The sequence below is a fragment of the Balearica regulorum genome, chromosome Z, assembly GCF_011004875.1.
Source record: "Balearica regulorum gibbericeps isolate bBalReg1 chromosome Z, bBalReg1.pri, whole genome shotgun sequence".
NCBI classification, from domain to species: Eukaryota; Metazoa; Chordata; class Aves; order Gruiformes; family Gruidae; genus Balearica; species Balearica regulorum.
In genome coordinates this window covers 73,359,868-73,468,657 of record NC_046220.1, presented here as the reverse complement: position 1 = coordinate 73,468,657, position 108,790 = coordinate 73,359,868, and the positions used below count along the sequence as shown (strand labels likewise).

The 108,790-nt window shown below is 37.9% G+C and overlaps 1 protein-coding gene across 1 annotated transcript; it reads left to right on the top strand.

Annotated features, from left to right (window-relative positions):
• The first annotated feature begins 26,921 nt into the window (after positions 1–26,921).
• SLC1A3 (solute carrier family 1 member 3) lies at positions 26,922–90,227 on the top strand. The gene is made up of 10 exons (XM_075740481.1): positions 26,922–27,119; positions 28,742–29,016; positions 47,244–47,381; positions 70,782–70,986; positions 72,396–72,438; positions 79,852–80,147; positions 81,791–82,024; positions 84,585–84,779; positions 86,226–86,360; positions 87,644–90,227. The coding sequence occupies exons 2-10, from the start codon at positions 28,836–28,838 to the stop codon at positions 87,846–87,848; spliced, it is 1,632 nt and encodes a 543-aa protein (XP_075596596.1). The 5' UTR covers positions 26,922–27,119; positions 28,742–28,835; the 3' UTR covers positions 87,849–90,227.
• The last annotated feature ends 18,563 nt before the right edge of the window (positions 90,228–108,790 follow it).

Genomic DNA, 108,790 nt, shown 5'->3' with positions numbered 1-108,790 from the left:
GCAACGTTTTAAGTCCCTGAATATAGATTGTCATTACACTTGAACCATGGAAGTAAAAACTTACGTGAACATGGAACAATTTTACTGTCACTAATACCTACTCAACACTCAAAAGCTAGTGGAATCTAGTTAGACAAGACCAACAGAAGAATAAAGATGTTCATGTGAGAGCTGGGATGAAATCTACAGCCTAGTGTATGATGGATAAGTAACTGCTGGATAGTGATATAGGAAACATTTAAGGCACAGAATTATGGAGAGCAACATTATTTTTATGGTCACAAAAAAGCTTCACAAAAATAACTTTGCTATGGCCATGGCCTCTTGCAGAAAACATCTGAAACTAGCTGAAACAAAATACTAAGTAATGCACTGTAGGAGACTGACCTAGAACCTTCCCTTGAGAAAGCAGTAAAAGGGCAAAATAAAGAGCGAGCAATACATGAAATCCACATCATCTCTCTCCATCTTGCAGAGAATTTCTAAAGCTGTAAAAGTGAGGTTCCTTTGTGGAGCAGACCTGTTAGCTAGAATGACTCCTGTACCTGTTGTGCTCCTTGAAACTCAATGGGAGGTGTGGGGGGCACAGAGTCCTGCAATCTCCGTTGAGTCTTCCATCTGTCCTTTGATACCTGCCATGTTTGGGGAATAGGCACCAGACTCAATTTTTTTCTACTAGGGAGCATCCCTCCCCTACAGTCCCATAAGCAGGATGGTTCACCTCAGACTCTCCTATTCTGCCATCTTCTTTTGTAAGGGGATCATTTAGGCAAAAAGTTTCTCTTCTGCATCTCATCTTTAGAGTTAGTTCTAGCTGTTCTCCCTAGCTTGCACATTATAACTCATTCATAGCTGGCTCCTGTCAAATTCTTTAAATGCTTTATGTTCATCAGTTTCTTAAACAAAAACCTACTATTTGCATATATCCTAGCTGTATTACTAGGATAACCACGACCACTAAACACAAACACTCCAACATTCTTGAGGGAAAGCATGTGCCTTTCCAGCATAATGCCAGGTATCTTCCACTTTTCAGAAGCTCTCATAAAATAAAAGGACATGTTGTTAGGTAATATTTGACATTGACCCCAGGAAGACAACACATCAGTGGGCAAAACAATAACTGAAATTGGGAAAGTATCTGTGGCAGAATTGATTCCAAGACAATGTAAGAGGCAGACAGAGAATACAGTTGTTATTCTGCACCTTCTGCCTCTGAACAGCTGTTATGCCTATATAATTTCATATCAATAACTATCAGTGGTAAATACAGTAGCAAATCTTTCACCTTCACATCAAAAAGAGATCTTTCCAAGGGGTACTGTTATGAGAGAGAAAATCCAGCTCTTCATACCCAGGTTTTCAGAATGCTTAATTTACATACAATGCAGGTGCAAGTTAATTAATTACATAAAATTTTTTTCAAAGCATCATGACCAAGAAGGTAATTTTTATATTAGTATCTTTGCAAACAGGAGTCTAAACTCAGGATTTATATATAAGACTCAGGGAAGCCATTTAGTCCACATACATTTATAATCTGTTAGCAAACAAACAACCCAAAACCTAGTTGATAAAGTAATATATTCAGTAAGGAAAATCAGATGATGTTATAGTTTTAATATAATTATTGTATCAGATGATGCCATATACTGGTATCAGCATTGTTCCAAACCATAAGCTTATTTCAAGAAGTGTTCTCTGAAAAACATCTTTAAGTGATGCCAGGTCTGAGCCAGCATGATACAAATTACCTGAACTTCTTTACAGACAAAAGTAATAACAGAGAAATATTCCATTCCTTGTTGCCACACTTCCCCTTCCTCTGCCAATAAAATGAGTCACTAAAGCTTTGGAATACTTTTTAAAATCTTTCCTGACCTGTCCTCTAATCTCATTCATTGTGTGAGATCCAAAAAATTAGTTTGGTATTGAGATGCTTAATGCTTCAGTGCCTAAAAGTTAAAATCCAAGGTGCTGATAAATTCCCTATATAGTGACTGGGTGGGACTCACACATCTAGACACCAGCCAGTGCAAGGAGCAGGCAATACCTAATCCAGGTAGCAGGAAATGCTGAGGAAAAAAAGTGGTCTGGAATGCTGTCCCTTGCCTGTCTGAAGCTGCAGTTGGGATCACAGCTCAATTCAGAGCTCAGAGCACTTGGACACGTTAGTGCTGGCACTTTATGCGTTTGCCTGGGGAGCCACTTCCAAATCAAGGAGGTGATTGTGCTGAAAACTTGTGATTTTGCTACTGATTCCACAATGTTAATTCTCAGCCAGATCAGTCCCCAAAACTGGCCAACTGTTTAGCTTGGCTAGAATTCATTCTGGCAAATAAGACTTTGGGCAGCAACTTGAGCAAAGGCTTAAAGAAATCAAGAAACTGCAGCTTAAGGATATGGTATAATGGTACAGCTAAGTACATCTAACAGCTGAACACTGCTAATGAGGAGAACAGCTCTCCCCTGTGTCCCCGTTGGTACGTTTCTGCTCTTTCCCTTGCACTTCACTGATCTGAGTCAGGAAGCTAAACTGATTTAAACTAATGCTGTGGAAGGAAAAATGTTTCATTCCCATCACAGCTCACCACTGCCCCAGTATCCACTTAGATACTGTGCAAAACACTGAGGAGTGAGGTGGGGATCAGAAAGGTGAAATGAGGGCGGGACACAGGGAACAAAGTGGAGGCAGGCTGGACTAACTGCTAGAGTAGTCACAACTGTTCAATGTAGATGTTAGATCACTTCAGCTGTTGGCAGCAAAAATTGCTTTTTTCCCTTGCATTTGAGAACTGGCACACAGGTCATTGTTTTCTGCTAACAATGTAAAGGAATGTAAGTAGAGACTGGTAGTTTTACCTTTAACATGGCAGATTTGAGCGTTTTCCTTGTCATTAGAAAATGTTGGTTGTGTTCAATCTCCCCCTGTGGTTTTTGAGGTTTTGGGTTTGTTTTTTGGTTTTGTTTTGTTTTTGAGTGATTGCAGGATTTCTAACTTTCGTCTTACGTAACGCACGAAAGATAAATGTGAAACGAGCACATCAAATGTTTACTTTGGAGTATTTTGGTCTTCGAAGAGTCAAGAGTAAAGATAACTGAGTAAGGCATCAGAAGGTAAATAAGGTAACTACAAAATCATGTGGGAACCAGAAATGAGATTTTTTAAACATATATGCAGTTAATTCTGTAAAGATCAAAGCTCCCTCTCTAGAATGAATTCACTTTGCATTGTGCTTTCTATAATGTTTCTTCTGTCTAGAAGTAGTGTGTCCCAATGCAAGAACAGATATATTTAAACAGATTTTTTTGGATTCTGACCACTCCATGCAGTACAGCTATGACCTTGTCTTCCTGTTCTTTAGGCTCTTGCTTTAGTTGGGATACACAAATCCCGGAATAGTGAGTACAAAATAGCGTCTCTTTTTTCACTTTCCCTCAGTTTTGCAACTTATTCAGCCCATTGCCTCCTTATTGTTAGGAGTCTTTATAGACATCCAAGTGCTAACAAATGCAAAATAAAAGAACCTGTTTTTCATGTTGCCAGAGGAAAGCTTCAGACCAAAGGTAAAGTGGGAAAAGAAATATTCGTTCAAGATTCTCTAAACTTCATTGAGAACATGAGTTCCAGTAATTGAGTTCTAGTAATGGCATTTCCTGCATTTTCACACACATCCCTCAACTGAAACTATTTATGTGTAAGCAAAATTATAGTGTGTAGTAATTGCTAATTCTTTAATCATGTTATGCAGATACCAAAGTCACAGCTTCTATGATTTCTTATTTTAGCATTTCAGCAGAGTAGGAATATATCTCAAACATTATAAATATGCCCAGTTTTCTTTTTTGCCTCTCTCATGACTCTGAGTGGTCACAGGAAAATAATTGTAGCCTTAACAATGTTGGGGAGGGCTAGTAAAATACATCTAAACCTCTTCCCTTCTTAGTCCCCATCTTTGGCAAAATCAAAAGCAGAATATAGGCTCTCAAAGTGTAACTAACTCATGCAGAATTTAAAAGCTTGTGTTTGTGACAAGCAAGTATCAAATGTTTTAAGCCAAAACTTTTTACCTGTCTAAACTTGACATACTCTGCATTCCAGATGCACTGTCAGCTATCCAGGTCTCACCTGAGGCCACCTCGAACCCCCAAGCAAGACATCTCTGTGTTCATGTCCTCAGAAAGAAGGGAAGGGAAGGGAAGGGAAGGGAAGGGAAGGGAAGGGAAGGGAAGGGAAGGGAAGGGAAGGGAAGGGAAGGGAAGGGAAGGGAAGGGAAGGGAAGGGAAGGGAAGGGAAGGGAAGGGAAGGGAAGGGAAGGGAAGGGAAGGGAAGGGAAGGGAAGGGAAGGGAAGGGGAAGGGGAAGGGGAAGGAGAAGGGGATAAGGGAAAGGAAAAAGGAAAAGGGAAAAGGGAAAAGGGAAAAGGAAAAGGAAAAGGAAAAGGAAAAGGAAAAGGAAAGGGAAAGAAGGGAAGGGGAGGGGAGGGAAAGGCAAGGAAGGGGATGGCAGGGCAGGGAAGGAAAAGGAAAAGAAAAGGAAAAGAAAGGAAAGGAAAAAAAGAAAAGAAAAAAGAAAAAGAAAAAAAAAAAGAGAAAGGAGAGGAAGAGAAGGGAAGGGGAAAGGGAAGGAAAAACGTGCTCTGTAGTAGAGAGAATGAAGCTAATATTTGCCCTGAGATGGAAATTCTGAGTGAAGGGAAGAATTTGTCCTGAGGGTTTATGCAGCACTAGAGGTCGGTGTAAATTATCTCATTCTTACCTTCTTCAGATTTGCCCCAGTAATTTGAATTCTTTCTAGACCACTGAATTAGGATATCTTAGCACTAAGTTATTCTGGTAGCTGGCATGACTAGTTTCCTAGCCTTTTTCATTCACAAGATCAGACTTTTTCTAAGTTGTTCCATGATAAAATAGAAGTTTACAAAAATACAAAGAACACAACACTCTAATTCAGTCTGCTAAAGACTAATATTGTCCATGAACCTTAAAAGAAATACAGTGGCAAAAGTTTTCTAATTGAATCCTGTTGAAACTTGACTTGTTCAGATCATCAATTTTGTATATATTTAGATCTGCGTATGTACAGATTTTTAGAATTTATTTCTATAAATTATGCAAGCCCAATTCTGATGTTATGAATTACATGTACTACTCCAAACCTTCATGCACAAATGGCTGAAAAGGACCCAACCACCTAGCATGCTGAAAGAAGCTACCAACGAGCCAAATAAGTTATTATCATTTAATAATTACAATATGGCAGATGTGTATAACATCGAAGAACAGAACAAAGAACCAAGATGTTCACAGTAGTTTTAAAAACTGAGATCTAAGAGTTTGAGAACAAAAGGGACATGCCACCTGCAAAAACCATTTAGACTTCCTCACCAGTTGACAGTGAGAGGAAATACGCACAAAGAAAACACTATAAGGAAGAAGCCTGAAGCAAATGGTGGAGTCTTTGTGAATATTAAACACCAAATGGACATTTTCCCAAATCCCAAAAGTTGTAAGGAAACAGAGACACAAAACTGTATATAGGTATTTCATATATGAAATATATATATATGTGTGTGTGTCATATATTATATGTTCCAACTTGCGTCCATTGCCCTCTTGTCCTTTCACTGTGCACCTCTGAGAAGAGTCTGCATCCACCTTTTCTACACCCTCCCATATTTGAAATATTTGAAGACAGCAGTAAGATCTGCCCCCTTTTGTCTTCCCTTTTAAAGGCAGAACAATCCCAGTTCTCATATGTCATATGTTCCAACCCCGTGACCACCTACATAGCTCTCTGCTAGACTCTCTCCAGCATGTCAGTGTCTTTTTTGTACTGGGGAGCCAGTATATCTTGTACTAATGCAGTAGTCTGACTGAGGTATCACTAGTGCCAAGTAGAGGGGAGAAACAAGTTCCCGTGACCTACAGGCTACACTCTAGAAGTTGTCTTGTTAACATGGTTGGGCCTTCTGTAATGGCACAGTAATGTATCTGTGAAAATACATTACTCCTAACAGAGGTGAAGATACATATGCACTTACACTGAGTTACAAGGCCATTAAAAACAACGGTTCTTTTTGATTGTACGCTTAAATGTATCATCAGGCCTTTCTTATTCAAATTTCAAACAAAACAACTATGTCTCTCTTATACTTTACTGTCCAGCTTAGGATACATTTTTGCCACTCTTCATTCAAGATGGCAACTTACTCCTTAGGCCCTAAGGGAAAAATAATTGTGGTGGGTTGACCCTGGCTGGGGGCCAGGTGCCCACCAGAGCCGCTCTATCACTCCCCTCATTCACTAGATGGGAGAAAAACTATAACGAAAGGCTTGTGGATCGAGACAAGGACAGGGAGAGATCACTCATTAATTGTCATCACGAGCAAAACAGACCGAACTTAGAAAATTCATCTAATTTATTACTAGGCAAAACAGAGTAGAGGAATGAGAAATAAAATCAAATCTTAAAACACCTCCCCCCCACCCCTCCCATCTTCCCGGGCTCAACTTCACTCCCGGCTTCAACCTTGTCCCCCCACAGCGGCACAGGGGGACGGGGAGTGGGGGTTACGGTCAGTTCATCACACAGTGTTTCTGCTGCTTCTTCATCCTCAGGGGGAGGACTCCTCACACTCTGCCCCTGCTCCAGCATGGAGTCCATCTCATGGGAGACAGTCCTTCATGAACTTCTCCAGCGTGGGTCTCCCCGGGGTGCAGACCTTCAGGAGCAAACTGCTCCAGCGTGGGTCCCCCATGGGGTCACAAGTCCTGCCAGCAAACCTGCTCCAGTGCGAGTTCCTCTCTGCACAGGTCCACAGGTCCTGCCAGGAGCCTGCTGCAGCATGGGCTTCCCATGGGGTCACAGCCTCCTTCAGGTGTCTCCACCTGCTCCGGCGTGGGATCCTCCACGGGCTGCGGGTGGAATCTCTACACCCCCTCATCCTTCCTCCATGGGCTGCAGGGGGACAGCCTGCCTCACCATGGTCTTCACCACGGGCTGCAGGGGGATCTCTGCTCTGGTGCCTGGTGCACCTCCTGCCCCTCCTTCTGCACTGACCTTGGTGTCTGCAGAGTTTCTTACATCTTCTCACTCCTCTCTTCAACAGCAAAAGCTCTGTTTTTTTTCCTTCTTAAATATGTTCTCACAGAGGCGCTGATTGGCTTGGCCTTGGCCAGCGGCGGGTCCGTCTTGGAGCCATCTGGCCTCTTGCAGAAGCCACCCCTGTAGACCCCTCCCCCCGCTACCAAAACCTTGCCATGCAAACCCAACACAATAATACAAATGGTATTTGATCCCAATGACTAAAGAGTGCAATAGGAAGAAATGGTTCAGGGGAGAGATGTAATGAGCAGCAGCAAGGAGGAGTAATGGCATGGGAAGAACGGAAGAGGGACTAATGAAAGGGCAAAATGGGAAAAGGTAGGGGAAAGGGCAAGAGAATTATTGTAGAGGTGAAAGGTAGGAAAGAAATAGTCTTTAGTCTTTATAAGCACCTTGAAAGTCTGGCAACTCTAGCAAAGGCCTCTTCGCAAGCTCTAGAGTCTACTGCAAAAATAGAACCTGCTGACTTCCTCTTTCAAACCGTTTTAAAGTTCTAACCACTATAAAATCTATCCTAGTGTTTCAAATAAACTCAGTAACTGCTTGCAGTGCGTGAATCCTTGATCAGTCTTTTGGCTCTGCATAATCAACTTTCTGCAGTACACTGAGACTCTGGCATTGCTCCTCAGCAGCCAGTGCCAGCACCAACCTGAGTTTCAACCATTTTAAATTTGGAAGGATTAAGAATTTAAATCCAAATCCAGTGAATTGTTTGGCATGAAGGGACATTCTATGGTTCAATTTTATTTTTTTACAAAACCACTCAAGTCTAGCAGTTGTCCCTACACCAGCTGATTTTCTGTTAATTTCACTTTTCAGCTTTCAAACTTTGTGTTCAAACTACCCCTCCTATTTTTTTAGCCATTTGCCCCAACAGGATCAAACAGGGCATTTTTGTGTAATGAACTCCTTTCTCCATGACCACAGCTTTCACTGTGGACAGCAAGAACGTTGCAAATAGGGCTTTATTTATTTATTGTATTTGTTATATAACACCCATCCCCATGTATCTGGCTGCCCTACAAAAGTTAAAGACAAGAATAAATAAAATAAGGCTATACCCAGTGGCCAGAGAGAAGCAGCTGTTCTGCCAAGACAAGAGCCAAGAAAAAACAACTCAGAGAAAAAGAGCTGTTGAGAAAATCAAGATAAAATGATCAAAGATGCACTGTCCAGAAAGATCAGCAGAGTTTATTATTGAGGCTTTTGCATGCCTTATCTGCTTGATTGCCACATACAAGCATTTTACAGTCAGCCCTGGAGGCTAACGCAGGTGGAGATGCTGTGCAAACCTATCAGTGGAACCAAAAAACACTCTTCAGCTGTCCAAAAGTCACAACGGTGTGAAAAAAGAAAGAATTGTGACACTCAACTGTAACTGCTTAACAAAGTTGAGAATGGTTTACATTCATTTGTCACTGCCATAAATAGTCATGTAAAAGTTACTGTGATTGCATAGCAGAAAACAAGCAAAAGGAAATTAAATTACCTTTACTACTAAAAATAAAAGTCAAAATCAAAAGTACTGTAGAAAACTAAGTTTTCCATAGCACAAAAAAGACATCTTAATTCCAGAGAATTGAAAAAAAATTACTAGCATCCATTTCTCTCCAACTCTGTTGAGTCTCTTTCACAGCCATTCATAAACTGTATCTGAAATACATCACTCCACAGAACAGTTGGGGAGGTGTTCATTATTCTACTTGTTTAACACAGCAGAATGCAGAAAATGGATTAATTTTGAACCCCAGCAGTACAGCCACATGATCTTCAATTCTCAGACAGTACAAATGCCAGCCAGATCCTCCCAGATTTTTAGTCAGTATGACTATATGAAGATGTTGAATGCTGCCTGGAAGACGTACAGACAGGATCAGTTTACAGCTGAGCTGAATTATGTCATTCATACTATTGAGCAAGTGATAAGACTGTTCTGCTCTTTTGCTGTTGCTTTTTCCTCACATTCCCTGCTTACCTGGCATGTTCCGCTGGAGATACCTACTCGTACAGCAGCAGAATATGAGTATTTTAGGGCACACATAGGGTATGCGTCCTTTCTGGCTGTGGCTGTGCCAGCTCAAACAGCTACAACTCCTATTCATCCCTGGCTACTCACTGGTACGCCCACGGATTCACAGATTGGTAGGGGTTGGAAGGGACCTCTGGAGATCATCTAGTCCAACCCCCTGCTAGAGCAGGATCACCTAGAGCAGGTTGCACAGGATCACATCCAGGCAGGTTTTGAATATCTCCAGAGAAGGAGACTCCACAGCCTCTCTGGGGCGGCCTGTTCCGGTGCTCGATACATTCCAGTTCTCTCACATAAAGAGCAACTCCACCACCTCACCTTGCTGGCCCCTTTTTCTTTCCTAAAAGGTACAGAGCCATCCGTGACAGCAGTCCAGTCATGCGAGCTGTCCCACCATGTCTCTGTAACTGCAAAGAGATCATGGCCCTGTGACCACACACAGATCTCTACTTCTTCCTGTTTATTCCCCATGCTGTGTGCTTTGTTGTACAGGCATTTCAGAGAGGTAATCAACCATGGAGATTTCCCTGGAGGGGTGCAAGAGGGTCCATCATAGCTACACACAGCCTTGAGGTGGTTGGTCTTCTGGTTCTCGTCTTGGGAGGCAGCTAAGGAACATTTGTTGCCGCTCTGGTTGGCCTGGCTTATTCCCCAGTTTAATGTGATGGCATGAGCATTGCCACTTTGGACCCCACCCCCTGAGTCCTTCAGTTTGAAGCCTGCCTCACCAAGCTGGCAGCCTGCTGCTGAAGATTCCCTTGCCTCTTCTAGACAGGCAGCTACCATCCACCCCTAGCAGGCTATAGTCATCAAAGAATGTCCCATTGTCGTAAAAACCAAAACCCTCATGATGGCACCAGCCACAAAGCCCGAAGTTGATTTGCATTATACATCTATTTCTGTCTGTTCCCTTTCCTCTAACTGGTAAAATGGAAGAAAAGATAACTTGGGCACCCATACTTTTCACTTGCACCCGCTGGGCTTTGTAGTCTTCCTAGATTCTGTCCAAGTTCTGGCTTGTAGTGTCATTCGTGCCCACATGAAAGAGTAGTGGATAGTAGTGTGTGCTCTTGACGAGTCGTAGCACCCTCTTGGCAATGTCTCTGCACTGCAAAACCCCTGTGGTGTTTACCACACTTTCTGTCCAGCAGAGCTTCTCTGCAAGCACCTCCTAAAACAGTTCAGCAAAGTGAGTCAAATCCACAGGATTCAGTGGGAATCTTACCTTTATGTCTAGTTTCTAAATAAACCCTAACAGTTCAAAGCAGTATGGATCCAGGCTAATTTATAGCAAATAAAATACACAAAGTCATGACACCATAAATATTACCTGTTGTAATAAAAACCTTGCACTCTCTTCTTTTTCCCTTTCATCATCAAAATCCTAAGTGCAATTAAAATTCCTTCTGTGATGATATCATGCTTTGGAAAACCTTCCTCTTAAAAATCCATTAAGTAATTGGAAGTTACTTTATTTTCACCAAATCCCTCCGTGAGGCCTCAAACTCCTGGCAAATTTCCAGCTATAAAGATTTTGTGGCTGTTTCACATCCCCATATTCCTTTTAATGCTCCTTCCTTCCCAATCTCCAGTCTCAGAAGAAAAACAAAAGAAACAGAATGCATTCCATACAACTCTGACAGCAGGGCCAATTCTCCAACAACCTGGTTTGTTTGGTACAACCTACCTTTATTCTGTGTCTTCCAACAGAAAGCCCTTCGGGGCACAGTCTCTTTCCTGTGCTTAAAGGACACCAAAGGCCCAACCCTCGCTGGGAACATGGACGCTCTCTGGAGTCTAACAGATGCTTTGATCTCCCTCCATTCTCAGGCCATCCCTACAAGACATGGGTTCAGACTGCTGAGGCTCTTCTGCTTTTGTCATCAGATATTAAATCCATATAGAAATGAACATACATTTCTCCTTCTTTCAGAAAGGTTCCTTGTCCTTATTCTCCCTGTATGTCAGCCTAAGCACAATGAACCCACCCCTTAAAGCCTCTGAAGCTGCACTCACAATTTACCACACACAGGACCCTGTACTTGCATGCAGCTTGATATGAGCTGGCCCGATAGACAGAAACCAAACCTCCCAATACACACATTCAAATATGGATTTTTGATCATGCAAAAAATTGCAGATACAATAGTCATAGTGGTATGTGGAACACAAATCCCTGTGAGCGTTTTGACTTTGCTGTCCGTATGGAGTTATGAAATCACCATACACATACAAAAGGTGTTTTCTAAACTGCTAATCACGCTAGGCCCAAACCGAACTGAATTACCTCTTGTCCGTGAAGAAAATATTACTTTTGATTGCAGGGTTGAGGTTTTTGGCAGGGTACCAGGGATCTCCCAGTGTGGCTGCCTGTATCACACAGAACTGTATATGGCTAGAGGGCAAACATAAGATTCCCACTATGCCAATGTATCAACCTTTGTAAACACAAATATGAAATGAAAAATAAGCAGCAAGACTATATCATGCCAGCAGTGCATGCCACATTTATTATTCTAGTGCATCTGCTCTGAATAAAAATCTTTGCAGGGGTTCCACTGCCATTCTCCTTCAAAATTAAGCATTGCACAACAGCTGATGAGAATACTTTTCAAGTTAAAAAGGATCATACGCAGAGAAATGTAGTTTAAGAATGTCTATATTTTTCTTATAGCCTTTTCAGTTTTTATTTACTTACTACGGTGTATCTCAAATCATTGTCAGCCAATGAACTGCACCCAAAGGGGACCCTTGCAATGCAGTGTTTAAGGGCAACAGCTCTCCCAGCCTCTTCAGTCACTTCCTGCCGTTGAACGGGTTACAGAGAAGGTGCGCTGTAGGAATAGAATTTCACATAAACCATCTGTGACAAAAGAAATTTTACTGATTTTGTCTCTTGTCACAGTTATAACTTAATTAGAACCTTAATTTGAAACAGACCTGAGGAAAAGAAATAGTTTTCTAAAGTTGTTTTGATTGTTCCATTTTTTAATTTTAATAGAAAATATGATAATGATGGGAAATAATAGGATAACTGTATCAATCCACTTTCACTCTTTCACTTAACTTAGATGTACGTTCTATATGAAATTTCTTCATGGTAGCCCTGGGAAGGAATTCATAGCTCTTACTGTAAGTTATGTGAAACGTCTTTTTTTTTCTCTGAGTTTGCCGAGAGACTGCACGTTTTTCTGAAAACAAAACAGCAAATTTCTATACTTCATCTGAATCACAACTCTCACATTCTCATGTACTTGGAGACTCTACTTTTTACTCTTCATTCACAAAGAATCCACAGGCACCACCGGAACAAGAGCTGTGCCAGGGGTAAGGCAGCTTCAAGATCAAAGTGCAGATTTATCAAGAAAACAATGAAGAATAGGAAAACAAAACCACTTTAACTATACAAAGTCATTGTACATTCATACCATGAAGATTTCACTCATTACCACATTACTGAACAAAAGGGAAAGGCAGGCATAAAGAGGAAAGACAGAATGACGTTAATGAGGTTGCAAAAATGTAGCTGAGAGATTTGTCCCTCAAGTTTCATATGTGTGTAATATAATCAGTGGAGGATTAACATGCTGGAAGTGAGAGGTTTGGAAGCTTTTCTGAACCCGGAAGAATGCCTGGTTAAAAAGTGGTGCTGTAGCTATTTGGAACAGTCTTCCCCCAAAATTTTCTGAGAGTACCTATAGCAAAAATTTTGCAATATTAAAATTTTCTAATAACATTCTTTTTTTAATCTTGGTAGAATGTACAATGAGAAAATGCAGGAGTACCTACAGGGAGAAGGAAGTTAATGTTTTCCTGTCTGCAAGACTCTTGTTTAAATATCCTACATTATGCTATACTGATGGCCCCAAAATACTGTAAAAAACATTTTCCAAATGACATGATCAAGTCAGTTTAACAGAATAAGCTACAGTGGCAGTAAAACTAGAGAAATAGTATTTAAAGGTGGTCCTAATGCATTGATTCTTTGAGGATCCCTTTTAAGACTTTTCTGTCCCAAATCCATCAGTCCAAAACTTTTCTATTTGCATATTTGCTGATCAGTGGTGCTGTTTGCACAGAACTCCTGTGATTCAAAAGTCAGTGCATGTACTGACTTTCACATCTACAGGTACAGCAAAAAGCCAGGGAAATATCTTACATATGTTGTTGAAAACAAGAAAGCATTATTGGTAAAGGTGAGGATCTTTTTTCTTGTTTGTTTTAGGAAAAGGCCAGGCTGTTTGTGATCAAATAGACAAAGAGAAGGGTATTATTAAGATAGCAAGCCTCACAGGGTGTAAACTACTCAGGTCTGGCTGCTCTCAGTAATTCCTAGTAAAACTCTGTCTACTTTCTCTGCGCTGTGGTAGAACTAATATTCCAGTCCAGAGAGTGAAAGAGTTCAAAGATCTTAGCATGAGAAGAATAATTTTTAGACTAACACATACAGCTTATTTAAATATTCAAGCCTAGGTTTAGAATCACAGCGTTTGTACTCACTCTATGGCAGCATCCAGATTTCACTGAGTATTTCTCTCACTCAAGAGCTATTTGATCTGTTGACAATGGTAAAGAGAGGCAAGTGAAGATGTAAAGCCCTCAGCATTTAGTCAGTTCCAGGAGCAGATGCAAATTGTTGACTAGAAAGATGATAGCCAGGTATCTCTTTATTTTCAGAAATGTGCACAAGATCCTGTTTCACTTAGTATTAAGCATATGAGCTAATAGGTCATTTCCAAGTTCAGAAAAGCACACATTTCCAAAGCTCTGACTCTCAGCTGCCTAATAGGATTGTGCTCACCACTGCTGTTTGTTTTTTCTCTTGTTCTCTGCTTCTGGCAAGCACACACATCAACAACTACAGCCTGTCAATCCTGCAGCCTCATGCTTGTAATGTGCCCGCTCGTTTGATGTAGGTTCTCATTGGCTCTTCCACTTCAGCCATCGCTTTGTGCTGCAGTTCCTGTTGGTTCACAAAGGAGAATCTCACTATTCCTTCATTTACCATCTTTTTTAAAACCAAAATCTATGACATTAAAATTTTCTGTTGTTATCACAGCAAGCACAGGCGTTATCTTGTCTATTACAAAAAAACCCCAAACAAACAAACAAAAAAACCCCCACAAAACAAAACAAAAAAAATCAGCATTTGGCATTTGCCAAATTGTAGTTTCAGCCCATATGATAAAAATCTTTACTAGCTAAGGATATTAAATAATGAATGGACATACAGATAATCAATTGTTTACAGCTTTCTGAAAGATACATTGAATTTGCATTATGCATGACACCAAAGCAGTTTTTGAAATGAAGTTCATCCAAAAGGCATTTCAAAAATTACACTAATGACATTTGAGAACTGTTAAAACTAATTCTTTGACATGAAAGTAGTTAGTATTGCAGTCAAGGAGACTGATACACAAATAATCAATGAATAAACAATGGAAAAACGGTGTTGTGAGTTTCCATAAACACAACATATACTTAAATATGCCCCTTTGCTTCCCTGGAAATATTCACATATCCTATGCCAGTTAATTTCATAAGGTTGTCGAGACCATCAAAGACCACAGCTCTTCAGAAGGATTCTCTTCCCTCAACTCTGCCCACCTTTCTACTCCCAGCAGCACTCTCCTGTCCTTTATTCTTACCTGCTCTGATTCTTGTTGGATCCTTTTGTGCGTAGGTCCAAGTTACAAAACAACAAGGACTTTTGAAATAGGCAAGTTCCTAAACAATTTTAGATGACTCTGTAACCCAGGTTATATTCCAGTAATCTCACTTGTTGGTCAAGGATTCATTCAAATGCCATATATAGCTCTTAATACAAAATTGCAAATTTTTCAGGCTCATAAAAGGCAAATACAGACATCAGAAAAGTCTTCTTTTCTGTGGACTGTTCCTAACAAGTAATGTGATCAAATGGCCACCTACAGAATATTCATGAGGGTAATGGTCTTTTTAAAGATCTTTTCTTAAGAAAAATCCAAAGCAGTTGGTGGATAACTTAGCACGTTATCTCAGATTGAGGAATATCTTCTGAACAAGATAAAAATCAGCTACTAAACAAAAGTTTCACAGGATCCTCCACAGTGACACCTTTTCAAAACATCTAGGTTTCAGCACAGTCCAAGATACTGACTTATACTAATGCCAACTAAAATCATAAGCTTGTATCTATAAGGGATCTTAACATTACAGTGTAGGAAGATGTTGATTCATCTATACTAGGAAGAATGGACAGTTTCTGCTATTTTTTATGATGCTTTAAAAATAACCTAAAAAACTTTTAACACCGACAGTTAATTTAGCATCTGGTGGAAGTCACTAGAATGATTATCTCATTTTACATTTAAAAAGGAAAAGTTCATACTGTGTAAGTGTTGACTAATATACATTCAAACAGTTTAAATAGTTTCAATAGTTAGCCCCTGGTTGAATATATCTTGTGTCTTCTTGTTCAGAAATTTGTCAAAATAGTGGCATATAAGGATAACTTTGAATTTTCAGACTGGGCATGATTATTCAGACAGAATTACACCTATGTAGTTGGTTCATACATTTTCCATGTATAGAAAAAAGTTGCATCATATATATAATATCATGGCCAATATTCCACAGTAAGTTGAGATTTTGTCTTACTATTTGATTTTAATCATCTTATGCAGAATTTTTATACTGGTTTTCTTTTTTAGTAGTTACTCTAAAGTCATTATTTCATTAAACTGAAACTGCTGTAACCTGCTGCAGGTCTTAAGAATCAAATCTGAAAATAGAAAACATCAAGAAACACACAGTTCACTATGTTTTTAATAGCACTTTCACAGTTCTATTTCACAAAACATCCACCAAAACAGAACTCATTTTCCTATGTTGGTCTCCTTTTGTGGCAATAATATTTACTTACATATGAGACCTAAAACCTACTGAATGTTACTCTGTCTTCAAGAACAATCTACTGTGTCAAAATGTTTTATAGATGGCTTTACTATGGATGGCTGTGAAAGGTATATGATGTTTTGCTAAGAGTGAAAGATTCCAAAGTGCCATAAATGGCAATTTCATTTTTTAAAATTTAAAAATAACTTAGCAAAATATTATTACTATTGCTTTTAATGTCTGTAGTAAATAAAAATAACAAATCATGACAAAATAACTGGAAAATTATGCTAATTTTGCTATACTCTGATGAACCATAGTATACAATAGCATTCTTTATAGAGCTGTTCTGCTGAATCAGAAACAAAGTGTGCAATTTAAAAAAAATTTTTAAAAAAAGAGACAGATTGTAGTAGAAATTATCTTGCTGCTGAAGATTGCTATGCATTCTGGGTGTTGAGACCTCAGCTGGAAGTTATGTATGAGGACACTTAAAATCCTGTTATATTGTACTGTGTTAAAAGTACCAGAATGAAGAGAATAGTTCTGAGATCTTGGGAGAGGCTATTATCTTGTTCTGGTGCCCTACTGCGGGAACTGAATATGTCCCTTCTCCAGGGCTCTTAACTGAAGCACTCAGAAAGTGAATAGAACTGCAAATTGTTCTAACAGTGCTTAGAAGTCTCTGTGCTCTGGAAAGCAGTTTAGTAATAATTTTTTAGAAAACTAAAAGGATCTCTTGTATGCCTCTTCAAAGAGCTTTCTCATTGTAATCTACATAATCAAAATGACAAAAGAAAATAATTTAAAGATTAGAACATACTGATAACTTATGAAAAGAGGTGTGATGGGTCTTTTTACATTTACCAATGTGATTTCAGTTCAGGAAACAACCTGAAGAAAAAAAAATAATTGAGTTTATATTTACCTTTCAAGATTGTGTGGAAATTTGGGCTTTTATGGAGGTTAGTTTGTGATATTTACTGGAAGAAACTTGAGGGAACTGGTATTTGGGATGGGGAGAACGCCTGTGTTTTCCCTGTATCAACCACAATAGCCAACATTATAGTCTGATAGGAAAAGGTTACCTCTGTAGGAAAAAAAACCAAAGAAACAAAAACCCAACAACAACAACCAAACAAACCCCAAACCCCACCCACCCACCTCAATAAGCCATTAAAAGTAAGGAAAAACCTTACAAGGAAAAGAACCATCAGCAGAGAGCTTTCCATTGGAGAATAAAAACTGTTGGAATATATTCTATATGAATGCTATGTCTAAAAAATGATCTTATACAAGAGGATGATAGGATACCTAATGGGGAAAAGGAAAGAAGCAGAATCCAAATGAAAGCAAAATCCTGATTGATTACTGGTGATGAAAATCTGATAGCTAGCTGATCTTCATCCCAGAATACTGAGCAAAATGCCTTTCCAGGATTATCTAAAGTTTCCTATTTAACACTAATGCATTCATCTGATATACAAACAATGTTCTTCATGACTTCTACACTGCATTGTCATTTTTGAGGCTTTGAGGGGCTTGTACTAAAGATCTACATTTTTAATGTAATCCAGGGAAAGTTCTGTGGTAGGCAGGGAGCTGCACTTTCTGGATCACTGCTCCCACATCTTCCAGAGCAGTGAGTTATCTGTGGAATATGGGACTCATTGTTACAGATGATTCCTGGAGTTTCTGGTAATGCAAATGAAATATATTAAGGGTTAGGCTTCATATCTATTTAAAGCATAATTTTGTAGTACATTGTGATGTGTAAGAAACAGCCTCTATTCAAAATGTTTACAGAGTAAGTATTAAATACACAAAATCTACACAAGCATTCACAACAGTGGAATTAGTGGTAAATGAAATTAGTAACATTTTACACTTCTTTTGCACTACATTTAGGGAATGTATAGGTATTATAGGGAAAAAAAAGAATGAAGCTGTACACACATCACTAATAAAATGGGGGAAATACAAAATAAAAAAATTTAATCTGAGGCAAAACATACTTGATTTTCATGGTATTCACATAGGTGCATCAAAGTAAAATATTATTCCTACAGTTCAAACAAGATTTCAACTGTTCTATCTATGCTTTGTGTGCAAACAGGAATTCTGAGTTTCATTTGTTACTGAACCACTGTAGACTTTAATAGCTTGTGATTACACTAAGTTCACATAACTTGTTTTAAGCTGTTTGAATACAGCATGACAAAAGCAGCTGAATGTGATCATCTCTTTTCATTCATCTCTCATATTATTTTCCTATTTTGAGTCACTGAATCACTGGAATTCTCTAATAATTTATCAGGAACCTGATCAAAGAATTAAGTGCTTTCATATTCTTGGGCTTAGAGGAAGTCAAAAATAGCAAATACATTTCAATTAATATTCAGATCTCAGAGAAAATACTGGTTTAGGGATACTTTTCCCAAGGTGACACATTCACATAGGTGATGTGTTTTTAATGTTTAGGCTAAACCAAAATTCCTGACTAATTCTACAAAGAATTTGATAGTGATTTTACAGAATTAATGAATCATCAGGAAATTAATATCAAAGCACAGCTGACTGGGTTCCTATTCAGCACTTCTGAATCACTGCTCATTGAGCAAAGCAATCACTGGACAATGGGTGTTTTGCCTGAGCAAAATGTGAGTCAGGAGACCTGGACTCCCATTGTCCTCACTGGGAGTTTTGCCTGCATATGGAGTGAGCTGGGACTTGTGGTGAATGGGAGCCATTCACAGAGTAGCTAAGTAAAGCACCCAATACATCACCATTTTGAAGTTAACACTAGGTGGTAGACATAACTGGAAGAAATACAGACATTTTTGGAGCTATGTGAAAGACTTGTATAAAGCAGCACGTCAAACATATTGTCTCTTATTTCCCCCTATTTTGGTCTAAACATTTTTGTTTTGAAAGATGTCTGGCTGTTCGCTCCCACATGCCCTTTGGTTTAACAAATTAATTAAAATAATTTCCTTTTTGCAAGCAGTCGTTAAGGAGGAAGAGACATCCCTGTTTGGAGGGGAAGAGGTGATATCCTTGCAGCTGAAAACGGAAATCTGTTCCACTGTCCATACCCTCTATCATTGTTTAGTTGGAGGAGGGAGAGATTACTAACAGTTACGTAAGTGCATATCCACTGATCTGTAGAGACACTCCCAGCTATACATTCGTGATACAAACTCCTCCGTGAACACATCAGTATAAATGAGACCTTCAATCCCATTTCCCAACCCAACTGAGAGTTGGTATAAGCAGAACACAAGGAAAAGCTAAACGTGAAAAAGGACGTAGAGTGAAATAAAGAAACAGAACAAAATAGCAGGACAAGAAAGCCTACAGGGAAAAGAGAACGTGAGAGAACAAAGAGCAAAGGAGTATTACAGCCTGCACACAGAAGGAGCATAAAATTAGGCATGGTTTGGAATAGGTGTCTAAGAACCAAATAGAGCCAAGATCTAAACTTCCCTCAAGACTTGGATTCACTGATTCAGATGAAAACAAAACCTGCCCTTAATAATTTTTCTCTGACTCAAAGAACAGTGGTGGTGAGCTAAGGAGTAAAAAGGGAGATGTACTTACTGGAAGTAAAGGGAGAAGGAGAGCAATGAACCTGCAAAAACTTGAGGAGTAGTTGCCCTACCAAGGAAAAGAGGACAAGGGGAAGGTAGCGCTCTCCTGGGGTACAAGTTCAGAAGGGAGCAGAAGGGATGGAGTAAGTGACTGCATGAAAAAGCAAACCTGATATGTATTATACAGTGAATCTGTAAATGAAGGATAGCATACTACACTATAGCTGCAATATTTGATTTTTTATCTTTCTCTTAACAATTTTTGGTCTGAACCAAACAAATGAACGTCCTATTGTTCATATTCTTTCAACAGATGCATTTATAATGTATGTTAAAAGAGATTTCATTGTATAACAAATATATCTAAATAAAACCAATATACAGTATGCCAATCCTTTGTGGTGTTATAGAAATGACAGTTTTAAAATGTGGACTCAACACATTCTTGTTTCTTGATTTTTCTTAATTTTTAATTACAAATTTCTGAATTTCTTTTGTATAACAGTAATAGTCATATCCTCTCAGACACTGAGTGGAGAACCTAGTCCTTCTGAACAGAACAAATTGAGCTAATATATCACACCAGTGATGTGTAATCTTTCCTTTGAAACATACTTGTTCACCCTGCTATCTAACACTTAATTTTTCTATTGATCTGATGACAGGCATTTGATTACATTTCAAGAAGAACAATGAGTAATAAATATTAAAGGACTGTTCCTGTTTTCTTTTAGGTAAATCACAGGGTACCAATGAGTTCAGTGGGCCCTGGATCCCAACAGAGAATGGAATTTCAGAATGAAAAACACAGCAAGAAAATAAATGCTGACCACCACACAGCCTGAGTGTCTGGATGCCAGGGATACTATGAAACAGAAATATTTTGAGATCTTCCATGGTATGTTAAACAGAGATCATCCAGAAGAACGTAATGACTTTAAATCATCTCTGCCTATGTGAACTAAAAAGATAGAAGCAAAGAAGACTTTCTGCCATTCTGTTTTCCAAACCTGATGCTGCTTTTTCCCTTGCTGAAAATTTGCATGTTTTCTCAGAGCCTGTTTCTTTCTCACAATAAACAATGCAAAGTGCTTCTGCCAAAAAAATGTCCAAATGCTAAACAGTTGCTGTTATAGTCATTACTATAACACAACTTTGAGCTGTGTGCTTTTAAGTTATAATTATTTTACAAAAGATTTTTATGTGTCTTGATTACAGTAATTATGATTCCATAGTAGTAAATGTGTATTTAAAAAGTCACCTTAGCTTACTGCTCCAAATGAATGAATTTCCTTAAATGAACTTCATATAAATGAGTGGCTTTCTTTGTATTTATCTTACTTGCTATGCTAACAACACACTAGGATGTATTAACCAGCTGATAACCCATTGTTTCATTATAAAAGTAACTATAGACAAAGCCTTCAAATGAACAGCAATGTTTTATAAGAAATGTGTTTCATGCCGCTAATACCTCATTCTAAATCAGAAATGCACATTTCTCTTTCATCTTGTTTCTCATCCATCTGCCCTTGCTTTGATTAAAGAGATCATATCAAGAAAAGAAAGTGATGAAAAAGGAAAAAGGAATCTGAGACCATGTCCGTTGTACAGGCTAACATATGTACTAGTGATAAGCCCATACCCTGCATAAAGAACATCCAGTACAAAGAGCATCACAAGATCCAAGAAATGGACTTCTTCAACCGGTCTGGCAGGGAACAAAGACAGAAAACAGTTCAGTCAGTGGGACGCCCACCAACAGTGCAGTTATCCCAAAAGAGGACCTGTGTGGGATCATCACTCTGTTCCTTGCCACCATGACCAACAGGGATTGGTGGTCATGATTTAGAGTACCTGTGACAGTGTGCGCTTCTAGCCGGAGCTTCCACAGGGGACTCTCAGTAGCTCAGTCGATTTCAAAAGCTACTGAAGTTTACAGCTGATCAGATTTAAAAAAAAAAAAAATCTAAAAAGATTTTAAAAAAAAGAAATCAGGAAGAGGAAAGAGAGAGGCACCTGAGACAAAGGGTGTAGCAAGTTCCTGGCTCCAATGCCACATTCCTTTGTAACTAGCCACAATGCTGTATTGACTTTTCAAATGAACCTTCTGTCCCTTGGCACCCATTTAAGTGGTTGCCACTAGCTGTGGGAAAACCAGTGAAGCCATACTATACAGCAGTTTGGATCTGAAACGCAATCAGCTGTCGATGTGATCCCATTAGATTTCTTACAATGGCACAATCCCATCCTATCTCCCATCCTTCCTAGAAAACCTTGCCTATTCTTTGGTGAGAATTGCTCCATTGTACGTACACACATTCACATTCTCAATAAGGCAGTCAAGAAGAAAGTTCATGAGCCACATCCCCTGCTGGTATAACTTCATTTACCTCCCCCCTTCTCCCAAGAGTGTGTGGGTGATCTGACTCCCTGTGTTGAAAGGAAACAAGGTTGTCTATTCAGCTGCAGTCAGACATACAGTATGTGTTGAGGCCCAGACAGCCCATAATGTTGAATGGAGATAGTAGAGGTTCATGTTTCTCCACTGGGAATTTTCACAGAGCAGAAAAGGAGTGCCGCATTTTTCTTGTACAACTTCTGAGTGACAACTGACAAAGCTCTAAAGCATAAATTCACAATTATTCTCATGGCACAAGACTTCAAAATGTAGGGAAAAAAATGACCAGGAGGATTTGTTGGCTGGTTTGAGTGAGCAATGTTAAGACTGTCATGGGACACTAAATAGAAATGTAGAAACAGATCACTGAAAATCTGAGTCCTGCTGATTAGATTGGCCATTACTACTAATCATTCTGTCTAATATCAGGCAAAACACTTTCCTTTTGAAATGTTCTTTTGACGGAATAATAGCATTTTATAATAATAATTTAATCTTTACCATCAACAGAACATTTTACAACATAACTTTTATTGACAACAGACCATTTGACCAATGACTTGCAATGTATCAAAGATAGACTCAAGTTCAGCATAACCAGTGCAGGGAGGTTCCTACTAAAAGTGACAAACAGCAACACGCTTTGATTCATATCATGGAGTGGTCTTAGAAAGTGTGAACTGGATTCCTTTAGGAGAAACAAAACCAGATCATACGGTCCAAGCATTAATGGGTGTTTGGGCCACAAAACAAGTTAAAGCTGATCCGAAGTAACACTCCGGCAATGTGTACACAGCAAATGTTACATCCTCAATACCAATTACAGAGCTACAGATCTTTTCCTGAAGCTTTCGTAATTGCTAACAGAACATACACTATGTTTTTTTGACATGTGTAGAGCACACGCGAGTATATAAATTACAGCACACTATCTCTTCCCACTGTCTTCAATAAAGCAACGTGTTAACTTTCATTGCATCAGATCTTAATAAAAAATAAAGTATATTTTTCACATTTGGCTGGCCAAAACTGAGGTATTTGTCAAATCCCACGCTGATAAACAGTTTTGAAGAGAAACAAACACCAAATCTCAGTTTCTCATACTCATTTTATCATGCTCAAAAAAGCAAGAGACAAGTATATCTCAGGGGAAAAAACCATACCATGATCCTGTGGAAATATTCAGGAGCCTAAGGATGTCTCTTACCTCTGCCAACTATTTGCTAACTTGTATGGATTAAATTTGACATTTTAGAGACTGTTTCTTCTTTGGTACAACAGGGTATAATGGTAATTAACAGTTCTAAGCTGGATTGGAGCTTGCAAGGGATTCATCTATATCCTTACTTTGTCCAACTTAATTGAAGACTGGGAACATACTGATGTATTCATTCACAAGAATTTTATTCCAGTTTTGCTGTTGTGGTTTCGACAAAACTTTATTGAGCTTCTAAAACTCTAAAACTTCAAAGTTTTAGCAAGTATTAATTTATAGTGCTGATTTATTAATGTGAAGACTGGGTTACTTTGAATGTTAAAAAGCTTATTTCAGCTGTGATCCATGCACTCTTGTACTAGATTTATTACTATCTGGGAAATGAAAGGGTTGTTCAATTTGTTGCTTCATTTCCACTTCTTGCGTTTGCTACAACTGACTTTCCTGCGTTTTTGTTTGGTAGCTCAGGTCAGCTGAAAATAACAATACTTTATGTTTGAACAGCAGCTTCCACTCTAATACCTTTACTTACTTTACAAAGGCACTCAGATACTTTGCCGACATGCAAAGCACATTTACTGACTGATTTTGTTAGCCACAACCAAAGAGGGCTTGAGTTTACCATGACACATGGTTTCAGCGGGCTGAATCCACACCGCCTGTGAGGATGAGGTTCAGTTAAAGGCAGTCCTTACCCTGTGCTTGCATTTACCTGCTTTGCAAGACACCTGGTGCATTGTCAAAGAAGGGCTGAAACTGAAACTCAAAGCACAAATTAGATTGCTGAGATAATGTGTGTGCTGGGTTTGGCTGGGATGGAGTTAATTTTCTTCACGGTAGCTGGTATGGGGCTGTGCTTTGGATTTGTGCTGAAAACAGTGTTGATAACACAGGGATGTTTTTGTCACTGCTGAGCAGTGCTTACACAGAGCCAAGGCCTTTTCTGCTCCTCACACCACCCCACCAGCGAGTGGGCTGGGGGTGCACAGGGAGTTGGAGGGGACACAGCTGGGACAGCTGACCCCAGCTGACCAAAGGGATATCCCATACCATATGGCGTCATGCTCGGTGTATAATGCTGGGGGAAGAAGAACGAAGCAGGGGGACATTCAGAGTGATGGTGTTTGTCTTCCCAAGTCACCGTTAGGCATGATGGAGCCCTGCTTTCCTGGAGATGGCTGAACACCTGCCTGCCCATGGGAAATGGGGAATGAATTCCTTGTCTTGCTTTGCTTGTGTGTGCGGCTTTTGCTTTACCTGTTAAACTGTCTTTATCTCAACCCACGAGTTAGTTTTCTCACTTTTACTCTGCTGATTCTCTCCCCCATCCCACTGGGGCAGTCAGCAAGCAGCTGCATGGGGCTGAGCTGCTAGCTGGGGTTAAACCACAACAGACAGGATCACCAAGGCCTTAGGTCATTCCTTGTTGATTTTTTATTTAAAAAATGTAGAATTGGTGGTAACATCAATGAGGGCTGCTCTGTGTTACTCTATGAAGCATACCAATGCTTTTGTATATTCTTAGTGTTGGGTGATCCAATCTAAAGTCTAAAATGTTTCTAATAACTTCTGTGTTTTAAATTGCTCTTCCTAGAAACTAATAATATGATTGAAAATCACAGACAGAAGCACTTAGCCAATAACATTGTAAATTTGTCCTAGCCCTAGTATTAAATACTGTGTACTAAATCTGTTACATCTATTCTATATGTAAGAGGAAATTTCAGTGCATTGTAATTTCAGGTATTGCAGGGTCACACTGCACTATGAACTGTGACTCATTTATTGCTATCCAGGGATATCTAAAATACATGTTTATTGTAATATAAAGGATAATACTCTTTATATATTATAGTTTCCTTATTTCACCATCAAAGTTAAAATCAATAAAAGAAATGGATGTCAGGAAAGGAAGGAAAGAGGAAAGAAAGAAAAATTTGAACAAGGACATGTTGCCAAAAAGCTAATATTATTTTTTTCTAAGCACTGTGTAATAATGTCTGTTGCTCACTGAGCGCTAATAAAAGTATCACTGCTAAAGTTAAGCTAAGGTTATTGTCTATCTTAATTTTGTCTCACTGAATAGCTAATTCTCTCACAGGATTATCGTCATTTCTCATAGACTCCATTATTAATGAAAGCATTAAATGAGGACATGCTTTTGGATCATCTCATTTGGGGCCTGACCCCTGTCCCATTAAGGCAACTGGAACATTACTACTCATACAAACAGAGGGCCAAATGAAGTCCTTATCTGGGTGGTTTTACAGCAAGCATGCCATACTCCAAAAAGAAAGATCAAACAAGCAGATTACTAAAGCCCAAAGGTCAGTTAAGAGGTCAGTTCCCATCTCAAGGCAAAATGGTGAAAGCATTTAAAAACTGCACCACAAAAAATAAGAATGAGATAGATATTTAAGCTGCCAGGTATAAGAAAACACAACATGTGTTTCTGTCTTTGCAACACAAGCTGTCAACATTTTTTCTTGCTTTTTTAAAGTCAATTAATAAGTTAATTTAGATGCTTTCTTTCTTGTTAGATACCTATGACCAAGATTCTGCAGTACACAGTTCAATCTCCAACCTACATTAATCATGAGCAAGTATGCATTATAGTGTAAGATTATTTTTCTCTACATTATACATCATTATTTGAAGCACATTTGAAGCAAAACCATTACTGTGACTCTGTGGAAGTAACGCTGCTCTTATTTTGTACCTAACTATTTTTTGTGTGTCTAGTACATAAAATTATTTCTGTACACTTAAAATAACTTTCCAGGAAAAAAACATTGAAAGCCACATCATCTATAAACAAACTTTTTTAAATTATATGTTTAGCATGAATTTCCATTTACAGTATTTTTTCATCTTAGAAAAAAATACACTTAAAAATCTCATGAAAGATGCACTGAAATATAATCACTGAATATTTTAAACTGACTTTACCAACATTTAAAATGAAAGCGTTCCTTTAAAAAGTGAAAGAAGGTCTTTAGGAATTCCCCTGACTCTCTGCAAATATCTATTCAACAGTGCAAATGTCTGAATGCTAAAAAAACCTGAAGGCCACTTATTTCTCAGAAGTGGATGTTTTATGCTTTTCCCTTCATCACTCATTCCATGCTATTGAAACAGGCTGAATGGGGCTTAGTACCAGCGAGTTTAAATTGCTAAACAAGAAGCAAGTCTCATCATGTGTTTTGAATATCTACAAGAAACATACAAAGAATTATAGCTGATTATGTTTTTCTCTACTCTTGATAATGCTCCAGTTGCTTCTGAAAGATATGTGTTTCCCACCCCAGGAAAAGTAGATCATAAATAACTGTCTTTAAGAATTAGAAAATAGGTGATAGCTTCACACCATGTCTCTTTTTAGAACAAACTAACATGCTCACATATTTTACCATTTATTTAAAAAAGCACAGGAATAGCAATACGTAGTTATGTTTAGGCTTTTCAGATTTCCAGTCTGGAATATCTAATGAAGAAGCGCGCCAGCCTCCCCTGCTCTGTGTGTGTGCGTGTGCGATCCTTCGATTCTTCCTGGGTTCTGATTTTGCATTTCTAACGAAGCTGAACTGACAAAGCGTGAAAGTGGTCTAAAAGGAAAAACAAAGAAACTGACCCTGCTTTCACTGTGCCAGGACTAATCAATATTCCAGAAGCTCAGCTTTCCCCTCTCTTCTGATGTGTTTTTATTTTTTTCAGAGTTGGGCTAACAGTCTCCTCCCCTTTCCTTAAGTTACAGTGATAGTAAGTTGCTGTATTCCAGAGCACATGCAGATTGTCAGTTTTCTCTCTCTCCCGCTCGCTCAACTCTGCTGTATTTGCTGGGAAACCTCTACCTCCTCTGCCACCAACGTGTTCTTAGAGTACTGAAGATCTGAAAAGGTGAGCCGGTTGTTTCATTTGGTGGGGTTTCGAGTACGAAGTCCTAATTTTTCACTCTGCCTTTTATGTTACTTAATGTACGTTAACGATCCGTTTGGATGTATCCATGTTCTTTCTTGGTCTTAACAGATAGATTCTGGTTCTAACAGATAGATTAGCTGCATTAATCATCTTGAAAGGAAAAGGCACTGTGAATTTATCTTTTATCTTTTTTTAATTTTATTTTTTAAGTGAAATACTAAAATTAATTGTTCTCAAAAAAAATCCATCATGTCCAAGCTAGAATACTTACTAATTTAAATATCTGGCTCAGTCTCAGAATGTTTCCACTCTCTGAAGAAGCAAAGCATATAGCATTCTCTTTAAATTCAGTGAGGATATTGCACTAAAGTGCCAATCTTGAAACATATGGTAGAAGCAGTAATCAAATCTCATCAAAATAAATTTGTTACAACATGGTATTTCCTCTAAAACATGCTGTTTGGAAACTCTGTATATTTATATTCTGAGTGCTTTAAAAAAAAAAAAAAAAAAAGGATTTGGTATTTAGGCGCTAGATTTATTAAAAATAAGATGTTAGAGTTGGACTGTGTATAAATGGAGAGAGATTTCAATGGAAGCGACTAAATCTATCCAGTCAGTAATTTCTAATTCCTTCATAAAAACACACCAGTGTCTTAACTAAGACTTCAGAAAATAGGATTCTCGGTCTGGAAAACACTTTTGTGCAGGCTCCATTATTAAATAAATTCATACCAAGCCGCCACAAAAAATTCATTTTAAAATGAAAAATAATGTCCTAATGATGGAATTTTAATATTAAAACATTTTAAGGTTGATTCAGTGTGTGATTTCTTAAAATCAGATTATATCCTCATAATTGCTATCAGGCTAAGCAAAGCATTACTTTGCAATGTGAATTTGTACTCTAGTCTGAAGCAACAAGCTAAGTGGGATATAACTTCTGATATTTTACAGATGTGCTCTGAATAGTTTATACACTTCAAAGATGAATGTTATCAACATAAAACTGTCAAAGGCATATCTTCTAAATAGAGGTTGAGGGACAAACAAACCATTCCTGCTGCATTTTGCCATGTGAAAAGGAGGAATTCAGTCAATACATTCAATCATTTAAAAACATCTGAAATGCGGAACACTTTAAACATTCCAGTTCAAGCAAAATATTTCTGTAATGGTTAATGTGAAGGTGAGCTAGATTTTTTTTCAGATAATATGGGCCTGCAAAACAGATGGAAAGCAAGGCTGGCAGTTTTAAACATGACAGCACCTCACACTTCTACAAATTGTACTAATTTGGCATTAGTGTCTCTCTAGCAACTGCAAAAAAAAAAAAAAGTTACTCACAGGTTTTACAGCATGACAGCAATTCAGATTAATTTCTGAAGACACAGGACACATATCTGATCCGTCCATATAATCCTTCTTTCAAAGAGTTCTTTAGCAGTCATTGAGGCTATTTATCAAAAACTGCAATCAACAACTTAGTACAAATAATACACATTTTACTGAAACATGAAGAATATTTGCTTCCATGTAATCATATGGCTAATCATTCTACTAAAATCATATTGCAATATTTTATATTTCTTGTCTTGCAGGTTTCCCCAGTACTTCCCACGGAAAAGAGTCTTCCACTCTTCTGAAGGGATATTTACAGAAGTTAATTGTAAAAGAAAACTTTCTGCAAGTCAAATGACTAAAGGTAACGGAGAAGACCCAAAAACTGGAAGTAGGATGGAACGCATTCAACAAGGAGTCCGGAAACGTACACTTCTAGCAAAAAAGAAAGTGCAGAGCATAACAAAGGATGATGTTAAAAGTTATTTATTGAGGAATGCCTTTGTGCTCTTCACCGTTGTTGCTGTGATTCTTGGTGAGTAATTTGTTCAACGGGAATATTCTGTCCTCCAATGCATTTGACAATGACGATTTGCTGGGGCCGTTTGCATTACAAATGAAATCCCAAATTCTTCTGCACTGGTAAGAGTGTTCTGGTTTGGAGAGATTTGGCTTTGACATCTGCATGTTGACGTTTAGGGAACAGCCATTTTAATTATTCTAGTATTCCTAAGGAGAATTTTGGTGACAAAAAATCCAAACCAGCTGTTTTATGGATTCTTCTCTTAACAAATCAGATACAGTAACTGACTTGAATGTTTTCAATGAAATCTTTTTCTACCAAAGCCAGCTGCAGCAAAATGCTCAGGATGTAACTTTTATTTACCTAATCTATCAAAAAATAACACCTTGCAATGACAAACAGAAGTCATCAATGAATGAAATGAAGTGACATTTCTAAGCAAAGGTAGATATTAGAGCCTCAATCTTTTCAGTTTTCCCTTGACAGATAGAAAAACAATCAAACCTAAGTACAAGCTTATGCTCTCTCAGTCACAATCTTACACATGCATCTTTCAGATGCAATTGGGGCAACAATGGCAATGCTTCTTATTCAAAGCACTGCAAGATAGCACCTGATTAAATGCCTTTTTTTAGAGTATATGGTGAGGAATCCAGAACATCAAACAGCATTTAGATTTGGAATGCACCAAAATGTAAATTTAAAATATTGCTACAGATTTTAAATTTACATTTGAAAGAGAATCTTCTGAGAAAAACATAAATTTTTTAAACAATTTTTCCTTCATATAATTACATGACCAGTTGCAGTAATTTTCTGTTAACTACAGATTTTCTAAATGACACCATATGCTTCATGAAATACCATTCTTCATAGTGTGAGCAAGAACATTATGGCTTTACTCTACTACTTTCATTTTTATTTTCTAATTAGTTTAAAATATGAAACTGAATCTGCTCATGAAAACTCAAATGTTAGCACTTTAAAATAAGGGTATATATCCTACCTATGTAGATCCTAATGTCCTTGATAATGCTGTTCGGTATAAATCTGCATGCTATTTTTCTACAACTTTTTTAGGAATTAAATATTTAGGGCTTTACCATCATTGTTGCTTGATACTACATCTGCAGAGTTATTTTAAATTAATTTCAGGCTTGATTGTCTTTTTCTGGGAAACAATTATATTAATTTGCATATTGGTAAAATAAAGTACTTTGTTGCTATAACAGAAATGTCTCTCATAATTGTCAACAGTATTTGATCACAAGTGCTTTTAATTCCTAAATAAGAATTTGTTCAATGCAAAACTCTCGTAATATCAGAGGTAAAAAATTTAGCCATTTTATCTAAAAAGGTCAGGAAAGGCGGAACAAATTAAGCAGGTTTTGAAACACTGTCCAACCTCAAAAGAATGCAATTCTTAGATTATCACCTGCTGTACTGCACAAGACCAATGTGCTCTTGCAATTTTTTTCATTGTCATCTAGTTCCAGTGCGACTCCCATAAATTTGGCAATGTGGGAACAGAAATGCAGGCTGGACAAGAGTTTTTTGCTGTTATTGCATGTTCCAGTTAGCTTTAGATGACTAGTGACAAATGTCGGCCCACAGCTCCACTACCACCTACAGCAATGGCAGAGTGCCAGCAAGGCTGGAACACAAGTCGGAGAACTAATGAAAATGTGCAGCCTAGGATGAGCCAGCTGCTCCAATCCTGCTCATGAACCTATAGACATATCTGGTACAAGATATGGAAAATGTCTTCTCAATACTATGACTGAATATTCAGATATGTTCTCACATTTGTTATTTGTGGTGTAATTTTACAGTGTATATATATGATTAGAACAATAAGTTCACACTTGATACCTCATAGAAAGTTAAGTTGAGAGGTTTTTGCTGTTGTGGAAATATTCAGAAGTAAGGAACAGTTGGCTAAAGAGTTTGGTATACAATCAGTGGTTGAACTCCATCTGTCAAGTTTGGCAAGAACTAAGTTGTTATCATCTCTCTGTTGTTTGGTGATCTGTGGAAAATCAGTGGGGGCTTGTTCCCTTTCCTAGCAGACAGTAATCAACATTGTGAAATTAACCCACCAATTAGCACCACTGGCTGTCTCATCAGAGATGCTTGGATATGCGTGTAGGTGGAAACCAAACTATACTCAGGCCGAGGTTGAATCATTTACAGGAAAAGATGCTTAATGCTCTCTGTAATCTAAACAGACAAATGACATCGGTTTTTAGGGCTGTCAGTCCAGCAATTTTTATGAAGACTAAACTCAGGAAAAGAAAAATTTCAAAGAAAGGAACATTTCTTCAGAAACACTTTTTTAGGCCTCTTTTGTCAAGGGACTGACATGAAAAAGCTTATTTAATAGAGCATTTCCAATTTCTTTGCTGAGCAGGATTGATACTGGTAGAGGTTAAGTGGATAGGATCACATGTCTTAGCCTGGCATTTGAGTTTGTGTCTGGAAACATGCACTTTATTATGAAATAGGTAGCTGCAACATGCATTTGTTTGTGTTGCATACTGATATTTTGCAGGGTAGAGATTTTCTGACATTCACATAAGGAGAAATACAGCCGTTTACCCTAACTTCTGGTGTTACTCTGATTCCAAACTGAATTCTAAACTGAATTCACTAGCTGCTACAATACAAACCCAATTAATCTTTAAAAACCTAATGCTGAAGATATGAGAAGTTATCATTCAGGTTGAGAATTACTTAGCACTACTCTCCATTTCCCAAAAACCTTTCTGCATAGGTAGGGTCTGTATAGCACATCGTCATTGTCATTGTTGTTGCTGGTTTTAGTGAAATTTAAACTGCTTCCAAGTCCTTTGAGAAACTTTGAGAAAAGTATGGCCAGTAAGCGAGTTATGATGCAGTTTTTCAGATTCTTCTGGTACACCTAGAAATATTATATTAGTTTTCTGCAGTGGATCTTGGCAAGAGCCAATAGATGAGAACAATTATGTGAAGCTCATTTGGGAAGCTGACCACTGGTAAATTCAGAGTGTCACAATGACCAGGAGCAATTTAAGGTAGGCTAGGGGTCATGGTGGCTCATGGAAACTCTGCAGGAAGTCTTAAAAACTTTGAAGTGGTAGCCAAATTACTGGCAAAATCTCAGGCAGTGCCCTCTCTCCCACGCTACTTAGCTCCATCATCCTGTCCCCAAAATGCCTTCCTTTCAGATACCCTTCCTTCAGCAGACTGTCTTGCTTCTCTGCTACTTACCTCCCATTTTCCAAAAATGCAACAGGAGTCCAGACTTTACTCTGGCAGGACTCCTACATGCCAAAGAATCTCCTGTGGATTCTCAACTTTTACTGAAGGAAAGATCCAGACACAGAGAGCTGCTGAGCAGAGATCCTGAGAAGCTGTTCACAGAGAAATACTGTTTTAATTGAGGGGCTCAGTGAAGTAGAGGGAGGTTGTGGAGCAAGCACTATAAAAAGCAGTTTCTACATAGTCATGAAGCCATTATAGCTCCAAATAATTACCTAAAATTCTCTTTACTCTGCTGATGTTATATGCTGCAGTTGTCCACCAGGACATTCAAGGGGGACAGAGACGGATCCAGTTCTGTTTTCTGGCTACCTGTCCACCGAAAGGAGCACAGGACTGGCTGCATCACTGAACCCAGTCTTCTGTAATTGCAGGCAGAATTCACAATTAGATGTGAAATGTAGATAGGCCCATACAACATCTGTTCTACAACACCATACACCATATATAAGATCCCAAAGCTTTCCAACATCCTTATTAAAAAACGTAGTTAAAAGGACAGGAAGAAGACAGGAGAGATGAAGGCATCGCCAATGTCCCTGAAAAAAGCAAGGAGTTAAATAAAGCCTGCAGAAAATCCTCCATAATACAGAAGGCAAAACCCTCATAAAACCCCCTAAAATGTCTGGACAGTGAAAAGCTGTGCAGAGTAGCAGATTGTCCTGTCTCAACACACTCCTGGTCTGAACTCTGGTTTAACATGAGTCCTACGAGCAGAAGTCTGTAATTCACAGGTAGACAGAATCCTGTATAACACCCACAAAAAAGACAGTGTCTTGTGTGTTGAAGTGATGTCTTTTCTGCTACTGGCAGATCCTCTGTATCCACTGAAGGCTGGGGGTGACATACCCAGAGAAGGGTATTTGACCCCATTACACACTGAGAATGAACACGATGACGGTGCCTAAGGCAGCCTTGGTAAAATTTGCATGAGAATAAAGCAAAGATCCATCAATACAGGAGAAACAGCTGTGGGAGGGAGTCCTAGGTGAGAGAACATGTTAAAACACAAAGAGAGAAATGTGATACCAGAAAAAAGATTAAGATATATACAAGAAAATCAAGACAGTTTGGGGACAGCTAAGGAGGAATTAATTCTATTTATGCTGAACTCAGAGACTGCCTCTATCCCAATGCTCTCCTAAAAACCTGCCCAGCACAATTGCTTTCTCACTGAGTGACAAAACCTTCCTAAGTACTATTCTGAAAAAAATTGCTAAACAAAATCTTAATTCATTTTGAAGTTAAGCAATAGTTATAATTTTGGGCAAAAAAAACCCCATAACAGACACTGTAAGATCCAGAGTAACACTTAAAAATTCAAAGCAGATGATCCTTTTCAAAAAGGAAAAAAAGTATAGAAATAAAATTTATTCTGCTATTAAGTAGCCAGTAATAAAATTCAGACTGCAAAGTATGCTAGTTTAGCAGTTGCTTGCAAAATAAAATCATGTTAACTTATTATCACAATCTTAATTTCTTGTCATACACTCTGGTGCTACTGAAATGAAACAGCAGTGATTGTTGGACTGCCATACATGGCATGCAGCAACAACAATAAACTTGGCTACTTTGTGAATCACAGTTGTGCATTCTGGAGGCACCAGCTGTGCATATATGCACAGTAAAGATACACAATGTCAAATCAGTGGACTTGCAAAGTGGTGCTCAAAAGTAGTATGTCTGAATGGTCATAAAACGATGCAGAGAAACATACATTCACTGCACTCTGCATACAGCTTGTGAAAAGGAATGTGAGATTCTCAAAACTCTATCTAGAAATTAAATTTAAATTTATTTATGTAATACCACATCTTACAAAGCAGATTTCAAGGCTATATCCTGGGTGGAATGCAGGACATTAACCACATGACACATTTAGGATGTTTATGTGGTTTCTCAGAGATTTTACAAGAAAATTCCCTGAATGCCAGCAGAACATGGCAATTGTGCTATCAAAAGATATGTTACAACAAAAACAGTGGTCATCCCACAGATTGTAAAAACAAAAATCTGTGTTGAGCATCAAAGGGGACTAAAAAGACATTTCAAATGAACTAGTATCAGGGCTGGCCACTCCTTTCCACTTTTCAGCAGCCATGTGCTGTCATCACTATGGTGACTGCAAAGCAGTACAAGATCATAAGCAAGGTGCCAATGAGTTGTATGCTGAGTAAATGTTTAATGTTAGATCCTTACTAGCACCCTAGCTATTGTAGAACTAGAATGCTTTTGAGTTGGTCACAATGGAGGTGTAGCTGAAGATGGGATGTTCAGTTCTTTATGAATTCCTGAAACTTTCATTCATGTGGCTTAAATTTCTCACATAATTTCTCAAAATGGCCAGGCATCTAAAAGTTTCCAGGGATTTTATGATACCAAAGAAAAAATATTTTTATAAAATACTTATCTTTTTAGGTGAATCAGGATAAGTGCATTTGAAAAACTATACAAAGAAATATTAAAGAGAGGTAAATAAAGAAATTAGATCTTCTGGATGTTAACAAGGCTGCTAGAAAAGTTAGATATAAACACAGACACTATGATAATTTGTACTGTAGCATTGACTTCCAGATCAGCAGCTGAGAGATACTGACTTTTTTTTTCCCACACCTTGTTAAAAAAATCAGATGTTCTGGAACCACCAACTGCATGAAATAATATATGCAGTCATGTTAGTTGTGTATATTCTCTGTCCATCCTCCCAATTCCTTTCATTTACTGTGCGTTCCCTTCAGATTTTGTATGTCATTCGGCTTCAAATTACAACTTGGCTTCTTTGGGATTTAGCATATTTTGTCATATATTTGTTTCTCAGCATATTGCAGCTCAGTTCAATTGGGAGCTTTGGAGCAATAAGGTAATGAAAGTGATGAATAAAAAACCCAGTAAGGAGCTAAGAGATTTCTTCTTCCCATACTAATTCCTCCAACCGTGCTGTTCGTAGAATATGCTATGGTGTCTACAACATATATTAGAAAACAACTAGGCTCCTGACCAAGGGATTTTAAATTAGTCATTGATACAACAAAAAATAGATGGTATGGAATAGGGAAGAAACTATGGAAAAGAGGGAAAGAACAAATGGAAAGTATTCTAGAGAAATTTTACTAAGAGCTGGATTATTATCTTTATTATGTCAACGCACCAGACTTGAAGTTGTACTGACACCACTTACACTTCTAATCAACAGGATGACACCATGGGGTGTGCAACTTTTAAAAATCCATACAAAATAAATTTATTTTAATGATAGATTTTATAAGGCATTTTTTAACTAAAGAGGAAACAATAGGTCTGGCAAACTGTAAAACAGTGAAAAGGAAAAGAGATAAACGCAGGAAAAGAGGCAAAGAAAACCAGAAGGATAACAGGAGAATCAGGAGAACAAAGTGTGTTACTCACATTTTGTAGTTGTTCTGCCATGTCCTATCTCTTAGCAGCAGTTATATTCACCTTTTCAATTCTTGTTCAATTCTTTACATTGAAGAAATGTATTTTCTTGCTGAAATTTGACATGTCTATGTATTTCTGTTGGCATGGATTGAAGATCATAAATGGAAATCAGCTTGACAGTTACAAAGTGTGTGCTTGCTTTTCACCATTTACTGTAATTTGGCATAACTGAAAATTAGTTTATTCAAAGAAAGTCTATAAAAGATGGGGCTTAAGAGTTAAGCATTGTTTACACTGAAACATAAGCTGGTCCCTCAAACTGGCTCTAGTAAATGCTCTGGTTTTACTATTCATAAGGACTAAATTTAAAAAAAAAATAAGAGTGAAATTGCCTTTGTATGACTATAGCAGGACGATTAATTAGGGAATTCCTAGCAGTACTAACCAAAGGCAGTTGATAAATAAGACTACTGCATATATTTTGATGTCTTTAAATTTTGACTTGGGAATACACACATTAAACAAACAGGGATGTACAATCTAGTCCTTCAAATCCTGAAATGTAAGCAAAGGAAGCTGCATGTGGAATCTAAGTCTCAGAGCTGGGTGTCTTTTTTTAGTGCGTGGGTGAGAGCTAGAAGAATCAAAAGGGTAACCCCGCAATTCCACAAGCTAAACATATAACTGCCTAAAACTTGCCAGGAGAAAAAAAATCCCAACAGACTAACAGGTTTGCATTCCTACTCCCACTCCTTTCTGAGTCAGGACCATGCCAGACATTTTCACCCAGTCGAGATCCAGGAGCACAAGAGCCCTCACCTTGGCAATGGTGTCAGTAGCGCTTCAGGAATTAGCTTAATCTTTTCCTTTCAAAAGGCAAGTTACAGGAGGATGCAATTCCACCATTCCTTTCAAAGTTGTGTTATCAGGCAGAAGGAAATGCAAGACTTCTAAAGGCAAATACATATGCCAAGAAAGCAAAAGGCAGCATGATGTTTTAACCCAATGGCTAAAACACTCATCTATAGCAGAGAGCCCCAGGTTGTGAAGTAATCCTTTGAGCATGAACAGGAACACAGGGCATCCCAAATCCAGGTGATTCTCTGCATGTGTCAGTCATGTTCGGTTTCTACATCCCCAGAACGTAGCCTGGAATTAGGCAAATAGATGTTTAGGCCATGGCGATTCTGAGAAAAACACAAGCAGAACAGTGAGATGTGAGGGGTCTTCCAAAACAAAGAGAGAAGTGCCCATTAACTTTATAGATTTCCAGAACTAAGCTTTTTTTATCTGGAGGGACTTCGAAGGTCACAATTTGGACTCAGGTACTTAATATGTAATTAAGTATTGTTCCAGGTGCCAGTTTCCCTTTGCCATTTTTGTGACATTTAAGATAGGGAAATTCTGCCATTCTGAATAACACCTAGCAGTGAGAAGAGAGGTATCATAACCTATATGGAGGCTACATCTAAATTAATTCTCTATGCTACAACACATCCTTCAGGTGAGTTAACTCACAAGAAGTTAGGCATGAGACCTCTTTTTAATGAACTGAAATAGAACACTTTTGGAAATTCATGTATTGAAAGAGGCTGTTGACCAGTAAACTAAATAGGTGGGAGGTTCTAGATATGAATAGTTTCATACTCATATTGAGGTTTTTCCAGGATGAAGTGGCTCAACTAACAAAATCAAACAGCTAGAAAGCATCCTAGCTATCTTTTGAAAAAGATGGTAACATGAGTCCATGAATTTCAGTCGTGAACCTGATTTCCTTTGTCAAAAGAATTCACTGAATGATAAATCAAACATAAATAAAAGATTCCAGTAATGCTTACACCTGATATGGCAAAAGTCTTGTATTCTACAAAAGGAAATGCTTCCTCTCAGTCTGCCCAGGTTGTTTGCATGTGTCAGCAAAATACTGGATAAAAAAAGATTCTTTAAAATATTTTAACAAAGTGTGCCATGTGAGCTATGGTCCATGACCCAAATAATCCTGGCATAGGCATATCTTGATTCAACAAAATACTTAATCCTCAGTGGTAAACATCTCAGTTACAGATTTAGCACTAAGCTAAATTAACAGGTGGTTTTGTTGGAATGAAAAGTTGGGCTAGGTCCATAGACATAGGAATGCATAATTTGATGTCCCACAAATGATGGTGTAAAACTGCATATCCAGGAAGCCAAGCCTACAATGAACTGGTTTTGTAGTGTATGTCTGAAGTGGAATTAAAAAAAAAACCAAAAAAACCCAACCAAAACCAAATAAAGGCAATTATCAAGGTCTAACTTCAGGCTCGCTGTTGAACTACACTAGAGGTTCTTCAGGGTAGCTTTCTGTTTTCTGAGCATGTTTGCACAAATTCTTGGCACTGTGGGATTTCAGTCTCATTGACTGCAATTCCTCAGTGTTACTATACTGTCAAAAAGACAAAATAATACAGACAGGTAGCTGAACCGGTAGTAGAGAAAAACAGAATTTGGTGCTGTTAAGGACTACATCAGCTTCCAGTTGAGGAAAAACAAGAAAGAAAGAAATATAAAGGTAAGAAAGGAACTATGTAAACTTGAAGCGAGCAGCTTTATTATCTGTAGGGAACTATTTTTCATGTGAATAAAAACATTTATATTAGTCAAGAAGGTGAAGCAGCGAAGTAAACCCAGGCATGAAAAAACCCAGGTATTACAGTAACTTTGTAAAGCACCGAGTACCACCATAATTCTAAATAATACTTCACAAAATATAATCTGGCATATATTGTGAATGCCTGATCTTTTTTATGTGCAGAGTAACAGAGAATTCCTGCATTTTGATTGAATTATTTGGGGGTTTTTGCATCAAAAGTATTTTTTCTACAGCTCAGAGACTAATTGTACGTAAACTAGGAGTAGTTTGTCTTTCAATGAAGTCTTTTGTCTGAGGATGAAATCAGGAATAATGTCCCTACTCCATAAAGAACAGTGCTTTACTGCCAGCAGTAAAAATTTTTCTTCGTTCTAAATCCTCTACACATGCCTTGCAATTGCTTGTCTTATAAATAACAACAAAAGAGAAATCAAAGATGATAAATAAATACAGAAACACTTCAAAGAAAGCAAGGAAAAAATTAAAAAAAAAAATTGAAGGCAGAGAAACAGAAGTTGGATAAAAAAAATAATCTTCTGGACATGTTCTTAAAGGAAGGAAATTACCTCCTAGTTGGTGAAGAAGGGCGAATGAACCAAATAACTAGAGAGAAGGGTGAAAATGTATGTCTAACACTGGAGCCAACAAGTAGCAAAGGACAGATTTCAGTGATTTTTTTAAAAAATGTTTTAACAGCACTCAGATGCTGTTATATCCTGAGATCTGGTATAAGAAGTGTCCTGGTTTAGGCAGTTTAGGTTCATTACAGCTTTACCCCATCCCGCGTGTATGCCTTCTGTCCACAAAATCCAAGGATGGGCTGCTGTGTCTGCAAGTAAAGACAATGTGCAAGTGCCCAGCCATAGCTATAAAGGTGTTTCAGGAGTTCAGGCACCTCCAGAGTTAGGCAATGGAATGCAGAGGTTTTGAGTGTCTTAATTTTCAGCTGCAAATTAAATGCCTATGTATCTATGTTAATCTATCTCTAACGCCCATAAAAATACATCAATATTGTAAAATGCCTCTGGATGTCTGCAAATTGTAACTGAATACTGGTGTTAGAAGTCTGGTGTGATTTTTTGAGCAGGTAATAGCTCTCACTGGATAAAGCAAATGTTCAGGGTCAGGTTCAGGAGGCCAGTTGCTGACACATAGTGACTGCAGCACTGTGGCTCTGTCTCTCCTTGTTATAGCTGAGAGCACCATGGCACTCTCATAACCCATGACCAAAGGTAACACACTGACTTCTCTTTTGATGGAGGGAACAATTCTTTGACATCAATGTAACTCAAACTTCACTATACATTTGTTTTTCTCTGGACATCTCTCTTTATACAGCCTTAGAATTCTGTCCAGGTGGAATTGGAAGATTTGTGCCTGTTGTTTTCTGATCTTTCACAGCTTAACTGAGGCAGGAGTTTCAGCTAAATTGCTTGATGTCTGGAAGTCTTGAAGAGTGCAGTGTGCATGCACAGTAGACTCTGTAGCATGTGCACAATGACTTTAGCACTCCCAGAAAGAGTCAGACCTGCCACAAATCAGTTTGTTCCATCCAGAACTACCACAGGTAGTCCATTTGTGCACAATATGTATAGTGCATCCTGACTAAAGCAGGTATGTTTTTTACAAACAGATAAACCAGATAGTTCATTCTTCCCAGCAGAATTAAGTCAACAAATTTTAAGTATCACTTTGCAGCTAGAAGCGTCCCATACTACAATATATCATAACGTTGGGATCTTCTGGAATCGAATCATGTCTGGAATCCAATCTATCTCTTCTATGGTACTTCTCCCATGACTCCACTCATGATATCTCTCAAGCAAAGGGGACATAGCTATTTGTGTCCAAATTAACCCATATTCCATTTCAATATAGCCACCTATAAGAGCTATTTGGAGCACAGGTCCTTAAGCTCTCTACTGCACTGGCATCATCCAGTTAAAAGAGAAGGAACGTATGTACACCTATACATGTGAGATTCTCTGCTGGGTCTCTGTCAGGCGAGAGCCGTAGAGGAATAACAGCAGGTTTATTAAGCCAATTGATACTTTATGTTCTTCAGGTCTGAAACAGAGAAGCAAGTTAAAATGGAATACATTTGCTCTAAATTCGGTCTCAGAAGAAGGGAATTCAAGGACTTTTAAGCTACCTTTTAGCTCAGATTCTGGATTGCCATAGGAAGAGTATCTGGTTGCTTATGGTTATGTTTCTGTGATTGATTAAGCCAGTCCTACCTCTGTCCCTGGCTGCGTATTTCCACCCTCAAATGTTTGCTTTCCTCCCTTGCCATTGCACCAGCACCACCATCATCTCGCACAGCCATAAACCTGTCCAGGGAACTAAACCAGCAGAAAACTAACTCAGTAAAAAGTAGTTCCTCCCTGGTTTAGCCCACAAATGAGCTCATCTCAGTATCTGACAAGTTCAAGTGCATTGAAGTAAGGACTTTGGGTTTGCCTGATTTGGAGAAAAGGAGGCTGAGGGGCGACCTCATGGCTCTCTGCAGCTTCCTGTAGAAGTGGAGAGGGAGGTGCTGGGCTCTTCTCCTTGGTACCCAGTGACAGGACGTGTGGGAATGGCTCAAAGCTGCACCAGAGGAAGTTCAGACTGGATATCAGGCAGCATTTCTTTCCCAAGAGGGGGTCCCACACCGGAACACACTCCCTAGAGAGGTGGTCTGTGCCCCAAGCCTGTCTGTGTTTCAGAGGCATTTGGACAACACCCGTAACACCATGCTTTAACTTCTGGTCAGCCCTGAAGTGGTCAGGCAGTTGGATTAGGTGAGCGTTGTAGGTCCCTTCCAATGGAAATTATTCCATTCTCCCTACCCTACCCTATAAAAAAAGATCAGCTTAAATTGTAGTCTCTTCCTGACTGTAGCAATTTGATGCTCTCCACAGCATTATTCCCCTCAGTTTGACGCCATACACACCCTTCCTTGCCTTAGCTATTTGCCTACCACAGGACTTGGACAAAAGAGCCTGTAACTGACTCTCCTGAATGAAGAGCATTTCTCCTTTTTTGGAGTGAATACTCATAAAGTGCTTTTTAGGTTATCCCATCAAATATAGTTTGTGTGAAGGACCTTTAAAGAGCGTCAATCTTATACCTTTAGGATAAAAAAGGTCAAAGCAAGAGATGTAATAAGGCAACACTGATGACTGTATAATACAAGTAGTTCTCCAATGCTTAAAGGCAGTAACCGCTGCTTCTAAATTAAATGAATTAAGTAAAAAAGTAACTAGTTAGCTACTAAACAATAATTAGCATAAGAGTTAATCTTTAAGACAAAATTAGTAAAAGTTATGAAACAATCACCAAAAAAAAGTCTGCTGCATTATTTATGTACTGAATATTTTGGTTAGGTACCTAGTATTTAGGTTCAAAAAAATGGTTTCAAAGTGAACATACCTCCCTATCTACATAAGGAAAACCAGAAAGTAAGAAAGGAGCAGGTGATATGCAAGGGCAGTGGGAGTGGGCAGAAGGTTCAGTATAAAATTATGGGGGGAAAAAAAAAAAGATGAAAATCAAAAGCATGCAAGTGAATTGGTGAGTCTGTTCTTGTGACAAGCAAAGAAATAGATTAAGAACAATTGTGATTTTGTCGGCAACTTGAAGTATTTCTCTATCACTAGAGAAGTTATTTACCTGTTTGTCTCAAGTAAATACAGTTATGGCCTTATCTGAAACTGGTTGTTAGAAGAAAAGGTGTCAGAACAAAATGGTAAATTAAGCAGAAACAAATGACCCAAAGAACAAAAGCATTCATTCCAGAGCGTTGCAGGAACATAAGAATGAAATGGCTGTGCAGAGAACAAAAATATACAATGTCCCATTAAACTGGTAGAAGCCTGATTCTCTTACTGGCTCTAGCCCAATTTCTGTTATAGAACAAAATGTTTATTTGCTTGCTGGTTACAAGGTTTTCTGGAAGAGCACTATTAACAGCTGTTACTTGAGCGCACCATTCTACCTAGTTTAATGTATTCTTTTCCAGTTATTATGAAGTTTTCTATTTCCTGCTGGAAAAGAAAAAGTAAGTCTGTACCTCATCTGTTAAAGAAAAGGATATTGAAATGGGCCTCATTTAACAGTGTTTTGAGTTTTACTGTTAAAAAGCAGAAGTGTATGTAACTAATTGGTATGTTCTGTTTGAACTGGCAAGCACTAATAGGGAAAAGGTAGCTCTTGCACTGTCATGGGTATACCACCTACTGATTTCCTCTTGAAATATGCTTGAGATATTTTTGATTAATTAAGAAGTAAAACTGCTAGATTTTCTACTTTTTGCATGAAAATACAGAAGAGAGCATGGATGTATGGGCCTAACTCCTGTTTGTTTCCGAAATAAGAGATCGGAAGTTCATAAGGATTAATTTTAAAAATTGAGACTTCACTTATTTAACAAAACTGCTGTTATTCTTCAATTAAAAACATCATGCCAGTTAGGAGCTTCCTTATTGTCTTAAAATTATGAATTATTTGAAGTAGTGAAAAAAAACAATCCTCTTTTTTATTATTATTTAATTCTTCTAAGTAGGCCAAGGAGGAGGATAGAGCTAAGCTTCCTTCCCTATAGTTCTTTGAATGAGCATTTAGATCTGAGTACAACCCCATCTCTTGTCTTCTAAGAGTTACGGTTCTTTTGTTTTTAACTGATGTGGTGTTTTAAACTCATGTGTAGGTGTGCAACCTATTTCATCTATGCAACACAAAGAATCATGTGAAACAGCTCTTTATCATTGTGAGACCAAGGCATTTTGTAATACAATTAAGAACTTCGGTTTCTCCATGGAGGATTTTAAAGTTCATTTTCAAAATTCAATTTAGGAAATGATATATAAGTTGATGATACCCTGGTAGAGCACTACAACAAACAAAAAAGAAGAACCGTCTCCATAACAAATCTATTCCTAAGAAACTAAGTATTAAAAAAAGTATTAATTTTTGTCTTGCTGCTTCAGACCTTGATTTTAATGCTCATCACAATTTGAAGTTAATCCATTTAAGAAATTTTATATAGAAGGTTGTATGTTTCTTAGCAATTGCAGGTATACCCACAGTTTTTAAAGCCTGACATGGAGACTTTATTGTTTCCTTTCTGGTACTGCAGTCCAGAAGTGAAAACTGCAGGCCATTCATCAACGTCTTCCTATTTTAGCAATAAGTAATCCCAAATCATATCTGCCATTTTTGCCATTTCCATCCCATTCCCATCACTGTCAGAATTATTTTCACCTTCTGCTCCTTTCAAGTTTTAAATCCTCTCTTCACTGTATTCATACAGATTGAAATTTTTTTAACATCTACATTGGTATAAAAATGCGATAAAATGGTTTAGTTCAAGGCTTGTTCTGATTGTCATCAGGATTACCTGCAAAACAAGTTTTCCATAATTTTTACTATATCACTGACAAGAACACCTCAGAAATCTTTTTATAACTCTAATCTGATTTGCTTCTTCATTATGAACTGTATAAATCGTTCAGCAATATGGTTGTTACGCAATTATAAGCATGTATAGAATCGAGCCCCTTCACTTAAACAAGCACTACTGATTTTTTGTCCAGAAAAAGCCTAACAAATTCTGTTGAGAAATCTACTCTTCCTTGCAGTGCAGAAATGTCACACCATTTACTGTTTGAGAAGTCAGGCTCTGATAGCGTTGATTAGATGCTCTTTTCTGTTACAAAGGGTAGACAGAAACCTGCACAACAGGTTGTGGGACCTTGTTTCACACAAGGCTTTGTTTCATTATAATTTTCAGAATTAATCAGAAACTTGAAACTTTTACTGAGAAAGGCCAGCTCCAGTATTTAATCTTCTCAGTCTTGACTGTGGAAGGTAGTAAGCACTACAACTCTTACCAGACACACAGACGTGGATGGTTGTTAAAATACAGCACACTTTCCAAACGTTTAGTACCTCCTACCAGGTCTTACTTCCCAATTTTATTTTGATACTTTGTCATTGTGTCTATCTTTAAATCATCATTGTATGCTGTTATCTGACTATTTAAAAACCTGTGAATGTTGGTTCTGAGAAGTGAATTCAAAGAAGTCAAAGCTACCTTGCCAAGTTTGACTCTTCTGTTTCAAGTTCATAATTTTTGTTAATACAACTTTGTTGGACAGGATATAATACCCAGTATCTAGGTATTTAAACTCAGAACAGAAAATCAAGTTTCATCTCCATACATTCTAAAATCAAGAGAGGCTGGTAAAACCATGATGTTCTGCTTTCATTATCACACACTACATTGAGGAAATCATTTGCTTCAATTCCTTCTTGTGCTGCTGAGATCACTATGTCAACACAATTAATTTTCAGAAACATCTGTGAAGCAACTGCTACTATACCTATTATACAAGTAGGGAAACTGAGTCAGAGAAAGGTTCGTATGGCTTAGGCATGACTGCATATAAACTAATAGCAGGGCTAAGATTAAGGCTGAAGAATAACTGTCAGGTGTTGACCCAATTCACCAGAATACATTACCAGGGCATATTTTTTCCACATTGCAGAAATTTTTTGTAAATTGCAGTGCTGGGCAACCCTGTAATTATGTACAGAGCACTTTAGGACAAAAAAAAAAAGCGCAGTAATTTCTGGATCAACAGGTTTACATGGAGCTTCAGAAACTTACTACCAATAACATTCATTCAAACAGCCATCTACTTGGGCCTTGATTTTCTCTTAGGCCGCTTTGTACTGCTTGGACAGTAGTGGACCAGATAATCAAGCCCTTACAGTACAGCATAAGGACTAGTTCTTATAGCAGCCTCAGAAACCCTTACTAACTTCAGTGAGGCTTTGTACTAGTGCAGAGATTAATTCATGTGGAACTAATTGCAGGACTGGGGCCTAAGTAAGAAACTGGTCTAGCTCTATTTGCTTGTTATCCAGTTGTCAAAATGTAGTGCTCATTAAGTGCAGGAACAAAGGGTCCAGATGGATTCTTTATATCTGAGAAATGTGTTTCCCATATAAAAAGAAAATACTGAGTAACCCTGCAGTGGAATTTAAAATCTTATTGAAAAGAAAGGAAACTCTGAAGCAAGTCTTTTAATCAAGAATAATTCAGAGGCCCTTTCTCTATGCAGTTTATGATCTACTTTTACCTAAAAAAAAAATCACTTATGCAAAATGCTTTTTGACTACCTGAGTCTATAGAACTCAAATGAGACTAAAACAAATGCCTTCTAGTCCTACCACTCTCTCCCTTAGTGTGAACTCCATGCTTGGCTCCAATTGTGCTCTAATCACTTTTCTCCCATCCTGTGACACTGCGATTTTCTGTCCTACACAAGACATTTCTGGACTCCTCTAACTTAACCAACTTGCTGAAGTCCCTAAAAGCATGATCAGACAGACAGGGGTCACTAACATGAGAGTTATAGCTGTTTGCTTACATCACCAGATGGCAATAAGCTAGTGTAGGAGGCATAACAGCATATTTTAGCTAGTAAAATTTGGCATGATTATCTGGTGTATGGATGTACCAATCGAAAATCTGATTTTTAAAAAAGCCAAACCCATAAAGTGATTAAGAATTGGAACTAGCAGTTTCCAGAAGTGTTCAATGTTACAGCTTTCTCAGGACATACCCAAGTTCTAACACAATCAAAGTGAGTTTGAATGCTCTGCTGCCTAACATCAGTGAGGATGCAGTTTCATGAAAAGTTTTAGGAAACCTGAGTCTGCCTATCTGCCAAAAAGGGCAGTCCCACTCTTCTCCAAAGCACATTTCTAACTATTCCCTTGTGAAAGTACCAACACTTGTGCAGCCATGCAAACAAATTACCTCAGGGAGTTCACCAGGCTGAAAATTAACCCAGTAAAATAAAACCTTTTTGCAGCAGGATCAATTTTATGATCCAGGTTCCTATACAGCCACAATTAGCACAAACACCAGTACTAGACAGTGGGGAAGAACATGGAGTCAGGAATGGGAAGGAGAAATATTTGAGTTTTACCATCTGTATGGTTAAGGAGTGTTCCAGATCCTGGCTGGATATAGAAAAACCTACATCAGATAGGCACTAAACCATTTAACATTCAGTAAATTGTAACTAGTTGTGTCAACTAACCAAATAATTAACCAAATAAGCAAACAAAGCAGTTGGTGCCAAGTACAGGACAAAATCTGCGAAGTTCTATCTGAGAAGTTTAGGTTGCCACACATCAGCCCATCTATGGCTACCATTTGTAAATATATCTCAAGCACCATTTATCTCTTCCCAACAAGATAAATGTATCTGGCACTCCCTTACCCCACTCCTTCAGGCATTGAAACCCACCACTGAATCATCCAGTAAGACCTTCCAATCCCAATTAGCTGCTGCTTTGCAAGTGGCTGTGTTTCAGAAGATAGGCATGTATAAAGCTACTTAGGTCCTGATGCAGTTTTGCTGTGTAAAGACCTAACCACGAAGGGATTCTCAAATACGTCTGTCCTGGTTATGTCATCCAATCTGAAGCACATCTACAGGATCAGGCCCCACAGAGTAAAGAGGCATGGACAAGACTTCCAAAGGTTGGTAGCTATTATATATATGCATTGCATATATGATTACACTAAAAATCCCAGAAGTCAAAGCACTTGTCTGCAATAGCAGGGACTGTTTCCTTTTCATTAATGCTGAAGATGTACCTTGTTACATTAATCCAGATGAAAAAAAATCAGCACGAAAAACCTTCTCAATCTGTTACAGTGAAAAATAATTCAGTAGGACTACTCATAATAGTAGTTGATATTTGAGAGAGCAAATCAGGCATGCAATCTGGGGTATAACAAAACCTGCATGTTACAACCGGATATGTCGAGTAAGTACTATGCAGATATTCATGTTCAGATGTTACTATTACTTTAGAAGAGTAACTCATATCTTTTCCCTCTCTTCAGGTGTAATCCTTGGATTTTCTCTCCGATCATATAAGATGAGCTATCGGGAAATCAAGTACTTTTCATTTCCAGGAGAACTACTCATGAGAATGCTGCAAATGCTGGTCCTGCCACTAATTGTATCCAGTTTAGTCACAGGTAAAAAACCCAACAGTTTTCTTGTTCTTTTAAATAATTTGATAAAGTTGCACACACCAAATCATACAAAATGAACATTCCATGTCCGAGAAGTCATAACCTGCAGAAAGTGATACCTTTGCTATTGCTGTTTTAGAGAGGTAACAAAAAGTTTGAATCAATATACAAAGAAACTAAAAGATACTTTTCCCAATTCCAGTATAATCTAACTGTACAAGTTACTATATGTAGCTGCTATGAAGCTGACTCTGTACTTCACTTTCTTCTCTTAAGTTCTGAAGAGATACTTCCTCCACAGTGTCCTACTTTTATCAAAGATAAGGTATCTCAGAAAAATAGAGAAAGTTTAAACTATTGATCGTGGGCAATAACCTATGCCTGTAAACCCAGATCTGTAAAACATCTGTCTACCTCCTAATCTTTTAACAACAGATTAGAAAAAAATAGGTGATATATGGGAGAGATTGGATACTTTGGAAGAAACTTCATTCCCTCAGTTGTGGTTTCCTGCCAGAGTAGTCAGCAACTCTTCAAGTCCTCTTTATCAAATTGTTCCTTGAGCCAGAGATAGAATAATTAATTTCTTATGATGATGTATGCATTATGATTCCACCTAAGTTTCATGGAAGAGCTCTCAGATTTTTTATGAATGTTGAGTATGTACCTGTGATGTATTTATTCTGTTAATTATCTGAAGAAAAGAAAGCATGGACTTTGGTCTATCAGCAAATCAATGGTATAGCTTAGAGAACTTAATCAAAACCTCCCACTGTGCAGTCATAAGATCTAAACACCTAATGCACTACCTTAATTGTTGGAGGATCCAGGGACTATAAGCTGTTCTCTATTTCATTGGTTTTCAAATATTTTAATATTAAGATCTCCTCTTACAAATGCAAATGAGCATAGACCCCCATCTTCACAGATACCAAAGATAGTATGCATGTATATAAGCTGTTAATACCACAGCAGACAACTAGGGTATTCACAGTTACAAAATCATTCCCCTTCATGTATTTCAAGGAGAAAGTAAAGCTTATTTCTATACACACATATTATATGGATACTGAAATCTTTATGCACACTGAAACTACAGAGAAATTTATCAATCTTGTATGGGAAACAATGACAGGTTTTATTCCCAACCAGTGTATAATTCTGTTATCTGTCATATCTCCTTGCTGTCTTCTTGTCCCTTTCACCTGCACAACTCCCCAGGTTGGCTGGACACTGATGGAAGAACCATTAAAAGTAGAAAAGGAGAGAGATTTGCCCTTCTTCAGTGTCAGCTGAGGCTGGCACTGCTGCTCCATTTTGTAGGATGAGTTACTACACTGCTAAATTCCTCTGCATCCATAAGGATTTGAATTCACTTTCAAAATTCTAAGTCAAAACACTTTTCTCAGGTAAAGATCAGCAAACCCACCTCATAAAGTAACAACTGCCACAAGGAGCTGGCCTTGTGATAAAACAAGCTCATTTGCTGTATCACCAGGTCTCAGTAAAAATTTTGTGAAACACCAGAGCAATGAGTTTCTAACTAATTCTATTCTGAAAAGAATCTGCCACCTCTGGATTCAAACAATGCCATTCTTTTTGATTTTTTTTCCCTTTTAAATTCTTTGGACCCCTTTATCATTTTCTATGCCCTTTTTTCATGACAATAATTTCCTTTATTATATAAAGGCTTTTGGCATAGAGAAATCTTGTAGATAGATAAGGTAGCTATAGATAGGTAAGATTTCTCTCTGCTGTAAGCCTTTATATACTCTTATCTATCTATAAGATTTCACTTATTATCATACAAGTGCTGTGCAATATTAAGTGGATTATTCCTAGAGTTTCCCTTTGAAGTAGAGATAGTAATTTTCAGAGAAAACTCAATGCAATTCACAAATTACATATTTCATTCTTTTAAAAAACAAATTGTTAAATAGAACAGGACTATGTCTTTTCATGGGATTAGAAGACATTTCCCAGTTTATTGCTAAAAACTGTGGAAAAAATGTTTTCTGCAATTAAAAATACCTCATTTTGCTTACAAATCGGGTTTTTTTGAAAAAGATGCTCTTACATATTTGCTGCAGAACTCATACTCCAGTAAATATATGGGTGTTATTGAATATCTAAATAATGATGAACTATAACTTTACAGGTGTACTACTGTGCAATTTTATAGATGCTCTTGGTTTCTTTTTTTTCAGACATTATAGGGTAATTCATTGCATAAAAGTCTTATGCTTCTCAAGTCAGTCTTAAGACCATCCATGAGCCAAATCCTTATTTTCTGTATTTTGTTTGGCAAAACAAAGTGGATGCCTCTTAACTAACCTCAGAAAGATTCCTCCTGGGTCTTGCATGCAGATAATATAATTGCTTCTTCCTATTGTAAATGATTTGAATAAATATTTTTGCTGTTTGCGTGACAGTGTCTCCCAGATATGATGTTCTGAGTTTCCATTTATATTTATGTAAGTGTGCTCAATATAACAGATTATGACAATATCAGAACATACAGTGTCTGATGTATTAGAAATGGGCTAGGAATGATTACGTTCCTTTGCAAATTTTGTGAATGTCAAAGAAATTAGAACAATAAAAACAAAGTAAGAATTATAGAAGCTATGGGCTGTTACATAAGTGAAAGATAAATTGAGAAACTGGAGAGTTCTGCTATACAGGTATTTCAGGTAATCTGATGGTTATTCACAGAGTCTTGGGAAAATAAACTGTAAAAGGTGAAGTCAACCCAGTCACATTTCTCTATAGCCTGTTTTCGTATTTTCATGAAAGAAACAATGTAGAATCAAATTCAGAGGTTTTTATTCACATTTGCCTTATGACTTACCATTATTGCACATGGCTCCAGCAGGTATGCAGTTTTCTCCATGAGATTCTATCTTCTAATGTGTATGTTACCAGGCATGTACTAACATCGGCTTGTGGGCAAATGGAAGTTATTTGCATGCCTTTCACCATCTTTTACTGTTTATAGGAAAATATGATGATACAAGTATTTGTATTCATCTTTTGTGGTTTAGACACAAATCCAACTGCATACTCTATGCTGGTCTTTATTCTCTACAGTCTTTCAAATGGGACAACTCCTAGTCAGCATTCCCAATTGTATCTCTTACAATGTCAAAGGCAAAATTAAAGTACAGTATATGGGAAGCAGCATAAACACCCAAAGAAATAGATGAAATTCCCATTTGCATTATTTCATGGCCAAATCTGGTCTGAATTCTTATACAAAGACAAGGTTGACAATTTTGCTCCATTTCTGTTTTCAATTTGCTGCAGTTATAGGAGTTAAAAATATTTTATACCTTTTTATTCTATTATAACTTGAAGTATTTGACATAAATTGTTTGACATTATTATTTTAAAAGATGCATTGTCCCTAAAAGGTTTATAAAATAAAAATACATGCATATGATAATTCAACGCATCATGAAATAGGCAAAGACTGCAAGATTTGCACCAGCATTAAGAGCACTATGCATTAACATTTTTTGAGATGTTACAGCAAGATCATAATGAAATTGAAATTCCAGCCCTTAAAACTGGCCCACAAGTTTTATCTGCATGTTTCAGTTATTCATTGAATATAAGGGCATCAGAGCAAGGTACCTTTACTTAATCAAACCATATATTTGCTGAAATCACATTCACAAAAATGATTCATGACCAGTCTTTACAAAAAGCTTAGTTGGAACATAACATTTGTGACACATAATAAAGCTAAAGAGATTTTATAGGGATTATTTGCAAATATATTGCACAACTCTGGTTATAGCTCTGTTTAATAGACAGGCTGCTTCTCCTTCCCTGAAATTTTGGAAGCTTGGAATTTAGTTGTACAGGGACCACTTCTTTTAAATGCAAGTGAACTGGGATTAAATTCTGTGCATTTCTTTCAAATATTTTTGTTGGGTAAAGTGTAGGAAAGCATAAAAAGCTCAGTCAAGGTCTGAGACTAATTTTTGCTGCACATTTCAGAAACAGTAAGAAAAGTGTTTGTTTACTAACGTAAATCAAGCTGGGGAAAGAGAAAGGGAAAGTAGAAACAGTGAAACAGCGAGGTCCACTGGCTTGCCAAAGATTATACAGCAGGTCAGCAATCACAGAATCAGGTGAAGATCCCAGTAATGAGCACCACTACAACACACTGTGCATTAGATGATAACGCTTGTCCAAACTGTTAATGGGAGTAACACTAATATGGTACAAATGAATCTTAATCATACAGTAGGATTCTGAGTGCAAGATTCTGTACAAACAGAAGATTCTGTGAATCTTCCTACACAAAAGAAGGCTGTATAGTAAAACAGTTTAGAAGACTGAGCATGGAAGGTTTACCTCAAGAAAACAACTTAGTATGCATTTTTTAATATGTCTTTGTTTATATTCACTCCTCTTTCTAATTTGAATAATGCCATGAGTGTCTTTCATGGATTTTGGAAGATACAGAAACTTCCCTGCCTCTGATGCAGGAAACCGACTACAACACTGACAACTGCAGAAAACACAAGTGACTTTCCTGTGGGCACACTCAGACACACAAGGTTTTGTCCCCAGACTTTTTCAACATGTTCATAGTATTTGCCACTACAAAAAAATATATAAAGTGTTGACAAAGTGCAGAAATCTGAAATTTCCATGTGTGGATGCCTCTTAACTAACCTCGGATGTACATATGATGCTTTTGATTTCACCTATCAAAGGAGTGCTAAAAATGTGGGCATACAAGTTAGTAAGTTTGTAAAGACCCAGTCATCTTGTAAATGGGATTTCTTGTAGGGATAACGAAACAATTGAAGAAATATCCACGTTCTGTAACAATTTCATTTCAAGCTAGCATCTTTATGGTAGATTCAGGCCAACAGCAGCTAAAAATATACAAACATGAAACATTATACACATAATTACTTTAAAGACCTGCTTTTCAGAACTTCTGTTACTGTATAAAACAAATGTCTTCAAGTCTGGCATATAGCCTCTAATAATTATTATTTAGACAGGCACTCTAAGATGAAAAAGTTGGAACTTACACTGTTCTCCTCCACAGTCTTTAAGGGAATGTGGGCAGGATAGGTTTAATAATTATGTAATGTAATTTTAAAGTATTTTGGATAAAAGCTTTTAAAAGTTAAAAAAATGAGTTTAAGTAGCAAGCAGCTACATTTTAAAAGGTCAGTGAGAAAAAAAGGTAGGTTGGAAACTATTCAGCACCTAGAAACATCAATGTTCAAGCTGAACACAAAAAGAACTATGTTCAGATTCAGTGTATATTGGCAATCAGTTTGACTGTGATTTCCTGCATATGTTTCCTGAACAAGTTTTTACACAGAAAGTGCTCCAGGAGGAAACAAACCATACCCAGTTGGAAGTCAGAAAGCATTGTACAAGGCATGGATGTTAGAAAATCATAATGAAATGTCATACGTATTCGTACAATAAATACAGCTTTGGGTCGAACCTCTTACTCAGAAAGTGCTATATATCTTAATCTATGCAAATACTAAAACCAAGGAGCTACAGAAAGGATCATAACATGCAAATATAACTCACTTCTGAACCATTTCTAAAACAATTTAGCAATAGGAAATACACAGCAATCAATCTTCACAAAAGCCTGAGAGAACAATTCTAAGTGAACCCAGATTCCATTAAAAATGAAAATGCAGTAGGAACAGAGATTAAATTCCTGCATATAAAACTCTTTATAAAACAAAATTTGATTATACCTTAAAAAAGAACACCTAAGCATGCTGTAGAGCATTCAAAAGCAGCAAGTAAATAGCAGTGTGGGTTTTGATGTCTTAGTCTCTGCAAGCACTAATGCACAAACAGCAAGGGTGTTCAAGAACAAAGTCTGCAATAATTAAAGATAGCAAAACTAAAAAACCCATCTAAAATTATTCAAGTTTACTAGAAGTCCTCAATTAAAGGCTGATTTAAATTTCATTGGAAAATATAGCTTTTCTTAGTGGATCACTACTTTTAGTTGTTTCACAACATATTATTGAATAACAGCTTTTTCCACACTTGATCCAGTTTGCATTCTGCATGGGATTCCAACTGAGTTGATAATAGGTAACGACCTCCCATCTACAAAGACTTAGTTTTGATTTTTTATCTTATTTTAAATGTATAACATCAAGACTTTGCTTGCTGACAGGCAAGTCACTGGTAAAACAAAAAGCAAAAACTATTTGGAAGAATAATGGAACATGTAAGAGTTAAAGCATCTTGCCTAAGCACCGATGGACCATTGTAAATCGACACTCTATTAACATTTCTATTTCAATCAAAGACAGAAGGACTAAAAATACCTTAGGGACAACTCATAACAATTTTTTTTTACTTTAATATAAATAAATATGAATTGGTTACAGGAAAACAGCACACATGAAAATTAAAAAACTCAAAAATATTACAAATTGTAAAATAAGCTACATTAGATTGTAAATGCAAAAGACTTTGGTTTGTATTTTGTACAGCAACATGTCCAAAATGCAAACCCAAGTCTCTTCAGCATTTGGGGAATTATGACACTGAGAGCAAGCATTTTATTCAGGAAATTGAAGTCTGAAACTGTAAAGAATGATGTTTTCAATAATGAATATTTCTGTGATAATGTGACAGATGAACTAGAATGCTGCCAGTACAAAGTAATACACCTGGGAAAGAGGAACATGCTGCACCTATACTGCACCTAATCACAAGCTCTCAGCTGGCCATTAAGACACAGGCAAGAGTTCTCAGACTCACTGGGAACCATCCAGAGGAAGTGACAGGACTTATTGGTGGAATGGAGTTCTAGTGACAGGCAAGGGGGGACTTTTTGGTTTGAAAAAGAAACAACCGTGGAAGATCGCCCTAAAAGTCCACAGGAATCATGACTAATTTGTAGAGGCTTAGATGGAGTAATGGTTTATTATTATATCTCATAATTATTTTTCATAATAAAGGAAATACGGGGTGTCCAAAGAAATAGAGAATGCATTTATAGTAAAGGAAGTACTTTCTAATACAGCACACAATTAAATTGAGTTGTACAGTGCCATGAATTACAAGTTAACAGTTTCAAAAGGAAACTAGAGAGTTCACAGATGCAGCCATCACTGACTTAAATTTGGGGAACTAGTAATTTTGGAAGACCGAAGTCCCCATGGTGGCTAGATACAGAACTCGGTTGGACGATCATCAGACTAACTAATTTACCATAGGTTTATGTTATTGTTGCACTCCATAGAATTTCATATCAGATTGAAGGGGTTTTCACCTGTTAAGATCTCACCTGTTTTCACTTGTTAAGATTTCACCTGCCAAGTGCTCTAAGGCAATGACAACTGTCAATGGTTTCAGCTTTCTCACAGGCATAGCTCTTCTGAGAGCCAGCTCAAAACCAAGGAAAAACTCTTACAGGATATGAGAATCATCTCACCTTTAACAAATGCAAATTAGCTCCATTGACATGAAATTAGACTTAAAAATAAAAGAGATAAGGCAAACCATATGTCAAGAAAGAAGGAAAGAACGATGCATGACAATATCAGCAGCTCTTAATTATGCCACTCTTGGAAGGTTGAAAAATAACAACAGTGCAAGAGCTACATGAAAATATGACAAAGAAACAGCCTGAAAACTTGTCAAGAGATGAGTTACACCCAGAGTCATTTAGGTACACAGAGGCTTCATTTAGGCTTAACAACTCTCACTTTCCTACTTCTTTCACCTCTTTACCTCTAGCCTGAACACTGTGATCTGCATTCCCATTTCCTACATGTGAATGTAGCACAACTCCATCATATTTGCTCCTTGTCAGTTTATCTTTGCTACAACTGCTCATGAAGACCAGAAGAATCTAGTCAAGAAAGTTCCTGAGGCTGCATTTTGAAGACACAAGAAACGTTGTTGGGAGTACTTGCACACCAGTAGAAGTAACACATATCATCCTTTCATCAATGCTGTAAAATCTGACAGACACAAAGTACTTCTGAATCACTGCATCAGCTACACAGATCATTGCAGAAGGACCAACTGCAGATCAAACCATTTGCAGAAGGTTGTCATCTTTCAGAAACAAGAGACTGTAATGTTATCATTAGGTCCTCTATCCTTGTTTTCACCCCTGATTTTTTTCAATGTTTTGATAATGGGCAGTTGTTGACCTATAATATATTATTTCCATTTAATTCTCAAAATTAGTTGCTGGATCTGCTACATGCTGTCCTTCAGGCATGCATTTGGATTATAAACTTCTATAAGGCAGATCCATCATTATTATCATTACTGGAGGCAGAGATACTGAATGCTTGTCTCTTGTTAGCACTGCTGGATGCCCACCTGAGTTCTGAGCAACAGAGAACAAGGAAAGTCACTGTGCACCACAAGAGCTACGGGACTCAAGCCTTGGGTCTGGGTTACAGTAAGATATTGGATTGTCTGGAAGAGGGGAAAGGCTGCCTAGCTAATTATTCAACAGGGTATTCAGCTGCATGACACAGCTCTCACTGGTGATGGAGGGTAAGAGGGAGAAAACAGACACTCAGGACAGAAATCTCTAATGATTTCTTGAGACTACAAATATAACTAAGGATCAGTAAGGATCATCTGGGATTTGAGCTGCATATTACAGAGTCACAAAGCAGATCCTGCATCAGCCACAATTCCTTTCATCCAGACACCCTGTTAGTGCATATTTTTTCCTTACTTTCTCTTCCAGGCTGTTTCTGAATATATTCTATATCCTCCAGTTCAGACCTTGAGAAATTAATGGAAAAAAATGTAAACAATGCTGTTGTATATCGTATGAAGAGTGCCTCCAGTAATACCACTGCAAATATTTAAGAACTTGCCTGGTTGCTAGAAATTGCTTTCCAGTTATGTCATAGTTTTTTTTTTCATAGTTGGTAGCTTTTGCAGAGATTTGGCTGGCACAGGGTAAAATACCTTTTCCTTATTTACTTGTTGCAGTATTGTCTCCAGATGAGTGCCTGAGGCAGCCATGAACACAGCAAAATGTTTGCTGAAACCTAGAATCTCCTTACAGAATTGCCAACTTTTTTTAATTGGGTGGAAAGTCTCTCAGTGTGAACTTTTCCAGGCTCACACAGTTTTATCTGTTTTTCTTCACAGAAGTGAGGCCAGGGGCTGTTATACGGCTAAAATTTAATGCAAAACTCTTGTAACATACCTGCAGTCCCAGAAATGACCATTTTTTGTGGTGATGGCTTATTCTAGAAAGCATCAGTTTTGGCTAGGTCTGGGTATACTCTGCCACTTCTATGCACTGCCTCAGATATTTTGCTTGAGCCCCCCCCGATGACATGTTACCACATTTACACAAAGCCCTTTTCCTTTGATTCTCACTATGATTTGATCTTTCCAGGTTCAACTGAGTGATGCCACTGATACAAACAACAGTAAAGTTAATTCATTTTACAGAAAATCCCGACCTTGTGTCTCTGGAAGGTAGCAAGCGCCATGTGAATTTCAGAAAGGGGGGGAAAGAAATTCCTACAGGCCCCTACTTGTTCTCAAGGCTGGCCTTTCTTGAGTCACCTGTCTCAATTTTTCTCAGGTCAACAAAGTTTCTATATTTAGCATTTCCGATCTTGGCCAAGAGTTCACCATTGTAAAGCATGGCATTTCCATCTGAAATGATGCACACGTGCAATCAGTACAAACACAGATTCCTCAGAGGTTTGCACATGTAGCAAAACAGGGCAGTTTAGTACACCTCAAACTTTCAGTTCCTGCTATTGTGAAAACAGTTATATCTAGCAAAATAGCAAAAAAAGCACTAGGGACGGCAAGCTCTTAAATTTTGGTTTCTCCGCTCACCAGATACAAAAGTTCCATGTATTCCTTCTATTGATAGTATCTTGAAAGGACTTTTGCTCTGCAAGGGTCTATCAAAACTGGATATACCAATGTTAATCTACAAAAAGTAGTAAAAGCTAGGATACAGCAAGACTTGTGCGAAAAAAAGTCTCATTATTTATGGGGCTATATCATGTGGGAAGTGAAAAGACAAAATTCTTTACAGTTTCACACAACTGAATAGCAATTTAGTTCTAATACTAAGAAACATGCAAATAAAGGACACAGTTGAGTGCTCAACTGTCATGCCAACAGAAGCTTTCCGATCTTAATGTTATTCTTAACTGCCTCTGGAAGACAAGTATCCAAGTAAATCAAATTCCTGTCCCCCTGGCTGTGAAGAAAAGCTCTACAATAGATCTTGGCTATATTCTGAAAACTCAAGAGTCATACAACAAAAAGCACTTATTCGGAAAAATGTTGGGGTTTAGGGTATTCCAGTATGTGGAAAGCATGACCTGTAATTCCTGAATAGTTAAAGTTATCAAATCTGGTATTAATCTTTAATCAATATTCATCTTCTCTACTTCACTGAAGAGTTTGAAGGTCTTCAAGCGTAACACAATTTGTGAAGATTTTTTTGGACTAAGTATGTTATCACAAACATTTATTTAGATGCCTCAGTCAAGCGTGTTTTCAGGATCAAGTTTGAGCTTGCAATAATTATATATTTAAACAGAACTAACTTTTTTTTTTCAGATAATTACACCTTTTCATCTTCAGACAACTATACCGCCAGCTTCTTACAGGTGGTGGATAAGAAAAAGAAAAATACAGCATAGTACTGGAAGTACACTATTTGCACTATAATTAACATACTGATGCTGATTCTTTCCTCTATAAACAGCTCCCTTATTTCCTCTCTACTCATATGCAAAGCTAAATACTTACTTTATTCTGGCATTTTACCACCCACTTCTAACTTAGATCTGAATACTTAGATAACATCAGAGATTGTCCAGTGAATATAGTTTCTTTTCAGAGCCAGAGAAAAAGTAGGTTTTGGTCAAGAGTTCACCTAATGAATGACTATTTATTTCATCAATGAATTAATTCTTGCACTAAAAATCAGCTTTGTTCAATATTTCCAATTGCAGTATATCTTAACTCCCCAAACCCTGAAAACAAAGTTAGAGAACATTAACTTAGTAAGCCTGGCTAATATCTGTCTCAAGGCTAATGAAGTTGTACAAAGGGCCCGCATCCACACAGAAAATAAAGCTTTCAAACCCAAGATAGGATGTTTAATAGTTCCTTAAAAAGTAAATAGGCTTCTTTTCTGTTCTGCAGAACATCACAGTCCAATAACAATAGTGATCTAAAAAAACTTCTTCTCTTTCATCTGTTTAGTTTAAAATCAGCTGATATTTGCTTTGGTACCTCAGACCTCTCATAGAAATTCATATCCTCAATCCTGTCTGCAAACAGATGATGCCCAGATGGCAACTGTATGACATTCGAATTGTGGAAGCTAAAACCTATTTTTCAGCCATAATTAACACTGTAAGATCCTGGAAAAGAGCTGAATAATATTTTTTAAAAGGCACTGTTTGCTACTGTCAGGCATTCCAGAGGAAGTCTGAACTTCTTTCCATTGCCTCCTACAAGTCTGTAAGGTGGAGAAAGACAAAGCAAAAAATGTACAGCTTTGATGTTGCAATGCTGTAACTGAATCAGTGACCCAAAGTTCAAGAGGTCATTGAAACAAAGGAGAGAAAAGAAGGAAAACAAAAGCCTGTTCACATGAAACTCCAATTCCACACTTTCATAATGAGTTCTCAGAACAGCCTTAACATCATTACTGAATTGTGAAAAAAAACCCCCACAAGATTATAACAACAATTTAAAATGTAATAAACTAATTGCAGCTGAAGTAATGACTCCTTAGTATTCATATGGCATATTACCAGGGGACCTTAAATTCACAAATAGGAAATATTTTTTTCCTAAAGTTGATTTGATTGTTACCCATTAAATTCGGGGGGGGGGGGGATTTAGAGTGTAATTAAATTACAAATTACTCCTATGGTCCATGAAAAAAATGGAAAAATGTTTATGATGTTATGCATTAGAATGTTCTAATTTATTATTAAGATATTAACTTACTGACTCTAAGTGGTGCTTTAAAAGGCTGCTAGTTCATAAATTTAAAAATATCTGTACAAATTTTTAAAAATTATGTCTGCATCAGATCCCATATGCTTCAAATAGACTTTGCCATACTTGATAAAGGAAGTCTCATATTGTTTCTAGATTCCTTATTAATACAAGATTCATTTTTGATGCCATATTTAACTTTATATGCAGAATTTTTCTTACCAAATCCAAGTTAATGTGCTTCTTTGAAAAATGAGAATCTAAAAGTACTCTATATTGTTAAATTAATTACTGTTCTGCAATTTCTGATGCAAATAATGACTTAGAGACATGAAATAGTTCCATGCATTTCCTCTTGACACGGATAGATAATACTATGTAGTGGTGCATCTTATTTGTACCTGAAATATTAGAGAGGCTGAGGCCCCACTACACACAGTCCTGCACCAAAGTATTGGGGGTAATGTCTTTCAGGACAAACTTCCCTAGACTGAGAAGAAGTTACGTCAACATTGCTGACTTCACTGTTGTAGATAGATAACTGAGCTAATTTTATATCGATATGGGGAGCAGGATAGCTACAGCAGCATGGAGCTCCATTCTATGGAGCATCCAGTGATTTATGTTGCTTCATGTGAATGGAGATAGCACTACAGTTTGGCAGAAATTAAAATTATCTTTGAGGTGTAAGAGGAGAAAAGTCAGCAAACAAATTGTGAATCCATCAAGAACAGCCCATGGAAGCATATATAGTGTTGCAAAATAGTACAAACTAAAAAAAAAAAATGCCTGGCACATGGAGAGGAATGTAATAAACTAAAAGGATTGCAAGAACATGTAAACACATGCAGGGTGTGTGTAACATAGACAAAATGAAAGCGACAGCTCCATGCGCAGCTCAGATAAATTGTCTGGAAGATCAGTGGAAAAAACAGCAGCAGGTGAATGAACCGCTAGCTTGAAAGTAAAATGAAATTTATTAATTTTAAGTTTGGTTAAGTTAAGATTGGTTTTAAGTAACTAATCAGTGTTGTGCACTGAGAAGATCTCTTAAAAAAAAAGACAGAACAAAGCTGGTATGAGGATAGATAGCAGCTACTGCAAAACAAAAAATATGCAGGATTCTTTAGTGAGTGGGCACTTACTAGAGTAACTTCAGATTACTCAAAATAGTCAAGGCTTGTTGAACATATCTAAAGGCAATGTCACTATTCTATTCCAAATTACCTTAATATTGCTGAATTAGCAAAGAAAGATGATCTTAGGTGTTTAAGAATTGTGCTAAAACTAAAATTCCAAGCAGAAATCCAAAGGCCAGGTTGTTACCAGATGTGTTAGTAACACACGACCATTAGTTCAAATCTTTATTGAGTCACATCCAACTGGGCAAAGCTTCTTTTGAAACGATGGCTGCTGCATGAACTCTATAAAATGAACTTAACTAGTGTCAGATCCTACTGGACAATCAAACCAAATAAAAAACCACTATCGCTGCAATAGACTCTATTATTGGAAGTTTTAGTGAAGAAGCCAAGCACTGGCTGGCTAACAATACTGGATCGCATTTTGAATGAAAAGGTGATGCCTCCAGCATAGAGCTGTGACAAGTTACAGATCAGTACAATCCCATACCCCAAATCCCATGTCAATTTGCGCACACAGAGATATGTCTCTATCTCTTTTTTTTAGACAGGAAACCTTAATTTTTCATTCTTTACATCTTGCACCTGTCTGACTAGAATTATATTCACTTCATTTTTCAACAGAAGTGTGTCTTAAGACATCTGTTACATACTGAAGATGTAAAAGCAAATATGTTTTTTACATTAGACTGCATTACTAGCTACTGCTACGGATACCTCGAATATCACATCTGTATTCTCAACTGTGTCATATTACTTTTTCAGTAGCAGCTAAAGTAGATCAGGAGTGATTTAGCATAGTAAATAGTTTACAGCTTCATCACATGGTATACAGACAGTCAAATAACAGAAGCACTGTACATTTGTGAGATGTTTAATAACTGCTACACATACAAAAACATGTCTTTGAAGGACTCCAGGCACAGTCTGCCAAAACTCAGACTAGTGTTTTAGCAGATTAGAAGCTTCCACATGTATTTTAAGAACTTGCATTATGGATTTTTATGGAGCACTAAGTAATTTGCTTAATGCCATCCAGAAGGCAAAGGTATCTTTATCAGTGGTATCTTGCCAGGATGCGGTGTGTTTCATGTCTAAAGTAGATATTTTTGGCAATATGTTCAGAATAAGTGAAAATTAATATTTTAATCCTTGGAGAATTGATGTTTCAGAATTTTTACAACTACTAGCATATTTATTTCAGTCTTGTAACAACACGTCCTGTAGGATTCAAGCTAACTTAATGTGCTTTGGCTTATCAGCTACCACAATGAACTTTTTTCCTAATTAAACTGAAATAACTTACCATGATACATCATGCTTTTTCATAAGCAAATGTGCTCATTTTTTCACTCCTGATACAGAAAACAAGCAGCTTTATGCCCAACAGAAGAATCCCATTTCCAGGAAAGCTTAGTCCAAATGTCAGGACATAAAAGGATGTCTTTTTAGAATTGCACTGCGCAGGTAGCAAAAGTGTTTTGTTACCAAAAAAATGGTGAGCTGCTATTTTCTGTGTTCCTGGGTCTCTGATTCTTGGCTTGAAGACAGTCAGTCCTTTGTACTCTGTTATTACAATGAGGTAACCAAAGAAAGAGAGTCTTGGTTTGAGACTGTCAGCTGTTACTAATCACTGCTCCATGGCTTGCTGTGAATCCCTGCTTGCCTCTCCCTCCTGCTCTGCTTAGCACACATAAAGAAGATAAATTACTCCCTAGTTTCCCTTCAAAAAGCATATTGTTTGGCACATTCCAATACTGTGAGCAAGAGATGGAATAATGTGAAGAGTTAAATGGGTATCTAAACAGCCCCACAGCAGGGTCCTTCTCAAGCAGATGTGAGTTTCAGGAAACGTACTTTCCTACTGGTTCTCCAAATGTATTCTGTTACCCAAAAAGTAAATTAACTATATTTTTCAGAACATTAAAGAACATTCCTGCAAGAGGGTTCCCATAGTAATGCCAATATCACTGACAATAAATGCAGCATCTAAGTGTACCGTATTTACATATTTCTTTTTACTAGGAAGTGTAATATTTTGGTGTCTATAAATTATTTAGCAACAACAAGCACAGACTGGGCATGTTTATGGAATTCTTCCCTGCCCTCACTTACTGACACTGTCCTGATACACAGAAGAATTTTAAAGGAAGAAAAATCTAGTTATTTGTGCTTGGAAACAAGCAAAGTAAGAAGTGAACAAGGCTGTGGAACACTCTACCATGAACATAGTTAGGGTAAAAGTAACAACTGATTTGAACCCCAAGCTCAATAATTTATAAACAAGACTATGTAATATATTTGCCTGTTGTATCAAAATGCTATACTTGATGGCCCAGGAATTACTTCCAGCATAGATTACTGTCATATTTTTTGTGAGATAACAACTAATCTTGTATTACTGAAACCAAACAGAGTTTCATAAAGTTATTCCACTGAAAGAGGAGTATCAGTAATTGATAACAACAAATGTTTTCATTATTCATGGTTAACTGAAAGGTAAAAATCACTGTAAAGACACTAGAGATTATTTGAGCCTTTACCATTTATATCAGTCAGTGATGGTCTGACATTATCTTATCATGGTTTCACAAACCTTTTCCTTCTAATGACTAAACTGTGGCTAGAAGAGCATGTGTTTGCAGCCAAGAGGATGAAGGATTAAAAAGTCTTGGTCAGTTATGAAATATTTTCACTTTACAAGAGTTAGAAAGGAATGGAGGAAATACATTTGAAGCTAGCACACGTTACACCTATTTACTAGCATATTTTTGCACTGTTTCCATCAAGAAATCTGGAACCAACAGAAAGAGTACAGTTTGCATCACTTTCGTACATGCAAAAGTTTTCAGAATCACTGAGTAATCCATCATCCACATTCAGGTGTATTTCAAAACAAGCACTCTATGAATAACAGAAATAAGTATGTATGGCAGGGTTAGGTTAGCATCCTAAGGTCTTTTTTCATCATGTACAACCTTTCTACTCACTGTAGCAGTGGAGAATCCACCAAGAAAGGTACATCACTTTATTTAAGTACTTATGTAGACTCTTCTACATGTTGTTAAGTCCTACTTTTCTGTTAAAGTCTGTGATTTCTCTGATTCACTCATGCAATGAGATTTTTTTCTTACATATAACAGGAACATGTGTGTGTCTTCATAAGGGTATATTTTTAAGCTGATATTTTGAGGGCAGTGCAAGTGTGAGTAGCTGTGGCCCTCCAGATCTCTCCTGAGCCCAGGTGCTCTTTCACACACCCTTGTTCTCTCCTTGTCATCAAATGGCGGACGGTGTTTGCTCAGCTACCTGGTGAGAACAGAGACAGCTTAAAAATACACAGGAGGAAGTAAGGAATGTTTAACTTGCTTTAGCACCACTGCCACCAAAAAGCAAAGGATGCAGTTTAACAATACAGACAACTTGAAGTAATGGCAAACTGCTGCCAAAATGCTAGTTTTCTGCCCCCAGACACGCTCTCCTTCTGCTTACCATGTATAAGCTCTGGTGTTCACATGACACGATTCTAAGATGATTCAGAATGACAAACTGATGGAAAAACTAACCCTACAAACCCCAAATTTAATAGTTTTCTGTTGGCAAGGGATGGGACAAGACTGCAATGCTGTGAGGCAGGTCTAGTCCATTAGGAACCACTCTTAGCCATTTAATTGGCTCATTGAATTGCACTACTATATCCCAGCCATGAGTTTCATTAGTCAGCTTGGCTTAATCATGGTCACATAATTTTGGATCAAATACAATTACTAATTTTCCCAGTGTTCTTAATGGACCTGGAAAAATTATTAAAACATCTAATTTCATTATTTAAATTTTCATAGTCAAATAAGGATAAGTTAAACTGAGATTTGGGGGCAGCTTCTCCCACCAGTTTATGCAAAAAGACATATTTCAGACATGTATTTTGTATGGCTTCAGGAAGTCACTGGTTGTGCTGATTTAATATTAATTAACTTTACCAATGCATATAGTTCTTTGAAAATGTTATTTAGCTTTTTTCCTTGCAATTTTATTCTTTTACTGCTACTGCTATTAAAAGTATTAATGTTGAGTTTGGACCTGATTTTGTGAAGGGCTCAGTTGTCAAAGCTTTAAACATTATTTAATTTTTGTTTTCTGGGAATGCTCAGCACCACTCAGGACATGCTCAGCAGCTATCAAAATAAAGCTCTAGAGCTTAATCATGTTAATTAAAATCAGGCAATACTTCCACTGTCTTTACCTAACTATTATGTTTCCTTAGAATTTTCCTGTCAGCATATTTTACTGTGACCTTGCACAGTGTTATTCATTTCCACAAATCCTCATCAACATACACAAAAGGGATTGTTCTCATGATCTCACACTGAGAGTTTACTCATCACACAGTGCTTAGTGGATGTAGGGGGTCGGGAGTAGCCCATTTAAGAATGCTTCATTAGGAGAATGGGAGACAACCTTAAAGAAACAAAGTTAGGGCAACACTCCTGAGTCAACAGTTGCCATTATTGCTGTTCCACCGTAGGAGTCCTTAACAAGCAACTGCAATTTCCTAATGAAGAGACTGTAAAAAATAAACAGGGAAATAATTAGCAATAAAAATATGCTCTGCTCATAATGGTTTGCTTTTAAAGACTGAGTCCAAAACATCTAAAGAAAATAATATAATAATATATAAAAATCTACATTAGCAAGGAAATACCATCAATTCATTCCTAATATGTTGTATAAGGAAAGAACTCATAGTCATCATAGAAATCCTCTCTTTTTTATTTCCAGTAGTCAATATGTATGAGGACCAGAATGCACAGTTTGTTCTACACACTCATTTAGAACTTGTTAATCATTTTATATATTTGCAACAACATATCGCTATGTCTCAGTGGGATTCTTTCTTAAAGGCATTCAGTCACCTTCCCACGGATGGTTGTAGGTCCCTTCCAACTGAATTAATCTATTCTATATCTAAAATTTTCACCGTTATGCGTCAAAAGTAATTTTAAAGAGGCCAAAAGTTAAAAATATTGTGGGCAAAATGTTAGATTCTCATTCCAAACACATGAGTTTTAGTGTAGGAAAGCAAACACATGCACTTATTATTTTTCCCAAAATTTCAGAAATGGGGACTTTCAACATGACAAACAGTAGTGGAGTGTTTTAATTGTTTTCAAACTGAAATTATACACATGCATATATGCAGACACTCACATGCACACCCTCTCCCCCCCCCCCGTGACAGTGTCTTGCTTGCTCTGACAAATGATAAAATCACTGAAGATACTAGGACCAGTCCTAAGTAGTGACTGTTTTTTGTGGGGTTTTTTTAAAGAAAATGCCAAAAAAAAATGAATCTTGCTACTTGCCCAGTTTTTCAGTGGCATACTACTTACTGTTGAGTGTAAAGAAAAAGACCCCATTTAAAAACTGTTAGTTATGGGCTCTGATTCAGCAAATGATGTTAGTGATTAACTTCAAGGACAAATATAAGCCCAAAAGTGCTTTACTGACTAGGGGTTTACACACAGAAATAGGGCCTCAGTCATACCAACTGCCAACCAATTATAATTGTGGTAAATATGCATAGTCCATCTACTTAAGCTGAAGTAGGGTCGATTTAGATTAGATGTTAGAAAGAAATTCTTTACTGTGAGGGTGGTGAGGTACTGCAACAGGTTGCCCAGAGAGGTTGTGGATGCCCCATCCCTGGAAGTGTTCAAGGCCAGGTTGGATGGGGCTTTGGGCAACATGGTCTAGTGGAGGGTGTCCCTGTCCATGGCAGGGAGGTGGAATGAGATGATCTTTGAGGTCCCTTCCAACCCAAACCATTCTGTGATTCTATGATTAATTGTGTAAATATATATATTCCTTCTTTCTAAAAATACCCACAAAACCTGCCACTGGCAAAACTCTTAAGTACTGTAACAGGAAAATTACATATGTGCTTAAACTCAAACCTCAGACTGAAATAGCTCATAACTTATGACTTGAGGGCATCGGACTGTTCTGCAAGAAATCGGTTGATGCAGTTGCACTAATAAAGGGAGAAAGTGTTCTGAAGTTGTAGGACTTTTTAGCATAGGCTCTGCTTTTTGGCTTTTAAAACAATTCCTTAGAATTTAGTTTTGAACAAGCAGATCCAAAGCTATTATTGGCTTAAGTGTTATCTAACAAGAATGTGCTCAGTGTATTTTAACTTCCATCTTACTGAGGAGTATAGTACCATTCCTAGCACCGGTGCCCTAGTATAATACAAGGTTACATACAGATTATGCACAACATGCTTTCAATGTCAAGAAAATTAAAAACAATAAAAACAATTCTGGATTCATAAATCCTAGAATTCTGTATAATCTAGGATCATAAGTACAATACAAAAAAAAATTAATTGACACAAAACCAGTCATAGCATAGTAGCTATTCAGGAAAGCTGCTGCATGGTTAGTCCATACTAATTTGCAGAACCATGATCAAGTCAGGTGAACAATCAGAACTATCAGATTAACAATTCAGTATTTTTAACAAGTTTTCCTAACTAGATTTTTTTCTCTTTTCTTGCATCTTTTCTCTCTCTTTCTCCTTTTTTTTTTGCAATTACCTTACTTGCTTGCTTGCTGCCTTTCCTACATCCTAAAATACTTTCATTTCTTCTCTAACACCTTTGTTAAAGAACAATGTAGTGTTTTGCTTTTTGCCCTGACACTCTGGAGAACTCCTTGTCATGTCTTTATTTATTTCACCCACAGTGTGATGGATTCCTCACTTACTTCTCAAGAGAGGGAAAGCGTAGGTGAAGGGAGACAACAGGGCTAAGGGCTTAGGTTTGTTTGCAGTTTTACAGACTTACGCCTGCCTCCTTCTTTCTTGCCTTCCCTTCCTCTCTGCCTTCCTCCCTCCCTCCCCATCAATACTTAAAAAATCATTCCCATTCATGTTGTGTGCGCGCACACGCTGGGAGAAATTATAGGCACTCTGCTCCAGGTTGCCTTGACAACTTCAAGGCATCCCTGTGAGTGAGGACCGGTGGCACAGCAAAGTTTCCCAGGCCCCCTGGGGAAGGGGAGGGAAGAGGAAGAGAGGAGGCAGAGGTGCTGGAGCCAGCAGCCGTGTGGAGGAGAGAGCAGTGAGCAGGATGAAAGGGGCACATACATCTCCTGTGGGACAATGGGAGTTTTGCTGGCTGGCTGTGAAAGGACACACTGAGGATACAATGGTCTGTGACACATGAAAGCTTTGGAGTGAACTTTATTGCTTCTCCATTAAGAACCCTTCCAGAATCCCATTGGCTCTAAGAAACCTTGTCAACATCTTAAAATGTAAAGAAAACAAACTCCTTAATTTTTTCGTCTTTCAAAAACAGACTTTAAATATTTTTTTAGATAATTCTCGTTGTTGGTATGCTGGAAGCTTTAGCAGTTTCAGCCCTAGATGGTACCAAGTGTCCCTCTTGTGAGTTCCCTGAGTTCCCATTAACTTCAGTGGGAGGGAAGGCTGCCCAGCAGCTCCCCAGAATGGGCTCTTCGAGGTGAGAACTTGTTTCCTCCTCATATTGCTTTTGTTCATACTTGGGCCTGTCATCCTTCTGCTTTGAATGCTTGCTGCTATACACGCCATGAGCAGTTAGAGCTCAAGAAGAGAGGAATTACTGTACCCTACTTTCAAGCTGAGAAGTCATTTATATGATTAGCAAGAGCAGAAATGAGACTGAGCAACCTAAAATAAGGGGCCATGTAGTCACAGCCAGACTGCATAATAGCAAACCAAGCTGGAAAGCAACTTACAAAGAGAAGAGCATGACTCTTGCTCCCTGACATATCACTTGCACATGGTTCACCACTCAATCCCAAAATCAGTCCAAGAAAGAATAGGATCACAAGCTCTAATCATTCAACACAGCAATCTTTAGTGTAAAATATGGCCTACACTGACTCTAGTGATTTATGGACTGTTAGAAACTCAATCTTGTATCAAGTGTGGAGCACAAAGAAAGGATCAGGTTTGGTTAAAGCAGTAAGCACATATGCCTGGGAACCCTCTAGAGTGACAGTGCTCAGCATCTGGTCCTGAATCTATTACCTGGCAAAGGCAGGATACTGGGAAGTGACTGATTTTACATCTGTGCATTTCCAAACTTTCCTACCAAACTATATAGGTTAACCTTTTCATGCTCAGGCTGTAAACCAAGTTTAAAGCTGATCTTAGCTAAAATGAAAAAATACATAGCCCATTGCCACTACTTTAGAAATAGCAAGTAAGAACATAAAACAGCAATTAAAATATATAAAGTTGACTGGATTAGTATGCATGCATTAATTTTTCACTTTTAAAATTACACTTCATTTTAAGTTACATACTGATACTTTAAAAATAGTATTTGTAACAAATACTGTCTGATATAAACATTGTGCAACTCAGTAGCAGATCTGAAATTCTCTAAAAATTATTAACTCTATTTTTATGCATTGTTTAATTATATTTGCATTATTTTTCATTTGATTATTTTGAGGAGTCTAAAAAAATAATCAATCCTCCATCCACTGACAAGAGGGCTATAGGCCTTATTTCCTTACAGAATTTCAAAACATAAATCACATCATCCAGTTTTACAGATGGAAAAGCTAAGCAGACTAATGAAGGATCAAGTGCTTCAAATGTTGGATTTCCAGTTTCAGTTTCTTACTGTGCCAGTAACACTTTGTTCTTCCACTGCAATGGCACGTGCAAATCAAACAATTCAGGGTGTGAATCTAGTGATGTCCCTTTGCAATTCACTGTGTGGGTACAAATCTTACTGGCTCTAATGGCTTCTGCTGAAAGGACAAGCAAACAGTAGCTGAAATTAAAGGGTAAGTATGAAGCATGTGATTGGTTTTATACTTTGAAGATTTGATCAGAGCCTGCAACACAGCCTTGATCTCAGTTACATCATTGACTAGAGTACTTTCACTGTAACTCCAGTAACACATATTTCTTCCTTTAGAAGATAGACAGGAATACAATATATCTACAATGATTTGAGAAAACATTTAGTTTTGCCAGGTCATGATTCTAGTTTTATGTTTCTGTATTATTTATATTCATGCAATCCTGTTGCCTTATTTTAAATGCTTTCTCCTCTTAGATAGGTACCCAGAGCAGAAGGTGGTCAACTTTCATTATGTTTTATATGTTCAAAGATGGCATCTAGATTTGTGTGGGCAGTCCACAGAAGTCTGGAGTAGACAGTGCGTATAGGCATCCATAGGAGGAGATAATAAAGCAAAGAGATCCTTTCCTGACCACTTTCTTCATTCCACACTTTGAAAGCTTGATTACAACAAGAAGCATCAACACTGTTTTGAGACAGATGTTGTAGCCCTCCAGATGAAATATGGGGAAGTTACTGACTACTTGAAATTTTAAGAAGAAGGAGCAAAGGAGCATTTTAAGGAGAAGAACACTAACTGCACTGCTTGGAAAGAGAAAGAGCATTTCCATTTCTGACCATCCTCATGAGACACTGCTCCCCAGAGATTCAGAGCTCTTCCTCTGGCAGAACTGCACCTTCATTTAAAAAACACAGTGCAGCTCTGCTGGTGCAATCTGATGAACAAACACTTTAGGAGACGCCTTGGGGAGCACCCTAGTATTCAAATTAGATCAGATGCATTAAAACGAGCCAAGGATTAGGATTAATGTTGCAAGTTTTGCAAATCTTATAAAAGATTCTAAATGCTTATTCATACAATAGTAAGGATTTTCTGAAACAAGCTAACAGTTTTTAATCTGTTTTAAACTCCCATGGCTTGCGACAGAGGTAAACTCTGGTTGTTCCATTAGGGATTGAAGAAAACTCTTCATATACATTAATCGTAGCAAACATTATCAATATTACTTGAGAGTATTCTGTTTTCTTTCTTACTACTACAAATTTGGTGCAGCACATTTTTCAGACTATAGTAACTACGCTAATCAAAAATGATGAATTGGCCTACTGGAATACAGGGAGTGCCACACTGCATCAGACCAATAGTCTTTGCTTTTAACAAAGTGTTAACAAAGCACAGAAAGCTGTAACTCTTGCAATAACAAATTATTTAATAACAAGCATTAGGGGTGGGATGGGAAGACAGGGGTAGTACAAGCTGCAAAAGATGGCCAACTTACCTTGGGTAGCTTTAAATGTACAGGTCATCAAAACTCTTCCCACGAAACCATTTTCATCATGCTGAGTTTATACTGTTTACTCACAACTGTATGAGGTGAATGTCCTTGTGCTTAAATTTACTAGGAATTGCTGCCCTGGATAGTAAAGCATCAGGGAAGATGGGAGTCCGAGCAGTAGTCTACTACATGAGTACTACGATCATTGCTGTACTGATTGGTATAATCATTGTGGTCATCATCCACCCTGGGAAAGGTACTAAAGAAAACATGCACAGAGAAGGCAAAATTGTGCAAGTGACAGCAGCAGATGCCTTTCTTGATTTAATCAGGTATGGCTATGATATCGCACATTTTCTGTACCAACAGCAACAACAGTAATATTTAGATTCACACGAGAACAAAAGTAGAGAATTTTAGACAGTGACTGCATAAACTAGCCCAATTTCTTTCATCTATGTGATACCATTATCCTTAACCCCTACAATGCTATGAAAGAATACAGGGATTTATTTTCAAATCAAGCTGTTGCAAGGGAAGAAACTGCTTTTAATATTCCAAGAAAAATTCTTTCTTTCGTGCACAAAAGAAAGACTTCTATTCTGCTGTCTGCATGGGTCTTTTCCCCTCCTTCCATAGTACAAGCCTTATTACCAAATTCCTCTGCTTTCCTTTACTTCCAACTTTTGACAGTTTTCTCACTTCACTTGAATCCCTGATTTAGCTGTTGATCTTAATTTTGAATTGTAGCCAGCAATCTGGCTGCATCTACTCAACTTGTTAAATTCTATGGAACGGGAAGTAAATTCCAGGAACAGGCAAGTAAAATGCTTGAAATAGAGGGGCACAGATATAAAATCTTGTTTTCTCCTTGCTCAGAGACTCTGCAATGCCTCCTTTATAGAGCTAATATGTCACAGATGTATTCCAGGGAGTAGGGAAGCTGAGGTTTTGAACTCGGGAGCTTTTCCACAGGTAAAGCCACCAAAATTTTGTGTTCCACTAACCCATTTGGAGAAGCCAGAGACATGGAGAAAGGCCTCCAAGAGTCATGCTGCCAGGAAGGGGGACTTCAGAAAGACCCATGAAGAGGTTTGCACTCAGATTCCTCAAGATCTATTCAGTTAGGCTGCTTCTAATTCCCTCAGAAATGTCACCATTCTGGAAAGCCAACAAACAAACCCCCCGTATGTAACAAGTATACACACACATATATATATATGATTATATGTGTATGTGTTATTATTAAAGAATACTCAAACTTCATTAGTATTTATTTCTTAATCATGACAAGACTCTAAATTAAGTGATAAATGTCATGATGTACTAGGCTACATGACTGCAAAAATTGTCTGACAAGTAGAAATGCATTAAATATTTATAACTTACTTATTAATCTGGATTCAGAAAGCATTAATAAATACAAAATTAAAAGTCAGTACTGCCCCACAGAGCTTTGTTCATTTGGTAATTTAGCTAATATTCTGCTCCATAACCAGACCTGCTATACAATATTGGATACAGAGATTGCCAGGATCTATCCTACCCTACTACATTTCATCCTGATAAAGCTAACCAGGCCAATCCTATATGCAAAGCTCTACTCACGTATACATAATTACATATTTGTCTTAGGATTCCTTTGAAAATTAGGTCATCAATTCTTTTATTAGCTGTGCCACTACTTAAGATATTACTAGAGTCTTATTACTTCTCATGTTATTTTCTTTCTTTTTCACAGAAATATGTTCCCTCCAAATCTGGTGGAAGCTTGCTTTAAACAGGTAAAAATGTTTTGTTATTTCCAACTAAAACATACAAAGCAAGAAACTGAAGTTTAATAGCATTTTCTTCAGGAATATCACATACTTGTTCTTACAGCAGAAACAAATCTTACATATTCTGCCCCTTGTCAAAAAAACCCAACCCAAAGCAACCAAATCTGTGCTTTGTTTTCAATCACATTGTCTCAGTATTTGCTATGAGAAGTGAAGAAAACACCTGGCACAGCAAATCAAAAAAGAAGTTTTTTCAAAATGTCAAATTTATAAGTCTACAGCAAGCTTCATTAAAGTCAATCCAGAATTTACTTTTCAAAACCAGTGTTATGTTAAATTGGGAGATACTGAGATATGTACCATTTGTACAGAGACTGTAAGATGTTCAAATACGGCATGTGAGAAATGTGCATAGGTTCAAAACAAAGGCAACAATTTTGTGGATATCAATAACAAAATCAAACTAGGGTACTTCCTGTCACCTATGATAGGAGTGCATAGGAATGCTCTTTCTATGTTGCTTCCCAAATTCCTCTATCGTTGGCCTGGTCTTCATCTTAACTGTTCTGCAGAGAAAATAATAGTAACTAGTTACATTCCTTTTTAAAAAGGAGGACATTATAGATTCTGTGAAAGCTATAACGTATATTTCCTTAATCTAATTGCTTCCTATTGACTCCACAGACAATGTTGAACTGATACTATTTAACAGTTATTGCCATAGCAATAAAAAAAAAGCTGCAATGTGGAGGTAAAGAAGCAAGAGGATAAAGTAGAAACCTTCCAAAGTCCAGCTGAGTTACATCTTGCATAAGAGTTGAAAAGAAACAGTAACATTTCATTTAGTTATATAAACAGAGACCAATAAAAAGCAGTGACTCTCTAGATTAAAGATTTGGTCAAGATTAAAGATAAACTAGATTCAGGTCCAAAATCAGCAAATGCTATGCCTCTGTTTTCAGTAAGGATCATGATGAATGCAGGATGGCGATGCAGAAGAGCAGTATGGAAATACGAAAGTCTGTATCTAAGCTAGAAACCAATTCAAAGAATTTAATGTAATAAAGTCAGGGAATGATATAATTTTTATCTCAAAATAATGAAAGAATGAGGGCATAAAGTTACAGATCTAGCAGAAAGTATTTTTAATAAATCTCTCAATTTGGGAAGTTATTATCTATAACAGGTGAAAGCAATCATTGTGCTTTTCAAATGGCAATTTCAAAAAGATTTGGGAATTGATTTAAGCAGTTCATAACCCATTAGCTTGATCTTGGTTGTACTGAAGAACATAAGTACCTTCAAGGAAAGAGTATAGATTTTGTAATAAATGAAAATGAAAAATATGAGGGGGGGGGGGGAAGAAAGAATAACACAGGTTATTATTAGATTCAATGAATCTAATCTCTTTGGACTTCTGTAAAACAGTTTTTAATATGAGGGAAGTGATAAGGGGACAAGATTATTGTAAAATTGTAGAATTTGTGGAGATAGTAATGGAAGTTGCTGAAGGACTAGGCGTACCTCAACTGATATTTTTATAAATGACATAATGAAATTTATGAGATGATAAGAAAGTCTGAGCACTTTGTATCAAGATGTATAACAAATGCTAAAGAAAGTGGTATGTCCCTGGCAGACTGTAATACTATAAAGTCACAACAACAAAGTGAATTGGCTCTTGCAGATATTGGCATGTTTGGTTACCTCCTTCTAGCTCTTCATCACATGTGAAACAAACATTTAGAAATTAAGAGTAACTTCTGCTTTGAGATGAGAAGTCATCATCAGAAAGAAAAAAAAAATTAAACCTCTTTGAATATACTGAATATATTCTGGTCATTACATTCAGAGGAAGAGTCATGTGAAGTGAGCACAATGGAGAGAGGAGTTGCTGGGATTATCAAAAAAGCACAACATATAAAGCAAAAAGAAGCTTGATTTTAAAACTATTCAGGTACAAAAGCCAAACTGGGAACAGAGCTGTAAAAGATAAAGAAAAATGTCTCTACAAGAAGAAATGGAAATCACTATGAGTGAATTTAAGAAACTAGAAAAGTTTTTCAACCATCAATACCTGAAAGGTGAGGTCCTGGAAAAATCTTCAGTTAGGAGTTGTGGGAACAAACTACCTCATCAGTTTTAAGATGCAGCTTGAGAAATTCTTTTGATAAAGTATCCTACATCAACAGGAAACTTGACTCAGTGACCAGCAGTCCTAAATCTATGTTCTTAATTAAAGATGTCCTGTTTACATCTTTAATGATTTAACAGACTTACATATACTGTTTACATTATGTATATTGTATTTCTCATGTGCTTTACAGCTTAAAGGGATTTCCAACAAATGGTTCAAAAAACAGGAAATGTTTTGTTAAAGTTTTTTTTTTTTACTTTCAGCAGCAACTATGCTTACTGAAGCACAAGGAGTTTAATCTGTCATACTGATATTATTACCTTTTGAATCAGGTACCAAACCCTAGATTTGTAGGTATAAATAATTTGTTGTAGCAGATTTTTTAAACTAAAAAACATTTTACAGGAGAAACTTGTATGTGTAAGATTCATAGGTATCCAGATGACCTTGAACATCTGACTCCATAACTTTATTTTCCAAAGTTTACATCAGGTTTTTCATATGTTTCTTGGAAGATTTATGAGGAATCATCGATCTGGCACTAATCTGGTTCTGTAACACCGTGTTTGCTGGCCCAAACACAAAACAGACCACTACTCATAGTCATCCACACTCAAAGCCATAATACTGACCCATAGCTTTGCACACCTGGAAACCATCACTGGCATATGCACGCCGCATTCCAATCACGCCTTTTGAAATATTAGGTGTTCATATTCTGTTTTCCAGCATCCTTAGGCAGGTTTGTTTCCTGACACTGGAAGGTTTTTCTTTCTTTCTCACCATAGCCAGCAGATAGGTCCTCTAATGACTGTGTTAGGACTCGCAGCAAATTTTGAACCTACTACTTTCTCCATCAACAGCAAGCACTTCCCAAAGCATTTCCACTAATACACAGGACCAACTATCATTTCCAAAGCTTTTAACCTCCAAAGATCAACTATTACTCAAATTTTGTAACACCAAGACATGGAAATTTTACTATCCTTTGCATAATTAATTTTAGTGAAGTAAAGTTAGTTTTCTGAATGTGGAATTTCTCTTCTGGAAAATGAAATGGAGCTGTGTGGAGAGGGTAACCAATGTGTGAGGGAGGGCTTATAGATGGAGTTGGAAAAGCTTTTATAGGATTGCTGCTGGGAGAAGAAGAGTCATGAAGGAAAACTGAGACCTTGGGACATATTTAGGAAGAATCTTCCTAAATTTTCTACAGTTCCTCATTCAGACTTCTGGTCCTTTGGATTCCCTTTCCTGTTCTTTCCCAGCAAGTCTGTGAGGCAAACAAAGCTGCCTCCTCTTGCTTCTTCTTCTCCTCCTCTTTCTCCATCTTTGCACATTTTCTTCCCCAGAAACAGGAAGAGTGGTGGAACAAAATGCCCCTTTCCCTCTAAAAAGGATCCCCCATTGCGGATCCCAGAAGCCAGGAGGAATCCCCGTAGAAGAGAGAGTCCATGGAAAAGCTAAGGAAATCCTTTCATTTAAATCTTTCCATTGAGAATCAGCAGAACCATTTCAGACTTAGCTGGCGGCAATCAGCCCCAAGCCCCAGGAAAGTCTACAGGGACAAAGAGCCACCCCTGCCTAGCATGCCAAGTTGAGAAGAATCTGGAGGGTGCAGGGCTTTAGCTTCATTCTGTTCTTCACTAGTTACTCCCTTTCTCCCTGAGAAAGATCAAAGTCCTGTTGGCACCCTGTCTCTAACAGGACGCCCTCCAATTAAACCAGTGGCAGATAAGGATCACTGGAAACAACAGATTGTTAATCCAAACAGCATACTTTCTGGTGCTCGTTATTTCCATATGAGATACATTGCTACCTTCACTATGCACTGATCATTTGGGGGCTTTTGTGATTTTATCAGCAACAGGAGAATCTGAAAAGACTGCAGATAAATATTCCATGCTTACCTAAAACTAGATTACTTTATTCAAAAATGTCTCTATACCACTATATTTTCCCCTAGTTTAGGGATATCTAAAGAAATCTTTGAATTTGTCTTTCAGCTCTGGCCATTATCTCTTCAATTCTCTTTCTATGCTAAATTCAAAAATGCTGTCTACCCTGGGGCTAAGCAGTCATAAGCACCCTGCTTGATAAGCAGATACTGCTTTTTAACTGCTTGATCTTCGTGCTGTGCTCTGTCTATCAAAAGACAAAAGAAAGACAAGTGAACTTGGTCCATCAAGAGAAACAGAATCAGTCAAACAATTTGGGTCATTCTGTTGTGAATAGGTGGAATTCGATGCCAGCTGAAGCTTAAAGAACTGCAAAGGTGCATCTGATAACTTCATTTCTTCAGAACTATTTTTAATTAAATATTCTTTCCAGAACTCACCCTTATCAAGAGGATTGGAATTGTTAATCACACATCCAGACATGAATACTAACTAATATATGCTGTCTATTTCTCAAGATAATTTTGGCTAATTAAGATATATTTTAACCCGTGTCATCAGCTCTTCTGTAGACTGCTTTCACACATGCCCATAAGGAAAGGAAAGAAAAAATTAATTAGGAAGATGGGATATCACTGCCTTATTTTTAATTTCTTTTCATTTTTAGGTTTGCATTTAAGCAAACTTGTTGCTTTTAAAATCACCATTCACTAAAAACTACATCATCATACAGACTTAGCACAGACAGTGCTAATTATACCAGCTCAGAGTACTGACAAGAAATTATGAGTTTTCAGACAAGTTACCCATGCAATTACCTTGTCTGCAAATTAGCCACTAGAACGGCTACTGCCATGTTATAATGCTGCTTGTTACAAAGTCATGCTATATATTCAAGTCAAAATGACTGTGGGTATCTTGTACTACTAATGAAAGAATAATAAAAGTGTGAACAACTAATACACTCTATTATGCAATAAAGTAATTGTATTGTCTATCTCATAATGAGATAACGATTAAGATTGACTTTAAATTTGTTCATTAGCACTGTGTCTTGTAAAAATGTCCAGAAATTCCATTATTTTTTATATTTTACTTGCAGATAAAGTTGTTCATAGAAAGCTGTTAGTATTACTATGTTCCAGAAAATATTTACCTTGCTCCTAATTTGTTCTCCACCAATGAAATTAAGGAAAAGATATGAGTATTTTATTTTGCATCTAAAATCTTACCAGACAAAAATACTGCTGCTTGGAGACAAAATGCACCAAACATCCTCAGAAATGACAGGACTTCAGTGATGTTGTCTAGCCCATCACAGATTATCAGTGTAGGTGTGTGGACTTCTAGTAAAACATAACCAACTCTTCTGAGATGCTTAAGCCTACAATATGTTATATAAGCAGGTTTTGTTTGTCTAATTTCTTCCATTACCGAATGTTGCAAAAGAACAAGGATCTGAAGAATCATAGTGTGATATCAAAGTGTCTGAGTTACCTGAACAGCTGGTAACTCTGATTCCCACCAAGACAGAGATCTGCCTGAAAGTACGAATCACCTAAAAGCTCACAAAAGGATCTCTTATCTCCAGTTTCTCTGCAGAGCAGTAATAGTTACTCTGTTATTACCTCATTTATTTCAAAATCTTTAACATTTTCTATCATCTTGAACGTGGTATTTCATCCTGTCACTTCCTATAACTAGTTGGCTTTTCACCATTCCACACACAGAAAATTTGTTTCGTGGTGGTCAAGCAATCTCGTATTTGGTTTTCCTTAATTTCTTTTGCTTCACCAGGAACATCCTCATGACTTTTGATAGACAACGTTGGGCATAATAAGACAGAGATATCCACAGAGTTATCCTTAACATTATTTAGCAATAATAAAAGAAAGGCTAGCTCAAGTGACTGTACCAGAGCAAATAAAGTTGCTCTGATTCCTATTGCTCAGATTGCCATTTTGAATCTCTAAATAAACTGTTTTTCCACTGCTCTGGAAGGGGTTCTAGAAAGAGTGTTCTCCCTAGTAACGTTTCTGAATACTTAAGTCTGACCAACAGGATGAGTCAACAGATAAGATCTACATTTCTGTGTACCAGTCTAGTAGCTGAAATGGACTTTGCTAAGTGAGGTCCTAAAATCCGTATTATACTCCTAAAGAGACTTAACTAACAAGAATTAAAGGCATCCTCCTGCTGGGACAGAATTCCAGAATCAAAGCACAAAAAAAGAAGGAATATGCTTATTACAACCTAAAATGATTCCTAACTGGGTTTTTAAAGGTAAGAAACTTCATGTGACTGTCTTTCTCCTCTGTAGCTGCCCAGCTCCTCAGTCTCCTGTCATAATTTTTGAGCCCAATGGCCTAATTTGACACGAGGGAGGCAATTCTCAGACAAAACAAGACTGCACTGCCACTGAAAAAAAAAAAGCAGTTTATGACTTAGCTCGTGGCCTGTTTCAACTGGCAGCATCCAACCAGCCAGGCAGCAGACATCTAACACTAACAGCCATATCACATGTTGCTTTTGACCTAGTCAAATAGGTAGGAATGAGAGGACTTGAGAGGTAATGGAGGACAATCAGGACAAAGTCAGTTAAGAGGTGTCACAGTTAAGTGAAAGTAGGAAATGAACTGGAAGTTTGGTAGAAAATTAGGCTTTAATTCCAGTCCTCATTAAACATCTTGCTTAATGTTTGTCTAATCTGTATGCCCACAAGTCCAGCACAATTACACCCTTCAGATATTTGCATTAAGGAATTTTTACCTAAGTTTTTTTCTACTGAAAAACAGTAATAAAAAAATATATATATAACACAATTATCATACCTGTACACATTAAAAAAAAAAAAAAAAAAGAATTAGAAATGTTTGTTGTACAGTGTTTGGCAGAAAATGGTCATAGCAAAGGAAAAAAGAGGTATGATATATTTAAGTTACTTTCAGTCTAATTTTTTCTAATTCAAAAAGATTAAAAAGTAAGGAAACATCAGAGCACAGGAAAATATTTTAACTAGCCAAAAAACACCTATTTATTTAACAGTTGGAAAAATGTTGGGAAAATGACAATTTATAAAAATGCAAACTAAGAATTAATAGTTTGGTCACAAAACTCAGGAGCGTGACAAATCTGCGCCTTTGATTTTGACATATTTATGAGAAAACAAGTTCTGGAAGCTAAGGGTGAAGATTTAGCTTTGAAGTTAATATGGATTTTTGTTGCTTTCAGGAAAGCCAGGTTTTCTTCACAGTACATTTTACCAAGAAATATTACACAAATAATTAAAACATCCTACAATAATAATTAATAATTTAATGTGTGATTTTACCTTTGTTTGCGATAATCCACAGAATTCCTATCTTTCTTTTATTTTTGTTTTAACAGTTCAAAACTAACTATGAAAAGAGAATGTTTAAAGTCGATATTCCATCCAATGACACATCCACAGTGGCTTCCATAATAAACAATGTGTCAGAAGCAATGGAAACTCTCACCCGAATGAAAGAGGAAATAGTTCCTGTTCCAGGTTCTGTAAATGGAGTGAATGCCCTTGGCTTGGTGGTTTTCTCAATAAGCTTTGGCTTGGTGATTGGAAGCATGAAGGAGCAAGGTCAGGCATTAAAAGACTTCTTTGATAGCCTTAATGAGGCTATCATGAGATTGGTAGCTCTAATCATGTGGTAAGTGCCTCTTTGATAAATTCCAGTTTAAGTTACAATATTTTTTCATCACAGTCAGGCACTGGATAGCAAGAGTCTGTCTGGCAGGAAGTCAGACAATAAGATCTTAACTATCTTGTAGCTCTTTTCATAAATGAACCCAAGAACTGTAATTCTGTATGTCAATAATTTGCCCAAACACACCTACTCTTTCAGCATGCTTAGCTTTTGACATGAGAAAAATCAGGGTCTGTGGTAGAACTTGCTAATCTTATACAGAGCCATTCTATGTCTTCAGAAAGACAGCAATCACAACAGTATGCTATCAAAGTTTCCTTATATGCTAATCTGACTTCATTAAAGGAAACCGACAAATCTCTCCCATAATCTTATTTCTACACAGCAAGACGTTGTTATCATTAGTTTCCAACACAACTGGTTCCTGCAGCTGTGTAGCGTTACACGTATGTCCTTCCATTGTCACTGCACTGCTTACACATACTCATAATTTTCCTACTTTCTTTATTGTGTTCAATATGTAAATAAACCAAATACATTTTCACTCAAACATTAGGTATGAAGTCTTTTCAACAATGAGGATTCATTATTCGTCAGGTAGTAAGTTAATTAAGAAAAGAAATTATGTCCAGTTGCCTTCTTTACTACAGAAAACAAACAAATCAAGGACAAAAGCCTACCCAAGAGCACACAAACATATGTTGCAGTACTAGTTACAAACCTAAAAATAATTATATTTTTCAAATAACTAAAATTCTATTCTGCCAGGAAACATATCTACAAAGCCAATTTTTTTTCTCCTTCTTTACAAGCACGCATAAGATGATAAAGCAGTGGATAAGAACTGTTATTTCTGAAAAATTTCTACATGGATTTGATGACTTAAAATGCAATTAAGATATGCTGGATAAATTTTGTTCGGTGGTAACTTAGTGTGAAAAGATAAGTGGACATTTATAGAAATAAGGCTAACCCAAAAGTTCAGCTGCAGCAGAATTATGTTAGAGTTGTATGCTCAGCACTAGCTCTTTCTTCATCTGTAACTGTGCTTACCGATAGGAAAAAATGGATCATACCAGCTTTATTGTGGCTCTACAATGCAGCTGACTCTGGTCATAGAGGTGGCTTCATGCTAAAGTATTTGCCCAGTGCCCCACTGGATAAAACGGGGCATGACCAGAAGCAGCGTGAACACATTGAAAGTTATCAGTCTTCTGTGTGGATTTCTTCTCCAACAACATGGGAAACAGCACTGGCGAGATAATAGAACTGGACACTTTGCATAGTCTACAGCTATGTCAGCTGAGCCTTTGTTCATACAGACAGAATTTAAACAGAATTGGCTAAAGCAGCTTTTAACTCACACTTGAATTCCAAAGGGAGCCCATCTCCCTATGTGTCTGAAAGTCATGCTATACATCTTGGAAATCTTTATCAGATCCTAAATCCAACAGAGTCTATCAGAAACATTTACTGCTGTGGTTTAATCTGTAAAGAGTTAAACTCTTGAACTGCTTCTGCATAATTGCAGTCATCCTAACAGTGAAAACCTATATTCATGCATGCACATAAACACAAAAGGTATGGATGGGGGAGTGAATTTCTACTTTGTTTGGTATGATACTAATTTGATTTTTTATTTGTAGGTATGCTCCACTTGGAATCCTCTTCTTGATTGCTGGAAAAATTGTTGAGATGGAAGATATGGGTGTGATCGGTGGTCAGCTTGCCATGTATACTGTAACAGTTATCATTGGTTTGCTAATTCATGCTGTCATTGTCCTACCTCTTCTCTACTTCCTGATCACCCGTAAGAACCCTTGGGTATTTATTGGAGGCTTAATCCAGGCATTAGTCACAGCTTTGGGAACATCTTCCAGGTAAAATACAATATTTTAAGGCCATATTGGTTTTATAATATTACTGGTTTAAGAAACAATTTTGCCTAATGTACTTGGTTAACTCTGTATTCAAGTATCTACTCTTGATTTCACTTTATTTCAGTTCCGCTGCTCTCTGACAGAGATAATTATTATCTTCATATTGACTTGAACTCTATTTTCTATAGGAACAGAGATTAAATTAGTCTGTTTGGTGATGCAGACTGCATGGCTGGAACCCTTGTGACTGTGCTTGAAATTTTTAAGTAGTTTGCAATGGCTTGCTGGCAAAGGATGTGCATGGCAAAATGGAGCAGCAAACAGGAAGGTTCTAAGGGACTCTGAGAGAGCTTGAAAGCCCTTATTGGCAGCTGACATTCTGTGCTCAAAATCCTGATAGCCAGTAATGGATATACAACCTGCAGCACTAATGCTACTTCTGCGCTTTGTTGGTGAAATGATAGCTACGCCATATGAGTAACAAAACTGTTTGCATCTATGATGAAAGGAAACATTATTGTAATCAAATATACATTTCTATACCCTATGACCTTTCATAAAACATCTTTTATTTAAATAGATTTTAAAAGTATCTCCTAAAGACTGATGTTTCAAGGTGTTTGGGACTATTTTGAAGATCTGGAAGAGAAGTTATTGTAACCATTAAGGTAGAAACTGATTCAGTTTTGTATCACTGAAAAAGCTCTTGAGGACTTAAAAAAATTATGACACTATATTAATGGTTAGAGAGGGACAATTGCTAATTTTACACTTGACATTCTGATGTCAATCCTTGCAAATTTGTGGAATGCCTAAAAGGAAATTTGATTAATAATGATTTTTAAATGAAGATAATAAAACTAATGCCTGTCAACATCGTTTAAAAGAAAATAAAAAGAAACAACTTTATTAGGTAACAGTAATAGAGTTAAGAGGATATGATCCGGCTTCTGTACAAGACATTCCACTTGGCACTGCTCAAGATTCTGAGTAAGAACCTATATTGATGCACGAGAACATACTATACTGTAAGTGGATTTAAAAGCTGTTTAAAATTCAACTGTAAGATGACTGTCATCAAAGAGATTTTGTAGCACAATCTTCCACAGTCCTTCTTTACTTTACATTCTATCAGTATTTTATCTTATTAATACTGATACAATTTTCCAAGACATAAAAGTCTGTTACATAGTTAGCAATTAAGAGGTAACTGAGAGTAATCTGAATCGTTGGGTCTTAAAAATCCTCTTTACTTTGGTGTGCTCAGATGTAGAGATACATCTTTAAGAACAAAGAGCCCAGGCAGCTCTATAAACTGGCCACCTTATCCTTCCGTCTGAGGCAGTTCCTTCTGAAAAGGAACTTGGCGTCATGTGGGCCGAATGGGCACTCCTGTAGCATATGAAGCCAAAATGTTCAGTTGGGTTGGTCTTTAAAGGAAATTATCACTTATATTTGGACGTAGCAGCAGGGGAACAAGATTAAGTAGTGTACGGGGCCTGACCGGGACAGAGTTAACTTTCTTCATACCAGCTCATATGGTGCTGTGTTTTAGATTTGTGACCAAAGCAACGCTGATCACACACTGCCGTTCTAACTATTTGCAGTATAAACAGTATTTTGCACAGCATCAAGGGCTTCTCTGTTTCTCACTCTGCCCCTGCAGTGAGTAGATTGAGGGGTGTGGAATAGGTTGGGAGGGCGCACAACCATGCAGATGACCCAAACTAACCAAAGAGATACTCCATGCCATATAACATCGTGCTTAGCAATAAAAAGGCAAAAGAGGGGATTTTAGGGAGGCTAGACCTCTTTTACTCAGGAACTGGCTGGGCATTGGTCTACCTGTAGGAGGTGGTGAGAGATTGCCTTTGCATCACTTGTTTTGGTTTGTGTTCTTTCTTCTTCCACTTATCCTTCACTTACTAAACTTTTTTTTTTTAAATCTCAACCCTTGCATTTTCTTGCTTTTACTTTTCCTTTCTTCTTTGCCTGCCTCATTCAGGGTGCAGGGACAAGTAAGCAAGTGGCTGTGTAGTGCTTAGCTGTCTACTGCTGTTAACCCACAAGTGGTAAAGTGATGTAATTTTCCATCAAAATGCCCTTTCCAGGCGAGCCCGCAAATAAATAAGAGAAAACATGCTGTTTACTGAGGGCTTGAATAGCTCAATTTCTATAACTTCAGGAAAACAATGCTTAGGGATGATTCAATCCTAACTCCATGAGATAAAAAATGAGAAGCAGGAATTTTTAAACAGATTCTTCTATTTATGTGGTGACAAAATACTGCAATATTCAGACTAGGGACTACATAGACAGTGACAGTAATTAACCATTGGAAAAACTTTCCAAAAGCATTAGGAGAACCTCCATCATTAGAAGACTTTAAATTCAGCCTTTGCGTTTTTAAAATAAATACTCTGGTAGATCACATAAAAATTAAGACAGAACAATCTCTCTTGTTATCACAATGCATGACACTCTTTTCATTCCCTCTTTCTAGACTCTATGTCATATATTTCCTTCTTGGGTTTTTGTTTTTTTTTTTTTTTAATTTCAGTTCTGCAACACTACCTGTTACATTTAAGTGTCTAGAAGAAATAAATGGAGTAGACAAACGAGTTACAAGATTTGTACTCCCAGTTGGTGCTACAATTAATATGGATGGAACAGCTTTATATGAGGCTTTGGCTGCAATTTTCATTGCACAGGTTAACAACTTTGAACTGAACTTTGGGCAGATTATCACAATCAGGTACAGAAGCCATTATTACCTACATCTAGTAAAAGCACCTTTGTGATGACTCCTTCTTGCTGTTATATGTGGGATTAAGCAAAAGCATCTAGAGCTAAAAACAAGAACTGCTACAGTAGCTGGCTAACTGTAATGATTTACATCTTCTGCACAGAAGAGGCCCCCCCAGCACATGTTCTCCATTAGGTAAACCTTTAAAAAACTGTAACATGACACACCTAACACTGCACTTAGTAGAGTCAACAAGAACAGTTTTTAATGACTTTTAAATTTTCTTTCTTAATAAGTCATGCAGCTGTTGGGAGCTATAGACTTAACAATCAGTAACAGATAATTTATAATGCATGTGCAAAGCAGTAGCATAAAAGCATCACAGTGCTAATGCTAGGAGAGGTAGTGTTTTCCTAGTGCTGACGGTCTCAGGATACAAGTAGAACAAGCTGTGTAAGGAATAGAAATATCTTTTATTAGACCAGCTAATAGAGGTGGAGAAGATAGGTATGTTTTCAAGCACACAAGCCTTCAATGTTTGAAACAGCACAGCAAACAACCCACTAGGTAGCACTCGATCATAACTGATCTGCATTAATTTCATCATGTTACTCAAACGGTTTAAGAGAAAAGGGTGATGGGTACATGTGCAGAAGAAAGAAATGTCAGCAAGGGAGAGAGGGATGCTGTAGGAGAGAAGGACACATTTATCACTCAGGAACACTGAGTGGAACACTTTAAGTTCAGATATGGTGAACTGGGAATGTAGACGATTTTCAAGCACAAGTGCTTCTCTCCATAAAAAACATTGGCTTGATTCAATATTCATCAACAGAAGGCAAAACTCTGCCTTCACACTCCAGGGCAGTGGTTCCACATTCATTAGTACTAGAGCTGCTCCCTGCCAAATCACCTGACAAAACAAACTGAACAAGTATATTTCTATCAAATCACTAGACTGTACGATTCAGAGTTTCTGGCAGCTTTCTGTTTTCTGATGGCAGAATGCCAACTGCTGGAGGACAGATACTTCACCTGGCATGAAGTTATAGTGAGATGGACAAAGAGTAAAAGTCCTTGCATTAGATCTGCCAGGACAAAATTACCTCCTCATCTTTTCTTTTAACATGTTTGAGCTTGTAGAGTGACTTTGTTCAATAGGTGGGGGCGTGTAGCTATAATGTTTTTGTCTGGCCCTTAGCATCTAGCAGGGGATTTACCACCTAACAAAATCACATTTCGAGGGTTCTGGATAAAGGTTTAGTGTAAACATTTTGGATTAAGATCCACACGCCCCTGCAGCTATGTAGTGTTCAGATAAGGGACTGGGCTCATCTTTCTATTTACTACTGAACAATTGCATTCTTGCTTCATATCTGTTTTTTAATGTTTAGCAGATGATAAGGAGAGTTTATTATGGAAGTCAGTTAATTGCTCTGCCATCTCTTTGCACAGCATAACAGCTACAGCTGCCAGTATTGGGGCTGCAGGCATTCCTCAAGCTGGACTGGTCACCATGGTCATTGTGCTTACATCAGTAGGTTTGCCTACAGATGATATCACTCTTATCATTGCAGTGGACTGGTTCTTGTAAGTATTTTTATGGAGTCACTAAGGTCTTTGACCATATTTAGAATGCAGTATCCAGGGACATTCTGGCAATATTGCCATCAGAGGTGTAATTTTTTTACTGTGGAAGGCAGCTGGAAAGGAGTGTTAAAAAAATAATAACAATTTCTTGCAATTAATGTATTTTCTTAGAGCAGATGGTGAGGGGTATTACTTAATGATGCTTCCTCTTGCATGCAAAAGGAGCAAAAGGGTTACTTAGAAACCTGGATCCTTAGGGTATTAAGACAACTTTCAGACATGCTGTAATCAAATTAGCAAAGAATGGCTTAGTCTTCTATTTTTTGTAGGATGGCAACGAAAACCTTTCCATGAGTTCGGCTCAGACCTGGTTCAGATCTGACCCAGTTCATTGCAGCCCTGATGACCATCTAATGTAGGAAAGGTTCATGTGTCTATCCCATGGACACAGAAATGGAAAACAGTTGTGTAACTCTCTTACCCAGCCACCACAATGTATTGTCCTTCCGTTTTTCCGTTCCTCTGTCTGTAGAAGATTAACTGATACCTGTAGGTATATGGGGAAATCCCTTGGGTCCAGGAACTAAATCAAAGGCAGAAGGTTTCCTCTGACCTCTATTTTGTCTAACCCCTATGGGTTATAGTTGCCAGGGGGTTTTGCCCTTCAGTCTTTTCAAGTGATCCCTGCAAGAAATCCTTTGTGTTGTTATCAGAACATAGTGTCTTCCAATTATTATGTTACTACATGCTCACAGCCTTATGTAGGTGGATGCTTATGGAGTAACAGTCCTAGTCACTTGTCAAGCTGCCTCCTACATCTTCTGGGTGCAGCCCTCTAAGAAGGCAGAATTGTTGTAGTTTAATTTGAAGTAGCTCAGCAGAATTCCACCCTAAATTACTGACCATGGTTTATGATCAGGAGGGAAATGACCCTAACAAGGTAGATTCTCATTGGCTTACATGTTCAGAGGATATAAAAGCAAACCACCAGCGTATAGAAATGCCTCCAAGAAGTATCTGCCATATGCTCCCTCTGTCACCCTTATCACACAGTTGTTTCTTGTTGTGAAGTTGCCAAAAGTATTAACACATTTTGTGACTCCAAATCCTAGTTAATTTGTTAATTTCTGCAGAAGAAATCATGGTATTAACAGTTCAGATCAATAAATACACATAAAATAGCTGAATCATCTAGTAGCTATTTAAAGACCATTTTAATAGCTAGTCTGCGTGCTTTCCTGAACAAGTGGTGAAATCAAGGCTAACTTACCATTTCTCCTTAGGGATCGTCTCCGTACCACTACCAATGTCTTGGGAGACTCCATCGGAGCAGGAATTGTTGAACATTTATCACGGCATGAGTTGAAGAACAGGGATGCTGAAATGGGTAATTCTGTGATAGAGGAGAATGAAATGAAGAAACCATACCAACTGATCTCACAAGAAAATGAGAGCGAGAAACCCTTAGATAGTGAAACCAAGATGTAGGATAAAGAAAGCATGAGTCCAACACTGCAAGTGTGGGAAAACACAGTTTTTCCAGCCATTTATATCTTGAATTCACCAAGTTCACTTATTCCTTGTTTTCTCCCTTTATGCTAGCACTGGAAAGAATTAATGAAAACATATTCCAAATTAGCAGTGATCACGGTATATGTTGGCTTCACACTTAAAAAAATTAACAAGCAACAACACTGGTCCTGCTAGACATGTGCTAACTGAGGATAAAAAAAAGATTCTTAATTAAATAAAAACAAGAATCAGTGTATATGTTACTCAGTCCTGTGAAACTTTTTTTTTTTTTTTTTTTTTTTTTTTGATGAACTGGAAGGTAAAAACAGATAACAGAGCCTGAAAATGGTTTTATTTTTTTAAATACCTGTTGCAAAATTCCTAACATGTATAAACACACAATCAATCCTTCTAACTTGTAACTGCACCCAAATAAGTAAATTAACAGGATTTTTGCTTTTTATCTGATTTTTTTCTCTAGTTTTATATTATTGTTGTTCAAATACTAGCAGAACAATAAAAAGAAGGGCGTAAATTAAAAGGATAAAAAGGGGGAAGATATATAAAAAATAATATCCCAAATCGGCACTTTTATAAGCTGAGTTGAAGTATTTCTGAGAAAGTTATTTTATCTAGACACAGTTTTTTGCATTAGCATCAGCTGATCTTGACAAAAATTTAGCTTAGTCAGCTCCCCCTGATTTGCAAACATTAAAGTATATACGTGTGTATGTACCTCCAGTCTGGATTTGCCCCCTTAATTTCAACATCACAACCCAGTTGAACAATCTATGTGTGTAAGTGTTTGTAGGAGCAAGGCCTTAGGCTGTATTGACTGGGACAGAAAATGTGTCTTCATCTCTGTTTAGAAAAAAACCATAGCATGCTCTTGGTATGCCAATTATCAACTTAATAAGCAATAATAAGAACAGAAGGTAGTGCCACCCTTCTGCAGAAGATGCAGAAGAGTGAGATGCTCAGATCCTAAAGGGACTGGATTCTAAATCTGAATCCCTGAGACCAACAGGAGGTTTTCTGATTGGAAACCTCCCAAATGTTTGCTCATCCCACTGATAAGTTATAGAGCTATTAGCTGTATTTACATTTTTCCATCTGGAGAAGAAGGGTCCCTATCTCAATGTGAAATTTCAAAATCCTGGTGTGTTTATCAGTAGCATCTCAAAAAGAAAGAATGACCCTTTAGAAAGTAAAATGAATGGGTGCTTTTTTTACTTTTTACTAGGAAAAATATATAAATTGAAAAATAGTAAATACTATAATAAATGTTGACATTTTAATTAGAAAGGATTTTGAAGCACAATATTGTAGCTTTCTTTCAGGGAACAGATAAGGAAAGATTGAAAAAAGAGAGACAGTGCACTTGTAATCCTGTGACTGTTTTTGTTAATGTCAAGATTATTTCCTGATGAAGACCTTTTCTGGAAATATAAATTATATATTTTTTTCCTTTTTTGCTTGTATTATTATAGAGTTTATGGAAACTAAACTTTATGGAAATTTTTAGAACGCAGTTACAGTTGGGGGAATGAAAACACCTGTGGAGTGATATTTTTTTATCAAAATGTTCAGTTGTCTTCTTTCTCTGTTCCCCTACCAAAAAAATCTGATCGGAAATGAAGGATTCCCTTGCCATGTCCCATGCGCCACTCAAAAAACACACAATACATTGCTTCTGTCACGGAAAGAACATAAATAAAGTGTACAAGTAACTGTAGTGAAAATGTCAGCATGCTGCTTGAAAGCAAATCTTTTCCCAGGCAAGACTGGTTTTTTTAGGACTGAAAACTCCTGCCTACCATCTCCAGTTGAGTATCCAGACAATACGAGCAGGACCTCTCCAGTGAATGAAGTGACCAGGGTTTAATAGAGTACTGAGCAGTCAAACCAACAAAGCTCTAAATGAATATCTGACTGAAAAAGAACAAGTATGGGGGGTTTTTTTGCTAACAAAATGCAAATCTAGGATACAGACAGGCATTTTCTGACATGTAATTAGAGATATTTTTATATAGATACTGTATTCAGAATGTGTGTATAGACATTAACTGTAGAATTTATGGCATAACAATTTAATTTTTTGTTAAGATTTTGTTTGGAAATACATTGCAAAGACAATGTAAATGGCTGTCTTTCTATGACATCAGCTGAGAAAAAATGAATTGTGTCACAAAGAATGTGATCTTTTTTTATACTAACTTTGTTTCTTATGAAAATCAGGTATTATAGAAAGATTCCCTTCCCCATCCCTCACTGGTTCTGCATTGATATGCACCCAGAGTGGATTGAGAAACATTACTTTGTAGATGTATTTTCAATAAAAATAGTTTTACATTACTGTTTTTTCGTGATTTAGAATTTCTTACAAAGACTGTCTAATAGAAGCTTTGCACAAACTCAGAGCCAACAAAGTCATAATATGGGAATTCCAGGCCATTTTATACAGGAAGGCTTTGACATAGCAGGGTTTCCTCACTGCAAATACCTGCTTACAGTTTCATAATAAAAAATAAATAAGTAAAGGGGGGGAGGGACATAAAAAATCAAAAGAACCAGTGTTCATCCTACTTAATTTTATTCAAATTCAAGTATATAAATTTGTACTGATATCTGCAAAATAAAATTTAAAAAAAGTATTTACATTTTCATTGATTCAGCTACTGCAAACCTGTCAGTTCATTTTGGATGTGTAATTAGATGGTTCAAAATCCCTATTGACTGGGGTATTACAGCATCGTGACATTACAACCATCCTAGACAAGCCACTGTTTTTCTCAGAGAAGGAGTTTGTGATGGTGTCGGGGTTCATGCAGCAACAACTTCAGCTAGCAGTTATCATCTAGTGGAATTGAATGTCTTGTCAGAAGGACTGGGAAGGTATAAAATATATGAGCTGAATCACTTGTATCTGGAAAGTTGTGTTGGTTGGAGCAGATGGAGGCATCAGGGAGAAGTCAGGCTTTCCAGAATATAAACCAGCAAACCACTGGACAATGACCTCTATGATTTTGTCTGCAGTATTTTGAGTGAAAACCAGTTTTGTAAGAAAAAAAATTTCAGAGAAGACATGGTGTTCTAAAGTGCATGAGCATAACTTTTCCCAATTTTTTTCTAGTTACCTTACACATTCATTCATTAATCCAGGTAAGTATTTTTGTGTTTCCAGAATTACTATCATGACGGGAAGAGATAAAGAAAGACGGTTAGTGTATCACTTGGAGATATTACTGCCACAGTGGCCTTGCTTACTCTTCTGTGGCCCCATGCAGAATAAAGATCTCTGGCATTCCATAATTTTTCAGCAGTGTTTTCATTTGGAAGTTGGGGTACAAAACAGCCATGCCATTCTTAGGCAAGAATTTATTTCTCTGTAACAGTGTGTGGCCAGTACAAAGCAAAGTGATCATGCATGTGGAAAATCAACTACTGGCACAGGAAAGTATTTTGGTCTTTCCTTCTGAAGGACTGTTTGTACAAGTGACATTTGTGTTCCAATGCAGGCACAACTGATAAAAAATTTAGGGCATTTTTTTTGACTAACCCTGTAACACATGCTTGGTTTAATAAAGTTAAATGGAAATGGTACAGAAGAGTATATCTTGCTTCTAGTGTGATCAACAGTGTGCTAGTTGTGCTAGTTGTGATTAACAGTGTGATCAACTTTCTTCTAGTGTGATCAACCATTTCCCAGAACAGGATAAAAAATGTGAGATAAACTGATAGATCACTCCCTGTCTGGATTTCTGTGTCATCTTTTTTTAAAGATTGGTTTACCCTGGAATCATGGAGTAAGATGGAGAAAGACTCTTGGAAGATGGAGAAATACTTGTACACCTCCGTGCCAAACCGCAAACCCAGATTTGCAACATCATTGAGGTAGCAAGATTCCTTCTGATAACAAAGGGAGCTGTAGTCAGATGATGTAATCCTGTGTGGTGAGCCCTTTCCTTTCCCCTCTTCCCCCACCTGGCTCCTCAGATGTATCTAAGATACCCAGAGGTATCTAAAATTCCATAATTTTAGTACAGGAACACTTGTATCTCTAACCAAAGTTTTTCTTCAACATGCCTCATTACACAACTAGGGCTGCACAAATAATTGATTTTTCACTTCAGTGAGAGAACTGAAAAACTAGGGAGAATAATTCTTCCTGGGCATTGTGAAACAATTTTTTTTTTTATTGCTTAAAAAAAAGAATAGTCTCTTTCAGGTATAAAGAAATGTTTTATTCTCCACTTCTCGAAACTTCCTATCTCACTTCTGGATCGCTTTTACTCTATTTTAAATTAAAACAAACTCAGCTGTAAAATGAACTGTAACTCAAAAATAAAGCATTGGACGAGTTTGCGAGTAAAATGTCAAAATGAAATATTTCAACTTTTCTATAATATCTCCTCATTTTAAAGCCAATTATATTTACACAAGTTGGCACAGCTTCACAAGTACTTGCCTCAAAATTGCATTTTTCACCAGTATATTTTTATATTAATGCTTTTTCTTTGCTCTTTACAACTTCCTTTCTCCAGACAATGTATATTTTTCTGCTTTTCCTGATTGCTTAGATTTTTTTTCTTTATTGTACTATTGGCTTTTTAAGAGTCTTGTAAAACTCCTGATATTTGATAGAAATTATAAAAAACCCAACTTTTTCCTGATATTTTTCCAATATTGTTACTGGTACTCTTGCTTCTAAATTTGTGTTAATTTCCCGCATCGTGGTTTCTTTCAATGCCTCAACCACTTTCCCATTTTCTGCAGTACCATATTCCTCTCTCCATCTATCCCACTTTCTCTGTTGGCTCTACTCTTCATTTTTACAGTGTCTCCTCCAAGAACTCCACTATGGCACGTCTTCACAAACCCTGACTCCCATCTCAATAGTAGCCTTGGCCTCCTTCATAAACCTAGACATGACTCAGCTTTTCTGTGTTTTGGTTCCCCACCAATAAAATGGGGACAATAGCATTGCCCTAGCACCAGGGCTGTTTCCAGAGAAATGGATATTGTGGAGAGCCCGTACAATGGAGCTGACAGGCACACACCTGGGTTATGCCTTGTGCACCATCCAAACACTGAGGACTTCCCCTAGTGCATAGTACCTTTGCGCTATTATCTCCTCTGCTGTAGATACTTAAAGTGTATTTAAGAATTTATACCATCTTCTCTTCAAAACAAAATTTATATTAATTTGTTCATTGTAACTGTACATAAACCCAGGCCAAATCCTGTGGTGCTTGCTGGCTCCTTTCACTGCCAAAACTTCCACGAATAGCAATAGAGAGAAGGACAAAATAAATATCTGACTTGGATTTCACACACAGGGAATAAACTACACTGCAAATATATTCAGAATAAAATTATTACTGATGACAGATGGTGACTGCCATTTGGTCTGCGCAGGTGCTACACAAACCTCCCTTCACAGATCTGCCAGTTCACCTTGCTTATGACCTGCAATTCCTCTCCTTCTATTTGAATCCCGCTCCTCTCCCAGGCAGCAACTCCTGGCCATGCCAAATTGCCTGGTGGTTTTGTGATACGCACAAATGGGGACTGGGATGAGACCACCCAAATTGCTTTCATTTACAGACTAAGCCAGGATGTAAGGCCGAGTCTCCAGAAGAAAAAGACTACGGCACTAACCCACTGTGCCACTTAGCCTCCACAGTGCAAAAGAGCTATTCAGATACTGCCAACGCTTCATTTTTAGATGTACTGTGGCTCTGTAACAATCACCCTCCTAAAACATGCAGTTTCCCAGCAATGTCAGCCAAAATTTTCGTCTCATTGTATTATGCTGCCATCGTGTGGCAAATGTTTTTTACAAGTAAAATTTTCCCTCCAGTTAAAATATTACATTAAATCCTCTGATGAACAGTTGAGCACAACACTTGTTTGCTTCAGCTGAAGAATGTTGTTGCTGCTACTGCTGTTGTTATTACTAAATTTATTCACATAAGAATATACTCATTCATCTTGTCCTCTGTTCAGCACAGCTTTAAAGAGGTTCAGTTATGAACACCTTCATTCTTACATTGATTCTTGTGTATGTGTGTTCATTTGTCTCTGCTTTATCTGAGCATCTCTCAGGCAAGATGAAGGTGTCTTCAGGAAAATGTGTGCCACAGTTCCTGAAATATTCTTTTAGGTATTGGGGGAATGGTGGTGTACGGGCTAATTTGCTAACAGTAATTGCTAACACAGTAGACTTTCACACAGTTATTAATCTCTCTTCCAGTCTCAATTGTTTCTCTCTGAAGGGGTTTTCTCTTGACAATCTGATGTCCTGCAAAGTGCTATGAAAATGATAGATTTCCACACTTGGAATCTATACCTGCCAAACCTCATCCCTATTGACACATCTAGACAATACATTGACATAACAGATTTTAAAGAGACTTAAGAGTCAGGCCAAATGTTAGTGTTTCTACAGGAACCCTTGATGAACACCTAAGTGAAAAAGTATCATCCAAGCTGTCAGTGGTGGCCAAAGAGCATTTGATATTCCTGATGACAAGAAGAACATACAAAACTTTTAAAGTTTCCCTCCAGATTCTGACTCAGGCCACTTCCCCAACTAACTGGCCAACAAGTTACAGAGCCCCTCAGAATACAAACAAAGCATGAACACTGCACTTTTCTTCCTTGCGTTTCCTCCTGGTGGACTGATGATTTGCCTCAAAATCTCTGAACTACTTCAGAATTCAGATGAGTCAGGTTAGATCTTCCAGGGCCACATCCACCACCTATGTGGCTGCTCTCTGCTTGCTATGTGGCATCTAGCCAGAGCCTGAGCTTTTCACTTGCAAACCAGCAGTGCTGTCAACTCTTGTAGTACTAAGTATTGTATTGCAGACTCTCAGAGTCAGAATTAGGAGAATTTTGCTTACACTGTCTTAAAATACATTTCCAGCCCTCATCAATTCTAAAAACATCACAGAATCATAGAACGGTTGGGGTTGGAAGGGACCTCAAAGATCATCTAGTTCCAACATCCCTGCCATGGGCAGGGACACTCTCCACTAGACCAGGTTGTCCAAAGCCCCATCCAACCTGGCCTTGAACACTTCCAGGGAGGGTACTGTCACAACTTCTCTAGGCAACCTGCTCCAGTGTTTCACCACCCTCACAGTGAAGAATTTCTTCCTAACATCTAATCTAAACCTACCCTCTTTTATTTTAAAGCCATTACCCCTTGTCCTATCCCTACATGCCCTCGTAAACAGTCCCTATCCAGCTTTCCTGTAGGCCCCCTTTAGGTACTGAAAGGCCACAATTAGATTTCCCTGGATCCTTCTCTTCTCCAGGCTGAACAACCCCAACTCTCTCAGCCTGTCCTCATAGGAGAGGTGCTCCATATCCTTCTTACGTTGGAGGCCCCAGTGCTGGATGCAGGTGGGGTCTCACCAGAGTAGAGGATCAGGATCACCTGCCTCGACCTGCTGGTCACGCTGCTTGTGATGCAGCCCAGGACACGGTTGGCTTTCTGGGCTGCAAGTGCACACTGCCGGCTCACATTGAGCTTCTCATCAATCAACACCCCCAAGTCCTTCTCCTCAGGGCTGCTTTCAATCCATTCTCTGCCCAGCCTGTAGTTGTGCTTGGGATTGTGCTGATCCACGTGCAGGACCTTGCACTTGGCCTTGTTGAACTTCATGCCGTTCGCACGGGCCCACCTCTCAAGCCTATCAAGGTCCCTCTGGATGGCATCCCTTCCCTCCAGCGTGTCACCCACACCACACAGCTTGGTGTCATCAGCAAACTTGCTGAGGGTGCACTCAGTAGTCATTATACATGAGGTTGTAGCTTTCATCCTGGCTCTCACATGAACATCTTTATTCTTCTGGTGGTCTTGTCTAACTAGATTCCACTAGCTTTTGAGTGTTGAGGTAGGTATTAGTGACAGTAAAATTGTTTCATGTTCACACAAGTTTTTATTTCCATGGTTCAAGTGTAATGACAATCTATATTCAGGGATTTAAAATGCTGCAAAAAGCAAGCCGCTCTTTAGACTTCTGTATGGCACCTTATTCTTGCAACATTAGCTCCTTTACATGAAATAAATAATGAACAAAATGTCTGTTTGGATAGTGCAATTTGACATCCTGGAAAAATACTGGGGAACTCAAGGAGTACTGCATTTGCAAGCAATATATTTGAATTTTCAAAAAGCTATTGACAATGTCCTACTCCACAGGTTAATACAGAAAGTAAGTTGCCATGGACTGGAGGGTAGGTCCTTAGGGGATTTAAAGCTTGTTAAAAGATAAAAAAAGGGTAGGGCTTTACTAACATTTCCCAGGATGAAGAAGTGTCCAAAGTGAGTCTTCCCAGAAACTGGTTTGGTACTAGCCGTGTTGAAAACCTTTATCAATCCCCCAGAGAAGGAAGTTTGCACTGAAATCTCTTTAAGTGTGCAGATGACATTATGTTCTTTCAAGTAGTTAAATTCCTTTCAATAGCATCACATTCCAGAAAGCGGTCACAAAACTGAACGGGTGAAAGCCTGCCAGGTAAGCGTCCCTTTAGACAAATACAATGTAGTGCACCTACAGAAAAATATATAAACCATGACCGTATGATGCTGTACTCAAAACTGGCAGTTATGAGCCCAGAAAAGGATCTTAAGAGTTGTCACTGACAGTTTCCTGAAATCATTGGATCAACGCACTGGCCAAAAAAGCAGCAAGATATCATCAGCAAAGACAGAACAAGAAGAACAGAGAGCATAATTTTGCGTCTACAAGGCCTTGGTGCAGCCACACTTTGAGTCCTGTAGAAAGTCCAGGTCTGTGCATTTCAAGGATGATGTACAGGAACTAAAGAGAGGTGCAGAGAAATGAGCATGGAAATAAAACAGCTGCCTTATGAGATGATGCAAAACAGCTGGGACTCCTTACTTGGAGAGGCTGTATGATGAAGAATAACAAAATCAAGAAAACAATGGATAAGGTAAATCACAGAATCACAGATTCACAGAACAGTAGGGGATGGAAGGGACCTCTGGAGATCATCTAGTCCAACTCCCCTGCTAAAGCAGGATCACCTTGAGCAGGTTGCACAGGATCACATCCAGGCGGGTTTTGAATATTTCCAGAGAAGGAGACTCCACAACCTCTCTGGGCAGCCTGTCCCAGTGCTCGGTCACCTTCACAGTAAAAAAGTTTTTCCTTATATTGAGATGGAACTTCCTGTTGCCCCTTGTCCTGTCACTGGGCACCACTGAAAAGAGTCTGGCCCCTTCCTCGAGACATCCGCCCTTTAGGTATTTATAAGCGTTGATCAGATCCCCTCTCAGGCTTCTCTTCTCCAAACTGAACAGCCCCAGCTCTCTCAGCCTTTCCTCATACAAGAGATGCTCCAGTCCCCTCACCATCTTCATTGCCCTCCTCTGGACTCTCTCCAGTAATTCCTTGCCTTTCTTGAACGGGGGAGCCCAGAAGTGGACACCATACTCCAGATGTGGCCTCACCAGGGCAGAGTAGAGGAGGAGGAGAACCTCCCTTGACCTGCTGGCCACGCTCTTCTTAATGCCCCCCAGGATACCATTGGCCTTCTTGGCCACGAGGGCACACTGCTGGCTCATGGAGAGCTTGTTGTCCACCGGGACTCCCAGGTCCTTCTCTGCAGAGCTGCTTCCCAGCAGGTCAGCCTCTAACCTGTACTGGTGCTTGGTGTTATTCCTCCCTAGGTGCAGGACTTGCCCCTATTGAATTTCATTAGGTTCCTCTCCGCCCAACTCTCCAGCCTGTCCAGATCTTGCTGAACGGCAGTGCAGCATCCTGGTGCATCCCAGTTTTGTATCATCAGCAAATTTGCTGAGGGTACACTCTGTCCCCTTGTCCAGGTCACTGATGAATATGTTGAATAAGACCAGACCAAGCACTGACCCATGGGGCACACCACTTGCTACAGGCCCCCCACTAGACTCTGTGCCACTTATCGCAACCCTCTGGGCTCTGCCGTTCAGCCAGTTCTCAATCACTTCACTCTCCACTCATCTAATCCACAGTTCCTGAGCTTGCTTATGAGAATGTAGAACTATTATTCACCACATCCAACACCATTACACACAGGAAGAACTTGATGACACTATTTTAAAATATTTTAAAGTATTTTAAATAATTTGAGTATTTTAAAATAGAGAGTTTAAACTAATTAAAAGAGAGTACAGCTTTACAAAGTGGATAGTGAACTTCAGAACTTGGTTGTCATAGGACGTGAAGGCAGAGTATCACAGCAAAGACAACAGCATCAACAGGTTAAAAAGTGATTATATACATTCATGAACAGGCCTAAAAGCAGATACCAAAAGGAATAAGGAAGGACAAATCCTCCTGTATCCTTTCTAAAACAACTTTGGAAGTTAAGAAAGTCACCCACAGAAGTGGCCAGCTCGCATGCTTTCACTAAGTAGTGTCTTCACTTCAGGGCAGTGAGAAAATATTGGGTTTAACACAGGACATTGGTCTGACCTAGAAGCACATTCGTGTTGTGTTTACTTTTTTCCACCAGTCCCACAACAGCAGCCAATGGGGCAACACAACATGGCCCATTCTCTTATCTGCTGATAAGTATTCTATGGCACCATAATTCCTTCTGTGGCCTTCCACTTCACTGAGTCATGCCTTGAAGTTCTGCATCTTGCATAAGGTAGTCACCCTGGAGCTGCAAATTGATGGTTAATACCTTTCAGGAAGAACTATTTTCTGCTTTCATACTTGTAAGGCTGTGTGTGCTCATGTGTATGATCTTCCTTTGCAGCATGTTACAAAGTTCCCTTGTTAAACCCTTTACAAAAATGACATGACTTCCCAAGACACAGACCTCTCATCTAGACCTGGAGCAGCAAGATCTGCTTCCTAAATCTTACAGTAAGTGCCATTCTGCAGTTTGGGCAATGCAAGAAAGGCCAGGTAAAATAGTGAACAAAATGTCATGTCTTCTTACCTCCTGATTAATTAATCAATTTTTACTCCTTAATCAATTCCAGCAAGTCCAACCTCCTTTTGGAGCAGTCTGGTAAATGTCAATACAAAACAGCATGGCTGTGCTCTGCTGTTTTCCAGCCAATAAACTCATGCAGGGAAAGCTCAAAGTCTGAAGTCCAGAGTGTTCAGCTCATCTACATGCATTTTCCTGAAATACTGCTTTTGTTATTCTGATGTTTCTGACACTTTATGCAATATTCTCTTAAAGAACTTGGGAAATTATTGGAACTGAAAATAAAACCTCCAGAAAACAGACTTTTTTCCAGATTCATCCCACTCCTTTGATTGGAGACAGCAACAACAGATAAAGACAGGCAGTAACTTGGTACGGTACTTCATCTTCTGTTAATGAAATTGCTGTCACTATATTGATGTTGATATTTTAAACTGAAAAGCTCAGTTTAAAATTTCTTTAAGACAAAGCAAATTAATGATAATTAATTTGCTTGTCAATACAAATTATTATAATTTTAATAAATTAAATTATTATGAATGTGTTAATATAAATTACTATTTAAAATGTTCTTGTGGAAATGTTTTATGGATATTCATCTTTGGTTAGCAAATCCATTAAAGCATTTTATTAAAAGCACGTCACTTACAAAACCCAGTATAAGGATGTTTAGAAGTGTCATACTATAAAGCTGCTAAGTTTTGTCTCTCTCCTGCAAGGTACTGAGCATTTTAAGTTTTTATTGTGCTGAAAAGCAGTTCTGAAAAAATGTATGCAGAATGTTTGTATCATATGGAAAATCAAACTTACAAGTTTTGATTTATTTGATTTATTTGGGAGAATTCTTGATAGACACGAATATCATTAGCAGTAAAATCCTGGGCCCTCTAGATATAATGTGATGTCTCTATTTTAACTAGCATGGCAAGTGTGAGAGACTACGAGACTTGTGATTTCCTCCATTTAATAGGCTAGGACTGTAAACAGTTATAACTCAGTCATGGGGTCATCATTTATTAGCTACTTTTGCCAAGATTAAACATTCCTTCAGCTGACATCACAGAACGAAGCATACATTTGTAGCAGACTGTAAAGGATAGCAGCTCTGTTCATTTAATTTTTATCTCTTTTCATGTGTCTCCTTCTTTACTCAGTTTTCCCTCCTGCCTTTTGTTCCCTGGAGCTAGGACTGGCATTTTTTTGTACACTTATGTACATTGCCTGTTAGAGCAAGAGGGCTCCTTGAAGTGCCCTTTGGACACTAGGCAGTGGCCATTCTATCCTTATGTCATGAAATTGGTTGAGACAAGAAGCAGCACAGAATCTGTTGGCTCCCCTGCACTGGAAATTTTGCATCTAAAAGCTGCACAAAATCAGCGAGGTTTAAAGCCCTTTCAGCAGAGTGCTTTTGTCCAGAAAATGCACTGTCTCTACAATATCTAATTTCAACCTTCATAAGGGCAGAGCTCACCATACAGAGAAGTGCAGAGAAAGCTTGAGCGATAGATGTGACATATAGTTCTGCAGAAAGAGCCAGTCCAAGGACTCTGAGCTTGTTTCCTCCTCCCTTCCTCAAGTGTATTCATAGGCTTTGCAGGATGAAATTCATCCCAAATCAGGCAGTGTGAATTGTTCGTTCTGACTGACATCTAGTGGTCCCAAGCAGAAACATTTTCAGCAACCGAATGAACAGCTTTTTCCTCAGGTTTCCTGTTTAGATAGTACATGGTCAGCCTGAACTATTTCAGATGGAGGGCCTGCGGCCTTTTCTAGCATTTCCCCTGAAAATGATTTAAATTAGCATTTTTATCTGAATTCTGCTCACCTGTCAAGTGAAGCAAAAAGCTTAAATAAAAGCGTAGAGATGTCAATCAATATTCAAGAGAATCACTTGCCATGGGGCTTTCCCATGTGCACAAGCACGTTGTGGAAGAACAACTCTGATACATGACCAGTAAAATATTTGTACTGTGATACACAATTGTCCTGTTTTTTAAAAATAGTCAAAATACAGATTTTCCAGAATAACCATGTTACTTTTAGACATGGTAGTCAGTACAAGTGATATGTGGAAATTCATCTTGGATTTCATGTACGTTCCTTGTAATTTTTGATTATTCTGAATTAAGGCTTTCATATGTCTTTCAACAATTTTCAAAGACACCCAAGAACTACTGGTAGGAAATGCAGTATCAGAAAAGCCTATACCCAGAAAGGATAGATAAAATCAGAAAACAGTTGTGGTTTTTTTTCCAACAGGCTGAACAGCAACGCCTTACTGTTCCTCTTTGGCCATATCATTTCAAAAACTACGCAACAGCAAAAGGGCATTCCAAGAAAGGCAAGAGAAATTATATTGGAAGAATGGAAAATTTTCCAGCTGAAAGTAGCATAGAAGGAGTAGAACCAATTCGAGTGCTACTAAAGAAGACATTAAGTGGCCAAGATCTCCATTAAGTGGAAACAGGATGTGCCATTTATGCTCTCTTGTAATAAAGAAGCAAAGAGGCAATCCATGAAATGAGAAGCTGAAAATTCACATATTACAGTTAGTTACTTCAGATTATATTGAGGTGAAGATTTCAGCAGAATCCAGAAAAGTTTCCATGTTATAAAGACAACGAGAACACCCATACTCACATAAGATAAATTCATATACAAACTTTTGAAAGGGACAGAAATTCTCAAACCTTGGGACACCCACCAGTCTCTGAGTATGAGGAAAATCCCCCAACAGCATGCTAAATGACATATTTTTTGTAGAAGTTTTGTACTTTCTCTGGAGCTTTGCCTTGCTGTTACTGCCAAAATCAATTTATCAAATGAAACAAACTGGAGGTCTGATCAAGGATGGCAGTTCTCATGTCCCCAGTTACCACAGCAGCATATGGAAGCAAAGGACATGTATATTACTGCAAGACAGGAAGGCAAGAAAGCAAGAGCTTGTGAGGCAGATGCCCTCTTATCATTGACACCAAATCATACATATCCTGTCATGAATTTACCGAGCTCCATTTTAAAAGCAATTAGTATTTGGCTTTTTACCTCTATCATTGTAATTGGGAAGCTGTTTATTAACCCATCCAATGGTTAGGAATTTTCTTTAAATTTCCTGTTTCATAAAACTACTTTTTATCCATTTGTTCTTATTCCAGATACTTTCTAGCACGTAAGTAGCTCTTCTCACTCCTCATGTTGAGTTACAGTATTCCCTCTCAGCCTTCTTTTGGCTGGACTAGGAGTAAATTTTTTCAAATATGTTCCCATGTATCTCTGCTCCCCTGACTGTGCTAGCAGTCCTCTTCTATACTTGAGTCTTCACCCTTCTTGCATATAAGCAACCAGAATTGCTAATGGTATTTCAGATGAAGTTAGGGATGCACAAAAACATTAATTCTTCCTAATAGCTACCAAATACTTCACTGACACATCCCAAGATCTCATTTACTGCTTTACTATCATCTCATTCTTTTTACATGCAGTCACCTTTTAAACATTTTCAACTAATTATCTCCCAGTTTATAGCAAAAATTTTTGTCATTAGTCCCTAAGTGCAATGACTTTGCACATTGCACAAATGAATGTCATTGCATTCAATCAGTACTTGACTTCATTTTATACCAAAGTCATTAATAAAATTATTAAGACTTGCCTCAAGTGGGGAACTTTACTAGTAACCCCCCTTCAATGATACTCTTTTTCTCTTTTAACCAGTGTCTCAAACTCCTGAGCAGTTCTATACAAACCAATCTTCTTCAATTCAGTTAATAATTTTCTTCAAGACATCACACCAAACACTAGGTTGAATACCAAATAAGTGAGAGCTCATAAATTGTTTTTGTCAAGAAAATTATTTATATTTAGAAAGAAAATTATATTGCAAGTTTGGCTTGATCTCATGAATCTACACTGCATCTGCATTTTATGGTGTTTCATTTATTCCCCACATTTCACTTCCTGCTAATTTCTGCCAAGTCTTTACATTCTACTTAGCTCAGGCTTGACCGGTATCACAGCAACGGGTGCTTCAGAGAGATCTGTATGGTCTAAGTGCCTGTGCAGAGGCAAGATCAGGTACAACCAACATTATCTTTGACAGAAGTCTTTCCAATCTGCTCTCAACAATTAACATGGTTGTGAAAATCTTCAATTAACCACACCCGTTTAGACGTATCTCCTACTGCTCACTTCAAGCTCTTTCTGCAACAAAAGATTATGTTTTCTTCTTGTTCTTATCCCACCTAGAACAGAAAACTATTCATCACCATTCTACAATAGCCTTGCTATATGGATAGACTGTGGCTGTTTCACAGTCGTCTTTCTTGCTGTTTAAACAAACCCAATTCTCTCAGCCCCTCTTAATAGCATGTTTTACATTTCTTCATGTTCCCTCTGAGACTTTCTCCAGTTTATCTAATATTTAAACTATTATATATTCCAATCTATTCATTATAATTTACAGTATTTCAATCCTGTATTTCCTGCAATCCTGTATTTCCTGTTTCAAGCATGAAAGAAACTTGATAACCAGTACACTGAGTATTTGTTGTGCAATACATATACAGGGACACATGTGCCCATACAAACAAATATACACAAGATCTGCCTGAGCCTGGTGACCAGTGAAACAAATGCCTCACCGTCTATCAGTCAAATAGATGCACCCACTGCCCATTTCAAGTATTTTATTTTTCCCTCTCCTATACATATCTGAAGCCCTGATCCTACAGCACTTTAATCACTTCAGTCACTCTACAGACTTCATGCCTACTGGTTGTGATTATTCAAAAGAATTATTATTAACATATACAAATCTACATTTTGTAAATAGTACCTAGAAGAGGTAATAGACTCATTGCATTTATGAACAGCACAGAATTTCTATCAGTTTCTACAGTATTCAAGACTATTCAAAGAATATGCAAATGAAATTTAAGTCAATGTGTAACTTTCCACTTCCAGTCTTCCTGCAAGAACTCATCACAGTGTAATACAGCAGTGACTGCCTGCCTGGTCACAAAGACCCCTGCTCTCTCTGGAAGAGACAGATCTTTGCAAATGGCTGCTGCTCCACCACACTCATTTTGCCAGCAAAAGGGTGCTGCTTTCCCCTTGACTGATTATTGGATAAAGCAGCAGGAAAGTACCTTTCATTACACAGTTGCAGAGGGTGCACCTGCCGGGGGGGTAGGAACTAGCCCTGTAAAAAGTTCTCAGAATGGGAGCAGATGGGGACAGCACAGTTTCTTCCTTTGCTTAAAGTTGTACCACTACATGGAACAGAATTCAAGATGCTGAGCCAGAAATATCATCGTTTTGTTGTTTGATGATTTGGATATGCAGTTGTGTTCTGGCCTCTACTCCAATATACACTTAAATGTTTATTTTAAACAGTCAATTAATATAAACACATAAAGACAGCTTGAAGCAGGAACTGAAATCTAGAGGTTTTCTCTCTGAAGTAGTTGAATAGCCATTTGACACTGCCTGTCTGCAAATTCATCAAATTCCATCTAAAAGAAGATAGGTATTTTGATCCCATGATTCCATATGCAATAATAAAAGAGATGTTCAGGAGACAGAATGTATAAAGGCAGTCATACAAAACCATTAGAATACAGACTCTTGGAGACTTATCTTGGAAGCCTGAGCCTTGCCATGCTCCAAGACCTCCCATCCCGTGCTGTAAGGGACTCCTAAGGCTTTTCCCATGGAGTCTATCCCCATGTAGAAGCCTTTCTAGATTTTATTCGGGTTTTTTTAAAGATCAATTTATCATTTTGACAGCAGATATAGTTTCATCTCTCTCACACATTTTTTCTGCAGCACTGATTTATTTTGGAGGTCCTCCTTTGTATTCTAATTGAGAGCCTAAACTATATGTTTAGGAGTTTTTCTTCCACCCTTTTCTATCACAGAAGTAACTAATCCCTTGCTGTCAGCTCTGTAAGCACTGTTGCATCAGTTTACAGCCTTGAATTCCAGTCCTGTTGTCAGAAACGATGATGAAAGTGCCTGAATATCTGATGCAAGAGCACAGTCCCCAAGTGACAGCTGTACCTTATTAACCACATCTTAACACAAACCCCTCTGTTTATCTGTCTCAGAGAATGCTGCAATCCCAACCCCTAGTCTCCTCTGCTGGTCACTATGCTTATTTTGGCAGTAGGACTTTCAGTGATTTGCTCTCATCTCACCTTCTGTTGCCCTGTGCTTAAATGAAATGAGGTAGAAAGGATGTCGTCCTGCAGCAGTCACAGGTTTTATAATGAGGGTGTGTTCCAGTCCCAGGTAGTTTTCCAAGTTTCTGGCTTTCTGATGCTCTATGCTAATCAGTGACAGGATGTCTCAAGGGGTTATCAAAGCCTGGGCTTGCGTGACAACACAGAAGGAAAACTTCTGTCTTCTTCTGCTTAAAAGGCTACAGGAACTCTGTCTTTATTACTCGAGATAATTTCAGAATCAGTCCTACTTGAAAGTATCTTCTCGCAAAAAGTCAACAGAGCTTTCAGCTGCTTTTATCCACTCATTTTCTGAGTATGACTGCTGGGTTTGATATCACTATGGGACACACTCTGCCCTTACCAATGTACACAACTACACATTTCAGGTGGAATGAAAAGCTCAGTGTGGAATTTAATCAATCTTTTTTTTCTATCCTTCCCCTTTCCCTTTCCTGGGAGGAACAGGAGAAGTGGATGCAGGTCAGAAAGGTGCCATGTTGGCTAGGAAGTCATACAATAGGAACCAAGTCTAGTCTCTTCCTTAGAGCACCAACCATAGGGATTGCAGCATATTTTCGTCTTGGAGCCTTGTGCTCTGATTCTCCAGTGATCATGCTATAGATCCCTCCCTCTTTTAAAAGGAAAAAAGGAAAAGGAAAAAAAGGAAAAGGGAAAGGGAAAGGGAAAGGGAAAGGGAAAGGGAAAGGGAAAGGGAAAGGGAAAGGGAAAGGGGGGACCTGAAATGCCTTGTGAGTATGTCTCCTTAGGGAAGGAGATGACACAGACAAAAACATTACACTGGTAGAAGTCACTTGAGTTACTTCATTTTTTGTTACCTAAATATGAAGGGCATAACATTTAGTGTAAGCATCCCACTATCTGCCTTCCCTGTGAGTCCTTCATTAAGTATCTCCATATTTATTCTTGTTTATGCTTCAATCAGACAGTAAGCTTGACATCTTCCCTTCCAGGAAGCAAGCAGTTAAAATTCAATTTGAAATAACAGTTCCCAGAAGTTTCATTTACCTCTGTAATTACTGCTTAGGGAGAGAGAAAAAGCCCCAAGTCCCTAAATCCCCACAGTTTGCTGGTAGTTCCTCTTTGCAGCTGACATTGTATTTACTGATATATTTTAATTCAACCATGAAAAATTAGTCAAATACCAATAACTTTGTTATCCAGAGCACTAACAATGGAAATAATGAAGCAATTAAACAACACATTGGAACAGGCTCATTAAACAAATATAGCCACTGTTTTACTGGCAGCAGCACCTTCATTAAAACTGGGTTTGGTATCAGGCAGCAGGAGAAGAAGAAAAAGGAGGGGGGCTGGGAAAGTGAGAAAGAGAATGCAACAATATCTTGCAGAATATTTTCCAGCATGGGAAAGAACAAGGTACAAATTATGTTTGTTTATCTTCTGTCAGAGAGTCAGCGCCAGCAGTGAACTGTGCTGAATTCCCCTCACATGATCAAGGACTTTCTCAGTTCACATTTGGATAACTTTATAAAGGAAATAAATCATCTTGATTCAGCAGCAGAGTAACCCTAGCAAAGTGCTGAGTGGACAATAGGATATTGTGCTCTGACCTGTGCAGGATTACAGGTGTTCCTGCAGGATCTACCTGTAAGTCTCCAAAGGCCACTGGAACGAGTCAACTGCTCACCGTCAGGCATTTCCCTAAGCACATCAGCAAACTGGGAAGGAATATGGCCAGACACAGCCCCTGCGCCAGATGAAACAGCATCATTTCTTAAGCTAGCACAGTGAGCTCAGTTTTCTGCATGGATCCTAGGATTTTCAATGAAGTATTTATTGTCCTCTTGAGCAGTAACTAAATAGCTATTTGAACAGGTTGTTTGCTCATTTCACAGCTCTTCTGTTTTCCTGTTTGAAGGAAGTGGCATTTATAACAGGAGAGATCAGGTGGAGGAGAGTTCTTTAGGCTAAGAATATCCCCTGTCTGAATCTGCAAGCAGATGTCTTGAAATTACTAGATTCTCCTGGGGAATCTATTTCTGCCAGAAACAGCGAATCTGCCTCAGTCTGAGCCTTTTGAGCTCATTCAAGGAAATATCTCACTGTCTTCATAGCTTATTGTGCCCAAGTCATGTTTGCAGCCACAGTTCTCCTAGAGTGAAGATGTTACATTGCACCTCTAGCTGGTCTGTGAAAAGCCATTTCCTGGCAGAAACCTGTTTATTATATCATACCATCTGATGTGGGAACTGGATGCCACAAAGCAACCCCACCCCTCCCTTTCCAGTCTATACAGGATTCGTGCATGCAACATTTAATGTTACTTTGAAGTAAGAAACCTCTGCCATACATAGGTTGGAACCATTTTAATTTCACAGAGTAATTATTCAGCCAGCATAAAAATGCATGAGTCAGATGTAAAAAGGGATGGCTCAGTAAGCAGGCCCAGCAGGGCAGCAGCACTGCCACCTGGGAGAGCAGAGTGCTGGTGGGACCACCCTGAGAACAGGCACGTGCTGTTCATGGCATGCATGACAGAGGTGGAAGATGCATTTTTACAATGGCAATAGCAGTCATGTGTCGGCATCTTTGAAATACTTTCTGAACATTAAGGATTAACTCCAGCCTTTCTGTTCCCTCCCTCTGTAAATGTATGAAGCAAAATGGAAATAGGGCAACAAAACCAAAGCATGAGGCAGAGACGGGGAGTTACTGCAGTGTAACCCTCCTCACCACAAGAACTGCCTCCAGCACTACCTTGGCCCATTCAGGGCCAGCAGGATATATGGAGGTCTTATGAGCAAAGCGAGCAGACACATAACTTTGACATACTTCCCTGTAGCCCTGGGGAGGTTGATGGTTCCAGCAGAACTTCCTCTCACCCTAGGGGGACAGGAAACTTATTACTGGCTTCAGAATTAAATGCTAAGAAACTATAAATGATGCATCCATGGAAATCAGCCTCACCCCAAGCATTCAAGTATTTTGCATCCCACAGATCTCTAGCTGGGAGATCCTATTGAGCTACTATTGTCAAAATTGTGCACAAAGCCTGATAAAATTCTGCCGGTGTCTCTAAAATTCACCAAGGTGCAGAGCAAAAAAAGGTTTTTTAGGGGAACTGGAAATACAAGACAATGGTAGGCTGACACAACCACCTCTACTTGGAGCCAACAGAGTAGTTACTGTGGCAGAGTGTAGGCATGGCCATAGGACAGAAGTGCTGTAACAGTTGGTGATATCCAAACTATCTCTTAGGATTATTATTGGCTGGGTGGAGCTGTCCCTCATTCAGACCCAGAAACAGCAAGTCCAGGAAATAGAGTAAAAGCAGCCCCCATCTATGTGGCTCAGCAGGGAGGTGGTAATGCTAATGGCTGGAAATGTGGGAAGCAGCAATGGCTTGGGAGCAAAGATAAAGAGCTTTGGGTGAGAGCGTGTGAACAATTAATTTCATAAGACAGCAAGGAGAGAAATGAGTGGATGAAATGAGGGTGGATCAGAAGGACTCCAGCTGGTTTGTGATCTATCAATACAAACATTGAATCTGAAGACATACCATCAGCTGAGATCACCAAAAAGTGAAGTGATGGAGCTAAGTACATCTTGTTAATTAAGAGATTAGAATATTGCAAACAGAAAACACCAAGTTCATATAAAGTCTAGCTCATTTCCAGCCTCTATTGATTTTTGTGGGATTACAGTATACATTCTGCCCTGAGAGATGTTTAATCAGCTCTTTTGTTCAAA

Excerpts from the sequence above, each read along its gene's own strand:
- SLC1A3 (XM_075740481.1), top strand. The coding sequence starts at position 28,836 with ATGACTAAAGGTAACGGAGAAGACCCAAAAACTGGAAGTAGGATGGAA. Across the intron at positions 29,017-47,243 it reads CGTTGTTGCTGTGATTCTTG|GTGTAATCCTTGGATTTTCT; the intron begins GTGAGTAATTTG and ends CCCTCTCTTCAG. Across the intron at positions 47,382-70,781 it reads TGTATCCAGTTTAGTCACAG|GAATTGCTGCCCTGGATAGT; the intron begins GTAAAAAACCCA and ends TAAATTTACTAG.